The sequence below is a fragment of the Plectrocnemia conspersa genome, unplaced genomic scaffold (assembly GCF_051122295.1).
Source record: "Plectrocnemia conspersa isolate PC_06_02 unplaced genomic scaffold, ASM5112229v1 ptg000013l, whole genome shotgun sequence".
In the NCBI taxonomy this organism is placed as follows: domain Eukaryota; kingdom Metazoa; phylum Arthropoda; class Insecta; order Trichoptera; family Polycentropodidae; genus Plectrocnemia; species Plectrocnemia conspersa.
Window position 1 is genome coordinate 244,980 of NW_028277177.1, and position 144,179 is coordinate 389,158.

The 144,179-nt window shown below is 33.7% G+C and overlaps 8 protein-coding genes across 11 annotated transcripts in view; 5 read left to right on the plus strand and 3 right to left on the minus strand.

Annotated features, from left to right (window-relative positions):
* The first annotated feature begins 949 nt into the window (after positions 1–949).
* Positions 950–5,263, plus strand: Cluap1 (clusterin associated protein 1). Of its 3 annotated transcripts, none has more exons than XM_088201476.1 (11): positions 950–1,213; positions 2,532–2,758; positions 2,820–3,016; positions 3,076–3,255; positions 3,322–3,417; positions 3,486–3,703; positions 4,024–4,156; positions 4,215–4,299; positions 4,510–4,596; positions 4,668–4,817; positions 4,888–5,263. In XM_088201476.1, the coding sequence occupies exons 2-11, from the start codon at positions 2,737–2,739 to the stop codon at positions 5,109–5,111; spliced, it is 1,392 nt and encodes a 463-aa protein (XP_088057602.1). In that variant the 5' UTR covers positions 950–1,213; positions 2,532–2,736; the 3' UTR covers positions 5,112–5,263. The 3 variants fall into 3 exon arrangements, with proteins under 3 accessions (XP_088057602.1, XP_088057605.1, XP_088057604.1); XM_088201479.1 differs by having other exon boundaries at positions 982–1,213; positions 2,679–2,758; XM_088201478.1 differs by having other exon boundaries at positions 985–1,213; positions 2,605–2,758.
* A 417-nt stretch (positions 5,264–5,680) lies between these two features.
* Positions 5,681–63,365, minus strand: LOC148226826 (uncharacterized). The gene is made up of 6 exons (XM_088201475.1): positions 62,710–63,365; positions 59,451–59,601; positions 50,569–51,120; positions 8,651–8,821; positions 5,951–6,174; positions 5,681–5,890 (listed from the first exon to the last, which is right to left on the minus strand). Exons 1-6 carry the CDS (start codon positions 63,225–63,227, stop codon positions 5,749–5,751), a joined length of 1,758 nt encoding a protein of 585 aa, XP_088057601.1. The 5' UTR covers positions 63,228–63,365; the 3' UTR covers positions 5,681–5,748.
* An 11,881-nt stretch (positions 63,366–75,246) lies between these two features.
* LOC148226827 (transcription factor A, mitochondrial-like) lies at positions 75,247–79,041 on the plus strand. Of its 2 annotated transcripts, XR_015811903.1 has the most exons (6): positions 75,247–75,397; positions 76,071–76,278; positions 76,336–76,494; positions 76,555–76,748; positions 76,808–77,181; positions 78,875–79,041. XR_015811903.1 is itself a non-coding variant. In XM_088201417.1 (5 exons), the coding sequence occupies exons 1-5, from the start codon at positions 75,342–75,344 to the stop codon at positions 76,893–76,895; spliced, it is 705 nt and encodes a 234-aa protein (XP_088057543.1). In that variant the 5' UTR covers positions 75,247–75,341; the 3' UTR covers positions 76,896–77,311. The 2 variants fall into 2 exon arrangements, 1 of the variants encoding a protein (XP_088057543.1); XM_088201417.1 differs by lacking the exon at positions 78,875–79,041 and having other exon boundaries at positions 76,808–77,311.
* Positions 79,042–91,312: 12,271 nt separating this feature from the next.
* LOC148226828 (uncharacterized) lies at positions 91,313–94,284 on the plus strand. The gene is made up of 7 exons (XM_088202799.1): positions 91,313–91,799; positions 92,178–92,370; positions 92,433–92,585; positions 92,656–92,832; positions 92,892–93,038; positions 93,112–93,289; positions 93,395–94,284. The coding sequence occupies exons 1-7, from the start codon at positions 91,759–91,761 to the stop codon at positions 93,484–93,486; spliced, it is 981 nt and encodes a 326-aa protein (XP_088058925.1). The 5' UTR covers positions 91,313–91,758; the 3' UTR covers positions 93,487–94,284.
* LOC148226829 (uncharacterized) lies at positions 93,501–97,273 on the minus strand. The gene is made up of 2 exons (XM_088202800.1): positions 97,103–97,273; positions 93,501–97,039 (listed from the first exon to the last, which is right to left on the minus strand). Exons 1-2 carry the CDS (start codon positions 97,215–97,217, stop codon positions 96,543–96,545), a joined length of 612 nt encoding a protein of 203 aa, XP_088058926.1. The 5' UTR covers positions 97,218–97,273; the 3' UTR covers positions 93,501–96,542.
* Positions 97,274–99,862: 2,589 nt separating this feature from the next.
* Caf1-55 (chromatin assembly factor 1 p55 subunit) lies at positions 99,863–107,471 on the plus strand. The gene is made up of 8 exons (XM_088202801.1): positions 99,863–99,971; positions 100,299–100,476; positions 100,540–100,655; positions 100,723–100,927; positions 104,648–104,722; positions 104,785–105,085; positions 105,155–105,463; positions 107,078–107,471. Exons 1-8 carry the CDS (start codon positions 99,881–99,883, stop codon positions 107,165–107,167), a joined length of 1,365 nt encoding a protein of 454 aa, XP_088058927.1. The 5' UTR covers positions 99,863–99,880; the 3' UTR covers positions 107,168–107,471.
* On the minus strand, positions 107,302–112,685 carry hgo (homogentisate 1,2-dioxygenase). Its single transcript, XM_088202802.1, has 10 exons — positions 112,585–112,685; positions 111,647–111,819; positions 109,850–109,946; positions 109,604–109,784; positions 109,412–109,532; positions 109,222–109,352; positions 108,139–108,293; positions 107,956–108,082; positions 107,684–107,865; positions 107,302–107,614 (listed from the first exon to the last, which is right to left on the minus strand). Exons 1-10 carry the CDS (start codon positions 112,597–112,599, stop codon positions 107,480–107,482), a joined length of 1,317 nt encoding a protein of 438 aa, XP_088058928.1. The 5' UTR covers positions 112,600–112,685; the 3' UTR covers positions 107,302–107,479.
* Positions 112,686–142,505: 29,820 nt separating this feature from the next.
* The window catches only part of Cdk5alpha (Cdk5 activator-like protein), a 7,046-nt gene continuing 5,372 nt past the window's right edge, over positions 142,506–144,179 (plus strand). Inside the window, exon 1 of the mRNA XM_088202804.1 lies at positions 142,506–143,413. Within this exon, the coding sequence (XP_088058930.1) occupies positions 142,634–143,413 (780 nt within the window). The 5' untranslated portion in view covers positions 142,506–142,633. The remainder of the gene's footprint in view (positions 143,414–144,179) is intronic.

The window sequence follows — 144,179 nt, forward strand, 5'->3', positions numbered from 1 at the left end:
ATGGCTACTGAGTCATTATGGCTGAAAACCCCTAAGAACGCCATTACTAGGCAAATAATAGAGTACAAAATAAATCCCGTATATGATTTGTCAAAGCTGCTAGTCATCAGAGTTTTCAAATAGCTATGAAAATTCCATTCTAGTGTAGCTCAGACCATCATCGCTTCATATGGCACTCTACTTTTTATTATAATTGTGACCACTCACCTCATGAAGTGCAACAACTTATCCAAACCAGAGGCAGCAGAAGGCAGGTTCGACACGTTCGCAGAACTCGGCCTCGCACTTCACTAAATTCCAACAGCAATTTTGCAGGACCTTCGGAGGCCTTTGTGTAAAGAAGTCTTCGTCCTAATAATTAAAAAAGTACATAAATAAATAATGGTTCATTAAGACGCACAAGTTCCGACATCTGTGTTCCGGAAACAATAGACGTTTCAAATTTCAACAAATGGTTTTTAGCAGAGATTCGAATACTTTTCATGTCGAGCCACCTTTTAAAGTTAACAATATTTTTAGCAAGGCATAAATTAATTACTTAATTTTGTGTAACCTAGCTACTTTGCATAATGTATATGCAATTAATTTACTTGTGGCTTTGAAGAATAAAATGTCGGACTACTTATAATTATTTGGAATTAAGATACAACATTAGCATGTTTTGAGAATACGAAAACATTGTTTAAAATTTGCAAACCAATATGCAAATTTATGATTTAAAGCATCTTGGAAAAACACAGATACTGAAATTTGGAGAAATGTTAGGAATGTGATGAGTGAAGTAAATAAATAAATTCGATTAAAATATTGTGGCGTATGTAGTTTGAATTAAACGACCTTTTTTAGAGAGCTGGCGAGGACCTGGGGTGTTAGACCGTTGTTATATGATGAGTGTGAAAAAAGAAAAGAATGTATATTTAAACTAATAAAAATTAATTTAAAAAAACACCCGCTTCACAATTTGAGCGGTGGTGTGGCAACACTGAGAACCGCCACAATATATTCTCAGGCCGGATGGATTCGCCCGGCGCCGTGTAGTGGGGATGGTGTTGTAAGGGCTAGTACTGACCATTTCAGACGTGCCGGACGAATCCATCCGACGCTGCCCATACAACACCACCCCCACTACACAACGCCAGCCCGGTGCCCAGCAAATCCATCCGGCACGTGTGAAACTGGCCTCAGCGTACTGAAGAAAATTATATCATCAATGGTGAAATATTTATACCATGTGACGTATTCTTTGATCTGTGTCCTTTGTTAAAGGAAAGTTACATCTAGTGACTATCTGAATATTTATTCGACTATTAATTTATATTATTTATCTGTTTATATTTGTCGATAAACACTTATTTGGAAATTTGTATTTTATAACTGAATATTGCTCTACCAACAAATGAAACTGAAATATCCACATCAATAACAATTGAAACTGGTTTTTAAACAGCATAATCAATTAAAACTAAACATCTTAATAAACTAAAAATTTTAGGTACATTTTATTTAATCATAATACATTTTATATTATATTAAAAATATGTTTTTTATTGAATGTTTTTTAATTTTTTTCACATTCGATATTTTTTTATAAAAAAATAAAACCATAAAAGCTCATATTGCTCGCTTAAAAAAATTATATTCTATCATATATTCTACATATCTCATAAAGAGGTATATTGAATGAACGTTTCAGCACAATGATTTTTATATTTTGCCATACAAGGACGACTTGATTTTTATATTTTTATATTTAAGGATGCGATAGAGTAATTAATAATAAGTCTTTAAATGCATGTAGTTTAAGCTATAAAGCAGTTACAAGCACCGAATAATTTTTTTTTTAAATATAGAAATTTGCAAAAGCAATTGTCACAAGAAAATAAGTTGCGATAGAATTTGTCATAATATCGGAATTCAAATCATCTTGTAGAAGTAAAAAAATTAAATTATTTCATTACCAAGGAGAGGACGAGTTGACAGAAATTAGTAACATAAACAATTTTTGGATAAACTTTTTTATTTTGGTGTATTGATTAGAGAAAATGAAATAATTTGGAATAGTTTTTATACATAGTATGTTTATGCATGTACATCTTTTCAAATTTGAATATATATGTATTTGTTTTTCTAGTAAATGCCTTAAAATATTCTCCATTTTGTGCCAAAGAAATTTCTTACGATTTTTCAGTCTTATATTTGTATTTGCAATTTAATATTTAATTAAATGAATTAATTAATTAAAAATACAAAGAATTTAATTTTTACGTTAAGTACAATCGTAAATTTAATTTATTCATAATACATATGTATTTAAATTATAATAATATTGTTCTAATCACAAATAATATTGAATTGCTTGTGTATATAAATATAATTTTAAAAATCAATTATGACTTTTATTCAATTATGATTTTTATATTCGTGCATATATAGACATCTATGAACGAAACATAAAATTAGTTTCTCTAAGTTTTAAACCTTATGTGATAAACGGATTTAATTGTTTCTTATATTATTATGTTATACAACAGTTTTAAGCTGCTACATATCTATTTATACATTGATAAATGTATTTAAGTAAAAAGCAATAAATTATTCAATTAGGGTCAAGTATACCCAACTTCACATTATTGAATATTCTCAACTAGTAACCATGACAAAAACTAACCCAAACAAAGGTAAACAACACATGATTTTGACATTGAACTACAACTGCTGTTTAAAATTATACCCAAAATGTCCTACAGAGATTTAAGAAGTGAGTTACGCTAAATAAATCATACATCAATAAACAAATATACAATCCGGTCGCTTTACAGACTTCACCGAGCATTTAAGAGCGTTGGGATATCCTCAGAACGTATCACTGGAAAACTTCAGACACGCTAATTTTCAACTGGTAGCTGATTTGCTGAAATGGCTGACTGAAAGATTTGATCCCGAAGCTTCATTGGACGGAGGGGTGAATACTACGGAAGAGAGGATTGCGATCATCAGATCGGCGGCTCAATTTATGGTAATGCATACAATGCGTTTAAAATCAATAATATTTTAATATTTATACATACATTTCAGGCAACGAAGGCGAATATTAAATTGAATACCAAAAAGATGTACGGAGCTGACGGTTACGCCGTGAGAGAATTACTCAAAATCACCACAGTGCTATATGACGCTTTAAACATTGCCAAAGCTGAAAACGAAGAGGCTGAAGATTCGGAAGATCCGACTTATTATTTTGACGTATCTTCTAAGGTATTAAAATGTTATCTATTAATTATTATTATACTTACAACATTCTTCAATTCTTAATATTTTTAGGTCGACGAATTGAAGAGGGCCAAACAACTAGCTATGGAAATTACAGCGAACGGTGCAATGTTATTCGATTTACTTAATAAGGAAGTTGATTTTAAGGTTAGCCATGCCATTAATAATACATATATTTTAATGTAAATATAATTTTTAATGTGTTTTTATAATAGGAGATAAGAGAACAATCGATCAGCAGACCTTTGGATACATCCATAGTTGATTCAGCGATTGAGAAAGCCACGAGAGTTTTAGAAAAGGAATTAGGTACTGTTCAAGAGCAGATCGATAACGTGGCTGCAAGCGAAGCTTCTTTGGATTCGAAGATTGAAAAGAAAAAAGCAGAATTGGATAGATGCGAAAAACGATTACAAGCTATGCAAAAGATTAAGTAAGCAAATGCAATATGATTACAAAATAAATCTCTGAGCTGCGATAGCTTTCTGAAATATCTTTTATGTATCTGATTTTACTGCAGTCTGCAGTTAAACAGTTTCTAGTCTCTTTAACTGCAGACTAAACTAGTTTCACCGGTAGACATATATTTTTAATAGTGAAAATATAATTTATCTGCCAGGTGCTAGTAAAATTATATGATTTTAACCTTTCCATACGTAGTAATATATACATGTATATACATTATTTATTTACATGTGATGTATAAATTTTACAGTGAATGTATACTTTTCAATGATTTTTTTTAATTTTTAGACCTGCGTATCAAACAGAGTTTAAAAATTTAGAAGTCGAACTGGAGAAGCTGTACGATGATTATGTTTTAAAGTTTAGATGCATCGAAGCTCTTAAACAGCAATTGAGTACATTAGAAGAAGCCGAAGCTGAAGTAACACTCTTATTGATATATTAATTACGTTATATTTTGTGTATATTTAAAATTATAGTTAGCGGAAGAAAGACGGAACGCAGCTAAGAAATTAATACAAAAATATGAAGACGAAGATCTGTTAGTGAATATGAGTGATACAGGTATGAATATCACTTAATACCATTAATATAATAAACGCCTAGTAAAAAGGTTTTAAAGTTGGCTAAATTTATTTACTATTTTTTTAATAATATTTTGTAATAAAAATATTATAATAGGTTATAATAATAAAATAAAACAATATGCTTGATTAGTTTATTAATATTTATCATTTGATTATTACTTTTTATATTTAATAATTTCCAATATAGATGACTTTCAATATGAAGAATCACCGAGAAAAGACGAAAAGAGGCCTTCGAATAGACCTAGAACTAGATTAAGAGTGAGAACGGCAGGTATGTAATACATTATTGATTTGATATATTATCCTTATCCTGTGCTGTTGATATGTTATGTTTTTTTATAGCCGGTGGAGATAGAAGAGAACAACCAAAAGTATTCGGTAGTATGACCGGAGATAAAGACGACGATCTGTCTATTGCGGATTCGTTAGGCGATGATGACGATATTTTAGGAGATAATCTCGATGATGACGATTTGAGAGCTTTAGATATGGGTTAGCTTAATAATACAAAATATGTTTAGTACAATAATCTACTATATTAAATTACATAATATTTTGATAGGTGATTCAGATGATATTGGTTCTCTTGGTAGTTCGGAAGAGAGCGAGCTGATCATCGGTGGAAATAAAGCAACTAATGGAAGAAATAGTGGTAATATCGGTCGTCCTGGAGTAGGAATACGAGGACAAGGACCTATGGGTTCTAACCATTCGTTAAATAAAAGGGCACCTTCTGCCAAACCTAACGGAGGATTGCAAGATATAATGAGCGATGATGATTTTTAAAATGGTTTATTTAGAAATTATACAGTTTACATATACATATTTACACTTATTGTTCACTTATTCACATTTTTTTAATAATATGGTAATACACATGTTAACGTAATACTATTTGTATGTATTTTGTATTATAATAAATAGTTTTTTATACAAAACTTGATAACTTCATATACATATATATATATATATATATGTAAGACTTTTATATATACAGGGTTTATGATTAAATTGATATTTTAATTTACATTCATTTAACATAACCTCTTAATATCAAATTGGTATATATTATATTTTATATCATATAAATATATAACTAAAATTGATCATACATTCTAATGGAATGAAACGCACGCAGTTTTATTATAGTTTCATATAAAGAACCACTGTGTGTTTTACAATCACAATCACACAATTTTCAAAGCACTCGACACTTTCTTATAACATATATTTTTATATATCAATATATAAAACGGTATATGGTATAAGAACAATATAATAAACGAAATGGCAGCTTTGCAACTAAAGTTATTTTATAATATATTATTTAATATGTGTATATATAAAATAAAACATTTCTTACAACGGTTTCTATAATACATTATAAACATGAGTATAAATTCGTCTTATTATTAAAACAATTTTAATATTTATTACTGCCGCTGCTGGCTGTGTCGAAGCCGGACGAATCCGATTTATCCTTGTGACTGTGCTTCGTTTGATCATGACCGTCCGTATGATGCCTGTTTTCGTTACAAGCATTTATGAACTGTTCCGCGATAGTTCTGCAATTAAAAGCAATATTATGAAAAATATATTTTAAGGTTTTTAAATTTTAGGCATACCTATCTAATCCTGTGTACGTTCTGATTACGTCTGCTTCAGTGACTGGTTTTGACTTCTTCTTCATCTTCTTCACTTTTTGTTCTTTCGGTAATGTTTTGTCTTCGTTTGATGGCTTTCTCTGTCTGTAGATCCTTTCTAAAGAACGGGTCAGTTGATTGTTTCGCTTTTGACCGACGATTCCCGGCGAAGAGTTGGCATAGGTCTTACGCTTAACGCGACCCAACTGAAAAGGTTAGGAGTATATTTTAATATATGTTTTTTTTTAATGTTCGAATCGAAATCATACGAAGATTATTACAATTACGAAGTAAGTACTTTTCACGTTATATTTAAAATTATTATTAATTATAAATGCAGTAATAACAAATTTTCATTATTTAGAGTTCATATCATCTGAGTGTAATGCTTGCACTACACTCTCTGGAAGTTGTCCGAACCGAAGTTCAACTGAAGTCGGCTGAGTTCGCCGACTTCCGATTAGCGGCCACACTGCCACAAATTTCATATGCCGTCCGGATGGCGGCCGTGAATGACGTCCGCACGGCGGCTGCTATCACGTACAGCTGGCATATTTGCGCGCGATCGAAAAATGTGCCAAATAATCGCAATTTTTAAATTGTCATATTATTAAAATTACGCTACTGATAATTATAAAAGTTTGTGTGGGCACTCACCAATACAATATCAGTGAAACTTTTCGGTTGTAAATATTCTTTGTCGGATTTTGCAAAATGCCATAAGGCATAAAAATGATACTTCAGAATACGAACACCACATCTTTAACTATCCTAGAATTTGTCGCCATCGATTCTATATCAGAATTCGTTATGGTGTGACATTTATATAAACCTAAGGATATTCGAAACGATTTTTTAACAAAATCAAGTACCACTAATTATTTTTAAATTATTTAATTTTATATAAAAAAAATATAATAACGATATCTGTTAAAAGAATATACTATCCAAAATATAATTAATCCCTTTTGGTGCCCTAAAATATTCAAAGATGTCAGTAAGAGTGTTGAAGTCCCCGATAAGCATGTGGTATTATAACTTGGCCACGTGACTACGATGCAGCGCTCGACTTGCGTGTTGACCATAGGATGCTTATGCGCATACTGAAATTGAACTGAGTTACTCGTTCTATCTCAGTTTGCGAAAAAACATATTATTATCTCTTTCACTGTCGTCACTTAATACGCGAGAGAGCAAAAGGGGAAGTATCTCATCGCTCACGCTCGAAAGAGCAGCTCCGACTTCGGTCCGTTTGCCGACAATGTTCGGAAGCGCTCGAAGCTGGCCAAGTCGACTGAATTACCCAACTTTACCTCCCGTTCTCGGTGACCTCGGACAACTTCCGAAAGATTTTAGAGCGGGCAGAACCAAACTCGACCGAAGTAACTCACTATATTCTCCGTCCTTTGTCAAGCTTGGCCAACTTCCAGAGAGTGTAGTGCAGGCATAATTAAAACACGGAGCATCCGTATAATGTAAGTACGATATTGACAATTTGTTATGATCAAAAAAATATGACAAATATATATTATTTTGCAGGAAACTTTTTATATATCGAAGTCGGGACATGTTTGATGTTCACGCCCTCTATCTTCGCCTACAGATGATTCGCACAGTAATACTCGTAATATTGGACGAAGACGTGGTGTAACTTTTGTTCTGGTAATAAAATTACGCTTGTATCGTGTTTTGTTTGTCACAGAGCGGTGTATCAAATGCATAAAGTAATAAAATGGCTGGATTGCTAGGCATTTAGAATGTTTTTAATTTATTATTTTTGCATGTTATATGTACATATGTTTAATTTTAAGTTATTTGGGTTTAATTTGTATAGATATGTTTTTTATCATTTGATTTTTAAGATTATTATTTGTAAAGAAAAAATGTATTGTGTTTTATTGCGAACGCTTGAAAAGCCGCGCGTGCTTGACGTCATCAGGTCTGAATAGGAAATTGCATTTGTGTGAGTGCATGAATAATGACAAAAAGACATAGCGTGGTCTTGTTCTACGCTCGATTAAAAATATTTCGATCTCTTTACAGTTAAGAAGAAGCATCTCATTGTCTAGTATTTCGAAACAAAATAATAGCGCATAAAGGACTATTTGACAAATTGTTTCATTCTAATCTTTTTTTTAAATTTTATTAGAGATATAATATTCGATTGAGAGCCCTAGTGTAATTTTACGACATGTATAGAATAGATTGCTCAGTTTGATGAATTACTTAAAAAATTGTCTCTGAATATTTGTATATGTAATATATAATCTTCCCCCCCCCCCCCCAGAAATCTGTAACGCCTCGGGCACCAGCGAAGTAAATCCAAACGATCAATATTGTATACTATATATATGTTTTGCCTTTTATTCTCCTATTCAGAGAAGCTATTGAAATTTCAGCTTAAAGCTATTCAATATATTTATGCGAGAAGAGCAAAGAGAAATTCCACGCCGAGATTACAAACGCGCAACTTCTTAAAGTGGGTCATCGGATGGGATCGCTGAATACATAATCCGCGTTACATTATCGGCTTTCGTTTTACATTTCAATCGCATTGCGGTCCTAAACAACGAGATAGTTATGCATTCACTCGGCAGATGCAACCGTACTATTGGTATTCTACCGTCGACGGCAGCCTTTATTGCGGTTTTCATATTGTAATGTGCCAAACTAGGTAATTACCATGTCGACTGAGTACGGAGCGTACACCGGAGGATACAGCAGATGCGGGGGCGGAGGTGCCATGGGGCGCGTCAGCGGATGCCCGCGGGCGCTCGGCATCATCGGCAAGGTTGCGTATCCTAGGCGATTAGACGGGACTTGTACCATGGAGACTGGGACGGCTCTGGTCATCTGAAATGAAAAAATCGATATTATAAATCATCGTAGCCACGAAACATATTTAATTATAAAATATAAGTGTGTTAGTACGCAAATCGGAGCGGCAGAGATGGATATAAAAGGACCGTCTCTAGAACTGCAGGGCAGGTGGCATTATTTCAAAATGTATTTTTATGGCATTGACTACATTATCGTTATTTATTTAATATTCTAATTTACTAGCTTTATAAAATTCAATTAATTTTATTAATGTTTAACTTTTTGCCATTTTTTATTTTTAAATTAAACATTTTTGGGCAATTCGTTATTTCCTAGCCCCAAAATAATTGGAGGTTTTGAGGTATAAAACATATAATGTATATGCAATTTAGAATGCGCTCAATGCTGACTTTGCCTTAAACAACATTTGTGTATATGCTACACACAGCTATTGCTAGAAATCAAAACTAACATAGCTGCCAAATGCTACATATATTTAAAGGCAATAACAATGAGTAAATTTACTTAAGCCTTTATGTCGTAAAAAAAATAAACTACTTCCTATGATTTATTTGGATTATGCTCATTACATTTATTGTTATAGCTAAGAGATGTTTAACCCAAGCGGTGCGGGTAATTCCCGCCCAGTCGTCCTTGCACTGTCGGCTCCCGCACTGCGGAGTGAGTCCACGTATAATGATACGAATGTTGCAACACAACAATTAAAACCGTTTTAAGCGTATCATTTATGGCAGGGGTGGGGAAATATTTTGTCTGTTGGACCACATTAAACATGAAATTTTGGTCCCGTGCCACATTAAAAAGTGTTTTTAAAGTTGAGAGGAATTTTTATCAATTTTAAAATCAACATTTTTAAATCTAAACGTTTATTTATTGTGCAGAAACAATTAAAAAGATTTTTTAATACTAGAAATTTATCAGGGCTATACCCCTTCTCAGAAGTCAAAAATCCACGTCAAAAGCAATAAAAGCGTGCCGTCGCCGTTGCAGTGGGAACGCTCGGTAACGAGCGTTCCCACTGCAACGACACGATTTTATTGCTTTTGACGTGAATTTTTGACTTCTGAGAAGTGATAATTGTTTTAGCGTCCTCATATTGACCAAAATTCGGGTTGAACATACTTTAACCAATAATCTCATATTAGAAGTCTGTAGTAATATCGGTAGCTATAATATTTTTAAAACAAGTGCAGACAAACTATGTCTGTACTTCTTCTTTTGCTTATTTTCCCCTGAAAAATGAATTGGTTTGATTTGTATTTTAAACTATAATTAGTTTTAGAACTTTCATTACTTCAAGTTGGTTTGGTGAATTCGTGTAGGTTAGAATTGGGTTTTATCAGCAAATGAACGTTTCGCAACTGTCAAATTAAGTTTTATAGACATTTTAGAGCAGCATATAATTTCACTAAGACAATTAGTTAAATTATATTTTCGCTAGTAGAAATATATATCTACTGTTGAACATGTGTTTGGACTTCACTGAAAAAATCACATTCTCTGTAATATTTATACATCGCATGAAAATAAATAATGATGATTGTCTAAATGTATACTTATATTACTACGTATGGAATAGTTAAAATCCTATAATTTTACTAGCACCTCCCAGATAAATTATATTTTTACTGGTAAAAATATATATCTACCAGTGAAAACGTATTCCGATATGATTTTACTGAAATGACATTTTTTTGAGGGATAATCCGAATATTTTTTGTTTAAAATAAGTGACGTCATTTCAACTTTTTTCAAGGGGGAGGGGGTAAATGGGGCAAAGTCAGCAGGATTCATAGTATTTCTTTTTTCTAGACATTAAATATTCAAAAAGGGGAGGAGACAAATGCTCCTCAAAAGTTGAAAGCATATAAATTTACTAGCATCTGCCAAATTTATATGCTTTAACCTGTAAAAATATATTTCTACCTGTGAAAATATATTCTGATATGATTCGATGAAATATTAAAAAAAAAATTTTTGGGATAGATTAAAAACTGTTTTTCTTATATTTTCTTTGAATGAGTGCCTGGGTATTTTTGTTTTAAAATGAGGGACCCCTTCTCAGATTTTTTTGAGGGGAGGGGCAAAAGTTGGCGAGTCAGTATTGGATTTTTTTTAATATTTCGATCTTAAGATTCATAGTATTATTATATCATTAAATGACTGCATGTTTTTTTGTCATATTTAATTGGAGGCCAATGCCTCCATCTGCCCCTCCCCTCTAAATTACCTCCCTGATATGTATTCGCATTTAAAGTTAACGTTGCGTGATCTCGGGCAATGCAGTTCTAGATCACTAGACGCACAATTTGCTACAGTTTCTGTACAAAATCGCATCTTTCTGCACCTAGGTGAGATTATCCCAGTAGTTAAGGCTTCGGATGCATTGCGCGGGCAAAACTTTAAATACCGGTTATCGTCCATTGTGAAGAAAACGCATTTCAGCTCGGCGAAGAAGATGTCGGCGTGATTTATAGAGCGTTCTAAGCAGAATTACGTTTTCCGGTAAATTTGCACCACCATCATCATTTGCGACTTTGATTACGCTTTTAGTGCGCGGAATCTGGTTCTTCGGCGAGCATAGAGAGAAATAAGACAAGAAAAACAGATCTCGATCGTAGAAGGTCTCTATGATTAATAATAAGGTCTTATCTCAAATAATTATCATGTTGCGCGTAATGACTGATAAATTTATTACGTCGTTAATGCTTTGATATATAACCAAGCACATATCTTATATATAATTGTTCTAAGCCGCTTCCGCTTCCGGACGAGCATAACTTTAAACTAAACATTCTCCGTTCAATTATCTACTCTGTAAATCGTATCGCTTTGTATTAACAGTGTGTAACAACACACGTAAACAAAGGAAGTATATTTAATTATAATAATAAATAATAATAAAAATTAAAATTGAATTTGTTCCGATTGATTTTCGAGCCGCCGGCAATGCGTTCTGTTGTTTCGACCAATCAAAAATAAGCATTCAAATATTCAAATAGCTTCGACCAATGAAAAATAAGCATTCAAATTCAAATAGACAGTACCGTGACAACACTTTTAAATAATTATTATTTAATAATAAAATTTTGCTACGCGACAATAATTTTCATTAATTCGTCATTTGACTGAATAAAAATGAAATATATACATAATGTGTTGAGGATTAGAAGAATACATTGATTAAACTAGATAAACAATCATAAAATAATCTTCGTAATGAAATTTTCAAATTTTGAATTCCCGGCGACGGGCTCCGAGGCCTAAAAGTGAGTTTTTGCTTTTATAAATAATCGGATTGCAAATTAACTAGGTGTGTTATAACTATGAAAATTAAATATATACATAATGTGTTTAGGATAAGAAGAATACATTGATTAAATTAGATAAACAATCATAAAACAATCTTTGTAATGAAATCTTCAAATTTTGAAATCCCGTCGCCGGGCTCCGAGGCCGGAAAGTGAGTTTTTCTTTTATATTACATAAACATTATCATTGCTTTCCGATTTAATACACATATACGTTAGATTTTAAGAATTTTAAATTAACCAGTTATGTTTTAAACATGAACGTGTAATATATCCTTAGTATGTGAGGATTGAAAGTTAATGTCGATCAAATCGGCGCTGTCGGACAGCTTATAAATGTGTAGTTTCTTGGATGTTATCTAATAAACGACATTTCACAATGATTATAAATATGTGATTGCATACCTGGAATAATCGATAGCCAAAATATCTAAGAGTGGGTTATTTTTAATTCCGATGTGACAAAATATGTACAATTTTTGTTCTGTGCCATCATTCCTCTTTCTGAATAGCCAAATTTAAGATATTCAGTTACATCAAACTTATGTAGTATGTTCTTTATAAAAAGATAATACTTGCTGACAGTGACTTCAACATGAGAAGATTAACTCTTTGTTTATATATACCAATTCTACGTTGTAGCCATATAGGTCATCAAATTGTTCCATCATTGCTTCTGAAAAATAATTAAAAAACAATAAGACTCCTATCAAGAGTAAATATTGAACACATTATTACTACTAATATAATCCATAAATTAAATTTAAACGACAACCAAAGAACACAATTGATGGATGTACTGTAGAGGATTAAACACGTAAATTGGCATCTTTTCATCTTCTACAAAATTGTCACAATATGTCATATATTTTTTATTATTACTAGCATTGTAATATGTTTAATTAACTTCGGTATGTATACCTTTAATTGCCAAATCACCGCTGTTTGTCTTTTAATATTAGATCCTGGAAAGTCAATAGTAATTTTGTTAGAATAACCGTATTATATTATTCATTTATAACTAAACACTTACTGGCACACCCGCAATTTATAGTTTTGTCTATAATTTCAAATGCTGCATCACTTGAATCATCTTCATTTGTCACTTTGTAACAAAAATGCCGCGATTATAACATATTTCTTGCCAGATGTGACAGAAGAACTGTCAAAGCAAATTTGGGAAGTCCCGCGCTTGAGAACGAACTAAATTGATTTTAACGAGCGAAATTTATTTTAACGATTTAAATTGTATAAAATTTATTAAAATATGTATAAAAATCATCAAATACAAAAAAAAATGTTTTTTAAAATATTTTTTTAGTTTATAGATTTAAAATATAATATAAATAATGTGGATATGTATTAGCTTCTCTATACAGAAAAAAGATGTACCTAAATTTTGGCGAACGTTGGCAATTTAAAGTTTTAGTTTTTAGAGAATTTTTAAAACTTTGCTTTAAAAAATATTTTAAGCAAAAAGGGGCAAAGTTTCAAAATAAGTACTATTCATTACCAACCAACTACTAAGCGCACAGTATTGCAAAAATCCCTCTTACTGACGCCTTTGAAAGTAAACTACACAAAAATGTATAACGCTAATTTAAATATTTTTTAAATTAAAAGTTTCAGAATAAAATTTCAAGATTTATTCAAAATATTTTTTTCAACATTAAAAATATTTTGAATTTTATTATGGATTTTAAATATCAATCATTTATTATAGATTTTAAATATCATTAGTTCATTATTAATTTTAAATATAGTGAAAACTTTTTACACTCATTAATTATTAAAATATATAATGCTGCGCAGAAAAACATTTACTTTAAAAAAGATGTAAATCAAAATATTTTTTAATCAAAAAAGACAAAGGTTTCAAAATTATTAATATTTTTAAAACGCACTTTTGGTCTAAAGTAACAGATTAGGTGCTTGATATCTTTAGTTTATTGTTTCTTTCTCATTAGTAAATGTAATTAAAAACTGACTTTTATATTTACACATAAAACATAGAAATATTTTTTTTAAATTATAAAGTAACTTATGGTGTCACCAAAAAACTTTTTTATTACGAAAATTTAAATTTATGATATAATTGTGTTATGCAGCGTTAAAACTGGCACTCAAATACATAAAATACGCTAAAACACAATCAATGACTTATAATCACTCACATTGCACTAACTATATATGATCGATTGTGTTGTAGCGTTAGTAAGGTGTAACAAAATATTTTTTCATATCAGTTATATTTTTGAGCGGATGTGTAACCGATGCTATTTATTATTATTATTATTTATTAAACTGTAAACCTACTTTTAAATGATACAAAATGTTACGTTTTAATATTATTTTTTATGTTGAAAACATTTTGATATTTTTTGTTTTAATAATATTTAGTAAAGTTACAAACCTATTTTAAAAAATATTACAACGAAATCTCTTTGTAACGAATATCGAAATAACAAAATTCCCAGTATAACGAATCTTTAATTTGTCCCCGAAAAACTTGCATACAAAATGTTTTCATTATAACGAAGATTATAACGAAGAACTGATCTCAGTATAACGAAATATTTTGATTCGAATTTAAGAATGACGTTGCAACTTTACACAATATTTCTCCAAATTCAGTTCGTTCTTGACGTGGTGTGTGACAGATGTGTTCAAAAGCGACATTACAGGTGTTTCGCTGACCCTCAAACTTTTTTTATAAAACATTTTTTTCACAAATTTTATTGTTTCATACAGTATCCTTAAAAATGGGCAAAAAACTATCTGTCAACCTTATAAGAGGTTATTTTGATGTTGTAGTAATGTGATAATTAAAAATAAAATATATCATCTTTCTTACGTTCAATATAACGAATTTTCAGTATACCAAAAGTTATTCATTGGTTCCGTGAGCTTCGCTGTATTGAAATTTCATAGTACAGTTTTTAATTTATTATTATCTAGCCAAGTTTTAAACCTATTCATAAATGATATACAATATTTAGATTTATCATTAAATATCTAAGTTTCAATATAACGATAAAATCTAACGTTGTAAATCTAATAAATAATATAAAATGTTTTCTTCTGGAAATATTTAGTCAAGTTGTAAACCTATCTTCAAATGAATTGAAAATGTTAAGTACTTTTTTATAGATTGAACTATTTTGTCCATCATTGAAAATCCTAAATAGTAATGTCCAATTTGAACCATTAAATTTTAAAAAATATTTAAAAAAATCAGAACGAAGCAAAAATTATATTTAAAACCCAAAAAGTTGAGGGTCCGGTATTTGCACACTCGCTAGCTATCGGTACCTCACGATAGTGAGGTACCGATAGCTAGCGAGTAACGATCGAAGTGTAGATAATCTGGGACTTTCTTCGCAAGATGGACCCTACACGTGACTTGTGAATTTTTTTACCGCATGTCACAGATCGCAATTTAAAAATATACAACGATTTTTAAAAGCGAGAGTTCACACGCGAGAAAATACGGCGGATAGGAAATCGATCGGTTCCGATTCGCAGAAGACGATCCGAATAATCGCAAATGATCTAAAAGTAGTCGCGGTTTCTACGAGTAACACATTGCGGATTCGAAACGCAATCACACATCGGGCACGATCAATTATCCGGAAGCTCTGTTTTTTTCGTTTTTATGTAGAAAGTGTTTCGTTTTTTTCGTCTTCCGACAAAGGAAAATGTGCAATTAAGCCTTTCGCGTTTTCTTAATGGATTTGGAAGACAAAGATGACTATGTTTTTTTTCTCTTTAGACATTAGCTATTAAATTCTATCGCAGGTACACAAAAATAAGTTTATTAATAACTCGACCGAAAAAAAAGTAATCAAACATATTGTTTCGCGTTTAATGATCACAATTATTTTCTTTAAGGCCAGATCGCAATTGAATTGTATTCGTATGGCGGAGTAAATACAATTGAATCACTATCATTAATTAAGATTAAAATTGACGTTTATATTGAATCATGCGATACTATAATTTTTATTGTCATATTTAATCATCGCTTAAATTCCCCCGTGAGTTAAAAAAAATCTAATCTTTAATGATCGCCCGGAAATATGTTAACGATAACCTCTAATTCCAATTTCCCAGACAGGATACAAATGTAAAAAACATTGGGGTATATATGCAGCGGTGGCAATATGAACTGAAATACCAGTAGTAACGATACTGGTAATACCGGTATTGGGACAAAAATTGACCTTCGGTAGATATTTAAAAAAAATAAAACTACCAATATTTCATTTTATAATAAAATTTCAAAGAAAAGTTACAACTTTGGTGTCGACGTCCATTTGCGACAACGTATTTTTGCAGTCTGGGTTTAGCGCACTTTTGTCAATCAAAACAAAATTATGAAATCGCTTGGATGCACAAGCATATTTGTGCAAATGTTGAAACACGCGTTTAATTCGATCGTCTTCGATTTCAGATTGAGGCGATCTTATATATTATATAATTGTTCTGAGCTGCTTCCGCTTCCGGACGCGCACGCTTTAAAATGAAACTTTACATGTTCAATATTATACTTCATAAATCGTATCGCTTTTTATGAAAATGAAATTTTAAATTATAAGATTTCATGATATATTCAAAAAAAATATTATCTTAAAAATATACACAGCTTAATTCTCAAATTGTTTGTATATTTATGGCGCAAAGCGTCGCAACGTCTGCGATCGTGACACTCTTACTGTCGCAAATTTGATATATTCAACAATGTCTTATATTATGACATCGAAACGACGCATTAATGATACGTAATATGCAACGTTCATTGTTTTAGCATTCTTCGCGCACACCTCGGATCAACATGCAAGTGGGCTAATGGCGATTAAATTGTTTGGTATCAAAACAAATCGTCAGAGATGACGATTTGTTTTGATTTTTGGCAGTACAATTTGGCAGGCAATAAAATCGTGCCGTTGCAGTAAAGTCGGTAGAAAAATATATTGTTTTAATGTCATTAATTTATATTGTATACTCAAATAATAATTTAAAAAAAATATTTAATAATTTTAATATAAAAACATTGAGAACACCTGTCACAATATCAATAAAAAAAAGTTAAAAAATTAATAAAACAAGTCACAGTTCAATAAATAGATAAAAAAAAACTGTTGAAAGCATCAAAACTTAAAAAATGTGGTACACAATAATCACATTCAAGACATAAATCACAAATAAATCAAAAATGAAGAAATCCGAAAATCAAAATCAAATACGAGAAAACGTAAAATATTTACGAAAATATGATTCAATTTTTAAGAATAAATATGACTTCGCAGCCAGGAAAATTTCGTTCAAAACTAATAATAATTTATTAGTTAATATTACATATATTGCGACAAGCTATTGTGGGTGAGTATCGTTATACTCTGAGCGATAGTAGAGAAGTTGGCGGAGGAATGATGTCCAGTGGATGTTCCACACACAAAAACCATGCTGTTGACCAAACAAGTATCATTCGATATGGTTTAAACTTTAAAGCATATTTATAAAAAGAGCAGTGACGTCATTTTAGATTTTTCCAGGAAAGGGCTAAAATTGCTTAGTGGTATTTTTTTTACATTTCGATTTCATTAAGAATCAAGGTATTTTATTAAATGCTATTTATTTTTATAGCCAAATTCAAAGGGAAGGGAAAATTCCCTCCCTGTTTAGAATCCATGTCAAAAGTGTCGGGCCGTCGCCATTGCAGTGGGAACGCTCGTTTATCTAACGATTATATTAAGACTTTTATAACAATATTACGACATACTAAATATGTGAATCGAATGAAGCATATCTAAACCAAATTGCTTTTGACGTGAATTTTTGACTTCTGAGAAGTGATAATTGTTTTTGCGCCCTCCTATTGACTAAAGTTCGGTTTGAATATACTTTAACCAATACTCTCATATCCAGGGCCGTAGCGTAGAGGTATGACAGAGGGCATATGCCCCCAGGTGCAAGATTGAGGGGCGCCGAAATTGGTAATAATATATTTAAAATATTCAAACAATATACAAGTATATTAAAGGATTCATAGTATTTCACTAAATAACATACATTTTTTGGCCAAATTCCCCTTCAAATGAATGAATACTTTTTCAGCGCTTCTTCGAGTAACTCGTCGACGTCGTTAGTCTATCGACACCACAGTAAAAAAGCCATCATCGACAAGTTTCCGAGAAGAGTGGATAGCGACAAGCCGTTCACCTTAATGCGATCTGTCTAACTGACCTTTATACGTTCTATTAAATAATTGCAAGCTTTACATTATTTATAGATTCCCTCTTTTATATTAATATATTAATATATTCACCGCTTCCTTAAATATTCAATCATGAAAAGAAACAAATTAGGTTTTGCCTACCTTACTATCATAATAACTCACTAGTACACGATAGCGAATTAAAAATGATAAGGCGCTGAATTGCCAATGGTTTTATAAGTATTATATTTCATTGCTAACGTTAGCTCGGGAGAAGTCGGACAAGATCGACTCTCTCCTAACTCGTTTAATGTAGGTATATGGAGAATCTCTTGGAAATCTAGAATAGTAGGATTAAGATTAGCGAAAAAATTGTGCATATAATAATACTATATTTTTCGTTGCCTCAGGAAAATATTACGGTAATGACAAAATTAATAATATTTTTTTTAAATTAAATTGTATAAATATTTTTAAATGTTTTACAACATTATATTGTTGCATAAGAAAGGGTGGGTGAGTTTTTGAGTATTAAACCTGTCTTAAACCTATCAAAAAATAAAATTTTAGCTTTTCCATACGTTATAATATATACATTTATATACTTAATCATTATTTATTTACGTGCGATGAATAAATGTAAATGAAGTTATGTTTTCACTAGTGAAAATACATTTTCAACAGTAGATATATATTTCTACTAGCGAAAATATAATTTCACAGATTGTCGCCAGTGAAATTATATGCTACTTTAATACGTAGTATCATATGCATTTATATATTCATTAGTTATTTACATGCGATTAATAAATTTTACAATAAATGTATATTTTTCAATGAAATTTTATTTTCACTAGTGAAGCGAAAATATAATTTAATTGATAGGCTCTAGTAAAATTATAAGCAGCTCTTAAATATTTATGAAATCCTATTAGACAGTTGCGAAACGTTCATTTTTTGTTCAAACCCAAACCTAACATAAAAAAAGTTCTAAAACAAATTATAGTTTTAGAACTTTCATTAGGTAAAGTCCAAATACAAACTACACTTATTCATCTCTCAAAGGAAAATAAGCTGAATAATTAGTGCAGACAGATGTATTACTATTGAAATCGAAATATGAATATAAAAATGTGAATTTTTGACATCTGAGAAATAATAATTATTTTTTGCGCTCTCCTATTGGTCAAAATTCGGTTTATATGTTCTATATATATAGTTTTAATATAATGGAATGGAGCAGGTGGGGACACTACCTTCTAAATGTAGCCATAAAAATGTATGTCATTTAATAAAATACAATATAATAGTAATTAAATCGAAATATTTAAAAAACGACCATTGACTGGCCAACTTTTACCCCCCCCCCCCCCCATCAGATCAATTATTGTTACAATATATGTAATATCTGTATTATAGAATACAATTAAATGTTTTCGTTTCCTATGGCGTCGTTAATCTTGACCTTAAAAATACAATAAAACGTCAAAATGTTTATCATTTTTTTTTGTAACAATCAACCGTTCGGATCGTTATACAAAACGACCTTAACATTCCAAAACAATCGAGCATAACCTTCAGATTCTGATATCGCACGCACGCGTGATACATATTTCGCACGTCTGTGAGAATAGCGATTTAGCAAAAATGGCATTTCCGAGCTACCGGAAACGCAGCCATAAACAAAGATCTGCTAATGACCCATATGAAGCGCGCGTGTGAAAAAGAGCGACATCAAAATGACACAAGCGCGCAGTAATATAATTAAAGCGCTCATTGTGCTAAGATCGTCTCTGCCGATGGAGGGGAGAAGAACGGGATTTTTCAGCGATACCATCGAGCAACAAATTGCTCGAATACCTTATTACGGTTTTGTACAGCAGATTCGAATAATTTTGGACAATTTTACACCCATGCCGATTTTTTTATAACTCGAGTTAATGGTGCAATGAATATTGCAAACAGATTTTTTGCTAGGCCGAAAATTTTATTGTTATGCCCAACGCCCGTCAGCTGTCAAAAATTGTGTTGCCATAACAAACTGTGAATTGACATTTTTTGCTACAAATATACAAAAAAAGCTTACCGTAAAATAAATAATAAATGGCAAATTTCGGCAAGAAATAATGTTTTGATATTTTTAATATTTATTTTATATAACGCATATATACATATGTATATATTTTGAAGTGAACCTCTGAATTATCATAAATTACACAGGCCTGCGATGTAAAAGTTATTTTGAATGTAAATAGTGATTTGTGTATTTTTTACAGCTACTAATTATTAAAAAATAATAATAATAAAATACAGTTTCTTCACTATAATCATCCAGAAGCGGTTGATCAAAAATTATGTTGTCCTAGATTTATTTTTCCAATAAAAAAAAAAAATTTGGAGCTTGAATTTTCGAAAATATTTTTAAAATTTGTTTTTATCAACAGCAAAAAATACTTTTTTTAATAATAAAATAAATACCCCGAAACAATGGTTGTAATGCTTTGGTTTTACTAATCAATAAACATGGTGATTCATACTGTAACTATTTTTGAGGGCAATAAATAAAAATGTCAATACCGGTAATACCGGTATTTACTACATTTTCTCTCGGTAATACCGGTATTATTGCTATTTATAATCAGGACAAGAATGGGCCTCCATAAAGTTTGAAGAACTGAGGCAGTGCTTTCATGGTAAAAATCAATCTCTTTGCTTTGTTAACCCATGCTTTGAAAAATCATAGTGATTACTGTTACTTTTTCTTTAATAATGTGCGAGGTTTAAATCTGAAGAAAAAAATCTCATTCTAATATTCCGTCAGAAATACGACCTGTCTCACATGGACATGGAATACCCGTTCCTTCCCCTCCAGATACACAAGAAAATATTTTTGACGATATCGAAACACTGCCCCAAACTTAGAGTTGCCGATAGTAGTGATTCATATGATCCTGGCAGCAATGGTCCAAAACTTGAGAAGCTTTTTTATTAGCAATAACAGGGGCGCAGTGGATATCTGCGACCGATTATATACGGTAATGGCAAAAGTACGAGTCGGCATGTAAACAATTTGCGCCGATTGCGTAACGTCGCGCAATTATATAATTTAATAACCATCTTCAATAATAATCAAAAGGCCGAGGAGGAAAATTGGCGTTCGTGTCTGTATCTACTAGTCATAGAAAACGTCTACGTTGTAGAGACGTAATGACGGCAAGAATTATGTTTCATAAAGCCGCCATTATAACTTTTAATGCAATATGAACTGAGTTATGCTTTTTCAAGCTATTCTTTATAAGAATAATTAAAAAATACTTTTACACGTAACGAGGGACATTTCACTCGCACGCTGCATTATAATATTTCTCTTTGTTTAGAGTGCAAAAACAAGGCGTTGTAAGAAATTATTTTCGCTCGCTTTTCAACTGCCGCAAAAAGGAATTCGATATAAAAACACAGCGCCTAAAATAAAATATAACATTACTGAACGCTACTCGTGCGTCGCCAATTCGATTCTGCTGTTGCGGAAGTTCAATTGATCAATTTTTCACAATCGGAGATGAAATAAGATGATGAAATGCGTCGTTTCGGTCCGATCGATTTTTTCCACGCGCTTTGTTCGTAATGACAATGATCAACAATAACGGTACATATATTAGGAATATATGTTACAGTCAATGTGTATTACTAGTGAGGATATATTATCACTGGCGTTTCAGTGAATTCATATGCCTGCACTACACTCTCTGGAAGTTGTCCGAACCTAAGTTACAACTGAAGTTGGCCGAGACCAACGAATTCGAGTAAGCGACCACACAAATTTCATATGCCGTCCGGACGGCGGGCGTGAATAACGTCCGCACGGCGGCTGCTATCACGTACAGCTGGCATATTTGCACGCGATCGAAAAATGTGCCAAATAATCGCAATTTTTAAATTGTCATATTATAAAAATTACGCTACTGATAATCATAAAAGTTTGTGTGAGCACTCACCAATACAATATCAGTAAAAACTTTTCGGTCGTAAATATTCAATTTACGCAAAATCTTTGTCGGCTTTTGCAAAATGCCATAAGGCATAAAATGATACCTCAGAATACGAACACCACATCTGTGACTATCCTAGAATTTGTCGCCATCGATTCTAAATAAGAATTCGTTATGGTGTGACATTTATATAAACTAATCTAGGAAAATACATAAGGATATTCGAAACGATTTTTTTTAGCAAAATCAAGTACCACTAATTATTTTTTAATTATTTAATTCTATATGAAAAAATATATAATAACGATATCTGTTAGAAGAATATACTATCAAAAATATAATTAATCCCTTTTGGTGCCGTAAAATATTCAAAGATGTCAGTAAGAGTCTGTTGAAGTCCCCGATAAGCATGTGGTATTATAACTTGACCACGTGACTACGATGCAGCGTTCGTCATGCGTGTTGACCATAGGACGCCTACGCGCATACAGAAATTGAACCGAGTTACTCGTTCTATCTCAGTTTGCGAAACACCATATCATTATCTTTCTCCCTGTCGTCACTTAACACGCGAGAGAGCGATAGGGGAAGTATCTTACCACTTGCGCTCGAAAGAGCAGCTCTGACTTCGGTCCGTTTGCCGACAATGTTCGGAAGTGCTCGAAGCTGGCCAAGTTGACTGAATTACCTCCACTTTACCTCCCGTTCTCGGTAACCTCGGATAACTTCCGAGAGATTTTAGAGCGGGCAGAACCGAACTCGACCGAAGTAACCCACTATATTCTCCGTCCTTAGCCAACCTTGGCCAACTTCCAGAGAGTGCAGTGCAGGCAATATGCTTTCAGTGAATTATAATTAATTTATTTTCCATTACGTCACATTAAGGCATAGACAAAACGACACAATTTTTCATCACCCACTTTTAGTTTATTCTATTTCTATCTCATTTAATATTAAATTTTAAACGTAACCGATATTACTACGGTCTTCTGATATGAAAGTATTGGTTAAAGTATATTCAAACGAATTTTGGTCAATAGGAGGGCGAAAAACAATTATCACTTCTCAGAAGTAAAAAATTCACGGCAAAAGCAATAAAATCGTGTCAGTGCCGTCGCAGTGGGAACGCTCGGTAACGAGCGTTCCCACTGCGACGGCGATGGCATGATTTTATTGCTTTTGACGTGGATTTTTTACTTCTGAGAAGTGATAATGGTTTTTTACGCTCTCCTATTGGTCTAAATTCGGTTTATATGCTCCTCATTTAATTTGGAATATTATTATGGAATATAATAAATAAATAAAATGTTGCGCAGTATTTTTAAAACTTTTTTCGTATTTATTTAAAATAAAAAAATTAATGCTTAATTATTTTTAAAATCAAAATACATAGTCTAGATTATTTTTATTGGTTATATATTTATATAAACCTATATTTATTATTCTAGCTCTATTTTTCGATTACTTAAACCTTTATAAATATATTCTTATATTCGTTAAAAATATTTTATCATTTACAATACGATTTTCGAATACTTGAAAAATTCGAATGAAGTCTACTGTAGCTATTTTATTAAAAACACGTTCAATATTTTTTTGCGTATTAGATATCAATCTTGGCTACAATGTTTTGCAACAAATATTAAAAAAAAGTATGCTAATGGTATTTAATTTAATAAATGTAATAAAATTATAAAACTAGTAATATGATTAAAATCAGCGCATATCAGCGAATGATATGAATGAATTCATTTTTATTTAATCTTTCAATATTAAACAATAATAATTTTATCCAAACCACATAATTAAATGTACACTATGCATCTTAACATATACATCAATCGATCCTATAAATGATTTTCAAATGTATCTAAGCAAAAATGTATCTACCAAAAAAAAAACCAAGCAACTCTATAGCAGTGTATCATATATTTATGTCGAGAATTAACGTAATTAACTCATTGGCAATAATGCACATACAATTTAACATGCTTATATCTTTTCATTATACATACATTTGTAATAACCATGCAATTTTGAAACGCAAAGACTAGGTTTTTACGTACTTGTACAATAGACATCGACGCGCGATTATATTTCAAACCCGTATTATTAAAATCGACACGAAATCACTTCCATGTCGGTGTTGCAGTTTTGCGAATCGTCATGGTGTTATGTATAACTGCATTGCTCAATTTCTGGTAATGTGCAATGCACCCCGGCGCTTTGCAATCGCGCGTGTATTAAAAAGGTCACGCACCTCTGACTTTCGATCGTGACCGTCTCGAGCTCGGACGACAGGTGGGCGAAAGGACGGTATCCTTACAAAGGACCCTAAAAGTTTTTTTGTCACATTCTGATGCGCGTTAAAATTCTAGATGGGCCGAGCTATAGTGGATGATTCGAATAGTCGACATTCTTCGCGTCATCGCGATAAACAAACTATTTGTATGGACGCGTTTCGGTATGTGGTAAACAAACCGTATAAAATTGCCAACGTATGTTAACCTTAAATACGTTTATGGCAGTTGTGCGTTATCGTGAATGTCGCTAGATAGAAACGAACGCTACAGGATTGCTTATCGGTTTGAAATACTATAATACATCTTTAACAATGTTTCAAAAAAGGCTTAACATTCCGAGAAACTTGTTTGATATTCTCATTTAAAATCACATTTATAAGCATCGAGAACTATGTATCCACACAACGTAATATCAGCGAGTGAATGCGTTTTGACGTAGTAGAGATGATTGACAGTAGAAACAGCAACTATGTCGTCCCCTTCCACTCTTCGGTATCTTGACGAGATTAGACTTGTAAATTTCAAGTTTAAATCTTGAAGTGATAGTGCTGTTATTATTATTTATTTTTATGTACATTATGGTGTTAATTTTAATATATAACCAGTGAGTTGAGAAAGCGAATAAAAATACTAAGCCAAAATTTTTGTTTGAAAAAATGCGAACAATACGGTTTGCTACAGCAAAATATCAACTTAAAATATATTTTAACTGATAGTCGCTAGTGAAATTATATGTTACTCTAAAATGTCTGAAACTTAATTTAATAGTTGCAAAACGCCCATTTACTGTTCAAACCCAAATCTAACCTACAGGAATTAACCAAACCCAACTTGACTTTGTGAAAGTTCTAAAACTATTTAAGTATGTCTCGTATCATGTGCTAATAGTAAGGGCGTAAATCCAAACTTGCCATCTCTTTCTCAATTATGAATAATAATGAAATGGATAGCTCTCGAACTGACTGTGTTAACACAAATAAAGTACACATAAGTGTTGAATATACCATTTTTTAATACACAATATATTTCCCAAAATTTTTTTAATACTTTACAAATTTGATTACCATTCAAAAAAGGGTAATTTGACGAAAATATGAAAAAAATATTTTTAACCCTTTCACCGCGGATTTGCCACCACGGTTATTTAGTATAATTTAAGGATGTAAATCACTTGAATTTATTGAACTACAATATGTTTTAAAATATGACACGAATAAGTGGCAACCACATATTAAAAAAATTCGAAATCGCGCAAAAATATCAGCAGCTGCGGTGAAAAGGTTAAGAGAAGTAAATCAAGTAAAATACGTCCGGGACGTTAATCACTTTTAAGTACCGCTAAAATAATCGAAGAAAAAATTTCGAACAAATGAAAATAAATGTTATATTGTCTTGAAAGTAATGAACAATGGAAGAGAGATCACGGGACTAAAAAAAGCGTTAATAATTGTTAATAATTTTATATCCGTTCCGTGACGTTAACTATAATAAACTCTTAAGTACCGGAAAAACTACTCTTTGTGTGGAAAGGATGCGCGATAGACAATGTGTTTAATATCCCTTGCTTAACTATCGCTGTAGAGACTATATGGACCGTTTAATTTTTAATGCTTAAACACATTTCGTGGGTGTGTGTCTAAGAAGTGATTCAATTGGTCCGCAAACATCCTATTCTGCGATTCGCAAGAGCTGTTTCAAACCAGCATTATAGAACATGTGACACTTGGTCTCATATGAGACGCGCCAAGCAGTCACAACACGAAGCACCAATGGATCGCCCAACATCAGCGAAGAGTCTCCGACTTTCAAGACCTACCATTTCAACTCCACCGCCTGATAGCGGCATCTACATTTCTCTATATATTATTATTTTGTAATAACGTAACGTTGGACTCTTGGAATTTGTTTCGTTACATATATTTGATCAGATTTTACGCACGTAAGCTTCGTTTACTTCCTAAGAACGCGTCGATACATACGCGCGGGATTGGAAAGCTACGCAATTTATTTATAAACTGCATTGTTATCGTGCCTTTGTGAGAGCTATGTTTGAACTGAGGTAGCAGCTGTGCAAGCGAAAGTAACCGAAGAGAGGAAGGCGGCTAGATCATAGCGAGTTCTCGATCGTAAAAATGCATCCTAGTTTTGTCTAAATAATGCGTGACGGAATTCCGAGACGTCTGAGAATCTATCAAAGATAATAACAATTTTTTCCCAATCGCGATTTATGCCCGAGATAGAGTGTGCGCACCTCAAGGGTAACAGGTGTCGGTGCGTTATTTCAAAACGTTTCTCTTACGCAAGATTCTAATATTGCTTTTAATATACCTATATGTATACAATAACGTGAATTTATATATTTTTGTATTTAATTTTAAAGCTTATAATTCTTAAAGAATTCAATAGCAAAGTTCCGCGTGCATAATTTTCGCATACGTGATACTAAACATCTAAACAAAGCAATAAAAAAAAAGTTCACGCGACGAGAAAGGTCAAAAGATCGCTTTTAATATAAGCTTCGTCTCCTTACAAAACACCGTAATGATATTCACCTAAATATGACCCACCGCAGACATACCGGTTTTTTAATATTATTATTTTTGGCGTTGTTTAAAATAAGCGCTCTTGCGACAAAGTGGAATTTTTCACAGAACAAACACCTTGGACGACAAACGTTTTGTAAAAACAAGCGTGCGAAAATTAATCGCACCTCACAATGCAAAACGCTACTAATTAATTTTCAATTATGAACAAAAAACACGTTTTTTATATATTTGATGTTGATGGTGTGAGAATTGTGCAAAATGTATAGTCGATTATTGACGATCAACATATTTCGGCAAAGTGGGTCACGTATGCTCCGTATACCTAATGGATTTAAAATCACAAAAGTTAACCTCAAATTTCAACACGAAACACCTGTAAATTACGCTCGTTTTGTCATTAGCTCGCTCGCGAATCGGAATGCTGTCAATTGGTGAATTATAATTCAGCGACATCAGTAACAAAACCAATATTTGCACCGATTTGTAAAAGTTTACATTGAGCTTGTAATCGCTAACGAGAATCTTGACTCTTGCTTTATTAGAACACTTGTACGTTAATAAGTTGTTAAACGTCATACGGGAAAGGGAGAGGCTGAATGAGGCACACCTCCCCCCCTTTTTGAAGTTGGTAAATAAATGCATGTCATTTAATGAAATACATTAAAAAAACTTTTGCCTTAGCTCTCTCCAACTTTTTTTTAATTAGTAGTACTAGCGGAAATTTTAATACGTTCAATAAAAAACGTGTACAATTATAAAAAAATATACATGGTACTAGCTGCGTAGCGAAAATATATCAACATCTTTTTTTTAATTGAAGAACCTTTTCCTCAATGACTTCCCTAATTGCTAAATTAATAAAACGCCACTGTATCTATATTTAAATCAAAGCTATTTTATATTGCAAAGTTTATTATTTTTTTGTGAAACATAAGTTAATGTTATCTTACATTTATCGACTTTTGTCAATAATACAACGCAATTAATTTTTTTAAATTATTTATTAAGCTTTATAGCTAATTTTTAGATCAACAAATTTTAACTAAACATATATAATATAAACAGAAAATAAAAAAAGACTTAATATTATTATTTATTTCTTAATGCATAAAGGTGTTTTTTTTTTATTAATCTACAGTCCCTTTACTCGCGATTTTGACTAGAGATTTAGATTCTGAATTTTACAGTAGAAGACAGGGACGCATTTTCCTTCCCTTGATATTGGCTACAAAAATATATGTCATTTCATGAAATACAATAAATTTTAATAAAATCAAAATATTAACTGACTGGCAAACTTTTGCTTTTGCAAACTTCTGATTCATCAGAAATTCAAATAAAATCTTCGATGCAACGATCTCGATCTATCCAGTCAATATTTTTTTAAATATGTCACTCCAGTGAAATAATTTCTGAATTCATTTTCACCGATAGATATATATTTTTACTAGTGAAACTATAATTTATCTGGCTAGTAAAAGTATATGACTTCTACTATTTTATACGTAGTAATATTTTATTTATTTATTTACATGCGATATATAAATGTGAATTTTTCAGTAAAATTATATTTTCGCTAATGAAGTCCAAATACACTTTTAGCTATAGATTAACATACATATTTACTAGGGAAAATACAACTGATAGTCGCTGGTAAAATTTTATGCTTCTCTGTGAAGTTTAATTTGCCAGTTGCGAAACGTCCATTTGCTGTTCAAACCCAAATCTAACCTACACAAATTAACCAAATCCAGCTTGCCCTAATAAAAGTTCTAAAACTAATTATAGTCAAACGGAGCCAACTCATCTGTCAGTTAAAATAAGTAGAAACGTCGGATCTCACATATTGCTCCATATTTTGTTTTAAAAATATTATATGAGCTATCCTACAGATAATACTACAACTTATAATATAAGAGTATTGGTTAAAGTATATTCAAATCGAATTTTGGTCAATAATAGGGCGCAAAAACAATTATCATTTTCCAGAAGTCAAAAATTCACGTCAAAAGCAATAAAATCGTGTAGTAGCCGTCAATTTATTTTTTAAAAAAGATCGTTTAACTATTTCACTAGTAAGAAATAAATTATTAAATATAATAATAAGTTTTTATATATTCTGTTAAGGTTTCTATAATGTTTCATATGTATGTTTCGATTAAATTAAGTGTATAAATATTTAGCTATATTAGCTACATAAATTAATAAAATAAATATTAATTAAATTGAAATATTAAAGAACGATTACCTAATGGCTAAATTCTACCACCCCCCCCCCCCTCCGGACGTCCCTGTCCCCAAGCTTTCGAGGAAACGTATAAAAATACTAGACATTCGAAAGCATCACTGGACTAGCTCGGAAACTCAAACACTAGAAGGGAGCAAAGAGAGCAATCGAATGAGACCTGTGCCACGATATGATCAGAGGCTAGAGAGACTCGTGTATTTTAAGATGCACTACAATGATTTTTTCAAGGACTGTCGCATATTATTCTATATTAATAAATAAATAAAAAATAGTGAACCTAACTTTTAACATAAATTTATGTTAAGATCGATCGTAAAATTTTACGCAAATAAAATAAAAACAAGTACAGAGGTGTCATCGATTAATTGTCTTTAACAACTCTTACCCGAAGATGTTTACTCAAATTACACAAATCGACGTAATGTTAGCAACAATCCAAGTTACGTACTGCGCCGGCTGAAATGAACATTATTCAAACGACAAGCGACCTTTAAAATGTGGGGCACGGGTCGCGAAAATGCCTCTGAGGTACGAAACCGGAGAAGGTGTTGTTAGCGCTGGGTAAACAGACGCATTCCACCAATTGAGAACCGCTGTCGAAACGGCGATAGATACTATCTACCGAACGTGAGTTGTGTCGATTCGTTATAATGATATGTCCTTGTTTTTTCTATTATTATCATTTTTGATATGTGTTATTATGTTGATTTTTTGCAACATCACGTGTGTTAGAATTTTTAGAATAGCAATCATAAACCGTAATAACTATATCATTCGACTATTATATTAACATTCAAGTTTTTTTCATTGATAATTTTTTGATATGGCACAAATCAATCCGAACAAGTCGGCCTTGCATGGGCATTGCGTCGATTAAAACCGAGCTTATAATGTTATGATTCGTTCTATAAATAATGATTGTGTATACTGTTAAAGTATGCAATAAAACTAATCTAGGGGAAGGTGTATAACAAGTTATATATAAATTAATATTCTTTATTATCATTGCAATGGTTGTAGATTTTTTTTAAATACAAAGGCGATATAAACATTTCATGTTTTATGTCTTGTAGTAAAGATTTATCAGTTTTGGTCAGTTTCAAGTGATATTTTAGTATTTTACTGTAGGTATCCGAGGGCCGAGTTTGCGACTGAGGCAGCATATACACGCTTCTGGGATCTTGGGGGGGTGGTGCTGTTACTAGGATGATACGCAATTGCAAAGCAATGCAGGCCAACCAACGAGAGCACTAAAGATTGGAGAAATACTACGGGGGGGGGTGGGTCCCGCTCATCCGGCCGTCAAAAGCTGGGTGCCCGCCCATAGGGTTGGACTCGTACTGGTAACGGCAGTGGTGCACGCAACGGATACCAAAGTAGCTATACACGTGCTTAACGTAAATAAGTTTGCAATTACTTATTTTATTTATATGGTACTTAATATAACACAAAGATAACATTTTTTGATAAAATAATCTAATGCATCTACTCGACTCAGCTTATTGTGCTTTTTCAAAAGAATTTAAATATGTTCAAACATTTTGCTCTGTACATTTGAGCGTTATTTTAATTGTTAATTATTTCAACATTAGAAAAAATTAAAATATTATATACTTTCTGAAATTTATCATTATATGTTTTATATTAAAATAATAATTTTCGACCTTCACATAACAAATATTTTTTTTGAGAAAAATATTTATAAAGTTTTTAATAACTCTAATGCTACGTAAAATTTGTCAAATATATTTAGATTTTATTATTGTATATTTATAAATATTAATAGATAAATTATTTAAAACCCACAACTGACTTAAAATTATTGTTGGTTTACTTTTACGGAAGTAGCTCGAGCTAATAACGAAATACTTAAACTGAAATTGTTAACATAAAAACATACAAGTTGAGACATAGTGCTTAAGTTTTGCAATAAATATCGATCATTTTTAGGTCAAAATTACACACTACTATATTAAAAAAAAATGTGTTTTTATAGAACATTGTGATTTATATTAATTTTAGAATGAGATAAGATATATTATTTAAGTTTCTAATTTTTATCATTAATTGCGTTACATTATCCAATTACTTAAAAAATAGTTTTTGCACCACAAACCTCCAATATTTATTATTGAAAGAATCTATTAAAGTATAGCAAACTAATTAGATAGACTATATAATGTTTAAATGTGTGTTAACATTAGAAACTCAACTTATTCCTTTAAATCATCTACCAGAAATTTAAACATAAAAATAATAATACTTGTCAGTCATAAAAAGTACATGTCACTCTTAAATAGAAGAGCATAAAGTTCACGGATTTATTAACACAAGCATAATACACAAAATGCATTGAAAAATATAATGAAATAAATAGTTATTTTGAAGTTTCAAAGCAAGGTTAAGGTTAAATCCGCGCATTCAAACGAGTCAACTATGAAAGCACACTGTCGACAATTTATGGCTGTGGTCCAGAACCAGTCCGATTACTTTCTCGGAGTCGTCTGGCCTACAATCGGACTACGATTGACATTGACGGCGACCGGTCACCCCGAGGTTTAAAAAACGCTTCAGAAGAGAACGTCTGAAGAGATTCTTCTTGTGCCGGCGAACGAAAGTGGTTTTGGGCAGTCAATTAATCGGTTCGTTCGCAGTGAAAATGCAAGTTGTCCGACAGATGGGTAATCATAGCTGATTTTTGCGGGGAATAAGCGACGACGCATAGTCGCTTCCGGCGATTTCTAAATATCAATGGTCGCTTGGCATCTGTCTGAGCAAACCAATTGGAGTAAAAGATCTCCCATTGTTCGCATATCTAGTTCAGTAGCATTAAAAACAATTTAACCATACGTATTTGACATTTAAATATCATATATCTGATCAGGGCCGCCGAGAGCGAAACCTGCCCATGAAAAAATAATGATTCCCGGCCTCATAACAAAAAAAGCACTTTATATATTTTTTACATCGTAATAAAATTTATAAAATAAATACTCATAGATACTAGTTAACCCTTTCAATGCTACGAATAAATATAAAAATTAGCCACTGTTGCGACATATTTTCTGAAAACATATTTTATGCGAAATATTTTAATTAGGCATTAAAAATATGCAAATTTTTAAGGAAAAAAATATTTTTTTAAATTAATATAACTACAATGTTACTTTAATTTACGAATATGTATCGAAATGCTCCAAAAATATTACCGCTACCTTATATAGATTTAAATTAAACATTATTTTTATATGAATTAAAATAATTAAAAAATAAAAGTCGATTACTGAAAAACCACAGCTGCACAATTTTCACTTGGAAATCGGAGTTCCTTGCTGGAATTTCGACAATCACAAAATTTTTTTAAAGACCATGGTTTTTATAAATAATAAATTAAATTTCGAAAACCAAAAGGGGACAAAGTTGGACTGTAGAAAATGCTTACAAAAATTATATATATATATATATATATATATATATATATATATATATATATATATATATATATATATATATATATATATATATATATATATATATATATATATATGTGTGGTTGAATGCGTTTTCGCGGAGAAATATTTGGTTAATATTTCTAGGAGTCGGATTACTCCGCGTACTTTTTTGATTCCGTGTGGAATCATGGTCCCTACGTTTCGGCCAGATTCGCCCAGCCATCCTCAGGGGAAAATTGAGAATATGAACATCCGGTGTGGGCAAAGCCACATGCTGGGCTTTGCCCACACACATATATATATATATATATATATATATATATATATATATATATATATATATATATATATATATATATATATATATATATATATATATATATATATATATATATATATATATATATGTGGTTGAATGCGTTTTCGCGGAGAAATATTTAGTTAATATTTCTAGGAGTCGGATTACTCCGCGTACTTTTTTGATTCCGTGTGGAATCATGGTCCCTACGTTTCGGCCAGATTCGCCCGGCCATCCCATTTCTCGGAAACCTCTGACAACTTCCGAGAGATTTTAGAGCGGGCAGAACTGAACTCGACCGAAGTAGCCCACTATATTCTCCGTCCTTGGCCAACCTTGGCCAACTTCCAGAGAGTGTAGTGCAGGCATAAAGTTTATATGGGATTCCAACTTAAGACTTTTACTAATAATTTATCGTACTGATTAAAAATGTTATTAATTTTAAATAAAAAAACGTCAGAGTTACTTGTTAATGACTTAAATACAATATATAATATATTCTATAAAATAACTAAATTTCATAATTAATAATAAAATAATAATTACGAATAATAAAATTTATGATACATCTTATTATAGACACAATAGTTTTTAATATCTGAGCGAACGGTCGATTTCTCTCGATAAGCAAACATTTTTTACTTATTTACATTTTTAAAATAACAAACAACTTTCCATTCGTGTCCGGTATCATCATAAAGCGTTAATATTGATAATAAACAACGCCGGTCGTTATAACCAATAAGGTACAAATTGGAGAAGGTCACCAAGGTCGGTTATGATAATGCAATTTTCATTACTTCTCCGAGAAAGTCACATACGACCAAATGAAATTAAAATATTTCTATAGAATTTAAAAAACGACAACAAAGAAAGGGTGTAACAATTTTGCGTCGTTAGTCACGGAAAAGGTACAAAAATCGCACACGGGTGACGGTCACTTTCCCTTCTAAGATATTCACTAATTTTTTTTTTTTGAGACTCAGACATACGATTGTTTTGTTACGAGCAATTTGCCGTTTGTCAAAATCCAAAATCCGCCTCATTAAATGCGGGCAATTAAGACGTAAAGATGTGACCACCAAGTCGGTCGATTTGGCCAAATGGAGCTTTTCCCGTCATAAATCGTACGGGACGGGAAACAACCTTGTATAGATATGCGTGATTATTTATTCGCGTTATTAAAATATATAAATTGCCTCGAGTCGAGTGGATTGAACGATTTGCTTTTTCGTTTTAATTGCTAAGAACGGCTAGGTGCTTAATCCAATATCCAATACGTTTTACTTTATATTTTATTATAAATTTAAATATCATGTCTTGACAAGATTCAGTGATTTATCCCGACAACGATTTTTCCAGACAGGATTATTCCGGACAAAAAAATATTTTTAATATTCTATTAAAACAAATAAGATAAACATTTGGATCGTTTATTTTTTAGCTACCGAATTCAATGTAGCAAGCAACTCCAATGAATAAATATTTTCACTTATATCTTAAAAAACGATAATCCTGAGCTCTTCTTGATTATTTTTTTCCAGTATTGAAAACGTAATTTTTGTGTATATCCGTTCAAAACGATCTTTATAAAACCTAATAGTAAAATTAATCCCTTGCGTAACTTCAAACATTTTTACAAAATGGCCTATTTCCTTTATTTAATATATTAATATATTTATTATTTATTGTATTTCAATATATAAAGCAAATTACTATAACAATGATATTTAACTTGAAATATCATTGTTATAGTAATTGATATATGAAATAAATCATCAAGTGTTTTATCGCGAGTCGAACTGGCCTTTTTTATGATGATATGTGTTAATCCTTTCGTCTAATTATAGACAGATTAGTGGTTCAGTTGATAAACCCGACAATCCCTTTAGCTATCTAGTCGTATTATTATCAGTATAATCCCTACTTTGTATTAATTACTCCTAACATTATATATGATTTTGCAAAATTCTTTTCCAGATTGATTTTCAGAACACATTCGCGTAACAATAAAGGATCGTATTTTTTCAACAATTGGACTAAATTCTGATAAAATCTATGTTTCCAGTTAACTTGTCGTGAACACATAAAGTCAAATTCTGCTTAGCTAGGAATCTATCTATTATTAGTTCTTATTTTTTTTTTTAATTGTTTATTTACAATCCGTATAAATGAACAATATATTTATTGTTATGATATTTTTAGATATGATAATAGAAAGATTAATTTCATAAAAAGTTAACATCATAAATGTCAAGTAAAACTATATAGTAACGGAAATATACCATTTAGACAAGACAATAGAAAAAAATATTGAAGTTACGCGAGAGTTAAATTTTATTAAATGTAACTACTATTATATTTTATAACGATCCTTTTGAATGGATTTAGATAAAAATTACCTTTTCAGTGATGGAAAAAAGTAATTAAGATGAGCTCTAAATTGTCGTTTTCTTGCTTTTTCACGAAGTAAGAATATTCATTGGATTTGGATTGGATTTAAGTATTGTAGATTGCTACATCTATAGTTAAAAATTCCAAATTTTCACATTCTTTTTTTTTTATATAATATTAAAAAAAAGTTTTGTCCGGAATAAATTTGTCCGCAAAAATCCTGTCCGCAAAAATCTTGTCCGGAAAAATTTGTGTCCGGAAAGTTCCTGTCCGCAAAATTCGCGTTCGCAAAAATTCTATCTAGCAAAATTAGTGTCCGGAATAAACAGTATCTGAAAAAATCTGTGTCCGGAAAGTTTATGTCTGCAAAATTCGTGTCCGGAAAAATCCGAGCACCCACAAGTTTTATTTTAACATTTCACGTATATTATATAAAAAATATATTTCTGTCCGAAATTATCAGTGTCCGCAAAAATCTTATCCGGAAAAATCAGTGTCCGGAAAGTTTTTGTCCGCAAAATTTGTGTTCGCAAAAATTCTGTCTGGAAAAATTAGTGTCCGGAATAATCAGTATCTGAAAAAATCAGTGTCCGGAAAGTTTATGTCTGCAAAATTCGTGTCCGTAAAAATCCGAAGCAACCTTAATAGGTGCCCTACACGCCTTAACAGGAACCTTACACTCCAGGTAACTTCTATACACACTACAAACAAGTTGTATTTTAACATTACACATATGTACATAGATAGTTAGATACATATACAATGCAACGAAATTTTTCATTGAAACTTGGGGTGTTTTTGTTGTTGTTGTGTTCGTAAACGCACTCTCCAGATGTTAATCCAAACACTACTAAAAAAAAAGACATGCGACGCGAACGACAAATAAGTCACAACTGACAGTCAAAGTTATTCAGTATAAAAACGTCCTTTCTTTTTGGTACCCCTAATATATTGATTGAAGTTATTTATTTTTAAAAGTGGCATTCATAATTTGTGTAATATATTTTACAAATATACCCAAAAAATATATATGTATAGTTGTTTATTATATACTTTTCTGAAACACATCAAATGCCTACAAAGTATTCTCCCATTTTCGGCATGCCTTTAAAGGCATTCCATGTAGGCGAAACTTTTAGAAAGTACTACAGTTGTATTAGATTAAATAATTTTGTTGTATAAAACAATTTCGTAAGCAAAAATACTTAGATTATCATTACCGAAACATTGGTGTTTCCATCAGATTTTTTTATGAAAGATACATTATTAAAGATTTAATTTCACAATAAAAAAATACTGTACTTTCACTTACTATTAATTACTTATCGATGACAGTAACGTGTAGGAGTTAAAAACATTTTGTGATTCATATAGCAACGATAATTCATTTTAAATAAATAGCTACACCAAAAAATCAGTTTATAAAGTTATAAGATGATAATATATTTCGTTAATTATTAAGTTGTTGTTAAAATGGAAGTTTTTAAATATTCCATTTGTCTAAATCTAGACTAATCGTAACAGTTTCATTGCGAATTGGGACGAACTCGTAAAATCCTTTCTCGCAGATTGTTAAGCTAGTCGTGGGCGAAAGGAAAGACCACCGACGACACCCAACAAATCAATATTTTGAAAAGAAATTAGTGTCGTCGACCTCGACGAGCGCGTTCAGGTTTCGATGGAAGTCTTCTGGCTTACACTCTCACCTTCGAGAGTCGCAGGGAGCACTTTCTCTTCGAAATTCTCTCGACTCGACCGGTCCGTCCGGGATGAGAGCCCGAGGCCAAGTTCTCGGTGAAAATGGCCACACCCCGGACGAGAAGATGGGAATCTCCAAGGTCGGATGCTGTGATAAGGTCCCAGTCGCCGTTTCGTACGCTATGCGACCTTGAGCTGATAAGTCGTGACTGGTTGCCTTTCTTAAAACAAGTGTGCTAAAAGAGCGATCGGAATGTTTTGAGACTTTGAGGAATTGTGTCTGATGAGCGCTGCAAATCTGACAAATATCTTAGACAAATATAAGAATCTCTATTAATTAATTACAGCGAAGTAGAGTAGAAAGATTCAGGTGCGTCAATTCAGCTTTTTCTAAGGGAGGGATCGTTTTTTTAATATTTTGATGTATTTCGTTAAATGACATGCATTTTTCTGGCCAAATTCAAGGAAAATGAAAATACCCCCCCTACCCTACCCCTTCCAAATGATATCACTTTAAAATCCACATAGTAAAAGCAATAAAACCTATCGCCGTCACAGTGAAAACACTTGGTTGTAAAGACTTTTTATAACAATAATACGACTAAAAATAAATACGAATCGAATAAAGGAAGCACACCAATAGGAGAGCGCCAAAAACAATTATCACTTCTCAGAAGTCAAAAATTCACAACAAAAGCAATAAAATCGTGCATGAAAATTCGCAACTGTCAAATTGTGTTTCATAGATATTTTAAAGCAGTATATATTTTACTAGCGCCTTTCAATTAAATTATATTTTCGCTAATAGAAATATATAGTTACTAGTAAAAATGTATTTGGACTTCACTAGTGAAAATATAACTTCTCTGAAAAATACACATTCACTGTGTAACGTTTATAATTGGCAGTAAATAAATAATGATAAGTTTGTAAATGTATATACTACTACGTATGTCAGATAAATTATATTTTTACTAGTAAACATATAAATCTACCAGTGAAAACATATTCCGATATGATTCGTGACTGATATTTTTTATATTATCTTTGAGGGATAACCCGAGAATTTCTGGTTTAGAATTAGGGATATTATTTCAGCTTTTTTTGCGGGGGGGGGTGAAGCTAAAATTGCCCAGTCAATGGTCGTTTTTTATTATTACAATTTTAATAAATTTCATATTATTTTATTACATGACATGCATTTTTCTGGCCAAAAATAGATTAAGCTTACGAGAGCGAAAAAAGTTCATAGGTAATATAACTAGTTCAATAACAAATAATAGATTGAGATGTTTCCCATAAAGTATATGTTAGTGAATATTACGATAAATAATCAGATAAAGCCCCCACTTTACAAGCTTTATAGTTTTTTCCAGATGAGCCTTTAACTGCATCGTACAATAAACATAATATATCTACATAATTCGATAACGAAATATTTCACAATCCACTCTGCTTTAAATTACCTAAGATAAAGACATGATAAATATACATAGGCTATAAAATGAGAACAAAATATCGCAAAAAGCATTACACACTGAAGACGCTATCGAATTATAACTGCGTAGCATCACAGAAATATGCAAAGCAATGGGAGTACCACATACTTCTCTGAAAAATACATATTCACTGTAACATTTATATGTCGCATGTAAATAAATAATGATAAGTATGTCAATGTATGTGTATATAACTAACCTGCCAGATAAATTTAATTTTCACTAGTAAAAATATTTACATATCTACCAGTGAAAATGTATGATTATAATTTCACTGAAATGATATAATTAAAAAAATATTTTCGGAATAGATTCGAAGCTAATTTTTTCTCATATTTTTCTGAGAATTTCATTTCATATTTTTCCAGGAGGGAGGAAGCAAAAGTTTTGATTTCATTAAAATTCATATTATTTCATTAAATTCCATGCATTTTATTGCCCCCCAAATGACGTCCCTGGACAGATCGTATTATTATTTTGTAATTTTAATCGAAAAAGCACGTCTTACTATGCATCTATAAGGAAATACGTTGAATTTTTTGTTTCAAAATATATTTAACAAAAAGATATACGAAAAATTATGTTTACTACTACTAATAAATTAAACCATGTGAATAAAAGGTCCATTCATAATCTTTCACGACGAAATTAGTTGCGAAAGACTACATTGGTCTCATAAAGTATCAGATCGAAAAAGTTCCAAACGACAGTTTTTTGGTTTCGAAAAATATTGCAATTAAAAATATTTTGAGTGAATATATCGAAAAATATTTATTTCACACTAAATGTAACATATATTTTATATAAATTCAACATAAATAAAAATTATTGTTGTGAATATAAAATGATACATAACATTTATATATAATATAATTTAAAACTATATATAAAACCTAACCATGTCAAGCATAATTTTCACATTGACATCAAAACGGCATTATTTAACTGCCTCATATATTATAAAATTCCACCGTAACATACATAATATAGCATAATAAACTACCTAATATCCTATAGTGTTTTATAGAAAAAATTCTATTGAATATCTATTATACATTATTTATTTAACTGCGCTCTAACGAAACGCACATTTATATCGTTTGTAACGTATCGTAAAATCGTGACTGGATTGTTTGGTTTGACAAACAATTTTTGTTAATAAAAGCGACCTCGAATCGTCAGACTGTGTATTTGTAAAAAACAGCCGAGAAAATTGCGGTAATTTAATAAAAAGACCCGAAAGATAAGCATCGTTCAAAGTGCGATTTGACGATTGAATCACTCTGCCGGAGACAATGATTGCAGCTTTTTGACTCTTTACTGCTGAGATTTACTAAAAAAATCTTATAATAGCAATCTAAAATGTGGCAAGCTTATAACAGTAATTTTTAAAAATTAAATTATTATGGCACTGGGTTTTTTTACTGCTATTATAAACGAACATGAATATAGGTTGGCGTTTAATTAGTCTTTGTTTCGAGATGTTTTATTAACACTATTATTGAACTAATAACTATTTAAATATTTGAACCAGAATATAATTAATCTAATGTGAGTTGATTTTAAATATTGTTTTAGAAAGATTAGCTAACTATATTTTTATATAATATAATATTTTTCTACGACCTCATTTTTTATCGTTCGTCTGCAGAAATTTGTTTTTCTCGTATTTATAATGCTGATAACGGTTTCATCATTTTATGTATTTTTTATCCATAGTGTATATGATTCATCGACATAAGAAGCTTTAAATCGCAGAACCTGATTTTTTCGATCGGTACGGCTTAGTTAAAGAATAGTCTTTATATTGTGAAAAAAAACGATGTCAAAGGTCATCATCGGATTGAAAATGCGGTCACCGTGACAGTTTTTCGTTGTATCGTTTATAATATAACGGATTCGTCGCATTTAATTATCGGAATACGACACGTTTTCGGTTAAAATGCGTTTTGCCGTTTAATTGAAAAGAGCCGACGGTGACAATTTGACCGTCAAATGTAATCGTCTAATTTATTCTACTGTCAAGTTCAAAATCATCGATTTCTCTTTAAGAAAAAAAAATAGCTTTTTAACTAATGCAATTATAGCTGAGACAAAAAACCGGATTAATAATGTATGCAATGGCGTATTACTGCTTTAACACATGTTTAAATTACAATTAACTACAAAAGATATGAAAAAAATTAAACAATTAAAAATATACGTTTATCTTAATGCGATGATAAAGTCATTGATTCAGTAGCGAAAAACAGTAACTGTTAAATAAAACCTTTTTTACATTTTCACTTTTAAAAATATTAGAAATGATTTACAAATATATTTTTGTTCTAAAAAATAAAATTTCCTATATGATACAATTAAATAAATACACAAATTAAACCGTTAAGACTGCTTTTCGTTGATTGAGATATTCAACTTTATAGCATCGATTAGTGTAGAAAATTTAGATATCTACACTGTCGGTCAAATTGCAAATGAGTAGTTTTACTTGGAAAACTGCCAATTCACACATTTTCACACAACATCCAATCTAAATTGACTGCTCGTTTCTTAGAAAATTTAACCAATCAAAGCACGCGGTCATATAATGTTTGATATTAGACACAAAAACGTGTTCGAACGTTTGCTTTCACTCTTTACGACCGACGCACACACGAGACGAATCAACAGCCAATTTCCTCTTTCTTTTACGACGAATAAAAAGAATTTCGCAACTCATCGAGTCGTCATTGTATGCTCATCTATACATTTAAGTTGAATAACTTTTCGAAAATATCTCGTTGATTATACTGGTTTAAAAATGCACTTTCAGCCGGAGATACTTTCAATTTTATCCCTCGGACGAAACTCGCATTTCTGATGCAATTTTCTTGTTATAATGTTTTCTATTCAGCTCTAATTTTCTCTCTAACTGCGGCTGATTAGAGTTAAACGTTTTCGAAACTGCCTCGTATAAGTCGTTTTGATAAAAAAATATGTCGCATAGAAATACTTTCTGCGACCATTTTATTAATTGACAAAAAAATTAGTATAGATAATCCGTCTATCATTTATATGAATCGTTATGCCTGCAATAAATTCTCTGAAAGTTGACCGAACCGAAGTTACAACTGAAGTCAGCCAAGACCTACGACTTCGTATAAGCGACCACACTGTCGCAAATTTCATATGCCGCCCGGACGGCGGCTTCTGTCACGTACAGCCGACATACTTGCGCGCGAACGTAAAATGTGCCAAATAATCGCAATTTTAAATTGTCATATTATTAAAATTACGCCACCGATAATTATAAAAGTTTGTGTGGGCACTCACCAATACAATATCAGTGAAAACTTTTCGGTCGTAAATATTCAATTTACGCAAAATCTTTGTCGGCTTTTGCAAAATGCCATAAGGCATAAAAATGATACTTCAGAATACGAACACCACATCTGTGACTATCCTAGAATTTGTCGCCATCGATTCTAAATAAGAATTCGCTATGGTGTGACATTAATATAAACCGATCTAGGAAAATACATAAGGATATTTTAAACGATTTTTTTAACAAAATCAAGTACCACTAATTATTTTTTAATTATTTAATTTCATATGAAAACAAATATAATAACGATATCTGTTAAAAGAATATACTATCAAAAATATAATTAATCCCTTTTGGTGCCCTAAAATATTCAAAGATGTCAGTAAGAGTCTGTTGAAGTTCCCGATAAGCACTTGAACACGTGACTACGATGCAGCGCATACTGAAATTGAACCGAGGGACTCGTTCTATCTCAGCTTGCCATATCATCATTATCTCTCTCACTCTCGTCACTTAACATGCGAGAGGGCAAAAGGCGAAGTATCTCACCGCTCGCGCTCGAAAGAGCAGCTCCGACTTCGGTCCTTTTGCCGACAATGTTCGGAAGCGCTCGAAGCTGGCCAAGGCACCTGAATTACCCCCACTTTACCTCCCGTTCTCAGTAACCTCGGACAACTTCCTAGAGATCTTAGAGCGGGAAGAACCGAAATCTACCGGAGTAACCCATTATATTCTCCGTCCTTGGCCAACCTTGGCTAACGTCAAGAGAGTGTAAGCAGGCATTACAATAAATACAATATTTACAATATATATTTAGATAATAATATTGTGAACCACATAATAATGATTTGTAAGCCACATGTTATTAGAATAATACTACTATAAAAATCTTAACACATATTTTTCAAGCGAAAATATTATTCACTCGACAAGTGTAGAAAATTAACGCGTACTTTCATCGTCATATTAAACCCTCTAACCATGTTTAAAATTAATGTTAATGAATATTAGGCTCTCTAAATTGATCTTAAGTGACGCCAGGTTATACAAATAAATAATTTATAAGCAATAAAATATTTTTTTATATTATCACCGCGATTTAAGATTTTATATACCATTCGACGGTATCGTAAATTCACTTGCGCAAAACTGTTTATTTACAAATACATAAAAAACAATTTCATATCTTATGACATTTCGACAGTAATAGACATGATATATTCATATTTTGACTACAATAGAGCCAGTGATTCGTGACCTTTTAATAAATAACATTGAGAAACATTCAATAAACGAAATGTGAACAACTTAATACCGCAGTACTGAATAATTTATCCTTATTTTTAACTAAACAAATATTTTCAAATCAATAAAATATGTAATATAATATAATAATATTTTATTAACTAATTTAAAAATAAAGTAAACTTTAACTATACGAGTTAAAAAATTAATAAACCGCATTAAAAATTGAAACATGCTCCTTTTAAACCGTCATTTCTCATATCAAATTAATCGATTGGAATTGCCGTATTAATTATTAAATAGGTCTGCGCAATTATTCCAATCGATTCGGAATCTAGAAAAGTAGAGTTAAACTACGCGGTTAAAAGTCGCCCGTAGTACACATGTGAACGCTAGAGAGCAACAGCGTTCACTTTCACTGCGCAAACCAGTTTTATTCGACACATTCTATATTTATGTATAGTATAGATGCGATTATTATAGACGCGCGTTATTATTATAGTAATTTTTCCGATCGTCGATCAGATTGCGACACGAGACACGAAGGAATGAATGAAATTCGTCGGTTAACCGCGGCGCGTGTGAACTGGCGAAATGCTCATTGTGATAATCCGATCCGACGGTTAGCTCATTCTATCATAATATTGTAATTATACATGTGGTAACGTAACTTGTGTTTGTCGTGTGTAATTAACTTTTCATAACGAGAAGTTTTGAAGGGAAATATACATGAAAAATATAGGTTCGAACCTCTTTATCAAAAAAATATTTTTTCTACTATTTAACTTATTTTTTGTATTGATCAATTAAAATGAATAATAAACAATAAAAAAATATAGCATTATCGATGTACCTACTACTTTATTTTATTACTTTGCAATTAAATAACATGTAGCTTTTATATTTTTTTATTTACGTATGATTCATATGCAATATTTTGCTACTAAAATTCACATGTGCCTGAATATCTGAATATCTCACAACTCAGTTGTGATTTGTTCAGACGTTTGGGAATTTAATATAATAAAAATACAAAATGTTTAATTGAAATGTTACATTAAGAGGTGTATTTGTATATTATATTTATTTTGTAAAGAAATTTGTACGATATTTTAAATTGAATTTATGAAAGACATTCATATCAGGGGCTCATATAAAAACCAATCTGAACTAAACTTTTTTTTGAGATATACATATTCAGGTATACAAAAATTACTTTAGCCCTTTTTTTATACATACAATAAATAAAAGGAGCGGAACGTTGCCTTCAAAAGCACCCACTTTCTAAAAACTACTTCGACAATAAGCATTATTATTTAAAAAGACAGATTGTATTTTTTGACGCGGCACCGTTTGTGTTAAACTTTGTTGACTTTATTTATTTTTGAACCTTTAAAAAATATTAGACATAGGAGCAGATATTCAACGAATGTAAATTAGTAGCAATAAATTTAGGAATTTGATTAAAAAAAGAAACAAACAAACAAATAACGAATAAATAACAACAGCACTAGATAAATTATATAAATGCTATATGTGTAATTTGACAACTGGATTAAATGCAGCAAAATAAATAAATAATGCATTCAGTTTCGGTATTGATCAAAGAGTATTCAAACCGAATTTTGGTCAATAGGAGAGTGCAAAAACAATTATCACTTCTCAGAAGTCAAAAATTCACGTCAAAAGCAATAAAATTCAGATCAAATACTTAAATTTACTGCTACTAATTTACATTCGTTGAATATTTTCACCCATGTCTAATATTTTTCAAACGTTAAAAAGCAATAAATTCAACAATAATTTGTAAACAAATTTTAATACAAACGGAGCCACGTCAAAAAACTACAATCTGCCCCTTTAAATAATAATGATTATACTAAAAGTACTAACTAGAAAATAGGTGCTTTTGAAGGCTAAAGAAACTTATATCTGAAATAAATCAGTATATAGGTAAATCTAAAACAACTATATTTTAGTTAAGATTCATTATTTAAGGTCGGTTTTTACTTTTATTTTATATATATATTCTTGCTATAGTTTTTCCCAGAGAATTTATCCCACCTCGACAAGCCTGCAAGATATGCTCTGATTTCATGTAAGAAGTTCGCATGGTAAAAATTCTTCACGTTAAAAAGTCCCCACGGTAAGAAGTCCAGACACGGCACAAAAACATTGACTGAGCCGAATGCCTGCACTACACTCTCTGAAAGTTGTCCGAATCGAAGTTACAACTGAAGTCGGCTGAGATCTACGACTTCGAGTAAGCGACCACACAGTCGCGAATTTCATATGCCGTCCGGACGGCGGCTTCTGTCATGTACAGCCGGCATATTTGCACGCGATCGAAAAAAGTGCCAAATAATCGCAATTTTTAAATTGTCATATTATTAAAATTACGCTACTGATAATTATAAAAGTTTGTGTGGGCACTCACCAATACAATATCAATGAAAACTTTTTGGTCGTAAATATTCAATTTACGCAAAATCTTTGTCGGCTTTTGCAAAATGCCATAAGGCATAAAAATGATACTTCAGAATACGAACACCACAGCTGTGACTATTCTAGAATTTGTCGCCATCGATTCTAAATAAGAATTCGTTATGGAGTGACATTTATATAAACCGATCTAGGAAAATACATAAGGATATTCGAAACGATTTTTTTTTAACAAAATCAAGTACCACTAATTATTTTTTAAATATTTAATTTTATATGAAAAAAAATATAATAACGATATCTGTTAGTAGAATATACTACCAAAAATATAATTAATCCCTTTTGGTGCCCTAAAATATTCAAAGATGTAAGTAAGAGTCTGTTGAAGTCCCCGATGAGCATGTGGTATTATATCTTGACAACGTGATTACGATGCAATGCTCGACGTGTGTGTTAACCACAGGACGCCTACGAGCATACTGAAATTGAACCGAGCTACTCGTTCTATCTCAGTTTGCGAAACACCATATTATTATCTCTCTCGCTCAAAAGAGCAGCTCCGGCTTCGATCCCTTTGACTTGAAAAATAATGCCGACAACTCGGACGCGGGCAGAACCGAATTTGACCGAAGTAACCCACTATATTTTCCGTCCTTGGCCAACCTTGGCCAACTTCCAGAGAGTGTAGTTCAGGCATAAAACTTATCTCAACATTAAAAAATCGTGAAGCTCTTTAAGTGCTATATTTTAAAATCCACAAAATTTTACTGTAATAATAATAAAACAATATTACTTTTGAAATATCCAAATTATTGTATAAAACTATTATAACTATATTAATGAATAAATTAATCAAGGAAGCGCCCATAAAAAAATCAACATTCAAGCACAAAATATTTAGAGCAAGTATATCCATAACTACGTTAACAAATATAGTAAATAAAAAATATTTATATCAAAAAAATACAGCAAATCTATTGTTAAAGTAACTCAATTGATCCGACGACAAAAAAATCCAGGATGTATCGCATTTTTGTATTATACGCGACCAAAGCGAAACAATACAATAAGCAATAACACACTGCAGTAAGTGGATCGGACTTTTTGCTGGATTCTAAATGAAAAACGCGCACCCGGTAACCCCGTTCCGCGGGCCGCACGGTCCGCTGGCTGCGCGAGTCGTGGAATACAAATTTGTTCCGTGCTAATGACAACACCGATGTGTGACCCTACATTTTAAATTATGTAGACGCCGCGGCGTTGCGAGAGCAACTAGAATTACCTAAACCCCAAAACCGAGGATAACGACCTCCGCGTCTAAGGAGCGAGACTAAGAACGGAAGCGTTCTCTCAGGGGGTTGTCTCCGAAGCGTGACCTCTTCCGAGGGTCACTCGATCGGTTTGTGGATAACTTATTTTTATGGAATTCGGATTAAACGAGGGACCGTTACGCTAATTGCATATTTATACGCATCATCGCCATTCCGCCCGACGACGAGTAATCTGAACCTAATGTATACGACCTAAAAATTTTCAACTTTTTATGTATGTTATAAAATAATAAATTATTCATCTGGGTGAGATAACACCCGAATGCTAGAAAACGTGTAATTATGTTTATTTCATCTTAATAAGAACGCTAGATAACCAGGCTTTCCAGACCTTGAATTTGGCCAAAAAATTAATGCCTCTTAATGAAATATTATGAATCTTGATGAAATGAAAATGCAAAACACTGAAATGGCATCCTTGTCTATCTATCGACTCGCTTTTTTTAGTGATAAATCTAAACTACATAAACTAATGACAATAGTTACACAATAAAATATATTTTAATGGTCTAGCTTTTTTGGAACAGTGTTTTTACGAATAAGTGCATCCACTTTTTATTAAAATTACTGTTCTAAAAACTCTATAGTTTCCCATAGCGTCGCGTTCTAGAAATCTAATACTTTGAAATCATGCGCCCAAAAAAACCATTCTCAGCTTTGCCTTTATAATCTCGAACGTGCAACTATTTTTTTGACCATTACGCCGATTCTCGGTGCACATATTTTACGTGACCGAAAACAGTGCCGAAAAACGGTTCCGATCGGAAAAATCGACGTTAGATTTGCAAGTTAGATTTCCTGCATCAGTTCAATGGCCAAGTGGGTATATGGGCTCGGAAACGGTCCGAGCTTTGGATGAGAAATTTTATGGACCGCAGTCGCGTGATATGTACCGAAATGCCGCTACATTATGCACGCGAGATGATCGCCGCAATTAGACCGGCCCAAGGTCGTTCATTTTCAAGGACAAACGGAATCATGCTAGCAAAATTAAAACTGTATGTTAGATAACATCTACACAAAGAAAGCTTCCGGCGTTTGCTACAATCGGCGTACATGGCAATTAAATATAATTTTAACCCTTTAACCGCCAACGACTTTTTATTGAGTCACCTGTTATTAATTGCATAAAATACAATAAAATGTGGCAACCACACAAATAGATCCTCCTACAAAAAAGAGCAATTGTCAAAAACAATCATTCATTAACAATGAGACAAATATCATGGCACAAGAGGGACTTCTTTTGACCACACAACACGAGTCGTTAAGAAAATTTCTTTGTGACAAAACTGCTATGGACGCAATAAATCACCACATTTCGAACCCTTTCCGAAGAATTCGAAAGTCTTGACAAGCAAAAAAACTCGCTTTCGAAAAAGCACATCCGATTTCTCAAGTTCTACGAAGCGACTGCAGCGATTGGCTAGGAGATCGATGCACAATCGCGATTGGTTAGCAAGTATGCAACCCCTAAAGGATATAGGTCCGGACTCCGATGAGGAGAGGGCAGACGGTCTGAGGCAGGCGGCCGGAGACAGCAGAGAGCCAGCGACGCAGACGATCCACTCATCCAGAAAGAGAGAAGATCTACCAGCAGCCACGCGCCCTCACCGACAGACCATAAGATCACTCCTGAAACTACCGAACCACCAGCCGCTCGAAGAGTCACACCTGACGCTCGCCGCACGAAGCCACAAGAAACCTGAGAATCATCTACCGGCATCACCACCTGCGCCACCTTCACCGCAGTTGGGAGAAACGTCACACCGTTAATCGTTCATATTCGAATGTAAATATAACATCTAGATTCACACAAGAGTCTCATTGGCCGCGAGTTAAACCACCTCTAGGGCTACACCCCTAAAAAAATTAATTTTCAGACGTATAAAAATGAATCGTTTTTTTTACCTTGCCTTGTAACTTAATCATATATTTGAATTATTCGCTCGAATTTTAACTATATTAATATTCAAATAATTGCTCGAATATTCGTAATATATTCGAAAAAAATTTGCGAAAATAAAACAATTTGTATATTTGAGCAACACAGGTAGTCGTTTTTATACTAGTGCCGCTCCAAAATCCGTGGTTCTTTACACACCTATATTTTATTTAAAAATGCGAGACAATGAGATGCTTTTTCTCAACAACAAAAATGCTTTTATGCTTTCAAAAACACTTGTGATTAGAATATATATATGCCGTGTCTACTATGACCGAAATTACAGAATTCGTTCGTGGAACGAAAAAACAACTCCAACTATTTACCAGCTAACCTAAATCACTCAATAAACATAATGTTCTTGTCTAATTCAATAACAAAAAAATCATACTCCACTCTGCCTTAAAATCCCAACATTAAAAGTCAAATATATTTTTTTTAAGCTCTGACAGTAATGTGATATATATTAATGGATTATAAAATGACGACGAAATATCGCAAAAAGCATTACACGGGACTCTGGAGATGCTATCGAATTATAATTGTATAATGTTACAGTGAAGTATGAAGCAATGGGAGCACCGCATACGGTCATATCTCGCAACAATTCTACAGTTGATGCAAATATGCAACGGAACCTAATTTGCTTAGATCATTCTAGCCTTTTTTAGCCAAGATATTTGCTGAGACTTGAATTAGTTAATTTAATAATTTATTTTTTTCGCATAATAATAGTGATTTAATATTAAGTACACAATTTAATTTTTATTGTAATTATAAAATATATATTTAATTATTTAGCTAACTGAATTTGTATTTTTTATTAATAATATATATTAATGTAAACGTTAAATGCACTAAAATCAAAATTGCCATCGAAAAAAACCTGCGGTGGCTTCAGAATAAATTTGCTAAAGACAACGTAAAAAGTTATTTATCTTAATAAAAAAAGTGTTTGGCACTTAGCAAGAGCTTTTTTTGCAATATTAGTGACAATAAAGCCGCAAGCAAATACTGAAATATTAAGGTTATAAACGTTGCAAATACAAAACAAATACTGAAATATTAAGGTTCAATACTTATTACATTTGGTTAAAATCAATCAAATGCAATTATTGTTGAAAGAAATTAAAGAAAATTTTTCAATATCAATTTATTGCAAAGTCTCATTATTTAAGATTAAATGTTAACATATATGTATAAGTCGATCGCATATACAAAATATACGGTAAATTATGCTTAATTTTAAACGATTGGTAAATTTTAAAACTCTACTTGAAATAACTAAAAAAGAAAGAGCATATGTATTTGATTTACATATACTCAAACGTAAAATAAATAAAATATGCTTTAAAAATATAAAGCGCTCAAGTGTGTATAACACTTTACGGCACAGTTATACTTAAAAATGTCGATGCACTCCAAAAATATGATTCACGAAACCGACATCACGCGCACTCTAGTACATCAGAAGAATTTCATTAATCTCGTTATTCTAAAAAAAATGGGCATTCGTGAATATAAAAAAAGTACTCACAGTATTTCCGGCGTTAGCAGGATATAGCAAAACTGGTCCTTGTTTCATCTTGTTCTTCTTGACACCGCTCTTGGAAACTTTTTGAGGTTTGACCGGAACGCCGGGCTGACCTCCCAGCCAACTGCACACTAACTTATCTTTACTGTTTGCACTTCCGAAATACGATCCGACCGCGTGTGAATCGCGAGCGACTTCCTGCGACAGCTTCCTCTCTTCCGGACCGTCCACCATATCCGCGTCGGAACCGGCCAACTTGCTCTCCAGAATCTTGTTCAAATCCTTCATGTTGTTGATGGGACTCTCCGTGTGATACTTGGATTCTTTGTCGTGAACTTTTTCAGAAACGCTCATGACCGAATACGGATGTTGGACGTTGACGAAGTTAGGATCGAACTGGTTATGGTTGAAAGGCTCTCTGGGTCTGAAGCAGGAGCAAACCCTCTTCGCCGTGTGATAGACACTGATAAGTGCGAAGAGGCAGTGGAGAGAAGAAGACAGTAGCAATCCGACGTTGGCCAGTATGGGCGGCCAAAATTTCTCTTCGTATTCATCCTGAAAGTAAAAAAATAATACATTTTAGCACGCGATTCTCAGAGAAAAGTCATCGAGCCCACGCCATCTGTTTCCAGTACTTTTTTCACGCGTGCAATTAATAAGTCGCACGAATGGCTCGTTGAAACGCTTACCGGAAAAACTGATTCTCTCACGCGCAAATCAAGGCTGATTGCAATTGATAATTTACGGGAAAATCGAAAAGAAAAACGCCAATATCAACAACCGATGAATGGAAATCGTTTCTGTATAATTACGATTGTAGTCGTGTGATAATTGACTATGTCTATATTTAGATTCTATGTATAATATTTATATTATGTAATTTGTCATATTTTATACTTGATTGCCTACATCGAAATTTTTTGTCACAAAATTGAAAACAGATCTCGTTTCAATTTTGTGAAACACAAAAACCATGCTGTTGATCAAACAAGTATCAATCGTAATGGTTTAAGCTTTAAAGCATATTTATAAAGAAAGCAGTGACGAGAAAACGTAAAATATTTACGAAAATATGATTCAATTTTTAAGAATATATATGCTTTCGCAGCCAGGAAAATGCTGTTGAAAACTAATAATAATTTATTAGTTAATATTACATATAGCGCGACAAGCTATGGCGGGTGAGTATCATTATACTCTGAGCGATAGTAGAAAAGCTGGCGGAGGGGTGATGTCCAGTAGATGTTCCTCATACAAAAACCATGCTGTTGATCAAACAAGTATAATTCGATATGGTTTAAACTTTAAATCATATTTATAAAGAGAGCAGTGACGTCATTTTAGATTTTTCCAAGAAAGGGCTAAAATTGCTTAGTGCTCATTTTTTTAATATTTCAATTTCATTAAGTATTTTATTAAATGCTATTTATTTTTATAGCCAAATTCAAACGGAAGGAAAAATTCCATCCCTGTTTTGTCAAAAGCAAAAAAATTGGATCGTCGCTATCGCAGTGGGAACGCTCGTTTATCTAACGATTATATTAAGACTTTTTATAACAATATTACGACAAACTAAATATGTGAGAATCGAATGAAGCATATCTAAACCCAATTTAGACCAATAGGAAAGCGCAATAATCTCCTCTCAGAAGTCAAAAATCCACGTCAAAAGCAATTAAACTGTGTCGGCGCAGTGGGAACGCTCAGTTATATATAACTTTTATGACAATATTACGCCTTACAATAAATGAGAATCGAATGAAACATATCTAAACCGAATTTTAACATTAAGACTTTTTTTCCAATATTACAATTTACAATAAGTGTGAATCCCAAATGAATCCCAATATGGGAGTATAAAAAACAATTATCCCTTCTCAGAAGGCAAAAATCTACGTCAAAAGCAATAAAATAGTGCCGTCGTCGTGGTAGTGGGTTCGCTTGGTAATCTAGACTTCCATAATAATATTCCAAATTAAATGAGGAAAATATAAACCAAATTTTGAGCAATAGGAGAGCGCAAAAAACAATTATCGCTTCTCAGAAGTCAAAAATTCACGTCAAAAGCAATAAAATAGTGCCTTCGCCGTAATAATGCGTACGGTCGATAATCTAGAGTTCGTAATAATAATATTTCAAATTAAATAAGGAATATTTAAACCAAATTTTGAGCGATAGGAAAGCGTAAAAAACAATTATCACTTCTCAGAAGTCAAAAATCCACGCCAAAAGCAGTAAAATAGTGCCGCCGCCGTGGTAGTAGGTACGCTTGCTAATCTAGATTTCCATAATGATATTCCAAATTTAATGAGGAACATATAAACCAAATTACGACCAATAGGAGAGCGCAAAAAAAACAATTATTAATTCTCAGAAGTCAAAAATCAACGTCAAAAGCAATAAAATAGTTCCGTCGCCGTAGTAACGCGTACGGTCGGTAATCTAGCTTTCGTAATAATAATATTACAAATTAAATGAGGAACATTTAAACCAAATTTTGACCGATAGGAAAGCGCAAAAAACAATTATCACTTCTCAGAAGTCAAAAATCTACGCCAAAAGCATTAATATAGTGCCGTCGCCGTGTTAGTGGGCACGCTTGGTAATCTAGATTTCTATAATAATATTCCAAATTAAATGAGGAACATATAAACCGAATTTTGACCAATAGGAGAGAGAAAAAACAATTATCACTTCTCAGAAGTCAAAAATCCACGTCAAAAGCAATAAAATCACGTCAGCGCAGTCGCAGTGAAAACGCTCGTTACCGAGCGTTCCCACTGCGACGGCGCTGACGCGATTTTATTGCTTTTGACGTGAATTTTTGACTTCTGCGAAGTGATAATTGTTTTTTGCGCCCTCCTATTGACCAAAATTCGATTTGCATACACTTTGATCATTACTTTCATATCAGAAGTCCGTAGTAAGATCGGTAAGGATAGCTATGATATTTTTAAAACAAACTAAACCAGGTGCAGACATACTATGAAACAATAAATTTAACAATCACATTATCAACGATAATAATTTAGTTTTAAAATGACTGATTTAATCGGTGATGTCATAAAAATATAATTTTGCATGATTTTATTTCTGATGGTTAAAGATGAGATCATATAAAAAAGGTACTCTACTATTTATTTTTATAAATATGAATTAACTTTGCCTAAAAGGGAATTAAGTTAGCTAGATTTGATTATTTTTGATTTGCATATTGACAGTAAATCTATTGTACAATATATACAGGTATATTTGATATACAAAAATATTATTGTGTAATTGTTATATATTTTCAACTTGAAATTCGTAATAAAAAAATCTGTTTATTTTTACTTATTTTATATAATTTGCATAAAAAATTAAATGATAGATAGAAAGAATAAAATATATGAGCTTTAATTTAAGAAGGAAATAAACCTAATAGTTTTAACGGTTAGTATATTATTAGAAATTATTTTTTTAATAATTTAATATTCTGTAACTTATACTTAAAATATGATTATTTTATTAAAAAGATAATTTGATATATGCTGATTATTGCTAAATAAAAATATATGAGGGAGTTATGCTTATCGTACTTTGTCGGAGTAGCCGCATTGTTGTGGCTGGTCTTTAAAAACAACTGTAAACGCCATAAGCTCCTCCAGGTCTTTTTTTGTTAGTCCTCGCAATACTAGGCACAACGGAGCGTGTCATTCCTGAACTGTGACGATGACAAAGTTCGTTGCTCATCGCATGCCGATTGCGTATCACTAATTAGCGTTTTCTAAAAGCGTTTGCCACTGAATTGCATAATGTGATTAAATACCGTAATCTTGAGTAATTCTCTACAAACAACACGAAAACGACAATAAATATTTTAAAGGCATTGTAAGACAACGTCTTATTAACACGGCAATCATATACCACTTATTTTTTAATCGAATCGGTTTTATCTGATTTTCAATCACTAACCTTCAAGATAGAATATAAGCCATATATTATATTAGTAATCCTCATAACTTGTGACTCATAAGAAGATTTTTTGTACAATAATTCCAATATTGTGAGTAACATTATACATATCAGCGTTTCACAAAATTGTGGGTCGTTTAGATTTGGCGTGCTTCAAAGCATTGTATTAAATTTTAGCTATAAATATAATATAATTTATTTATATAAATATTAACATTAACTAATTAATCTTTTTTTATATGTATATACAATTTAAATATAACCCACATATTTCCAATTTTTTTATGTTGAAATAAACTTAACTATGAATTTCCTTAGTACAGGTTTGTGCATGCATACAGACTTGTGACAGAAACAAGTTATACATCTTAAATTTAACGGGTTAAAATTTATATAAATTCGTGATACAGTATTACAGAAAACTCATTTTGGAATTTATTGTGTCATATGCAGATCGATTGCAAATTGTGAGCGATCATTCAAAAAGTTAAAGCATACTTTGACATATTTGCGAGCTTCAATGGAACCTATTCGTCTTTGTAATTTAACTCTTATGAGCGTTAAAATTAACATAAAAAAAATATTTCGGTTATGAGATTGTTTAGTTTGCGTCATCCATATCGGAAAAAATTGTATATTCATGTTATTTTTTATAATTAGTTAATGTTAATCTTAAATTATTTGCTTACTTGTGTTTCACTATTTTATGTACTATTTATTTTGCGGTATTTTTAAGTAGATATTTATGTACACATTTTTTTCCATCTGCTTAAAGACTTCCCAGTGGTTATGGATAATGTTTGGTAACTATGTATATTTGAAATAATTCAATGCATTTGTTTTTTATTTATTTTTATTACTCTTTTGTCTTTATATGAATATTTAAATAAATAAAATAAATATTTTAACAATTAATTCGATTTTTTTCTTTATTGAAAATGTATGGCAATACCATTTAAGAATTTTTTACATAATAAACTTGCTTAATAATTGTGAAAAAAACTACTCTAGCTACAGCACTGCTTACAATTAAGCTAACATCGACAGAAAATCATGTAGGCGCTGATTTAAAGAACTCGAATCACTCGTTCAAGCTAAAGTTTGAACGTCATTTTAGCTTTTTCCAGAAGAGCAAAAGTTGGCCAGTCAGTGGTCGTATTTTTAATATTTCGATTTCATTAAGATTCCTAGTATGTCATTAAATGGCATGTTTTTTTTCTGGCAAAATTCAATGTAGAATCCACGTTAAAAAAACGTTTTAAGAAAACTATATTTTTTGTATATATATTTTACAAATATTGCGATTTCGAAATAAATTTCGATTTTACATTTCTGAATATAGGAACTATTTTCAAGATCTTTTTGACAATTCTGTATTAAAATAGTTAAAAACTAATAATGGAATTCGATAAGTCAATTGCATTTAAATACTTTATCGATGGCATTGTTTAAACGGTAGATTATAAATGTATTATATTATCGATAAATTCTATAAATAAAAAGCGACAAAAGTTCCTCTTTAGTCTAAATTTTTACATTTAATATGTTATTATTTTCACATGCATTGTTATTGAATTCCCTATATTTTGGTTGAATGTACAATTATTGCAATTTTTTAATTAATGCTTTTATTGAAACGCATTTAACGTTAATAATGAAATATTTATGATTAGAAGAAATTAGAAATAAAGACTTTTTTATATAGGTAATATGAAAATCTCTAAAAAAATTGTGGCGTTTCAGGTCTCCCGAGTGCTTAATCCGCCATTGCTTCTCATCGTTTAAATATATAACATAAAAAATACATTTTTATAAGAAATATTTTTTAGTTGATTTAAAATAGAGATTTTAGAAAAATTTATGTTATAAAATTCGCTACAGAAAATTCTCTATATTATTTTATTGCGTACTCTCGTAATTAGTTTCGCTATCAAATGCAATTCACGTAGATTCATTATTCCGCTTGGATTAAGCATTTTTTTTTATAAATATTAACTTTATATTTTTTTGTAGTTACTTCACCTTCTTAAAAATATCTCCTGATTTTTAAAATCCCTTTGAAAAGTCCGTAATGTCTATTTCTACACCAGTTAAAAACAAAAACTATAAATAACTTTGCGCAAAAAATATATAGGATTGCCAAAAAAAAGAATAATTAATTGCAGCAATAATTGTATAAGTAATAAGGTTTGCATTTATAAAATTAAAACTTAACTCACACTATTTTATAAACTATCCAATTAAATAATTCATAAACTTCATTAAAATCAAGACATAGTATATTAAATATTTAAGTAAAAAATATTATAGTTCTAAAAACGATAAAATCGAATAAAAAATAGTATAAAAACACGTACTAAGAATATCACAAAATTAGATTACAATATTTAAAATAATAAACAATATTAAAAAATAAATATGATTTTTTCGTATAAATGAAAAATTACAGTTTTTCTACTTTAAGCTATAAATAGAATTTTTGAGCAAAAAAATCATAAATTTTGTTCCAGAGGGTTGAAAAATATAATATATGTACCTGAAGGTAAATGACAATTCATTGCTTTTTTGTAGATCCTTAATATAAAATTATACTTGAAGGTAGATTTAATATCTAATATATCACTAATTAAAAATGTAAATATAGATAAAAATATGGTATCGAATTTTACTTTTACCTAAAATTTAATTTCAAATTTGTCACATAAAACTATTATATAATTTTTTTTATTTAAACAAATAATTTTAGGCGTCTAAATATTTTTTTAAGAAATAACTGCAAGAATTACATAATATTAAATCCTCAATATCTAAATTCTAGAAAAATTAAAATATCTTAAAATCCTTTTTTTGTAAAAAATATTTATGTCGCAGTCACAAAATTATGGACACCAGATGCTTCTGTATTTTTACGAATACCGCTTTACGGCGGAGTTCAAGCAGCGAAATCTGAGTTTTGGCGGCAGTCGGTACCAAGCGCTTCGGAACACAGCATAATTCAATAAACACTTGCACATAAATTTACACGTTTTTTTATGCAAACTTTAGTAAGCAAATATTAACAACTGTGCATCCTAATACTAAACAATATCTCTACTAATAATAGCTGCAAAGAGAAAATTTATTGATATCCGTTCCTATAAAGTAAAAATATTAATATGATTTAAATGCGATTGCCCATAATCATTAAAATACTAAAATTGTATTTGTTGATTTTTCAAAGTCGGCATAAACACGCGATTTTGCGTGTCAGTACGGTCGTCCATTAATATTTTAAAGCATAAAAATCGCAGACTTTACTTAAGTAATAGTGAGGGTCAAACAAGTACCAAACGCGGCATCCTCGGATAGTCAATTAATATCTGTATTAGATAGACAATAACAATGTGTTTGATTTCACCCCAAATCATTGGTATTAGTCAAAGGATCGACGACTGAAAGATACGTTGCACTTCTCTCCAATTCTCAAGGATATATAAGCCAGAATTTTGTCATGGTGAATCATTTTTAAACACACTAAACACACTACCGTCATTTTATCCAAAACTTCGCTTTGTTTTCGAATTCAAATACGAGAGAGTTCCGCATAGCACACAAAATAAAGCTATGCAAAATCAACAGAAACGATCCATAGAACGACCAATAATTAAATTGTTATGATATAAAAATAAACATTTGCACCGCCAGATTTCGTCCAGTTACTGAACGTTTTATGTCTATAGTTAATACCGGAATTGTAACATTATTTGTAGTTTCCTAATATTTAAAATACTGCAATACACATTTTATTTCGTTCAGGTTTGACGAACGCAGTTGCGTTTGTCTCATTTGATTTACAAAAGAAAGCTACGCAAAACTAGATAAACTACATTTCTTATATATTAATTAGATTAGAGGTTCTTTGAGGCAAAATATATAATCAAGTTTAGTGGTAAATTTAGTCATAAAAATAAAAAAACAACTATAAAGAATAATATAATAATAATCGACTCTATACATAAGAAATTGCTTATTCTGCAAAAAAATACTACATTATAGAATATGATTAAATTAAAAAATATACAAAAAAATAGTATATATTATGGTGATTATTAATCGACATTTATTATTTATTTTTTATTACTGTCTCTTTATTTTAAATCAACGTTTTTCTTATATTTGGTTTTCATTCATATACATATATAATATAAATATTTTTTTTAACTATTTATAGTAAATAAACTCTCATTTATATTTAATTAAATACTAAGCGCTATTGTAATTATTGTATCTATGGTTGTTTTTATCGATATATTTACCGTATTATCCTAATAGTATATATATATATAAATACGATAATAAAAATATATCGTTCAGGTTTGACGTGCGCCGTTGCGTTTGTCTTTATTAAACTAACGATACGTTAATCTCGCTTATGGTCGATTGTTGTGCTTTTCGTGTTCATTAACGCCATTTTTATGCTAATTTTTGTTATTATTAGTCTAAAATGTACGATCGTCAATCAGACGAAAACGAAAATTTGACTATAGAAAGCGTTCTTTCGCATCAAAACAAACGTGTATGAATCGATTGACACGATTCTTTTTCCACTAAAAATATAATTTTCTACGCGTATGTAATTTAAAATAAATTTCACTTTAACGAAATGTGAAGAAATTCGGCTTCACGCGTCACAGGGTGCAATAAAATTTTGACAGTCAATCGCCGAAGAAGATTTACGGTCTATGTCAATAATTTTTAGAAAATTTAAATTACATCATGTTTCGATGGGCAACGATTTTAAATTTACACAGATTTACTAATATAACTAGATACATGCGTTTCGTGTTATATTTCCGCGTATGTGTTAATTTGCTGCGATGGGTAATATGTGTTAAAGTAACACTGTTTGATGTTAAACAGAGGCGAACGCTTACGACTATTTTTTTAAATACCTGTTCTGATTGAGAAGCACCCGACGAAGGCGCTGGACGTCTTACGTCCCTCAAGAGTCCCGTCCCGGCCAAAACTGCTGCTAAATTTCCAGCTGCTAAGGCGATTAGACTCAGAGCCAGGAAAAGTGTGAGGAAGAGGCTTCCCATTCGACTGCAATACACAAAATAATACATCAATAAAAATAAACATGACAATAAGTCACAAAAATATCTCTTAGATTAAGGAACGCCATTTATAGTAAGCATCAGTATATTTCATTATCACTGATGTTCCATTTATTTAACTGTTAAATGTGTATGGTTTCATTATGTATTCGACCTCGAGAGTTTGATTAATAAATTTAAATATTATATTGCGATAGGAAGCATATACATTTTTATTTAATTAAGTGTACTTTTGATAATTTTGACACAAAATTTATGCAAATATTGCATCTTTTATTCAACATGAAAATCTGCGATTTGCGCCGGATGCAATTATAGGTTATTACAGTGATTATTCACGAATAAACTTGCTATTAAAATTCGATATTGTAAATAAAAAACAGGGAAATGATTTTTTTATTTAATATTTATCATAAAATTATATTGATAATTGCTAATATCTGCAAATTCACAATGCATTTTATTAATTAATGATTTAATTTATACACTTTTGCATTTATCTTATAATTTTTATTTTATTCTTTTACAATAAATTATTAAATTTTGCGTGTAAATTATAGTATAAATATTAACCATATTAATATTTACCCTGATTTCGAATATAACTATAGTATATAAAAAAAAATCTTTCTTATACCACAAAAGAGTTACAATTATAGCAAAAGAGGAGAAAATTGAAAATAGGGATCTAGCATATATAAATTTATTTTTTATAGTTTTTTGTAATGCTCAACTGGCTTTTAAATATAAAAAATTAGTCCTTATAAAAATCTAACTTAAGTACGTTTCTCAGTCTGATCTATAAACTTATTTAAAAAATCATAATTTCATTAAAAAACCCTAGAGGACAAAAACAATAATTTTTTATAATAAAAAAAAACAATAAACCTACGTTTACACAGTTAAATACAGAACGCAGTGATGAGTAAAACTGGAGGTTTTTGAGCGTTGCGCCGTGCTAATTAATAAGTACCAAAAAACACTCAATTTAATTACAATTAAATATATAAATTAAGCACTCAAATAAATTTACTTATAATTACTTACAACATTTCGCTTTAAAAAAATAATTAAATAGACATTTTTATAATTTATTGTATTTAACTTTTAAAATCATTTAATGGTAAGCTTTAAACATTATATTATAATCAGGATTTTTTCAAGTTTAGAATTTTTTTAAGGATAACTGACGTTGCTTAAATTTTTGATTTTTAAACCGCCATTGTTTGATATTAGATATTATATATAAAATCAGTATTTAATTTCAGATTTAAATAAGATAATTGCTATATTTTATTTTTTAATAAAAATCTGATCATTATTACAGGTTTACCCAATGCGGCATGATTGCTATACATTATACAAACAATAATTAAACCATTAGATATTAAAAAACAGAAAATGATGCACACCTAAAATAGATAGGCACATTACCACAAAATTTATCCAGCTCCTCATAGCTATTGCCAAAAACATCCTTGTGTTTGGCAAGCTCATTGAAAAGCCGGATGACTTTTACAATAGAAGTGTTTTTAAGCGCTGACGTCCTGATAACGACGGTAAAGAATTAAGGTCGCAATCATGACTTTCTATAGCACTTCAAAGCTACTATATAGTTAACATTTATTAGAAACGACCTAAATGTTTTAAAATAACAAAAAATATCATTTAAATAAACACTGAGCATTTTTTTACTTAAAAAGTAAAAAATTACTGCATAATTATCTCATATATATTGCAAAAATTGCCTTTAAATTAAATACGTTATTTAACTGTAATAAATCATAACAATACGATTAAAATTGCGTTTTAATAATTTTACATATATATTATATATGTATTTTTGCGGCATAAGTATATTTTTATTTTTTTTTAATACTAATTTGAACAGGTTTTCCCAATGTGTTATTATAGTTATCATATAAAGAAAATTTATACTACTAAATAATAATAAAAAAAATATTATAGTACGGTAAAATAGATGAGCTCCATCGCACATAATTTTTTCCAGCTCCTCATAGCCAAAAACATCTTTATGCTGGACAAGCTAGTTAAAAAGCTGTCAGAATAAGGGACGCGATCGCGACTCTCTATAGTAAAGCTTTATAGTTGATGAAATTTTTAAGAAACGACTTATTAGTATGCACCACTACAATAACAGAAACGATCATTTAAAAAAATACTGAGTATTTTTTCAGTAAAAAAAAATCTTTTACTCTAAAAAATCTGATCGTTTAATTATATACAATATTTAATTTAAAATAAATAATGATATAAGTAAAATGATTTTTAATTATTTTACATATAAATTGAGTCACATAATTTTTAGTGTTAAAAAATAAAAAAATAATAATATTTTAATGTTACAATATTATGAAAATAATACTATATGAACTATTGAAGTTCTGTACTATGTTTATAGTAAAAAGTTATATTTAGCTGAGCTTGCTCCGTCTTCTAAAAGAAATGAACAACTTTTTTGACCGCCTATTTATTTACTTATTTTCAAATAGTTTTAATTTAATTCGATTAATTATAAACAAATTGAACCCGAAATAAGTGTTCTATATAATTTAGTTAATTTAAGTATAATCATTGATTTCTTGCTATGCGAATTTATTTTAAATATGAATTATAATGGCATTGAACCCGATATTAGTAGTCATTACAATTTTGGTAATTTGCGTGTTGGTCCTCACAGTACTCCCCCTCTAGCAATTTATGATTATAATAAGAAAAAATCTAGGAAGTGAAATAAAAAAATGTTACTGAATTCTCTACAGTTATTTTTGATGTTTTAAAGCTAAATTGAAATATATATTTACTATGGTTATAAAAATAAATCGATTTACAGGGGATATTTTTTTAATACAAAGCTTATAATGGTAGATACATTGTAACCGTGCGATAAAGCTTGAAACATATTGAATGAAAACGGTCGTTAAAATCGTTTCTCGGTCTATCCCCAAATTTTGTATATAGATCTAACATCTAGAACGTTGCGAAAGCACAAACAACATTCGCGACAAGTCAACCGGCCGCAATTTCGTACTCTAATCACTTGCGCAACTCTCGTCTGGGTAATAATTATTACCTGGTTCTCCTTTCGTAAAGGCCGTAGCAATCGTTGATACCGGCCAGGATTCCCAAAACGCCAGTGGCCACGGCCAAACAACCGGACCACAGACCGGCTCCTGTCCTCCCCAAAGCGGACCCGTGGATTATGACCAACCCTCCTGTTACGATCAGCGCTACTCCGACCGTCAACTGCGCCATCCCCAGATACAATATGATCTTCGATCTCTTTCCCGAATCTCTGATAGACGCGTCGCTGTGCAAAGAAGTCAAGATGGACTTGGAGCAAGTTTCGGGGGTCGATCTAGCTTTTTCCAAAGTCGGACTTTCGACCGACGCCGATTTCGTGTCTATGCGTTGCTTAGGCCTGCTCTTTGGCGATTGGGGCGTTTTGCATATCAGCTGCTCCGTGGACACTTCCGATTGCACCGAGGATAGAGTGGTGCTAGGAGCCATCTCGCTGAAGGTTTCGGCTATTATCGTGACGTTTTCGGTCGAGCAGGACTCGTTTCCCGAGGCGGTCGCTTCTTCTGCCATTTTTGTTAAGTTCGATTTACACGACACTCGATAAATCACCAGGCGTCGATTATTTCCATTTATGTGTTTATTACGAACGAAGAAACCGTGAACTTTTACGAAACGCGTGCTAGCACTCGGAGCGTACCGGCTAAACTGACAGCGCTAGGTGCTTCGAAGGCGCACCTGTGTGTAGGCGAAGAGGGGAGCGAACAGGTGAAAGCCTTCGACGACCGGGCCGCAGTGACAGGTTGGCCACCGCTGACCTCGTATGGAAAATTAATTTTCACTGTGGAAATTCCGCAAATATTTGTCTCAGCGCTCGAAACGGTCAGCGGTGCTTTCAGCATTTTAAATATTGAATCAAGAAGCTCTCAAGTGCAAATTCAATTAAGTATCTGAAAATATATTTTTATGCATTGAATATACAACCAGAACCGGGTACCCGCACGTTTTTAAAATATTTATTTTTAACAGGTACCTGATCATTTTATTTACAATATAATACTTGATTTCTCCGTTTGAAATATATATCACACACAATTTTAAAGCTGAAAATGCTCTGGCTATTCTTCTATTATGAAAAACTCATTCATATATTAAATGGGTAATGAGAGCAGTGTATCGAAAAAGGTCAGGAAATCACTATTTAACATTCCGATAGTATTGTTTTACAACGTAAGTTTAATGAAACATTTCGTTTCGCATCCTCAAACATTTACAACTTAACAAAAAAAATAGAAGTATTTGCTTAAATAGACACGGCATACTCGACAAACAGTGGTACATAGAAAAATGGCATTCAAGTATATTGTTATTATGTACCGTCAATAATTTATGATCGCTTGTTATCCATCTGTTAATGGATAGCTCTCTAGTAAGAGATGTGAACAGATTTTTTTTAATACTCCAATGCAATTTTGATATCAATTACACAGAATAAATTATTTGATTAGGTAATTAATATTTATTATCGATTTATAAGTAACAAAAAATATTTGTTCCTCACTTTTGGAAATATGAAAAGAGCAAATTCTGCTTGTACAATTAGGTGCTGCATAAATAGAAGATAATAAAATTTTCATTTAAAATTAATGATATATTCAAGTTTATAATCCGCGAGAGTTGACAATGATCGGCACTTCATAAAGTATCTGTCAATCATTTGACTCATAGTAGAAACACATTTTTTCTGTCAACAATACATTGGGACGGGTGAGCCCTTTCACGTGTTTTTACGATAAGCAAATTCATATGTTCATAAGTTTTATGAAATATGAAACACTAGATGCATTGGTATTTTTTAAATATTAATTTTTATAAATCATATATATTACATCAATACACAATAAATATTTTTTAAGAAATGCACCTAATCCTAATAACTGTTTAATCAAGTTAAATGTGAATTTAGTCGGTGTATTTTGTTAAATATAATACACATTTTATTATTAAAAAATAATGTTTTAATAAAAAAAATATTTCATAGTATTAGTTTAAATATGTAAATGGTTCGCCTATATTTTTTTACTTTTATTTTATTATATAGAATGTGTTTATACATGATAGCTTAATGTTGACTATGATGGTAATAAATTTATTAATATATTATATAATAACATACTGTCATTTTATATGATACAAATCATTCTTACGTATTGTATATAAATGGACGTATTTTTCATGCCCAATTATTAGAGCAGTTCGTTAATGCTTAGGCGTATATTATTACTTTTAAAGTGTATTATAGAAAATGAAATATGGTTAATTATTACTTCTTTATTGTAATTTAAGTTGATTTTTCAACGATAATAATATTAAATTTAATTAAAATAATTTCATGTAAATAAACCATTAAACTGCTATTCAACTTTTAGATATATTAAATAATTAAAATGTATTTATATGTATTAAAAGCTTTCATGGTCGAATTACTAATAAACTCACAAATTTCAAATAATATTATTATTATTGTTTATATCAGTCATATGAACTTTCATTTTAAAATTGCCTTCATATCGTTTTAAACAGAATATTCTAAAATTGCGGTTTAGCTAAAAGAAAATTCTCTAATAGGCTGTTTTTATAAAATATTACGTCGCTAAATCGATATATGTTGTTATAATAATATATCATAAAATTTAAGTTACAATACTAAATACAATAAAAAATAATTACGAAAATTTCTCACTCGTAAACACGAGTGAGAAATTTGTGATCGTGTAGTCATTAAACCACCAAAGACTTGAATTGTGACAATAAAACAATATATAAATACAATCATGTCAAAAACCGAAAGCGATTATAAAGCTAAGGAACCATGCAAATATGCCATCGACAATGTAAAATAACCCATATCTCGACGGCGTCAATTTACAACATTATAATACATCATAAAGTATATTATACAGTAAAAAAAATGTAAATCAACTTCAAGAAAAATAAAACCCACCAGCCCCATAAATAAAATAAAACTACTATCAAATACTACTACTGGCTCTGAGCCAGTGGCGTAGCTAGGGTATGTGCCGCCCAGGGCGATCCTTAAAATTGCCGCCCCCCCCCCCATACATTTTTTGCAGGGTCATAAAATCAGCATTTTTTAAAATAATAAATTGGTTATTATTAAGCTTTTGTTATTCGTGAATTTATGTATGTTTTAGTGCATTCAGGATTAAGAGCCACACTAGACGATCCCATCGCGAATATGCCGCCCCCAAGCAAGTGCCGCCCGGGGCTGCCCGCCCTCTCCTAGGCTACGCCACTGCTCTGAGCACTAATAAGCAACTGATTCAAAGTATGTACTGTCTGAAAAAAAAACAAGAAAAAAATCTCCCGAATATATTAAAAACAATGATAATGAAACCACTTTCAATATTCGTCGACAGATTGCAAAATATCATGCCAGTTACAGCTTTATTTGAAAATATAGAAAAAGGACAAATCAGACAAATCAAATCTTAATCAGACAAATAAATAGAGAGCAAATCAAGGTTCAATGAATAGCTCAGAAAAATACATCTCTATTCTGGAAGTATTAAAGGACAAAAAACACAAGTTAATCAATAAGAGAGAATCCATGCAACAACTGACGTCAAAGTAATCTCAAAATATGGACATAAAGAAACTCGAGTCGAAGCATTAAGGCCGGTTTCACACGTGCCGGATGGATTTGCCCGGCACCGGGCCGGCGCTGTGTAAGATTGTCCAATAAAAGTATATAACAAAACGTAAGATTGTCCAATAAAAGTATATAACAAATATGTGAGATGCTCCAATTGCGATAAAAACCATTGCGCTATTTACAAAAGCTGCATCGTTTACAAAGAACCCCAAAAGAAAATCTTTTCTCCACTAAAAATGAACAAAAAAATATTGAGACAAAAAAAACAAATTTAGTTTCACTAAACAAAATTTCCATCCCCCCCCCCCTACTACTAGAATGATAATGCTAAAGAAAATAAAAATCTAACACGAATAAAATAATCTAATAAAAACACTTAAATAATTCTATTTCAATTCACAAAAATTAGCTAATGACCAAAATTACAAATATCGCAACTTGGAACGCCAACGGATTAGGGCAAAGAACTCAAGAACTAAAAATATTTTTACTAAACATAACTCACTTAATCTTAAAAAGTTATTTTGTCAAAAAATACTTGTCAAAAAATACACAGAAATTTCTCCCGGAAGTGATTTCAACGCCGAACATCGTTAGTGGAGTTCGCAATCACATACTTCCACCCTAAAAGCCGACAAGTATATCTATCGTCAGGGACGTTATTTCAGCGTTTTCTTGGGAGGGGGGAGAGCAAAAGTTTACTAGTCAGAGGTCGTTTTTTTTATATTTCGATTTTAATAAGATTCATGATATTTCATTAAATTATATGCATTTTTCTGACTAAATTAGAGGAGGGGGGTCAAACCTCTCTACCTGCTCTCTTCCACAAATATCGTCTCTGTTAAAAATCAGCGTCAAAAGCTTTAAAATCGTGCCGTCGCAGTGGAAATGTTCGGTTATCTAGCGTACATATAAAGAGTATCGATTGAAGAACATCTAAACCAAATTTTGACCAATAGGAGGGCGCGAAAAACAATTATCACTTCACAGAAGTCAAAAATCCACGTCAAAAGCAATAAAATCGTGTCGTCGCCGTCGCAGTGGGAACGTTCGTTACCGAACGTTCCCACTGCGACGGCGCCGACACGATTTTATTGTTTTTGACGTGAATTTTTGCCTTCTGAGAAATGATAATTGTTTTTGCGCCTTCCTATTGACCAAAATTCGGTTTGTATATACTTTGACCAATAAATCAATAACATGAAATCAATAATCAATTAGATTTAATTGAATTTAGTCTAGAATTCCATATTTTTCAATTTGAATTTTTACCTATTGTCTGATTATTCTCCATTTCTAATCACATTAAATTATATCATAAATAAAAAACACAACGCACAGATTCTGCACAATGAAATGTTCAGACAGATGTTAAATGATTAAATTAGCTGTAATATTATGTCAAAAACTTCAAAGCGTATTTTAACAAAAATATTTAACCCTAAATTACGAATCTAACAAAAAATTAAACTGCTCAAAAAAGTTGTAAAGTTGCAAAATTGGAAAGAAAATGAATTTAAGGAAAAAATGGCAATATAATTTATTAAAACAAAACTAAAAGAACTGAAATCCCTAAAAAAACGGGGGGGAAATCAATCCAAGAATATGTAAAGAGTTTAACAGAAGCTACAGATTACTATTTATGAAAAGTTATGAATTTAATTAAAAAGCTTCAACAATTATAACCACGGTTCAGACTATTTAACGGAAAATAGGCTAGACTCAGACTAGAGGAAACAAGGAAAAAGTTAAAGCATTTGCTGAACACCTAGAAGAAACATATAAACCATTCTCTCAGTGCAATGACTTAACTGATATGGAAAAGCAAACAGAGGGCTACTTAACTCACCTCTTCAACTTGACTTGGCAATTAGGAACTTCACTATTAAAGAGATTCAATCTATTAGTATTAATAAACTGTGCACTAAAAAGACACCGGGATATGACTTGATAAATGAAAGAATTATGAAGGAACTACCAATAAAAACCATAAGATTTATGACGCAGCAATCAGGCTACTTTCAAACCCAATGGATGGTGGCTCAAATAATTTTACTACTAAAACCTGAATGTTACTCTAATCCAACGTGTTATTATTTTTCTCTTGTTTTTACTAACTAAGAGAATGAGAAAAAAATAGCTACAAAAATCACTTATTAGGAGTAAAAAAAAGATTAGAAGTGTGGCAACCACACATATAGGCACATTTAAAAGGGCGATTGTCTCATTGTTAATGACCGTAATCAAATACGTTCATTCATTAACAATGAGACAAACATCATGGCACAAGAAGAATTTCTTTTGATCACACACAACACGCGTCGTTAAGAGAATCCCTTTTGTACGGACGCAATCAATCACCACAATGCAAACCCTTTCCGAAGAATTCGAAAGTCTGGAGCCAAGCAAAAAGCTCGCTTTCGGAAATACACATCCGATTTCACGAATTCTAAGAAACCACTGCAGCGATTAGCTAGGAGATCGATGCACAATCTCGATTGGCCAGCTAAAGGATATAAGTCCGGACCCCGACGAGGAGAAGGCAGACGGCGCAAGGCAGAAGGTCCGAGATACGAGACAAGAGACGTCACCAGACAGCAGAGCCAGCGACGCAGACGACCAGAGACCCAAGATCTACCAGCAGCCACGCGCCCTCACCGACAAATCTGAAGATCACACCTGACACTCGCCGCACGCAGCCTAAGAACCCTGAGCATCATCTATGGCCATCACCACCTGCGCCACGTACACCTTCATCGCGAGAAACGTCACGCCGTAATCGTCCATAGTCAAAATTGTAATTATGACTTAATAAACAATCTAATAGGATTCACCGAAGAGCCTCATTGGCCACGAGGTCAACCACCCCTAGGGCTACGCCCCCTAAAGAAGAATATTTTATCGATTGAATTCTTAATTATATTCTTCATTCATTTCTAATTGTATTTTTACTAAATCATTTATAATACAATTGATTAAATATATATGTATATTAATACATTCCATAATTGAAACCACAATAATAACACAAAATAATCAAAAGTATCCGGTCGGCTGCATTACGGTAACACACGTGCGTGATTTTTAGAACAAACAGTAAAGGGAACGTTTGTTATACTGTAATTCATAAAATTATATATGTATTTAGAGAAGTAAATTATTACTGTTAAATATGCAAATTAAACTCGTTTCGATAGCGTTTTTTTCTGAACGTTAATCTGTGATTCGCGACAATTTTCTGCGTCGGTGGTTTTTCACAGGATCCTACGCGTGTCAAACAATGCTTTGTTTTTCGTAAATGCTAAATGTTTATGCATAATCATAATCACCGCAATATAACTGCAAGACAAAATTTAGCCGATTCGTCTCCATTGTCTCTTAACCTTTTTCCACGACGATCGGATTAATCGCAGGATAAGATTTGCTCATATTTAAGATCTTGATTGCCATCAATGGAATGACGTCCGTTCCACATTGACACAGTGGAAGTCTTAGAACGCAAATTGCCGTACTTAATGATGTCTCTCAGTACCTGGGGTATTTAAGACAACAAACTACAAATGTTGCTTTCACATATTATTGTGGAGAATTCTCTGTAATAAATTTGTAATTACAAATAATCCCTGATCACTCGTTAGTAACGAACGACTATCTACTATAATACTTTTGAGAACTGCCACTTGTGCATATTGCAAGAGAATATCCGAGTCTTACATAGGAATGTACGTTGTATTTATTAATATCATAACTCCTTGAGCTCCATACGATTTCATATTATAAATTTTATTAGCAACAAAGCGTATATTATATAATACAACGCGATGGATTTTATTATCGATACATGACTTTAGAACTAGAGCAATTGTTATTCCGCAGCCAGAACTGCCACCCATTACGGCAGTAAAAACTGTATTATTATTAAATAACGTAACCCTTTGCGGTCCAGAGTGTTTATTGTACGAGTGAAAGTGATATTGCTACATAAATGCGCTTGAGAAATTCAGCAGCGATCGGCAAACATTTGCACAACTAGATGAAAAAAAAACATACTTAATAATTATATATCAATATACTTTTTACGACTCGATAGACTTTCGTGCGGTCATTTTTGTATTTTCTATACTTGTGCATAACTTTCGCTCTGATTTTCCCACGCTCGAATTTGTCGTGGGTGTTTGAAACCGATACTTTTGCATCTCTGACTACGCCTTTGTCCCACTGATCGTTTTAGGTGCATCAATGCATATTTAGATGCTATTTTGGGAATACGCCCTACATAAAATATGGTCTGAAGTAGCACTTTCTTATGTTGCGCAAATACGTGCAATGTTTCAATATTCAATTCAGCGATTTCACTTTCAAAAAAGAAAGATAAGCTTAAATATATTTGTTTCTAGTGTGATACAGTCTAATATGAATGTGAGATAACCGAGCGTTCCCATTGAGACGGTGACGGCACGATTTGCTTTTGATGTGGGTTAAATAGGAACAGAAAAATGCATGTATCCTAATGAAATGGATATATAAAAAGCAACCACTGACTGGAAAAATCCCACCCCCCGTTCTCGAAACACAACAGTAAATCATCCAGCATCATCACGAGACAGATCCCAGCTGCTCCACAAAATCACATCTGACAATAATACAACTTGACACGCCAGCGATGATTCTCCAATCACCACCGTCATATCTACATTTCTCTATATATGTAGTAATTTATACATATATTTATAATATAAAGCGTTACCAATTTTTCGGTGTATATTTTGGCTACAAAGTAAGTTAAGCCACGTAACAATTAAAATCAATATTGCAAATAAATTTGTTTGCATTTTGATAATATCAAACTTTATTTAATTTATAAAATCCTTTAAATATTTGCACGATAATAAATAATGCAAATTTTCTTCCTGAAAATAAATGATATAATTGTAAACAATTCTACTTTTGCCTTGCAACGCCATTAAAAATATTTAAGTACATTGTTTAAATTCAGTTTCAACGCCGTTTCCTGTGACCTTTATTATTAATTAAAATTGCTTTTTAATACAAATATGTCATTGATTCACGAATACGATCGAAAAAATGCAATTTGCGGGCATATTGCGCGATTGTTTATAATATAATATATACGCGTACAATCACCGTTTAAATTTGGAGCCAATTATATAGATGTCATTATTATTAAAATAAACATCGAAGTTGCGAAACGTAAAATTGAAACGGCGCGCGCTGAAAAGTTGCCACACATAAAAATTAAAACAACATTTAATCGCCTAGATTCAATCATCTGCTATTCGAAGCCTCTGTCTTCGATACCGTAATAGCAATAACAATAAACCACGAGAAACATCAAGGATAACCGCAGTAGACAAGTCGATTCGGCGGTTTACGTGACCCATCGTACAACCGGGTCACGTTCGGCATGTAAATCCACAATACGCGTGCAATGTTTTAGTTTAGAGTAAATCTGAAATGTCTTATTAGAATTATATTGTTTTTTAAGACGTTTATTATAACATTACTTGAGTAGATAATTTTTTTATTAAAATATGTTCCACGTCCTTGCAATGATTAAAAAGCTCAGTTTTAGACATCTCTCTTAAGTTATATAATATATTATATATTATAAAGAAATTCAAAATATATTTTATGATAGTTGATTTGGGAAAATCTTAATTCCAGCGAGCTTATTTCGATGCCAGTTATGTAAAAAACTTTAATCTTGTATTTTTATTTTAGATCGAAAATAGACTCATCACAACACTAATAATGAATGCCTATTTTTGAAACTCACAAGATGTTAAAACTGATTTTACTGTCAATTTCAGAGGCCAATTGACTGTTGAATCGACAATTATTTGTTTAAAAACTCATCTGAACATGATTTTTCAAAACACTTTTCAACAATTAAAGCACTGAAAACTCTAATGCCTGCACTACACTCTCTGGAAGTTGGCCAAGGTTGGCCAAGGATGGAGAATATAGTGGGTTACTTCGGTCGAGTTCGGTTTAAAATCTCTCGGAACGAGGTTACCGAGAGTGGGAGGTAAAGTGGAGGTAATTCAGTCGACTTGGCCAGCTTCGAGCGATTCCAAACATTGTCGGCAAAAGGACCGAAGTCGGAGCTGCTCTTTCGAGCGCGAGCGGTGAGATACTTCCCTCTCTTGTTAAGTGACGAGAGTGAGAGAGATAATGATATGGTGTTTCGCAAACTGAGATAGAACGAGTAGCTCGGTTCAATTTCAGTATGCGCGTAGGCGTCCTATGGTTAACACGCACGTCGAGCGCTACATCGTGGTCACATGGTCAAGTTATAATACCGCATGCTTATTGGGGACTTCAACAGACTCTTACTGACATCTTTGAATATTTTAGGGCAACAAAAGGGATTAATTATATTTTTGATAGTATATTCTTTTAACAGATATCGTTATTATATTTTTTTTATATAAAATTAAATAATTTAAAAATAATTAGTGGTACTTGATTTTGTTAAAAAATCGTTTCGAATATCCTTAGGTTTATATAAATGTCACACCATAACGAATTCTGATTTAGAATCGATGGCGACAAATTCTAGGATAGTTAAAGATGTGGTGTTCGTATTCTAAAGTATCATTTTTATGCCTTATGACATTTTGCAAAAGCCGACAAAGATTTTGCGTAAATTGAATATTTACGACCGAAAAGTTTTCACTGATACTGTATTAGTGAGTGCCCACACAAACTTTTATAATTATCAGTAGCGTAATTTTAATAATAAGACAATTTAAAAATTGCGATTATTTGGCACATTTTTCGATTGCGCGCAAATATGCCAGCTGTACATGACAGCAGCCGCCGTGCATACGTCATTCACGCCCGCCGTCCGGACGGCATATGAAATTTGTGGTAATGAGGCCGCTATTCGGTTCGGACAACTTCCAGAGAGTGTAGTGCAAGCATAAGTCTATACATTGCATTAATTTGCCACCCCACGTGCTGTCATTTAACACACATTAAATGTATAATATATTATAAATTTAATATTTTTTTAATGGAAGGACGGGCTGCTAATTGCGAACTTCATAAAAGGGACGCGCTTCTCGCCTTCTACATAATATTACAAAAATGTCAAAAACTATCAGTTAAACAATTTTGAATACATTCATTAAAATTACACGCTGGACAAGAGTTATAAACCTTTCTGGTGAAAACTTTTAAAAACAGTTTTTTAGCGCTTTGCAGTATCTCTACAATCTACTGGAATGATAAAGCTAAAGTAAATGAAAGTTTATTACAAAATAAATTAACCGATAATACGAGCAGTTTAATAAAAAAAATCTAAATCTAAAATTGCAGTGCAGACAAACTGTAGAACTTATTTAAAAAAAATCTCTACACCAAATTTGCCCTTCCCCCTCCCGGACAAATATCTGCTACCCCCTTCTAGATATTCGTCTGTTTGACCGTCATATAATTGTAAAAAAACAGTTTATATTAAGTATATGAAAAAAAATGTGTGCACCTCTAATATTATGGCGTTGAAACGCTGAAGTCCAGAGAAAGGCAGCTTTTCAATTTAAATCGATAAATTTGGTTTTATTTTCGAATCGAAACGACCGCGGCACAAGAAATCCTTCGTGTATTTTTATTAAATGAATTTGTACGAGCGGAATGTCAATTGTTGTAACGTAAATATAATATATAATTTGTACTTAAATCAGCTTAACTTTCACGCGCCCATGTTATACCGTTTTGTCAGAGAATTTCGCAAGAGAGATGAGTGAGTAAGTATATCACCTTTTCTCTTGCACGGATTCGCTTGTACGCGTGCGAGCGAGATGCACAGGTCCTTCACGCTGTGACTTGTTCTGACACACACGTCAGATGGCGTTTCAATTGTGCGTCAGTATTTGTTTGCTTGTCGTCTGAAAAGTTACGTCGAAGCGCAGAATATACATGCGCTTCTTAATTATTTTTCGACTTAACAAGTATATTTAATATTTTTACTTCGTTAATTAATTTTAATATAAACAAGTTTTAATTTAAACAATATTTATAGCGATGGTGAAGGCAACAAAAATAAAAAGATTGCGAAGGCGGCATAAACAATGTGATTCATTTTTATAATAGAACAAAAGGCGGAGTTGATCTAGGAGACAAAATGATAAGGGCGACAAGGCGGTAGCCATTCAGGATATTTATGGAGCTTATTGCTAATATGGCTTTCAATGCCTATAATATATGAATGTATAAATATTCTGAGTGGCGAATCCGTCGAAAGTATTTTATACGCCTCCTATCGGTAGATTTAGTAAAAAAAACTGTAATTTAACGACAGGAGAACGTTTATTTGCATAGACCGCAAAAGTCATATATAAAATTTATTCATGAAGAGTTTTGGCTCCGAAGATCTTCCTATTGGACGAAAACGTACGGGTAACTTTTGTTTTGGTAATAAAATTACACGTGTATCATGTTTTGTTTATCACATGTGTCTTATTGCGAACGTTTGAGAAGCCGCGCGTGGTTGACGTCATTAGGTACGCATAGAAAATGCGTTTGTGTACGTGCATAAACAATGACAAAAAGGTATAGCATGGTTTTGTCCTATGCTCGATTAAAAATAGTTCGGTCTCTCGACAGTTATAATAATTTTTTGCACAAATTTGCACAACCGGAATGCCAATTGTTTGAACGTAAATATAATATATAATTTTTACCTAAATCAACTTAATAATATATTTTTTAAAAGAGAAAAATAATATATATTCAAATAGAAAATATAAATTTACACAATGTAATAAATTTTTGTATCGGTTAGTTTGTTTTTTATATACGTGCTATATTTAAAAAAAATCAGATCCCTTAACAGATAAGAGACAAAAATAGGGGTTTTAAATAACTGCGTCCATTTTGAGCACTGGCAACACTGCGGCTGAGCGTGCGCCCGCTCGAAGCTGCCAAATTCAGTTTGTTTTCGTAATCGGCAAGTTCACGACCTGGAGGTAGACTAATAGCAAAAAATGGCTTTAGCTTCGGTTGTTTCGGTTTTCCGGAGCAATCCCTCGACCATCCTCAAGTTAGTATAGTATAGGTTACCGACGCCATAACTTTCACATAACCTCAATCTTATGTTTTTGTTGCACAAAAGCTTTGAAAATAGTTTAACATTTTTTGCAGTATATCAGGATGTTCCAGTCTTTGCGTTATTAGAGTAAAAACTTTTACTAAATTATATATAAAAAATAGTTTTTTCCTACAAGAAAATCTTTTGGGCGACCGGATATTACCCAGCTTAGGCTAGGTCTCCTTCCTTGATCGTCCGAGTCTGGCTATTATCCAATAACTCATAATAAATTGTGCCCAGACGTATAACATTGTCTTTTACAATTTGACTTCAAATTAAATCTTTTTGTTCTAGAATTATTAATTGAGACAATTTATGAGATACCCGTATCTGAAAATTGACACGTTCAACTTTTGCGCTCGCTTCTGTATATTTGATGGCAGCATTGATATCCTCACTAACAATGTTCTACGTTTGCCACTTTCTAAATTTATTGTCTCATTATTTTATATCCGCTACCATTGTTGATTTAGGATTGAAAATATCGACTATGGTTAACAAACACCGAAAGAATAGTGAAATTATTGTTAATTTATGAAACAAACGTAAGGAAAAACACGCAAAGACTAATGGGCCAACCTGATATTGTTCAATTTGATTATTAACGAATGTTTTCAACGCTTAGAGTCTATCCGTGGATTTGGAGCCAGTCTTCTAACTACTCAAAATCGGCCGAAGAGATCTTAGGCTTGAACAAACCTAAGAAACCCCTCAACGCCTACGTAAGATTCACGACTCAAATGAGACCGATGCTAGTTGAAAAGAATCCATCTGCCAATGTCGTCACGATTACAAAATTGGCAGCCAAACACTGGGAACAGCTCGACTTTGAGGTATATCCAACGCTCGTACAAAAAATAAAGCATCGTATAAGGCATCTTTTCGTTTAGATTAAGAGCAAGCTGTTCAAAGAGTACGAAAAGGAAATGATCCAGTACAAAAAGACGATGGAGGCGTACTGTTTATCGCTCACCATCAAAGACAAAGCCAACATTCAAGAGTTACAAGAAAAGATGCTCGCCGCGAAAGGGAAGAGAAAATTAAAAAAAGTAAGTGAACGAGTTTCGTCAGAGTGTAGAAATTTAAATGATTTTCGATCGTAATTTCAGGACTTGAAAGAATTAGGCAAACCGAAACGACCGGTGTCGTCTTATTTCCTGTTTTGTCAAACCGAAAGGGACAAAATAGGGGAACTGGGTATAATCAAATTCCAGGACTACATGAAAGAGAAATGGAGCAAACTAGCCGAAGAGCAAAAGAACGAGTGGAAGGTCAAAGCGGAACAATTGATGAAAAAATATCTGTACGTACTTTAAATGCACATTATGTTCCGAAACGATTATAATCTTTGTTCGATTGCAGCGAAGACTTCGCCCTCTGGCAGCAACAGATGATAAAGAGAGGAATCGACATTGCGCCTGTCGTTAAGAAAGCTCCCAAAAGCGCATAGGAATTTTGGTGTCCTGGCTCTGAGCGAACATTTGTAGATACTGAGTCTCAAAGTGTAAATATTGATGCTGATTTAAGCGATACTTATAAGGAAAGTAATATTAGCGCGACGCCTGTAGATAAGAATGCGAAGCGAAAAAATCTCATATTAAAAAGTACCAAATCAGAAGTCAACGCCGAGCGGAGTCAGGCCACGGGTGACCTAAATGTAAATATTAATAATACCTCCACTGAGAATTCTTGTGATAAAAAAATCGAAACTGCCGACGAAAAGCCCAAAGAGTCCAGTAAGAAGATTTTCACTAGATTAAAGAGTTTCTTCAACTTAACATAATATACATTTATGACTACCTTTGCTATTTTTGATATTTTTGTCGAGTGTATCAAGACCTTATAAATAAATAGTTTGTTTTCTAACCTTGTGTTTTTGCATGTTAAAATTAACAAATTGTTCCCTTCCAATTTTTTCATTTTATACAAAGATATTTTAAATTTATACAAAGAGGAAGAAATTTTAAAACCATGTAAATCAAATTTTTAACAAAAATTACATGACTTTTCTGATTTTAAACAATGGGTTGACACCATTAAATATAACGTTTAAAATAGTTCTACTTCTATGCAACTTTATACCGACACGTCCGCGCAGTACAGAAGCCAACAGTACAAGAAAGAACGTGCGGAAGTTTCTCACTCGGCTTGGGCCATAGCGACATTAGAAACAGATACCATCCAAATTCGGAGTGAATAACCTAAAGATCTGATACCTGCACTCTTTATTTTTTCAAAAAAATATTCTTGCAACCATAAAATAGATGCATTTAGTGAATATTTTTTGTCATATTTAGAATAAAAAGTATTAAATTTGTACCTTGAAATTTCTGACGAACTTCGTTGCCAATGTTAGTTGTTCAGTTTTCATTTGGCAGTAAACGTGTGTGTGACCTTATATTTTCTGGCAAGTCAATCGGGCGAACAAATTGTGTTCTTGCAGTTAACTCGATGTTTAAAAAGTCTTTATCAAAAATTAATCCATTCTTTCCCCTAAAATCATAATCGACTGAGTATTTTATTTATATAAATAAAATTAATAGAGCAAGAATTAAACAGCATCAACAAACTTAATTCTAACGAGTATTGATGTTCTTTGGTGCATCATTAATTATTTTAAAAAATGGACCGACCGCTTCTGATATGATTTAATTTTTATCGAGTTTTTATATCACAAAACCACCGAGCGAAAAAATTCCTGTTTATTTCAGTACACAAACCATATATAATTGATTAGGAATACAGCGAGGATTAAGAAAAATTAAATGAAGATGAATTTAATTGCCTGTGATATTCTAGCGACTAAATGTAATTGAACCAATATTTAATTCTTGTAAAAAAATCATTTCGCTTTCTTAAAAGAATCAAATCAAATATGCAGAGCAACTAAAAATCGAAATATGCTAGTTATTGCCAAAAGATCTGAATAAGCTTTTTTTTATTTATGAGATTTTCAAGTTATTGTGTAAAGCTAAATATGATATTTACAGTGAAAATCTTTATATGTACTCTCCAATCTTAAATGAAATATTTGGACAACCCCGTGCATTACGTGAAATCAATCGCATTAAAGCAATACTAAAAAAGCACCTTACTGACTGTTCCAATTGTAACTGCATAAATAATATAGTTTTTTAACAGCTTCATTTTAAATGTGTATGCATTTTAACACAAATACTACGATGTATAATTTTTAAATATAAACAACTCCATAGTAACAAATTTTGTTTCATTTAGAGTTGTTTTTATTTATATTTAAATATTTCTTTAAGAGGTTTCCGTATCAAGATATTTGTACTTAAGTATTACTTTTTAGTAATGTTTGACCGAGTATCGTAATTAAGGAGTTAAAAGTAGCCAAAAGCTTTTAATAATTATTTTTTACTAATATCATTACCAAATTTAACGACTTTCTGTAATAATTTCTAGCGTTTAAACTAATAATGATCGGCATCTTCCAACCTGATTGGTGGCAGCTATTCGACGACATCGTCAACTTGGACTTGGATAACGAGAATGGAACAGAATAAAACGGATTAACATTCAGTTTTTTAAATAAAAAATGTATGTATTCATTAAAAACATTTTCAAAACCATTTTTGTTTTATTAACATCTTAAAGGAAGTGATGAGTATATTTAAATAACTACAGATTATGACTGCTTTAGGTGGACTAGATCGGACGGTCAAAGTGAATACAGCTGCTTTTCTAAGGGTCTAGCTTCGATCGATATAAACTCTCGTATATTCTAAGCGGGAATCGAAACAGCAGTTCTGCGGCCAAGTGATGACAAAAGGCTATCGAAGTGTGGTAGCATTCTAGGTTATATACCATCGAGGAATGGAGAAAGTAGATGCTTTGGAGCAGAAATATAATCTTTATTTTCGTTTATTAATATTTTATTTTTAAAGCCGTAACGATAAATCTTAAATTGTGTAAATCTGGCAGCATGTGCTTCATAGTTTCTCGGCGGTAATTTTTCAACTCATTTTTTTGTTAAAATACGGGCCAACGGTTCTAGTGCAAATTGCTTCGAAATTATTGATACTGTTAATATGTTTGCGCGCATAAATGCATAATATTATTTTCAAGACCGTAGCGTAGAGCCCTCGGTCGCAAGATTGACGCCGAAATGAATTTGGTAATAATCCATATTCAAACAATATAATTTATTTTATTCATAAACTGTGATAACCATAGTTTAAATTTGACTGTAACACACTCATCTGGCGGTGGTCACTTTTTTCGGAACAGTTGAAAGCATAAACGCGTTTTTTCTCGTTCTGTTGTTATATTCTATTGGCGTTTCGCTACTTTATATTTTATTTATTTTTAAGTGGATATTTATGTACAACATTTCTTCCATTTGCTTAAAGACTTTCCAGTGGTTATCGATAATGTTTCGTAACTATATTTAATATAGTTCATTACGTTTGTTTTTTTATTCTTTTTTTATATCTATGATTTACCTTGTGTGAGCCTAGATTTGTTATGGCCAAAACTGGTCGGCACTTGAGTAGCACTGCGTGACGGTTTTTCTACACTGGCAATCTTCCGAGCGTTCGGACGCGTCGTCTCGCGTCCGCCCTTTTACAACGTAAACAACCGTTAATCATCAATAAAATACTACATTAAAAAAAAATGCTTTAGCAAATATGTAAATATCTCTTCTTTTAGCGGACGGATAATGACGAGTGCAAATGACACACAGATTGAGCCGCTTCAGTAGTATTTTATTAAAGTTTATACTGTTTATTAGTAGTTACATGATGGATGAATGATATAAATGAGTGATTGGCAAGCGAGGCACCACCGGTCACCGGTAAATAAATAAATAGACTACCTTCTTCCGCAGGCAGCAATATTTTATTAAGGTTATTTATAGTTAAATAAAAATTCGAGGTTCCTTTACTTGTGTACTACTTAAACAGAATAAAATATAATTGTGTAAGTAACGTCCATACATAATTCTACTTCAAAACCTTTTACGATTAATCTCAAAATCACTTGAGAACAAGTGGAGGTTCACTCTACACGTGAACAACATCTGCGAAAAATCTTTTAAGATGCTCCGCTTTGTTATGAGAAATGCGTTTCACTTGGACGATCTGTCAGATATCTGTGTTCTTAATGACGCTTTAATTCGTAGCTTTCTAGAATTTGGAATCCTCGAGCAACTGTATACTCCCTCTTAATAGAAAAACCTATTTAGATATTTTTATATGAAAATATTTGGTTATTATCCATTCTTATGTTCCAACGCCTTCATTTTAGGAGTGTTTTTGCAGATGGTTTTTTGGTAACTGTAACTTGAAACTCCGAGTATATATGATTGGGAGCCAGGAACGCCCGTGCGTCTCGAAAAGCTCAAGCAACTTCAACAGGGATGCTAACATTGCCTCTGCTGTCTACCCCCCGAGAATCAATGCTCCTCGAAAGGAGTTCGTACTGTACGTGCTATCCATTGCGTGCGCCATTGCCGTTACGAGTCCAGCCCTTATGGGCGGGTACCCTGCTTTTGATGACGAGCGGGATCCTCACCCCCCATAGTGCTAAATATTTTATTGGAGTTGCATTAGTATTTCTCCCGAGCGTTAGGGCCGATTCTTTAGTGCTCTCGTTGACTGACCTGCGCGCATTGCGTACCAACCCAGTAACAGCACTACCTCCTAAGATCCAAGAGGGGTGTATATACTGCCTTTGTCGTAGCCTCGGCCCTCGGCTTTGGCCCTGCTTGCGTTACTCTGCTATGCTTTGTTTGTGTTAGGTCGTTCCTTGCGCTGCTACCTCAGACGGCCGCCCGAAAGATTACTATTCTCAAGGATTTGGGTTTTAGCCTCAAGAGGGGTCCCCTGCTTTCCCACACTATTAAAGGGCGTACTTCAGCGTGTGATCATATTGACAATTTAACTAATATCGAGGAATTGCAATTTTGGCTGCCAAAATGTTGTCAAGAATCACGATCGCAATCTCTTCTAATGCCCGTTAGAACCAATGCGTCCATTCAAGCCTGTCACCACCCAGCTCCCTAATACGCTGGCAATGCACATTGATCTATTTATGGGGACCCCGAGACGACCGTCCGTGACGCAGCATAAAGTGAAAGTGATTGTCCCGCTCCTTGATCCTTGATCATGACGTTTTTGGTGTACCGTGGATGTTGATCCTTTTACACCTTTGTCTGTCTGAAAAGATAATGTATATATTATCTGTGTTTTATCTGTTGTTTAGATATGGGTTGGGCTGGGTTTGCGGTAATGGGAGGGGAGGTGGTTGGTAGTTGGCGGGTTAGGATACCTTGTGGGCGTTTGTGTTTGTGGGGGATGGTGTTTGGATCTAGGTCCGCTAGGTGTTTAATGGAATTGTTGTCTATCTTAGGGATGTGCCTGTAGAACTGTTGATCTAGTTTGAGAATGTGGTCAAAGAGGTATGGCGTGTTTGTGTCGTTATGTATTTGTTCGTTCCTTACGAACCATGGCGCTTTTACACTTGTGCGTAAAATCTTGTTTTGGCATACTTGCATCTTTTTTATGTGAGTTAGGGCTGCTGTACCCCATATAGGGGAGGCGTATGTTAAAGTGGGTCTGATGATGGCTTTGTAAAGCAATAGTTTGTTTTTTAGGTTGAGGACGCTACGTCTTCCTATGAGTGGGTATAGGGCTCCGTAGGCGGCTGTAGCTTTTCTTGCCGTGTTAGCTATGTGGGGCCCCCAGGTCAATTTTTTGTCTAGGGTGAGGCCGAGGTATTTGACTTGGGTTGACCAAGGAATTGGGGTGTTTCTAATTTTAAGTCTGGGTGGGTTTGTACAACTTTTTTTTGTGAATATTAGTCCTTGGCTTTTGTCTGGATTAATTTTAAAGCGCCATTTGGCTTACCATAATTCTAATTTGTCTATTTCTTTCTGAGCACGCGAAATGGCAAGAGGAATAGATTTGGACGAGCTTAGAAGCGCAGTGTCGTCCGCGTAGAGTGCAAGTATGGTGTGACGGTTGGATGGCTTGGGGACGTCGGACGTGAAGATATTGAACAGTAGCGGCGAGATTATGGAGCCTTGAGGTACTCCTGCTTTGATTTGTCTGGGTGCCGAGAGGCAGCCCTCGAATCGCACTTGAAATGTGCGGCTATCTAAAAATGAAGCTATCAGCTGGATAATGCTAGTGGGGAAGTTAAATGTGTGGAGTTTGTACAAGAGGCCTTCATGCCATACCCTGTCAAAGGCTTGGGATATGTCAAAAAATACGGCTACTGTGGAAGATTTGTGGTTGAAATTGTTCGCTATGGTGTCGGTTACGCGCAAGAGTTGGTGTAATGTGTTGTGGTTTTCTCTGAACCCGTGCTGTTCGTCCGGAAGAACTTTCAGCTCGCGTGTCAGTGTGGAGAGACGTCTGTGGATCACTCGCTCGAACAGTTTGTTGATAGAGGATAGAAGGCTGATGGGGCGGTAGTTTTGAGGAAATTTTGGGTCTTTGTTGGGCTTTGGGAGGATTACTACAATAGCAGATTTCCAAGCTGGGGGGTAGTACCGATTGCGCAAAGCTGCGTTGAAGATGTTGGTTATTGTGACGATTGTTTTCTTGGGAGAATATGTCAGAGCCTTGTTGGGGACGTTATCTAATCCGGGGGCTTTGTGGGGCCGGAGGTTCTGGATGAAACAGTATATTTCAGCCGGAGTTGTTAATTTAATTTTGTCCGACGGAGTTTTTGAGTTAATTGAGCACACGGTGGAGTTTACCGAGTCTGTGAATGTGTTGTGTCCTCTGCGGGCAGGGTTGGGCGTGAATTGCTCTTGAAGAGAGTCTGCGAAGGCTTCTGTTTTTTCCGTGGACGTGTATACCAGTCCCCTGTTGGAGGTATGCAGTGGTGGGGTGTACGGGGAGGGTTTTTTGAGTGATTTAGCTAATTTCCATAGGGAATTATCTTGGGTGGCCAGAGAATTGATTTTTTGGTCCCATTGCTTGTTGTGGAAATCTCGAAGCGCTTTTCTGACTATCGCTTGGTGTTTGTTCATTTCTATTTTGTCCGCTGGGTCACCGTAGCGTTGCCAGCGTCTGCGAAAGTGGTTTTTGGTGGAGATCAACAGTCTGGTCTCAGGGTCTAGGCGGGGGCGGGTACTTGTATTGGTAGTTGGAGTGGCCGCGAAGTTTAATGCTGCTGTGTAGTTGTTTGTAAGAGATTGTACTGCTGAGTCTATTTGTTCGTTAGTGGCTAAGAAGTGTGGGATTATTGTGTTTGTTTCTAAGTGAAATTTGAATTTTAGCCAGTGTGTGAATTTTGAAATCCCGGGGGATTCAGCTGTATGGGGCCGGGTGGTGTCAAAAGGGTTTGAGAGATTGACCAGAACCGAGTTGTGGTCAGAAGAGAGGTCGCTTATGGCGTGGAGTTCGATCGACCATGGAAAGTTGCTGTGGGCTAGAAGGTCTATAGTGGATGGGCGACGTCCGATTGCGCTATAGCAAGTGGGTTCGGGAGGGCCGATTACGCAAACGTTAGAGTTGAAGGCGTAGTTGAAGAGGTCGTTACCTTTGCGGGAGGCGCGTGGGCAATTCCAGAAGGGATGCTTGGCGTTGAAGTCGCCGGCTACGATTGTGGGAGTGTTGTCGCAAAAAAGTTTATTTAGATCGTCGTAGTCGATGGGTGAGTTGGGTGGACTATAATATGCTATTAGTTTGAAGGTGCCCGAGTCAGTGGTGGGTATTTGTAAAATTGTGGCTTCTGATTGTAGTAGGTCGGGGGTGGGGATTCTGTTGTGGGTGATAGATTTTTTGATAAATATTGCGGTTCCACCGCCCCTGCTGTGGATTCTGTCATTTTTATATAGGATGTAATTTGGGATGTTAGGTGCGTTGGATTGGCGGAGATGTGTTTCGTTAATTAGTAGTATGTCAGTATTGTACGTTTTTATAAATTGTCTGAGTTCGAGAATTCGGTGGGTGAGGCCGTTGGCGTTCCAATATACCAGGGTGAGAGAGCTGGCTTTATTTACTGCCATTGAAAGAGGGGTTTGTCGCCAGGGTCTGAATGACCATTGCGGTGATCTGAGCTATTAGCTCGGGAGAGAAAGTTGGGGGGGGACTTGGTTTTAAAACCTGGCTATATTTCGTCTGTAGGGTGACTGGACGAGTCGGTGGAGGTGGGGTTGGCAGTGGGGTTGGCGGTGGAGTGGCGTATTTGGGGGGATTTTTGGGCGCCGGCCATTTCGGGCAGCCTTTGTAGCTGGCCGGATGAGCTCCGCCGCATTTGATGCACTTTGGCGCTGACTTTGCGTCCTTTGTGCAGTTGAAGGTGGGGTGGTCGCCTGCGCACTTGACGCATGCGTATTCCATTGCGCAATTCAGTGCGGCGTGGCCGAACCGTTGGCAACGGTGGCATTGAGCGGCTTTGGTCGGCTGGTTTAAGCTCTCCACCGTTATTTTCAGGTGGAGGAGGGAATCCAGTTGAAATAGAGCTTTTTGCTGGTCAGATTTTGTTAACTTAACTAGTACCATTGGGTATTGTATTTTTGTCGTTCTTGAGGACATGCGGATGACCTCAGCGATTGCGAAGCCCTGTTCGGTGAGGGCTTCTTTTATTTCCTCAGGGGAAAGAGAGGTGGGGATTCCTCGGAGGACAACTTTTAGGGGTTTGTCCTCTGGGAGAGAATATGTGTAGAAGGGGATTTTGGCTAGTTTAAGAGCCGTGGTCGCCTTTCTGTAATCGTCTGGTGTGGAGACGGCGATATTAATGCCGTTGTTGGTTTGTTTAGTCGTGAAGTGGGTGATAGATTTTTTCATAGTTTCCACTACTTTTTTGTAGGGCGTGGGGGATGAGATTATGATTGGTGGGATTGGAGACCGGGTGGTGTGATTTGTGGGTGGATAGCGTGTAATCTGTGATTGACTTAGCTGTTTGGGTGGCGTTGCTGCTGTCACAGGAGTTGCGGCATGCGGCGTCGATGTTGAGGCGGGCTGTCTTGGCGTTACGGCGGTCGGTCTTGGCGTTTCGGCGGGCGGTCTTGGCGTTTCGGCGGGCGGTCTTGGTGTTTCGGCGGGCGGTCTTGGCGTTTCGGCGGGCGGTTGTGGCGTTTCGGCGGGCGGTTGTGATTCCTCAAGATCCATTTCTTCGGATGAAGTTGAGGATTCTCCTTCTTGCGTCAGGTCGGTCTTTTTTGGTTTTTTCCGTTTTCTTGGTCCTCTTGCTTTGATGGCGGCGGCAAGTTGGGTGGAAAGTTCTTTGATTTTGCGATCCTGTCTTTCAATTGTTTTTTCCAGGCGGTTTATGAGCGTCTGGAAGTCCTTGAGACTGTCGAGTTTTGTCGGAGTGGGTGTCATGATCGACTTTGGAGTCGATTGTCCCGCTGAGCCGCGCGCCCGAACTAAGCGGCGTCGTACAATAACACCGCATCCCCCCCACCGCGAGCTACGCGCGGAGTGGGGATGCGGACCCCGAGACGACCGTCCGTGACGCAGCATGAGTGAAAGTGAAGTCCCGCTCATTGTCATTGGTCATGTCGTTTCTGGTGTCCCAAGATCTCATGATCTTTTTACACCTTTGTCTTGTCTGAAAATTAGTGGCTTGAGATTTTATGAGGCTATTGTTGTATGGGGTTTGGTTTGGAGGTAAGTTGGGGCAGCATGGCTGGTATTTGTCGGTTAAGGATGAACATAGGGCGTTTGTGCTTGTGAGGGATGGTATTTGGGTCGTATTCTGTTAAGTATCTGATTGAGTCGTTGTCAATTTTTGGGATGTTGTCGTAAAACTGTTGAGCAAGTTTATGTATGTGATCGAATATGTAGGGGGTGTCAGTGTCGTCATGTATTTGGTTGTTGCGCATGAACCACGGTGCGTTGACGCAGTTGCGAAGAATTTTGTTTTGACATACTTGTATTGTTTTTAAGTTGGCGAGGGAGGCCGTTCCCCATATGGGGGAGGCGTATGTTATAGTGGGTCTGATGATCGCTTTATAGAGAAGAAGTTTATTTTTAAGACTTAGGGAGCTTCTTCTACCAATGAGGGGGTAAAGTGCTGAGTGGGCGGCTCGTGCTTTAAGTACTACGTTCTTGATGTGTGTTTTCCAGGTTAGTTTTTTGTCTAGAGTTAGGCCCAAGTATTTTACATGTGTAGTCCAAGGGATTGGGGTGTTTTTGAATTTTAGCTGGGGTGTGGGGGGCGGATTTTTCTTAGTGAAAATTAACCCTTGGCTTTTTACTGGGTTGATTTTAATACGCCACTTGGCGTACCATTTTTCTAGTATGTCAATTTCTATTTGAATGCGCGAAAGAGCTAACGGTATGGATTTGGACGAGCTTAGGAGCGCAGTGTCGTCCGCATAGAGTGCTAGTATGGAATGATGGTTAGCTGGTTTAGGTATGTCTGATGTAAAAATATTGAACAGTAGTGGTGAAATGATGGAGCCCTGGGGTACTCCGGCTTTGATATTTCTGGATGATGAGAGACAGCCCTCAAAGCGTACGTGAAATGTGCGGGATTTTAGAAAAGAAGCGATTAGTTGGATTATGCACGTTGGGAAGTTTAATGTATGTAATTTAAATAATAGGCCTTCGTGCCAGACTCTGTCGAAAGCTTGGGCAATGTCGAAGAAAACGGCTACTGTTGATTCTTTATGAGCGAATTTGTTGGATATTGTGTCGGTGACGCGTAGTAGTTGATGTAACGTGTTGTGTTTGTTTCTAAAACCGTGCTGTTCATCCGGGAGGATGTTCAGCTCGTTAGTCAGATTTGTGAGTCTTTTGTGGATGACTTTTTCAAACAGTTTATTGACTGCTGTGAGGAGGATAATTGGTCTATAGTTTTGAGGAAATATTGGGTCTTTGTTTGGTTTTGGGATTACTACAACTATTGCAGACTTCCAGGCAGGGGGATAGTATCTATTTCGCAGAGCAGCATTGAAAATGTTAATAATGGTTACCATAGTTTTTTTCGGTGAGTAAGTTAGTGCCTTATTTGGGACGTTATCGAGACCGGGGGCTTTTCGCGGGTGGAGAGAGTGAATGAAATTTCTGATTTCGTCCGGGGAAGTTAGTTTTATTTTGTCTATTGGGGTGGAAGATATAATTGCTCTAACGGTGGAATTGGCCGTTTCTATGAACGAATGGGTTTCACCATCTGGAGTGTTTGGGGTGAATTGTTCTTCTAGGGAGTCAGCGAAGCATTCCGTTTTCTCCGCTGATGCGAAGACTAGTCCGTTGTTGGACGAATGTAATGGCGGAGTATAGTGGAACGGTTTTTTGAGAGTTTTTGCGAGTTTCCATAGTGAATTATTTTGGGTTGATAGTGAATTTAGTTTCGATTCCCACGTTTTGTCATGGAACTCTGGCGATGGCCTGGTATTTTGACATATTGATTTTGTCGGCTGGGTCGCCGTAGCGTTTCCAGCGTCTGCGGTGATGGTTTTTGGTTCTGATGGCTGAGAGCGTTTCCGGATCCAGCTGAGGGCGTGTTACCGGGTTTGTTATTGGAGTCGAGGCGAAATCTAGGGCTGCTGTGTAGCTCTCGGTTAGGGATTCTATGGCTGAGTCTATTTGGGTGTTATTTCTCAAGAAGTGTGGAATGACTGTGTTATTTTCCAGATAATATTTAAATTTGAGCCAGTTGATGTACTTGGATTCTGTGGGGGAGCTAGCTTGTGAAGATGTGAAGTTCTCGAATGGGTTCGAGAGTTCGACCAAGACAGGGTTGTGGTCGGAAGACAATTCGTTTATTGAATGGAGGTCTATTGACCACGGGAAGTTACTGTGGACTAAGAGGTCTATAGTAGAAGGACGGCGGGCTACTTTACTGTAGCAGGTGGGTTCAGGCGGGCCTATTATGTTGACGTTGGCGTTGATGGCATAGTTGAAAAGGGCAGCGCCTTTTTGGGAAGTTTTTGGGCAGTTCCAGTGAGGGTGTTTTGCGTTGTAATCGCCGGCAACGATCGTTGGGTCATTGTCGCAAAATAATTTGTTTAGATCGTTTGGATCTATTGACGAGTTTGGTGGGCTATAAAGAGAAACTATTTTGAAGTTGCCAGAATGTGCAGTGGGAATTTGAATTATTGTTGCTTCTGTATGGTGGAGATCGGGGGTGGGGATTCTAATATGGGCGATTGATTTTTTAATGAAGATAGCGGTGCCGCCTCCCCTGCCATGGAGCCTGTCATCCTTGTAGAGGATGTAGTTGGGGATTTTCGGGGAGTTGGAGTTTCGTAAATGAGTTTCGTTCACGAGGATTAAGTCCGTATTGTATGTTTGTGCAAAATGTCTGAGTTCAAGTATTTTGTGGTTTAGTCCGTTTGCGTTCCAGTATGTCAGTGTCAGTGAATTTCCCGCCTTGGTTACGCTTATTCAGAAGGTTGGGGTTAGCGGAGAGGGTTTGAAGAACCGCTGCCGTTATTTGAGCAATTAACTTCGGATTGAATTGGGTTTGTGCTGGCGGGGGCTTAGCAATTTGGCTGAATTGTATTTGTGGTGAGACCTGACGGGCTGGTGGTGAATTTGGTTTGGTGAACTGGGTTTTTTGTTCGTAGTGGGCTTTGTTTACTGGCCATTTGGGGCAGCCTCTGTAACTGGCTGGGTGTGCGCCACCGCAATTTATGCATTGTGGGGCCGATTTGGCGTCTTTGACGCAATTGAATGTCGGATGTGGTCCGGCGCACTTGACGCAGGCGTATGTCATCGCGCAGTTTAGTGCGGAGTGGCCGAAACTTTGGCAGCGGTGGCATTGGGTAGCTTTGGCTGAGCTGTTTAAACTTTCCACCGTAATTTTTAGGTGGAGGAGCGAAGTGATCTGGAAAAGTGCCTTTTGCTGATCACTCTTGGAAATTTTAACTAAGACCAACGGAAGTGGTTTTTTCGTTGCTCTGGATGTCATCCGAATGACCTCGGAGACTGCGAAGCCCTGTTCTGTTAGGGCGATAATTATTGGCGGGATCGTCTGGGTTGGCTCGGCGATAATTATTGGCGGGATCGTCTGTGTTGTATTGGTGACTGTTTGTGTGTATCGTGTTGGCGTGATACTTAGCGCTTTTTTTTCCTGGGTTGCTGCTGTGGCTGACTGCGGCTTGGACGGGCGGTTTGTGTTTTTTGTGGGGTCGGCGGGGCGGCAGAGGTCTTTCGTTGGGCAGGTTGGCAGGTTTTTTCGATAGCAGGGGCGGCGGTCTTCGACTGGGATTCCTCCTCCATTCCGGACGAGGTGGATCCCTCTTCCTCGAGATCTGAAAAACGGTTCGAAGTAGTAATTAGTTTTTTACGTTTTCTATGGCTGCCGTGTTTGGGCAGTTGCTGAAGCGTAGTGATGGTGGCGGTCAGTTGGTCTATTTTCTTCTGCTGCGACAGAATTGTTGACTGGAGGCGTTCTACAATTTGTTGAAAATCCTCCAAGGTCGACATCTGTGGCAGCGTTTTGGTGGCTGGCGTCATCATTGGTCTGTTCCGGGAGCAAGCGGGCGCGGGACGTCCACTCAATAATGAATTATAATGGATTGTAATTGTAATGATGATGTGTGATGAAGTCCCGCTGAGCCGTGCGCCCGAACTATGCGGCGTTGTACAACCACACCGCACCCCCGCCACCGCAAGCAACGCGCGGAGTGGGGATACTGTTGCACACCCGACCGGGATTATAAGGAGGTACCAAATGGCTCACTAAACGCATTCTACTCCGGACTTCTGACACTGCAACACTCACTGGACTACACGGATTCTACACCTCGCCTCCTGTTCGAGCAACCATCTCCAGGACACGCGCTCGAGGTTTAATATCGACGACTGTCGAAGGATCCCAGTCAGGACGTGTCAAGAACGTACCGAACGATTTCATAAGGGCCACTTTGTACAGTTCGCTGTACAAACGTCCTATCACAGATCGTCAACCGGACTGCCGATAACTACAAAACAGAAGCGTAACCCCACGACCGCTTCATATTTAACTATGAGAAGCTGGTCTGGTTCGACAGGGACGTCTTTTAGGGGGGGGGGGGGGCTGGTGGGAGCATTTGCCCCCCTCACTTGAATTTGGCCAGAAAAATGCATAGCATTAAATGAAACGATCACTGACTGGCCAACATTTTTTTTTGGGGACCTCGACGGGAAGACAACGGCCGGTATTGCCTCTTCCTCCGTTCACTCTCATATATTTCAATAACAAATATGTAAACTTTATATACTTTCAATAATATACAATACTTTTGATCTTTGTGCGGATGGGTGGTGCCACTGCAGTAGTATTTTATGAATATATAGTTTACATGTGAACGGTAAAAGAGGCACCACCAGCCGCTGTCTTCCCGTCGAGGTCCGTTAAAATAATATGCTGCCTTCCGAGCCCGTCGAGTCAGTGTTACAAGAGTGTCGCCAAGTTTTGGCCATAATGAATAAATAGATAAATAGGCCCCCACTACAAGTCTTCAGTATTTACGTATTGTAGTAGCACGTAATTGGTCGTCAGCACGTTGCTGTTTAGCGCAACTTTCAACCTATTAACTTAAAAATTGAAAATAGCACGGTCGACATAGAAATGGCAGCCAGAATGACATGTGAAAATGTCACGTCGCTACTATTCGCCGTTTGCGAGGAGTTGTTGTAACAGCAGACAAACATATGTATTTTAACGTGTGGCAATGCGACTTTACATTAATTATATTATATATATTTATTGGAAGACTTTACATTAATTATATTATAGAGATGTATTATTATAATAATTACGTTGAACGCGAGAGGAGTGCTGATCGGCGAAAACGTCATTCTCGTCTATTCACCAATATGCAAGTCTCAGGTACTGCTAAATTAAGGTGACCAGATTTTGATAATATTTTAGCCACTTCGCAAATTGTCGCCCCTCACAGTACGCCCCCTGAGCAATTAAGTATTGAGAAATTTAGCTAGGAGAGGCGGAGACCTCGGCGTACGCCATAAAAAGTGAGCGGGAGTGGTGTCTTAGTACATAATTCCAGTTTTGTAAATCGGATTATGTATTTATAAATAGCATTAATTTTATTTGACAATCGCTTATATGATTGAACTAGCAGTTTTTTATTTAATATATTTTTTAGGAAAAAATATTGTTATAAAAGTATCTTATAAATTAATTTGTATTTATAAATAGGGTAAACAAATTGTACGAATACATCGGAATGTTTCCAAACGCGATAAGGCTGCAATATTTACTGATATTGGTAGCCCTGCCTTTCCTTATATGTACACGCATTTAACGATTGCTTGCGAAGCGTCTTATGTCGACTAAATCTGTCGAAGATCTATGTTGATTGACCCTGTAAAGTAACAACATAAAGTCTGAACGGTTTAATTTTAAGTGCACGTTTTAGACCCGAAATAAAAATGGCTCTAGTGTCGGCTGGTCGTCATCTAAACGTTCTCAGGTGAGTGTAGATTAGGGATGATAGTAAACGTCAATAAAGCCGAATTTTTCTGTTACTATATTCAATTTTACAAACACTTTCTTAACTATTTTTATTTAAACTTTTAAAGTGTTTGTCGCTCTGACTTAACTCAAATTTGTGTACATAATTTAGACACACTAAGATGAGGGATAAATGAATGAAATTTAATTAGCTTTTGGTTTCCCCGAAATGAATTAAAAATTATTTATAAATAGAAAGTCAAAAAGGTATATATCATTAGTTGAAAAAAATTAAAACGATGAAAAACTTTTCACCGAGAAGCCGAGCGTACTGTGGCGTTTTCTATTTATAGTAATTTACTTTGTATTTTTTTCCCTGAATGTTCGACATTATTAGAGTTCCTCCGTGGATATGGAGCCAGTCTCTCAACTACTCCAGATCGCATGGGAAAATAAGGAGAAACAATGTCAAAATCATTATGATATTTTCGGATGAATCAAAGTCGACGTTAGTTGAGAAATACAAAAGTACAATTGCAGACACCGTAACAAAATTGGCAGCCAAAGACCGAGAGCGATTAAGCTTTAAGGTATGCTAGACCGCCATAACGTCGATCGGATTAACAATAAAACTTGAATATTTTGAAACTAGTCTTCCAGTAGCCCGGACGCACCTAAAAAACTGTCGGACGACACTTTGGCGAAACTCACGAATCAAATGAAATTAGTAGGAAAAACGTCCACAGCGAATGCAGTTATGGTAAAAAATTTGGCAGCAAAGCTCTGGGAGGGATTAAAACTAAAGGTATATTGAACTTAAGTAATTAACGACTGTTCTAAAAATTAAGCAAATTCACGTTATATTGTATTTTTAGATCAAGTCTAAGAAGACCGAGGAAACGTTGGACTCCAACAAACCCGAGACTCTTCTTAAAACCGCTTACATGAGCTTCAAAAATCTACTGAGTCTACTGAATAAAATCCCCATCTCGAATATTTTTATTGTAATAAAATTGGCGACAAAACTATTGCAGCAACTGGAAAATAACAAGGTATATCGAGCAATTATATCATCGATCGTGTTAAAATTTAAACATACGTTTCGATTAAGAGCGAACAGTTCAAAGGACACGAAAAGGAAATCATCGGATACGCGAAAATGTTAGAGACGTATATTTTATCACTTTCGATCAGGGATAAAATGAACATTCAGATGACGGAAGAACACATACTGGCCACTAAGGAGAAATTGCAACATGTAAGTTGACGATTCGCTTCGACGTCTAATTAAAATATAGGAATGTGAAGTTTATTTTTAGTTGTAATTTTAGGAATTGACTAACTTAAGACTGAAGGAACGGATGTCTCCTTTTATTCTATTTTGCCAAACAGAATACGAAAAGATGGGGGAACACGGTATTCTTAATTTCGATGAGTATATGAAAGAAAAATGGGATTTGTTGAGCGAAGAACAAAAAGAAGAGTGGAAGACTATAGCAATTACAAAAGGTATTCATATTATTACACACGATCCGCTTTTTAAAAGAAATCGAGCCTTCCGATATACTATTTTAATATTTGTTCTACTATTTAATTATTTTTAATAATTTCTAGCACTCCAATTGGCCATGTACGGCGCCTTTCAATGTGACCTACTGCAGCTCTTCGACGAAATCGTCAGCGTTTCAAACTTGGAGACGACGTAAATAAAACATAACAATAGGGTTAACATTTAGTTTTATTCAATATAAAAAATATATTCATAATAAACATCGTACCAAAACCATTTATAATTTATTCATTTGTGAAAAATGATATTTGGCATAGCGTTCTGCGATACTGAAATGCTGAGTGATATATTACTTTTGGTCTACGCCCGACGCGTACGGACGAACGATCGATATCTCACACGAGTGATGAGCGATTTAGTTTACTGGCAAATAATATCAGTATTATGTTCTAAACCTAATTATTTGTCTCTCGAGATTGCGAAACCGCTATTAGTTTCGAAACCTTATTAGTATAACTTATTTATACGCGTATATCGATGGGCATTTCAATTTATGATAGCAGGTTTCGATCGGTATAAATAAGTTTGAGACTAGTTTATGTTTGTTTTTGCCACAAATAAATAAAAATCAGGAAGGGTATAGAGTCGCTAGCGGCATTTTTTTCTCGCCAATTAATCAACGATCGATTATTATAATAAATATTTATACGAGCCGTATAAATTTGATATTAGCAATAGTTAGTATAAAAATAACATATAAAGCGATTACAAGCCAGTAAAAACTCGTTATCGCTCTATTAATTTATTTCTCAATCATGTCTTATTAATCGAGTATTTTGAAAATTGCCACCTGATAAAAATATTTAGATGGGCAATTATCCACTTAGAATTGTATGTTATTTATTAGACTATACAATTATGCGCTTATTTATTGTAAATCTAACAATAATTTTTATATTATGTACGTACATATATAATAAATGTTTTTAATAAATTTGAGAAATTCTTCTTACTATCTCTCATTATTAATATTATATAGAGAGCACTAGAAAAAAGTAACTGATTTATGATTAACAGTACGTGGCGATAGGAACAGATCGCTCATCCCCAGTGTTGATTGATAAATATCCTGCTAAGATACTGTTGTCGCCATCATCCTGGAAATATTATTAGTTCAGCGTTCTACCATTCAAAAATAAAAATTGTAATTACCCAAAAATATTAATATATTTAGTGACATTTATTTCCCGTTTAATTTATATTATAATTAATAAGTAAAATCGAGATAAATTTTTATCTTTACTTACACAAACGTTGGAAGGCAAGAACGTGTTAACTGACATTTTTGTGGAAAAGGATTTACAATAGCTACTAGACAAGCATCACTGTTATGTTAAAATAAAGAAAGCTCGATCTGCTACATTAATTTGTAATATAGCAGATCGAGTTATATTACGCGAAATATTTTCAACGCTTTCTATTCACATCGGATTAAATTATCATTTTTTATTTGTTTGAAAATCTATAACTTTCTTTTATAAAAGCAAACTTAATTATTTACACATCTTGATAAAACAATATGATTTTTAATAGTTATCTAGCGTCCACATTAAGACTTTTTATAATAATATTACAACTTACAAGTGAAAATCGAATGAAGCACATCTAAACCGAATTTTGACCAATAGTAATATCGACAAGGTTAGCTACCATATTTTTAAAACATATTGTAATATTGAAGTGCCGACGAACTAGAGAGCAATATGGAAGATGTGACATTTGTTTATACTTCTTCCGCTTATTTTCTCCCGAGAGTTGAGTTGTCTTAGATTGTATTTTGGACTTGACATAGTGAAAGTTCTAAAACTATCATTAGATTAGGTTTGAGTTGGACAGCAAATGGACATTCTGCAACTGTCAAATTGAGTTTCATGCATTTTAAAGCAGCATATAATTTTACTAGCGCCTATCAAAAAAATTTCATTTTATCTAGTAGTAATATGTATATTTTCGCTGAAATATGCACATTTAATGTCCCATTAAGACATCACATGTAAATAAATAATGATAAGTATGTAAATATACGTATGGAAAAGATGCAATCATATAATTTTACTAGCACTTGCCTGATAAATTATACTTTCACTGGTAAGAATATATATCTGCCAGAAAAAATATTTAAAAAAATATTTTCAGTATAGATTTGAATGTTTTTTTAGATTTTTTCTGAAGAATAACCTGAGAATTTCTGGTTTAGAATCAGGGATTCAGCTTTTCAGCTTTTTTTAATAATTACATTTGATTTAGATTCATAGTATTTAATTAAATGACATGCATTTTTAGGTCAAATTCAAGAGGGACAAATGACGATCTTGAACTTTTGAACCTTATATCACAGTTGTTTCATATATGTAAGTGTAGTTTCACACGTGCCGGATGAATTCACCCGGCACTGGGTCGGCACCGTTTACAAACTCTTCACACGTGGCCGGTCTCTGGCCGACTTCTTCCTAGCCCGACCTATACCCCGTCAACTGATGCCAGTCGTTTAGGATTAACAGATCCACATAAGTCCTTCCACGCATTTTGCGTTAGGATTTTATTTTTGTATGTATTCTAATAAGATAATAAAAAGAGATTCTATTAATATAATTAAAATTTCGAGGTATATTTCTTCTGCTATTGCCTAAGCACGAGGGATATATTTAATAATTGTACTACAAAATACCACAATCACTGTCAACGGCCCGGTTCATGTTTGAGATTTACCCCCACCACACTCAGCCCAGTACCTGGCGCCAGACAGTTGTAGTCGTACTAGCCCATACACCATCCCCACTATACGGTGCCGGGCGAATCCATCCGCCACGTGTGAAGCTACACTTAGGGTTGAAAATTGCTCAAGTGGAATATTACATTAAAATGTGTAACTAACGACATCTGTTGATGTTTGCTTAAAGACATTTGTAGATATAATGAAATTAAATATTTTTTAAATAATTATCGGCGTTTCCGATTTTCGCCACCGTGGAGCTGCCATCAATTTATCATAGAATTGTATGGAGCGCCAACGTTTTTTACAATTAACAGGGAATGTTTTATGAGTTGAAAAAAATATAAATATAATATCTGAAAGTGTCAGTTACAACACGTTCCCGCGTCGGAGTGAAGGTTCATTTATGTACATAAGTGTAAAATAAGAATGCACCGATGACGAGAAAAATAAGTTCCGATAGCGACTTTCGTAACACATTATCGACTAGCTCCGATGGTATTTATCAACAATTGCATCATTATAATGGCAAATATATAAAGACACGCGTCTTGCAATACAGTTTTGGTTCTTTTCATGATCGCCACTACACTTTCTAACACTTCGGGAGCCAAGCCGACGGCGAGTCTCAAAATCGTCGGCGACGTCTTCCGCTCTTGGGCTTGAAAGTAGAAAAATTCTACAAATTCCCATAGCAGTAGGGGTAAAAATATGTAATTGTCCATGACGTCGTTGCTGATGAAAACGACGTTCACTAATATGGCATAGAAAAATATGTGTATTCTCGTGGATAGCAATTTGGTAAAGAGAGAGTCGTCTTCTGCGTCGGGTCGAACTTCGACGCCGCCGACGCCACCGCCGCCGAGCAGTCTGTCTTCTTCCCGAACAGGAGCGTAGTCATCGTCGATCGGCGTCTGCGACAAGTCGCACAATCTTTGGAGATCGGAATCGAAGACAGAGTCTTCTTTGGGAGCGACTGTAACGAAAATATTAAACGTTATAAGAAAGGAACTCGTCATTATAAAAAAGTGCGCCATACTAGGAATAGACTCGGCGGAAACGGGTCTGCCTGTTATTTTGGACAATCTGGCGGCGGGATCTTGCAAGATCCGCTGCCTTCTGGCCCGGCGGACCGCTTGCGCCGACGTAGACATAACCTACTCGGCGAACGATTGACGTTTCTTTCCGTCGTTCTCGTAGCCGAAAAGTCGGCCATGTCCGAACACCGATGACGTTTTACAAATAAAACCTCTCATATTTATATATTGGACAAATATTTTTTCTATACTGTTCCTTGACTTCAATTAATTTTATTTTATTGTTAAGTGTAAAATTAAATCGCACTTTCAAAAACTAAAATGTTGGGCATTGTATGCTGCTTTACTTGGATCGGAGCTTGAATGCTACCATGGCCAGTAAACTCATTACAGAAGTTTATGGGGCAGGTCCGACAGTAAACAGATGTCAGTTTTGGTTTCGACGATTCGAATCGGGCAATAGGGATTTAAAAGACAAGCGGTTGGACACATGCATTCTGCTATCGTCGAGCCAAAAACGCGCTCCGTTTTTGTCTCAAATCATAACAGGGAACGAGAAGATGATAGTATACGATAATATGACACGAAAAAAACATGGCTTTCTAATAATCAAGTAAATATATCTTCTAACTCCTAAACTAAGAACGACACTTTGTAAAGTTATTTTGTAGAAGTTTATTATCAACAATTGAAAAGATTAAACGAGAAATTAATAAATAAACGATCGAGTTTAGTCAATCGAAAGCGAGTGATTCCTCTGCACGATAATGTACGTCTTCGCAAGGCAAAAATGCCACGTGATAAAATCTTTGAGATGGTTTAAAGCATTTTGGCGATGGGATGGTGACGGGTGGCAGTTAAACACAGATTGAGCCGCAGTAGTTTTTTATTGACGTTTTTAAAAAGTCCCATGTTTATACGAGTGAATGAGTGCGCGGGCCCGCAACCACGCACGAACGCGCCGAAGGTTGCCAGTCGAGAGAATCCGTCACGCCAGTGTTAAAAGAGTGCCGCTAAGTTTTGACTATAGGGAAATCTAAATAAATATATAAACATGTATATAGGGCTCTACAGCATCCTGCGTATTCGCTAGACATTGCTACTTCGGACTATTTAGATATATTTAAACCGATTTAGATTCATGGAACACACATTAAGATAGAACATAATAGTGTAATAGAGCAATTTCAAAATACAAACTAAGCCAACTCAACTCTCACGGGATAATAAGTGAAAAAATAAGTATAGACAAACGTCTACTATTCAATTTTATACTAAGTAATGCTATAGTTTGTCTGCACTTTACACTATGTTTTAAAAATATGATAGCTATCTTACCAATATTACTGCGGACTATGATATGAAAGTATTGTTCAAAGCGTATTCAAACCGAATTTTGGACAATAAAAGGACGCAAAAAAATTATCATTTCTCAGAAGTCAAAAATTCACGTCAAAAGCAATACAATCGTGTCGGCGCCATTGCAGTGGGAACGTTTGATAATGATCGTTCTCACTTCAATGTGCCGGCACGATTTTATTGCTTTTGACGGGGATTTTTTACTTTTGAGAAATGGTAATTATTTTTTGCGCCCTCCAATATTTGGACCAAAATTTGGTTTCAATACACGTTGATACTCATATATAAAGTCCTTAGTAATACCGGTTAGTGCAAACAAACTATTGAGCAATACGCGTAATGTGATGTACTGTGCTTATTTTCCCCTGACAAGAGGCTCGGTTTTGATTTTCGAGTTAAAACTATAATTAATTTTCTTTAGATCAAGTTAGGCTAGATAAATTCGATTAATAATATTTTTAAAACATAACGTGATATCAAAAGTGACTGTATTTTGTACTTATGCAAGTTCTAAAACTATTTTTAGTATTTCCACTTTCATTAGGTTAGGTTTGGGTTTGAAAAGCAAGTGTACGTTTTGAAACTGGCAAATTGAGTTTTATATACATTTTAGAACAGCATATATCTTTACTAGCGCGTCAGTTAAATTATATTTTCGTTAGTAGAATATAATTTCAATGAAAAATAAATATTTTGTAACATTTATACATTGCATAACGATAAGTACGTAATATATTACTACGTATGAAAAAGTTAAAAGAGTATAATTTTACTAGGACGTGCCAAATTTTTATTTTTTCGCTGTTAAAAATATATAATGAAATGACATATTTTGCAGATATGTATATTCGAGACTGTTTTTATATAGTTGCTTATTAAAGTATAATCTTTAAAATTAGGGACATCATTTTGTATTTTTTTCTTGTTCGTCATGACGTCTGGAAACGTCAAACGCGGTGAAAGCGTAAGGCCGGTTTCACACGTGCCGGATGGATTTGCTCGGCACCGGGCCGGCGCCTTGTAGTGGGGGCGGTGTTGTATGGGCAGTGGCGGGTGAATCCATCCGGCACGTGTGAAACCGGCCTAAGAGAGTTTTCCTTTCGAGATCAGTGTTACCAGAGTGCCGCCTAGTTTTGGCATATTTTAAAAGAGTAAAATGTTTTATGGGTCTAATTTGAACAGAACTCTAATTAGAATTCATTGTCATTTATTTAATTAAAAAAAAGTAATTTGAATTTGAATTTTGTATGATAATATAGTGGAGAAGGTAAATAATAATCTGAAATGAATAATATTTTTTTTAAATGTTATTATTAAAAATATGTTTTTGTTGAAAAATGTTTTTGAGTGCTGGCTAGTTTGGTGGTTCACTCGCGGCGCTTCGGTGTCGCTCGTCGTTCGCCGGCTGTCTCGGATTGTCTATGGCGGCGACGGTTGTCTCTGGTTGCGCTTCGGCTTCCACTTTGGCGCGCGACGGTCGGCGAACGATAATGGCGGACAAAGGCGACGGAGGTAAGTCATCGGCGACCGCTCGACGACCTGACGATCCGGCGACAGATCTGGCGAAGTTTTCCGCTCTCTCCCTCTCCGCTTTGCTTCCGTTCCCGCGGTTTTTGACACCTGCCAACTACCGACCGGCGTCCGATTTTTCTCCAGCATACTCGCATTTGCTCATTTGCTCGTTTTCTGTCTCGCCTTATAGTGTTCTTATTGGAAAACCTCTTCGAAAAGGTGACCACATTTTCAAAATATCAAAAGACATTCAAAATAAAAAAGGTCATTTCGGTCACATTAATTCGGATTCGTAAAAGCGATATTTAATGTACGCTGTCTGTTCAGAAACGTTCGACGACGCCGTCGAGGAGAGGGTCATCAACGAGGAGTACAAAATATGGAAGAAGAACACTCCCTTCTTGTACGATCTGGTGATGACTCACGCTTTAGAATGGCCGTCGCTGACTGCGCAGTGGTTGCCGGACGTCACGAGACCCGAAGGAAAAGATTATTCCGTTCACAGGTACTTGATATATACACCTCGTCTATAAAAAACAATATTAACTCTCCGTTCCGCGTTATTCAGATTAATCTTGGGAACTCACACGTCCGATGAACAAAATCATCTACTGATCGCTAGCGTTCAGCTGCCCAACGAAGACGCTCAGTTCGATGCGAGTCATTACGATAATGAAAAAGGAGGTAATGTTATTCGATTGTCGTATAGCGTTTCAAAATTGCTTATATATAAATCTTTATCGACTTTCAGAATTTGGAGGGTTCGGCTCGGTGTCTGGAAAAATTGACATAGAAATTAAGATTAATCACGAGGGAGAGGTGAATAGAGCTCGATACATGCCGCAAAATCCTTGCGTCATCGCCACTAAGACTCCATCTTCCGACGTCCTAGTATTCGACTACACTAAGCATCCTAGCAAACCCGATCCCAACGGAGATTGTCATCCAGATTTGAGGTATTCCATTTATTTTATTTTTTTTATACATATTTATGTACCTAAAAAGGGTACTATTGGACAACATTTAATTTATAGCGTGCATTCAAATATATAAACTGCGCATTAGTGTAGCAAACGATTGGGTATGGTCAGTACTCGGATAGGTTACCACTTTGAGTTTAAGTAAGATGCGCGTTATTGTAAGCATTTTGTAAAATATATATGAATTAAAAAAATATATAAAAATGAAATTTATATTTTTTGCAAAATATATTTTTAAAAATTACATTTACAATAAAATAATAAAAACAGGCAAAATGAAATTTTTTGTGACTTCTGAAAAAAAATGACCTAGAATTATGAAATTTATTATTATTAATATTATTATTATTAATACTATTATCATTATCATTATCGTCATTATTATTAGACCATGGGAAATTTGCTAGAAAGATTTTTCTGTTAGCACTGATGTAATACATTGATATACGTTGCAGTACCCAATCAAAAAATCACAGTTATAATGAATAATATTTTCAATAAAACCAACAATGTACCTAACGGAATAAAGATATCTTTATTTTGAAGATATACTCCACAGGAAAACGTATTGCGTTCTATGAATTCAAAGAAATATGGGGTAATATAGTAATAAAGGTATGTCAAATTATTGGAAAGATAAAGCAACTCTATTCATTCATTTTCTTTTATTGTCTCCATCCCATCTACTGTAATTGAGAAATACTTCTAAGGGGAAAAAATGCGAATAACACACTGCCTTGTATTTGTCTAATTTATGACTTCCACAGCTAATAAAAAATATGACCCTTTTTTTATTTGAAACGAAATGCTGAAGGAGTCCAGAGTATAATGACAAATTTAATCAATACGATAATAAATATTTCTGAATTCCCACACCCCTGCAGGAGCGCGTGTAAAGTGGTTGAAGTATCTAAAGTAACCTTATTTGTAAACACAAAAATGTTTCTATTGTACAATCAACATTTTTTTTACTTTCACACTTTAGTTTTGTACCAATTATAAAATTCTTCACTTCCAGAGGCAGATGAATCAATTTAAATCGTATTACAATGCCTAATCAATGTTTACACACTTAATACTTTAAAAAAATTAAATTATAATAACAACCTTTATTTCTTATATATTCATCAAATCTATCTTCTGATTCTCCCATTAGATTGATTTGATTTATTTCGCTGTATTATCCAGCGAGAATAAATAAAAGAAAACCTCGTTCGAAATTCCTTACTTTATAAAAAAGGCTTTTACCATTTCCAACAGCATATAACAAAAAAGAAAAGTGACAATCTTTCCCTAAAAGTATATTCATATTGTATTATTACACGATTTGTGGATTTAAGACTCTTGTTGGTACTTCCTACTTTTTTACTTTAGTTCCTGGCGAAGCAGTTTCATTCCAATTCATGATTTTATTGTACCATTCTTCTTGAAAGTACTTCAGGAATATGGGTTCTGGCTTCCACTTCTTCACGAAAAGCTTTTAAGCTATTGAAAATACGTTTTCTATAACTTACATTTATTATTGTGTTCCAAATAAATGTTCTCTGCCAATTTCGTTATCTAATTTTATTTAAGTTAAAAAATAAAATTTAAATTTTTTATTGTGTGCTTGCAACCCGTTTTGCTTCGTTTTTGACTCCCGATTCCCGCTGTAATTCTGTCAGAAATGTCTAGATAGCGGTCAATATGTAAAAAATAATATGGTATACATTTGAAATCTCTTTTTTGTTCTAAACTAAATCTTCAGCGTGGGGCACATACCTACGTAAAACATATATATGGCGTTTAAAAGTTAGATAAATTGTCCTCCCTAAAGAGTATTTTCGTTTATTGATTCAAAAGTTGATGACGTTGATTTCTCTATTTGTAGCGTGTTCGTTTTAAATTCTCTGAATCCATGCTGACCCCCATTGTTAGTAGCCCTATTATTAACTCTGCTGTAGAATGATGATCCATTTAAATTGCAGTGGAACGCGGTAAGTTGTGAAGACATGAACACATTTGCGATTTGAGGAACGTTTAACCCTTTGCACTCGTAATCGTTTTCGTACTAGGTATGTCGCCAGCTCGGGAAAAATGAAAAATGTTAAATTATTTTTTTAAATTAAAATTATATATATAGAGCATAAATATAAATAAACTAATACCAAAAACGAAGAAATTAGAACAAATAATTACATTTTAATTTTTTTTGGTTCTCTCAAGTACCATTGGTTGACAATCCATAACAATAAATAAACACAATATGGCGACCACCCATTTTAAAATATTTATGGGACCAAAAAATGTTTTAACCATAAATAAGTAAATATACACAAATAACAAAGACATGCCGCTTAGTTATAGATAAACGTATCTACCTGCGAACGAAGAAAGCTTACATCGCTTGCACAAGGTATATCTAGGTTTTTTATAAACTGATGTTAAGTATATTTTTAAAAGTAAAATACGTCCCGTCGAAGGTCAAATGAAAATTTTATATATTTCTTAATTAAAAATAGACAAAACTTTAGCTTTTCAGTAGCTTTATTGTACATATTTGTTTGTGATTTTATATATTCGAACTAATAGCTTAAATAGCATATTTTTATATAAAAATAAAAAAAGTGATGCACAAAAAAGGGCACTACGTTTAATAATATGTGGGATGTTGATTTATTATAAATTAAGGAAACAAATATGGGAAAATATTATTTTTTAATTTTTCGTAAATCCCCAAGTTTTATTAGTATACCAACTCATCAGTGTAAAACAATTGAAAATAATCAATAGGTTGTATACAGTTTGCGGGAAGTTGGGACCCAGGACATTTATCACTTGGTGGAAATATTGCTATTTTTAAGGTACATTGTCATTACTAGTTATTATTCTCCAATTTTCTGATGTGGTGCGATTTGTTTGAGGTATCGTTTCTTTCGCTATTATTTCAATTGCCTGTATTCCATCTTCGATTCAAGGTAACATGCCTAATTTTGACATTACTTTCTTTACTATCATCATTGGAAGATGAAAAATCAAACACAAAATCCTCCCCATCACATATCATTACAAAACATATTTTCATTACAATCACTATATTCAGCGATAGCACTGTTTTTTAACAATACAATTTAAAAAAATAATTTCACAACAAAATTTAAAAAAATGCAAAAATAAGTAATTAAAACAAAATTATTAATCACTATAGTCTTACTTAGACACAAATTATGTACACCCGAGACTGTCGAAAACCCAATAGGCAATTAAAACGTCACCGACGCGTGTATACCGAAGGACGATCGCCAACCATTGCCTTCGGAGAAATCTACGGCACATCTGCATTTAAATTTAGTCATCAAGAAAACTCCGACTTATCACGATAAATGAGCTCTCCCCGGCTTGATTCATGTAAAAATGATATTTTTTTTATAAGATATGCTTCTTGAAACTCTTGTCTACAACACTGCAAAAACGTTATTCAAAACATGCACAGGAAATACCAAAAAATCGACGTTATATTTCATTAATTGAAATGGTGCGCCTGACGCACCCTACGAGTAATATAGAGCCAAGCGATGGTGCGTCTCACGCACCTTACGAGCAGAAAGGGTTAATATGTTTATTTTCAGAATCCTTCGATAAATACTACTCTCATTGTCAATTTGATGTAATTGGCTGTTGAAACTAATTTAATTATATACATTTTTGCAATTATAGATTGCGCGGACACCAAAAAGAAGGGTATGGCTTATCGTGGAATCCGAATCTAAACGGATATCTCTTATCGGCGAGGTAATATTATTGTAACTTTTATATTATACTCTGGCGATTCTAACTTTATCGTATTGTTATAGCGATGATCACACCATATGTTTGTGGGACATAAACGCCACTCCCAGAGACAATCGAGTCATCGACGCCAAATCCGTGTTCACCGGACACACGGCCGTCGTCGAAGACGTCGCTTGGCACTTGTTGCACGAATCGCTGTTCGGCTCGGTCGCCGACGACCAGAAGCTCATGATCTGGGACACCAGATGTAACAACACAACCAAACCTTCGCACACTGTGGACGCCCACACGGCCGAAGTCAACTGCCTTAGCTTTAATCCTTACTCTGAATTTATACTGGCGACCGGTAGCGCCGATAAGACTGTGAGCGTGCGATTCGATCTAATCTTATACAAATTGAGTGTAAACTGACATTTTCGTTTTAAATTTCAGGTCGCTCTTTGGGATCTGCGTAACCTGAAGCTCAAACTCCACTCGTTCGAATCGCACAAGGACGAAATCTTCCAAGTTCAGTGGTCTCCGCATAACGAGACCATCTTGGCTTCCAGCGGCACCGATCGTCGCCTGCACGTCTGGGATCTCTCAAAGATCGGCGAGGAGCAGACAATGGAAGACTCCGAAGACGGACCTCCCGAGCTGCTCTTCATTCACGGAGGTCACACGGCGAAGATCTCAGACTTTTCGTGGAATCCTAACGAGCCGTGGGTCATCTGTTCCGTCTCCGAAGATAACATCATGCAGGTAAAGTATATTTTAATTTATTTTCACTGCTGTTACGAGAAGATGATGTAAGTTTATAAATTATCTGTAATTTTGCAAACATCGTTCGACTACACAAAGATTACAATTTTTGTATTCCATTCTATAGAATAATATTAATCTTTTTATTGGCATATGACGATATATCAATATTACGGGGTTAGTTATTCCTTTGAATAGAGCAGGGCTCGGCAACCTATGACCGTGGGTCACCAAGTGACCTTGATGATTTGAAGTGACCCATTTCAGTTCTGCAAATATCATTTTTTTAACGTGTTACGATGCCACGACTAGACCACATATATGATTGTTAGGACCAAAAATATTCACTGACCCGAATAGTCTTTTTAATAGTCACATTTTAATTATTTTGACCCGCAGCCAAAAAAAGTTGCCGAGGCCTGGAATAGAGTGACAAAACTCAACACATTGTTTGTGGGTATAATTGCTTACCATATTTGGCCCGGTGTGGGCATAAATCGGGGTGTTGCTCGGAATTATTCGCATGCAAAAAAAATGGTCATAATAAAATTTTAAATTCCAAACTCATTATATACTATGTTTTTAAACTAAAGATCCATTGACAAACCATTTATATAGTCAAGTAAAACTAATATAACGCGACAAGTGTGATAAAAAAATCCTTTTCGCCAACCCCATGTTAATGAACCATCCCTATGCACGTATTAAAAAATTGCTGTACAAAAGTAGCTCATTAAAAATCTGGCATAAATATAATCTGTTTCAAGGTTTATGACCATGTGAAATAAAATAATAGTTATTGTTTGACAAAAAAATTATCACAAACTATAGTAGACCCACCCCCCAATAACACTCCCCCTATTAGAACTATCACCTGAAAAAAATCTACGATCATACCCCAACAACTAGCTCCCTATTAATTTCCGAAATACTATCTTCAATGATTTTTTTAATATTTATTGCAACAAAATTTTCTGTAATATATTATGAATATGTATAGCTTTTTACAGACAAATACTTGAATACGGAACATTTAACTGTCCCGACAACCTTAATCTGAACAGTGAGACAATATGTTGGAAATGATGTATCCCGTAAATACGGACGTTTGGTCACTTATATAAGAACATGCAGCCGTATGCACTCACTCACATCTGTTACTTAAAAATACAAACTTATCTCAGCTATCGTTAGTTTCTTTTCTAATGAAGTCTTTATTTTTAGATATTATTGATTTTATTTTTGAAAATTGCGAAAAAAATTATTAAATCTATTAGCAAAAAATTAATTATAGCAGTCAGTATCTCTACAAATCAGAAAAAGAAAACTTACTACATATTGATTGATGTTTGATATTTTTTAGGTTTGGAAAATGGCCGGAAATATCTTTCGTCCTAGACTCTCTCAACTGCGTTTTATTAGACTCATTTTGGTTATTCGTAATATGTTTTGCTATCTCAGATCTCCACTAACTTGCACCGTTTGGATATGTACATACTTCTTTTTATTTAAAATATAAGAGATAGTTTTCCCGTTGCCCTGAAGCTCTCCTCGGACTCGTACTTGGCTTATTCGTTTTGTACCATACTCACCGATGTTTCGCTTATGTTTCAGGTTTGGCAAATGGCCGAAAATATCTACAACGACGAAGAACCAGAAACGCCGGCGTCCGAGCTGGAGTCCGTCAACGTGAACCACGGTTGATCTCGCCCGTCGCCGATCAAACACCGACAAATGTACATACCAAAATTTTAAACATATATATCAATTTTTGTTCGTTTATGTGAATAAGTTGCATTCCATTTCATATTCTGACCGTTTAATTGAATAAAAAGCACTTTGTCAATTGTAAACGTTTATAAAAGATACCAACATTATTGATTGAACGTAGTACTTGTTAATTTTATTTTTTTAAAACACTAAAGTGTGATAAATGCGTATATATTTTTATCCGAATGTCTCTGTAACTGTATCGAAATAAATAAAAATTAAGAACGTAATAATTAAACTGTCGTTTTAAATCTTCAAGCTTTCGTCGAAGCGCTTCCTTAAATTCTGCCAGCATTCGTAATAGTCCGGATCGAGCTTTTGCGATGTTTCTTCTCCCCATTTCGTCAGAGCCATGCTGAGAGAGCTCTCGAACATAAATGACTAGAAATAAAACATTATTATCAAAACTGCTCTAAGATGAAACGATTCTCTAGGCTTTCCGAACGCTACCTGTGTTCCTTCGGCTATCTTTTGCGGAATCAATTTTGCGCTAGAAGCCGATTCGAAACATTCGGCATCGGGTCCGTGAGGAGTCATCATGGAATGTAACGAAGCTCCACCGGGAAGAAATCCACCCTCTTTAGCCTCGTAACTTCCCAATATTAGTCCCATGAATTCGCTCATACAATTTCCTACGTTAACAAATAGCTTACATATGAGATGACGAATCTAACTAAGCGATGTCGAATATATTTCTATTCTGAAATTATTTTAAAACATACTGTGATAATATGGCGGTCTAAATGTGTTCTCCGTGACGGACCATCTCGGCGGGAATATTACGAAATCAGCGATGGCGACTCCCGGTTTCGTCGAAGGGCACGTTAGAACCGTGAAGATGGACGGATCCTATTAACAAGATATATTAGTCGAGTTCGTAAAACTGTTTTAAAAAAATAACTCACGCAATGATCGAAAGCCACGGAGTTGATGACCATGAACTTGCTCAAGTCATATTTGTACGGCACGTAGTTGCCGTGCCACGCTACGACATCGAACGGCGAATGGTTTTGCTTCGCTGTGAACAATGCTCCTTGATACTTGTCGATGATCTTGAATCCTGAAGATGACAATTGAGTTTTCTATGTCTATTTAACGATGCCAAAATTTTCAACTTCATAAATTAATTTTATCCTAAATATTCAAGAACCACTTAAAAATATGCAAAAAGTTTTTGGGATGTATAAAATATAATAATTGGCAATGTAGATAAAATAGGTAACTTTTATTACGCCATATTCGTATATTATTTAGCTAATTCTTGAACCCGTTATTTCTGGGAAGCTTGAAAATAAATTTTGGTGGTATTGTCATTTGAAATGGGAAATTGTGGCTTTTATTTTTTAAACTTAAAGTATAATATTTAAATGATGTCTTTTTTAAACACGTTACTTTCATTAAATATAGTTATTTTTTGTTATAGACTGCTATATAACTTGCTTTCATATCCAGTTTTGTCCGCATTTTCTTCTCAGCTATAAACTTGACTCTGGGCAATGTATTTTGTTTAATTATATATATTTTCTGTGATATTACGACGTAAAACTGATCCCGAGAGAAGCATTCGTCTATCGATTCAATTTCTGTAACATCGAGCGACTGTCCTTGTGATTTATTTATTGTTATTGTGAAGGCAAGGCGCATTTAGAATTGCACTGTAGTTTTAGAGAAAATATTAAAAAATTTCTGCTAAGAAAAATAAAATTTTTGTTTTTATAAAATTATGCAGTGTTTTAAAAATATTTTTTTTTCACATATTCATCGGATTTCCTATACATTATTATAATTAAATTCATTCAAAAACTGTTTCATGCCATTGTCATACAACAGCGATCTTTGTTAGTATTTATTTCATATATAATGACGATCAATGTGTCATTGTTTAGCATCCAAAGGGTAAAGTATATTGCTTAATCCTAATATATTTGTTGAAGTAAAAAATAGAAGAATTTAAAAAATGTTTTTTTTTTTAATAAATACAGTAATACCTTCCACTTCTTTATCTTCATAATGTGCAGTTGGCGTCAGAAAATCTCTGGGATTCGCCAAACCATTAGCTCCAATTGGACCCAAATCCGGCAACTTGAAATGACCGTCGAACACTTCCAATATGTAACCCCTTAAAATTCATATCACAATAGAGACATTCATATGCAATTATCATAATTTAAAACATACCTAGATGGACCGTCTACTTCCACCGCAAACCTCATTCCCGACTGTACAACGCATATTTCATTCGGAGCTACAACCATTTTGCCAAATTCTGTGGTTACTTTGAGTGTTCCTTCTTGAGGCACTGATAACAATTTAAAACGTTATAATTATACACGAATTACAGCAACATCAAAATAATATTTATTATAAAACCTATGAGAAAGTCTCCATCGCTGTTATAAAAAGCAGAATCTTTCATACTGACGTTGCAAGCGTATATGTGTATTGCTATTCCGTGTCTTGTCCGAGGGTCTCCCGCTCCACAGATGGTATGAATTCCAGCCACAAAGTCGACGTTTTCGCCCGTCGGTAAGTCAAACGGCTTCCATCTCAACTGAAGAGTGCAAACATATTTAATCAGAACACATTCGCTAAAGTTAAATCTAACGTTATACTTGCTTGATTGGGATTCGGATGTTGTGCGTTCCAGTCGTGCGTGAGGTTTGTTTTAGTATCATATTTGACAAACGGGGTGTGAACTGCAGATGGACGGATTCTAAAATTAAAAAGTATATTTATAATGATAATGTTAAAGAGGTTGTAGATAATTTAAATAATGAATTTGGTGTAATAGAAATATATAGATAAAAAATAAAATTTTAATTATATATTAAAAAAAATTAGTAGAAAATTAGGTATATTTTCTAGGATGAGAAATATGTTAGTATAAATACAAAAAAAATCTACAACAGTATTATATTGCGCCACTTTAATTATTGTACAACAATAATATATATGCTTAATAAATTAAATAAAACGATGTTGCAAAAATTACAAAATAGGGCAATGAGAGTAGTTTTAAATAAACATATATTTACTAGTTGTAGAAGTATGATTTAAAGATTGAAATGATGCATATTCAAGAAATATTGAAGATGAATGTTTTAGTATTTATATTTATATAAGTTAGAAAATAATATGTTACCAGAGTATTTTAATAAGTATTTAATAATGAATAAAGATGTACATAGATTTAATATTAGAAATGAATATAATTTAAGAGTAGTTCGGTATAAGAAAATGAGTACGGCCAGGGGAATATTATACGGAGGTGTGAATTTATATAATAATATTCTTAGGACAATCAGCAAAAATAAAAATATGGGTTTTCTCAATGGAATAAAGAAACACCTTTGTGTATTAAGAAATAAATTATAATAATAAAGTGTTTATTTATACATAATATAAATAAATTAAATAAATAAATAATAATTAGATGAGTTACATATTTATATGTTTATACAATAAAATAACGTTGTAAAAAAATATTTATACTCAAACATGTTTTTAATAAATTTAATAGCGGGCGACGCTCTAAAAGAGCACTGAAACACTCCATTCCAGCCTGCGGTAGAGTGACGTCGATCCTTCATGTCAGCTTTGGAAACAACGTCACTTTTGATACTCGATTACATTTGACTGAACTGTCTGAGTGGAATCGCTTTGTATTTCAATTTACAACCAGTAGCTTTTTTCAGAGAGGGGGGGGGGGGATATTTTTACGCCTTCCTATTGACCAAAATTCGGTTCGAATACACTTTAACCAATACTCTTATATCAGAAGTCAGTAGTAATATCAGTAGAAATAGCTTCTCATATTTTTAAAACGAAGTGCAGATGAACTTTATCATGAAAAAAAGTAATTTATGGTAATTATGGACCTAATGAGATTTGTTTTATAAAATGAACAGCAAATGGACGTTTCGCAACTGTCAAATTGACATTCATAACATATAATTTCACTAGCTCCTATAAGTAAAATTATATTTTCGCTAATAGAAATATATATATCTACTGGTGAAATTGTATTTTGACCTCATTGATGAAAATATAACTTCACTGAAAAATATACATGCATATAAATAAATGATTATAAGCATGTAAATATATTTATTACTACATATGGAAAAATTTATATCATATAATTTAACTAGCACCTGAAAGATAAATTATATATTCACTGGTAAAAATATATATCTACCGGTGAAAATGTATTTTGATATTATTTCACTGAGTTAACCTAAAGAATCTGATTTAGAATCAGGAACGTCATTTCAGTTTTTTTCAGGGAGGGGGGGGGGGCAACAGTTTGTCAATCAGTGGTCGTTTATTTAATAATTTAATTTCATTAAGATTCATAGTATTTCATTAATTGCCATATATTTTTCCGGCTTAAGATATCGCAAATAATAATACCTGTACAACCAGGAACGTCTGTTGTCGCTCCTCGGCGCAGTGAAAGCGGATCCAGAAAGTTGCTCGGCATAGAGTCCGTAGGGTGGTTTCTGAGGGCTGTTTCGACCCTCGGGCAACGCGCCTGGCTTTCGCTCGTCCTCGCTGGAAAACTCCGAACCGAAACCGCTCAGATACTAAAAATAGGAATGAATCGAAATACTAATTTGCTCTTAGGGTGGCGGAAGCGATTAAAACGAAAGAGAGACGATACCCTCGGTTTTACACCCCTGCTCTAATTATTATAATTGCGTCGTCGGAGTTTTGAGAGCGCCGGGTCGAGAGATATTAGCGAAGTTTCAGGGAGTACCGTCAGTTGGCAGTTGAGTATCGAGTGTCGGTTAAAACGTTAATTGGAACGGAATTTAAAGTGAAATTTGCCACGTTTTCCGAGAAAATGGCGAGTTCAATGTCAAAGGTCTTTAGATTGATTTTGGGCGCTTAGTAACAATATTAAGTCAATATGAATACGAAATATTTGAATCAGTCTGTTGAATATATCGGACTTGTTCGCCATTTAATACTTTGTTTCTGAAATCTATTATGTAAAATCAAATCAACATTTTTCTAAAAAAAATATGAGTAAAATTACGTGCTTTTTTAAGATATTTTTAATTTTTTACTTATGAATGTTATATTGTTTTCCGTGACAATATATTACATGGAAATTAAAATGTTTTCATCAAACTCGTTTAGCACGATCTTAATAATCATAAATCAACAATAATTAATGGAAAGAAACAATGAACATTGCTAACAAATATTAAGTTTACAACTCATTAGGAAGGAACGAGGTATTTAGTGGAACTTATAAGTTTTGGCGCATTTAACTTTGCAGAGTCGAGATTTAATTAAGGCAGATGCGAATTTCGGTCATGATTTATGTGGACTTAGAGTAATACCTTTATTTGGTCCATATTTCACAGAGAGTGTGTGTATGTAGGCAATGCGGATAAATGCGGTGTTTACGAGAGACTGTCCGGCTTGGCGACAAGTTTCAGATAAATATTTGCGTCTCGAGAGTCGTTTAATATATGCATTTATCTCGTTTGGAATGGTAATAAACAGAAAAAGGTAAACAAGCGAGGCGATCGTAGCACGCAGTGTGTTTTATAATAGATTATTTTTGAGGTTTGCGTAATTACTTTTTGTCGAGTAATAAGATAAGTGTTGTTTACAATTTGTACAATTAATATATTTTTGTAGTATTAATACGATATATTGATTAAATCAGAAATTCATAAAATTGAGATAAACGAGTTTTTTATTTCTACAATTTTTAAATAAAAATATCATATAAAATAGAAAAATCTTAATGTCATTGTTCCATTCCAATGGGCTCGGCGGTAGTTTCGAAAACTTTATAATATATATCGATTGAAACTAATATAAATAGCTTACGAGCAAATAAAACATAATTTATGACTTTCAGAATTGTTTCACTATGAGCGAATATTGTGAGTAATATATTTAATAATATAAGCATTTGCATAGATTGCTCAGAAGTTAATGTCAACTATAATATTTTATTTTATTTGAATTGGCTTATAAACTAGGGCTTCCGAACCGGGTACAGAAAAGGGACAGAAAATCCCTATTTAACAGTCCAAAAATAATGTTATATTGTGCGGAATTTGAACATACAACAATTCTATTCAATTCACAAACATCTAGGAGTAGATTGATACTTTTTAAATAAAATATGTAGCTTTAAAAAGTATATTTTTAATTGGTAATAAATATTTGGTTTGGTTAATTGTATTAATATAAAAATAAAATAATCTGCCCAATTAAATGAAAATACGTTATACATATAAGTTAAGGATTAATTACACGTGTATTATATATTGTATTTTAGATTAAAACTTTGCGGATTACATATCCTTCGTAATTTTGATTAGATTCACAAGTTTTGATCGGGTAACTTAGTCTAATGTTGCTATTTTCTGGAAAGCTCAGGACTGTATACTAGAATGATTATATACAAGATTATTAGAAATATACAATACAATTTAAATTAATTCCATCGTTAAATCTGCAATGCCACCGTCTTCTTTAGAATGTTGTAAACATCGAGCGACAAACCAGTTTCATAATAAAACATTTATTATTCCAACATTAATTCAACACACTGGTACCGCAACACAAAAAAGTGATATTTTTATTTATGTAATATCTTCTTCAGCGTCGAGAGAGAAACATAAAATGAGGCACACGAGGTTTACGTTCGAAGCTTTTCCATTATTTATGACGGATACCATCGGACGCTGGTGAATCCTGAGGAATTGCACGGAGAACCGCTACTTACAAATAAAGCGTTTTTCAAAGATAAACTGAAGGACACCAGTACATATTTAAAAAAAAAATTTTACATTTATATAAGCTGGGTAGTAAAATAAATTACTAGGAAATATATAATCTCCATTACTGAAACGCGTCGTTAGGAATATACACGAGTCAGAACCGGCAATACAAGATTACTGCAACGTGCTCGTGCAAATTTCTAAGGATTCTCGCAACCCTGGAATTCAATGTCAGCCAAACAACAAAGCATACCGCGTTGTTTGTTATCCGATTGCAATGCGCTTGTGTGTTTTTCTCACAAGTATCATCAGCATCCGGAGCGAAATAGGGACGTAATTTTTCATGGAGAGGGCGGGGGGGGGGGGCAAAAGTTGGCCAGTCAGTGGTCGTTTTCATTAGAATTCATAGTATTTCATTAAATGACTTTCTAGCCAAATTCATCCTAAAGAGGCACCGACACGATTTTATTGCTTTCGACGTGAATTTTTGCCTTCTGAGAAGTAATAATTGTTTTTGAACTCTCCTATTGACCAAATTCAGTTTGAATATACTTCTACCAATGCTCTCATATGAGAAGTCAGTAGTCAGTAATATCGTTAAGAATAGCAATAATATTTTTAAAACATAATGTCAAAGTACAGTCAAACTATGGAGCAATGTGCAAGATGAAACATCTGTCTGTACTTCTTCCGCTTATTTTATCCTGAGAAATATACTTATGGATTTCGTCACTGATAACGTAAAATAATTCGCTGTACTAATAATAGCAATAAGAATTGCATACTAAATTCGTGTTTTCCTGCGTTGAAGTATAAATATTTTGCTGTTATTGTTACGACGCACTGTGGGGTATTTGCCCGATCTGGCCGGCCAAAATTATTTCACCACTTTAGTTGATTCCACAAGTGTTCTTAGTCAAATACATTATATTATAAGTGTTAAAAAATACATTATAAAAAAAAACTTTTTTTTAAAAAAAAAAATTCATGAAATTTTATTTTAATAAGTATTTAAAGTATTTTTTTAATTGTAGGACCGAGGTGTTGAATGGTCGTGCGAATTTAGCCGCGTCAAGTGTTAAAAATAAAAAATAAATTGTATATGTCACCAAGTTTGATATTTGCTGCTTTTTTAACAAGAAAAAGTATTTGACTAGTATTTTATCATACTCGGTATCGTTTTCATTTTTAAATATGTGTATATTTGGTGATTCTAAATAAATTTTTATTTTATTTTATTAGTACGCGATCCACAATTTGAGGTTTACTGATTTTACCATGGTGATCATATTATTAAAAATAACAATCATTATAAAACTGTATTTTAAATTTGACATTAATACGTCACCTAATTAAAAAGTTATATTAGTTTAAAACGTTTAGGTCCTAACTTTTGCGACTAAGCCCCGTCCCATTTTTAAGAATAATGGTATGCAATGTGTTAAAAACCGCAAAAATCCGCAGCAAATTTTACATGTATCATAAAGAGAAAGACCTAAGGTTTATATTGTATATAAAATCTATATTAAAAAGTGGTGGGAAATATAACTAATGAACTCAAAATTAGAAAAAAAAGTACTAAAAAATAGTACTTATTCAAAACAATATTGTATGTTTAATATAAAAGCAGCTGCAACAAAGAGCTATGAAACGTAGAAACACTTATATATTTTATCACAATCAATGGTTTGGATTTTTAGCTGTACTCAAATAAAATAATAATAATTGTCCAATGGACGAGTATGCAATCGACGCACATAAGGCCGAATCATCAATTTACGACGTCAAAAATATAAAACATGATTTTATTTGATATTATGAGGAGACTACTTAATAATTATCTTTCAAAAAAATAGTTAGTTGAGGTCAGGTGCTCATAGTTTTCTAATTTAAAAAAAAACAGTTTCATATTAAATTATATCTGTATTTTGATATAATGAGATAGGTACATAATTTACAATTTTGATTAAAATATTATTTTACATCCACATAATCATCTTTATCATCATCATCAGACTCCTGATCACTATTACTCTCAACTTCATCACCACCACAGAAAGTAGGCAGTCTTAGCATGCTTAATACAACTTCATTGAATTGTGTTTTTTGTTTTTTAGGTTTTTTTCGTTTATTTGTCACAATAGGGTCCGATGCTACTAGCATCCAGTTAAATATGTCACTATTGGTGTTGATTCTTGAAGTTTTTCTGGAGTGATATTGTCTTAATTTTTTATAGTCTTTATGGCCTGACTCAATTGCATCTTCTGACAGTTGGCCTATTGGCAAGGGTAAAGATTTTATAATATCAGCTACATGTATTAAGAGTTTGTGAACACTAGCACTCATTTTGTACCAACCATAAAGAAAAATGGCTATTTGTGCTGTTTCAAAGCAATACTTTTTAAATAGTTCTTCTTTGACGTAGTGCCCACAAGAAATGATGGAAAGTATGTTTGAGAATCTTTCTATTAATTCTTTGTCGATTCCAGTTATTTTTGAAACAAGCAAAGGATTCTTGAAAAAGATTCGTGCTGTGTTACCGTCATTGCTATTGCCTCCACCTTGTTTTGGTTGATCAACAACGAGGCCCATTTCTTGATAAAATTCAGTCACTATTATACTTTTTCTATCCCTTACTTTTTCTTTTGCAAATTCCCCTCTTGCTTGCCACTGCTGTAATTCTAATTTATATGCAATATGCAGTAAATATTCATAACATCTAAGATGTGCATGTAGTACAGAAATGCCATATTTAAAGGTGTCTTCATCACAGACTCTGTTCTTTTGTATATCTAGATCATTTAGATCTTTAGGAGTAGCCTTACAAATATTGCACGCTTGCGAACTTGAAGTATCAGTTAATATGTTTACAGTTTTTCCATCAAGCATCGTAAATATTGGAATATGTATGAATTTTATTGCCTTAGTCCCTAGAACAATTATTGTGGGTTCTAATTGCAATATTTGTGTTTGTACTTGGTTGTATTCATATTTTACATTTTGGACATTTTCTCTTTTTATTTTGAAGCTAATTGGACGGCAATACCTTGTCGATGATGGTGTCGGGTTTTTCCAATATATTTTTTTATTGCTTTTGTTAGGTTCACACATTTGTAGTGGCACAATCGTACATAAAATTATGTTGGAATCCGCATATTTTGAATTGCTTGCGAAATTTTGTTTATATATACTGTGTCCACCACTGCCATCTAGACCCCATTTATAATAGATTTCGATTGTATCACAGTCCTCCGAAATATTCTGCAGAATCACATCAGCTTGTATTTGTGCCAGACGTTGTGTAGTATGCGTCAGAAGATCCAGCAGTGGTACTACAGCCTCATTTTCTGTAACCTTAATATTTGAAGGATAACATTTTTTCTTTGCCTCTACTATTGCATGATATGAGGGATAAATATCAGCCCCTCTTTCTTTTGCTCCAAATCGCATTGTCATATATCCTTCTTTTGTCAACCCAAGATCCACTATAAGACCTAAAGCTTCTTCAGGACTGTACGGTCTTATAGTAGTAGCAGATGATGATGTATCATGCACCACTTTCATTTTTTTTAGTCTTCTGGGCGTAGATTGGATAGCTAATTTTACAAGTTGGGCTGCAGTTCTCTTGCCTGATTTCACCAAGCTAGAACCTGCAGCCAAGCACAGTTTTTCTGAACTGTGATTTGATATAATTAATTCAACGTGTCTTTGCTTACTGCGCTGAGAACTCTCTTCGAACAATTTTTTTGGTCTGCCGTGCCTCTTTTGCTCTGAACGATTTGATGCTGATGACGGAAGCTGTGATGGTTGTACAAGTATCTCCGGGAGTTTTAAGTCTTCATCAAGCCATTTCATGTGCTTGTTGTTAAAACGCTCGTACATGTAATTACAACCACGCCATTTCGTCAAAAGCTTTGTGATAAACATTTTGACTATAAGTTTTATTTGTTTTGTACAATTTTCAGAAAGTTCACTAACACCAAACTTATCCAAAATATACCGTAATAATTGTTCATTACACTTTAATGACGATAATTTGTAAAACTGTTTATTTTTTAACACTAAAAATAGTTCTTTTCTCTTAATCTTCACTTCCTTTAGAGCAGGATCGCCACGACTACCTGAAAATAATAAGCTCGATTTAACAAAGGGAGAAGGAGGGGGACTTGAATTTTACTTTTTTATATTAACTATAAGATAGTTCTTCGAATTAGTAAAAAAAAATTAGTGTACTTTTCGGAACTTTTTTTATAACTCTAGCTTAAGTTAACATTTCAATATTTTATTTAAACAAAAATTGTATTTCATAAAACATATATTATATCTATACTACGTATAACTGTTACGTTAACAATAATTTAATATTAAAGTACATACCTGAAGCTTCAATATCCATGTTTAAAACCTTGTGATTTCAAATTTAGGAAAATAGGACGAGCGTAGTTACTCCGTCGACAATTCAGGCGCAACTGACCGATATTTTTTTTTTTTTTTTTTGTTGTGAGGAGAGGAAATCTTCGAAAGACTTCACCAGCGTCCAGATTGCTGGTGATTGTGCCGGATTCCGTTGCAAGCAGCGACCTACCGGTTAAAACCTCTCCCCAGCCCTCTCCTGGACGGCCGGTACTATCTACCGATATTGCACTTCGGCTCGTCCAGTTTAGAGACTCTGTCCCGTTAGGGCCGCTGTCTTGAGCTTTCTTTCAGCTTCTTCTTTGTTTTTAAGTACGTCGGACGCGTAATCCGTCCATGCCTCCCAGTTTTTTCGGCTCTCCAGCATGGATTGGGCCATAGTGTCTGCTGTTGCAGTCCTTCCTATGGCCCTCTCCAGCGCCGCTCTATTCACCGTCCACGCTGTGCACTTGAAGATGGTGTGCTCTGCGTCGTCGTCTTCAGCGGTGTCGCAGTGGAGGCATGCGGCGCTTGCTGTCTTGCCGATTCTTTTTAAATACTGACCGAAGCAGCCGTGCCCGGTCATTACTTGCGTAAGATGGAACGACAGCTCGCCGCCGTGTGTTCTTCCAGTCCAGGCGGACAGGTCGGCGACTAGTCTGTGCGTCCACCTGTCTTTGGTGGACTCGTTCCATCTCCGCTGCCACTCCGTGAATGTCGCCTTTCTGGCGGCTCCTTTTTCAAGTCCGTAGTAGACCGACTGCCTCTCTAAGGCGAGTAGGTCCAGCGGTGGAATGCCACACAAGGCTAAAATGGCATTCTCGGACACTGTCCTGTAGGCGGAAGCTACCCTGAGAGCACTTCTGCGTTGGACTCTCGCCAGCGTGAGCCGGGTCCTCTCTATTTTCATTGATTGCGCCCATATCGGGGCGCCGTATAGGAGGACTGAGAGGACCACCTCGTTGTAGAGGTTTCTTCTTCTCTGTTTGGGTCCACCCACGTTCGGCATCAGCCTGGCGAGATCTTCAGCAACTCTGGCGGCTTTGGCCGCAGTCGCTTCCGCGTGGGCTGCAAAACGCAGCTTGTCGTCGATGTGGACGCCCAAGTAGCGTATGGCTCTTTTAAAAGCGATTTCGATGCCATTCCAGGCTATCTTGGGCGGCGGTAGCTTCCGCTTCCTAGTGAAGAAGACTGCTTCGGTCTTCTCAGTCGCTAGCGTGAGCCCGGCGTGGTCCATCCATCTCTGGATCGCCTGTAGCGCCTCTTCTGCGACAGTCTGCAGCTGCGTGGTAGTCTTAGCGGTAGCTATCACTGCGACGTCGTCTGCGAAGGCGACGAGTTCCACGCCGTCCGGCATGGCCACTCGCAGCAGCTCGTCGTACATGGCGTTCCAGAGTGAAGGTCCGAGTACCGACCCCTGCGGAACGCCCGCCGTCACTCGGCGGAGGCGTTTTCTAGCCCCACTTATGTACTCCAGCACCCTGTCAGCAAAGTAGCTTTCGACGAGTCTCACCAGAGGCGCTGGAGTTTTCTTCTCCGTCAACGCCTTCAATATTAATGGCCATCTGGCCGAATTGAAGGCGTTTCGGACGTCAAGGGCTATAAGCACAGCGTGGCTGCTGGCTTTGACGCTGCCTTCCCACGCTTTTCTAACTCTCGCTACGACGCTCTCGATGGCTTTTATTGTGGATCTACCGGGACGAAAGCCGTGCTGCTTTTCCGACAGTCCGGTCGTTTCGTCCTCGAGAGTGGCGTGGAGACGCTGCAGGATCATTCTTTCCATAATTTTGCCAGATCCGTCCAGCATGCACAGGGGGCGGTACGCGGATGGACCGGGTTTTGCTCCCTTGCCCTTGGGGATCAGCACGAGCTTTTGTCTCTTCCATGAAGTTGCAAACGTGCCTTCGCTGAGGCACGAATTGTAGGCAGCTAGTAGCACTTCCGGGTCCGTAGTAGCGATTCTAAGTGTGACCACATTAGGCACGCCGTCAGGGCCAGGAGCTTTTCTAGCGCTGAGCCTTTTCGCGGCTGCAGTCAGTTCTTCCGCATTGAACGGAAGTAAGCTGTTCTCGGCGTCGTAAGTCGCGGTGCTCGGTCTGGCCAATTCCAGATGCTGAGGAAAGAGGATGTCGACTATCCTTTCCATGTTGTTCTCGTTTTCGAGGTAGGGGTCGACGGTCGCTCTTCGCAGCTTTCTCCTCACGAGTTTGTAAGGAGTGCCCCACGGGTCTAAGGCCAGCGTGGCGCACAACTCGTTCCAGCACCGCGACTTGCTCGTGCTGATCTCGATGTTTAGGGCTTTCCGGGCTCCCTTAAACGCTTCTCTCAGTGATTCGTCGTCGTGTCTTCTTTGCGCTTTTCGGCGCGCAGAAAAACATTTTCGGCGAAGATCCGCAATCGCTTCGGTCTACCAGTAGGTCGGCCTTCGAAGCTGTCCTCTTCTTGGAGGCATGGACGCATCGCAGCCGCGGCTAAGGAGGTCATTAAGCGCCTTCACGGTGATCTCGGCTGGTGCTCCTCTGCGTGCCAAGTCGATCACTTTGCTTCTCTCAGCGGCCACCGCCCTGTCCAGCTTGCTGGCCGCCCAACCGGTGCTTGTGGGAAGTCTGCTTCTTTCTGCTCGATCGGCAAGCTGAAACTCTATGTATAAGTGGTCGCTGCCCGAGTATGTGTTTTCCAGAACTTCCCATTTCGCAATTCGATTTGCGATTGACTCGCTTGTAAACGATACGTCTATTATGGAACCGCTATCTCCACGTCGAAACGTAAAGGCGCTTCCTCGATTAGCCGCGTGCAGGTGAAGCTGCGACGCCGTCTCCGAGAGCACAACTCCTCGGCGGTCCGTCGTGGATGATCCCCACTCCGGTGCCTTGGCGTTAAAGTCCTCGGCGACGACGACGGGCCGATATTGGCCGTGCGGAAGATAACCTAACTTTGCAGGCACGTGCCAGCACGTGGGTGTTGCATTAACAAAAAAAAAATACGGAGCATTGCGGACTGGTTAATAAAGAACGTTTTAAAAATATTTGTGATTAATTTGAAGAGAATACTTTTTCGTATTTTTGGCGCCGTAATTTAGTTAATTGGCCTTATGTGCGACGCCGAGAAAACGATGCGTGCATTCGAAGGGATGACTGACTTCCGACCGGTCGTGGGGGCGCTAGCGTTATGCAAGGAGTGGGGGAATTTTTGATTATTATGCGCAAAATTATCAGCTTTACAGAGCAACTTTTTTTTTACCTGCGCTTAAATTTTCATAATCGACTTTTGGCCGCCCAGATCGAGCAAATACCCCACCGTGCGACGTTAGTTAACATTAGATGAAACGTCCGCTCATCCGCCATTTTAAAGAAACCAATTAATATATTAAAAACCCAGATCCAGTTTCTCGCGAGTGAATTATACATATTGTATTTATGCTTTAAAACTTGGCTAATATATTTACTATTTATATAAATAATCAAGAATATAAATGTAAATATAATAATAATTGGGAGTAATTTATAAATATTTAGCATTAGATTAATACTTCTATGTAGATATATATGTATGTATTAAAAAATATAATACTTCCTATGGGCAATAAATGTTTCGATTGATTTATATAATATTACTTTTGTGTGTTGCTTTGTTTTGATAGGACCTATATTTTATAAAGAAACGAATTTTATATATAATATAACAAAAATCGTAATTAAGTATGTATATATTAATATTGTAGTGGTTTTGAAGCTCAACGTCATATTTACGATTCCCTTTATTACTCCCTAGAACGCATTCGTTCTCTTTATTAGTTACACCTCGAGATTTATGATGCTTCCCGAAGAAATAATTAATTTCTACCCACAACCGGAATGAAATTATTTACGATTTTAATAACGATGGGCGCGGCTTAATCGTAATCGAAGGAGACAATAAAAAAGAACAATAACTGAGCGGATTGGCAATAAAATGTAGGCCGCTGGCGAAATCTGACAGGTATCATAAATAATGCGGGGGTAAAAGAAGGAATCAATCCACTTATCCGACATTTTTTATTCATAACACTAAAAGAAAAGTTCAAAGCGTTAGAATTGATATATGTATATTAAATAATGATGACTCGATGCTATATGATATACATATGTATAGTACCGACGCGAGCGCAAATTATCATGCTATTTCCAAAATTAAATTCTGAAAATAAGTTCAAAAATAAATTAATAAAAATAGAGTGGCATTTTTAATTAAGGTAAATTTAAAATAAAATTGTACTAAATAACATTAATATTTGGGGAGAAGGGGAGATGCTTAGCTGGATGCCTATATATTTCTGATTCGTAGTTTCAAATCCATGTAAGACAAATGGAAAAAAATCCGTAAATTTTATAAAATGGGTCGGGTCAAAACAGGCTTTTTTATTCGTCATATATAATATTTCCTCAACCGTGAATTTTTCCATTTACTTAAATTTATACGTTTTGTTTTTATATTTATTATTATATTTCCCCTCGTAAAACACCCCACACCAAAACAAAATGATTATTTGTTTATTTCGTAAATTTACGTGCAGGATCTAACGCAAATGCTTCATGCATAAAAAACAATCATTTATAACTAAAGTAAAATACAATTATGATTTAGTACATAAATTAACATAAACGTATACGATAGTTTAAAGCAGAACGAAACAACAGATTAAAAGTCGATGTCCGATTAAAAGGTTTTCCTACGTATGAGAAATATGAAAGATATTTACATTTTTCTGATTATTGTTCTTATAATTTTATTTTAGACTCTTTATTTAAAATTGCAGATTTTTAAATATTATATGTTTTTTGTAAAATATCCAGAAATAGAAAAATCATATATTATCGTTAACGATATAAAAAACGTTACAGAGTGATATAGAGATATCAATGTGTGGAATTAAAAAAAAAATGTTCCACAGTATATACGCACAAATTTTCACATGCGTATTACGAATCGAAACAGAATTTAATTTTCACGTTTGTAACATAGATCGACCTCAAGATATATAACGTTTCACTTCCCACGTTATGTTCGCTGAATTTGATTTTTGCAAAGGTCAGATGTATAACGTGACAAATTCTACGTATCTGAGGGGTATACGTACACGTGTGCAGGTATCGTACTTTTCCGAGGCATTTCATAAATTTTCCGAAGAAAATTCATTAGGCGTATGGAAGAAAACACACGATATAACGCTCCGACACGCGAGAAGCTCGGGATGAATAACGAGGCGTACTTAAATCGGTTAGGGGAATAGAAATCAAGATAAAAAATGGCCGTCGAGGGTCAACTTTTTGAGCGAAAGCGTAAGAGAATAAATTGCTTCGCTTCCAGTCCGTTCCAGTCAATTCGAGATCGACAGGAGGCTGATGGTTTTGGAACCGATTTTTTGCGCGTTGAGCGTCGATTTAACGACCGTTTTATCCCGACCCTCAATATCTCATTTTTATTAACATATACGTAGCGCTGCGTGCGTTTAATTATATTATAATGGATCTAATAATTCCCTTTTGTCCAAAGTCGACAACGACGACGACGAACGGCGGTACGTACTAGTGCTTTATCGATCACTGTATTCTGAAATTTTATTTTAACACGATCAGCGAAACGAAAGATATATCTGTCTAATGTTGCTTTATAGAAACATTTTTTTTGTAATAAATAGCTTTAAATATTTTTCGGTTACAAAGAAAAATATTGTTGCAATCCGCGGGCTCTCGCGCCTGCGTCAGGACTCACGCGCAGATCGGCAGTAAACCCATCGGTCGCCGCACTCGGGTGTAGTGCTATCGCTCCTCAGAAATGGTGCCCTCTTAACTGAATTCACGTGTTTTCATTTTTCCAAAGGCTCTGATGTAACGACCCCACACAGGCTCACGTAACAATATAATGAAAGACAAATAAAATTATATTCACATGAAAATGTACCCGAGTACTAAAGTCAAGAAATCTAAACAGCTTTCATCCCTGAGAGATGGTTTGGCTTAGTTTGTATTTTGAACTAATAATTAGAACTTTCATTAAGTCAAGTTGGATTTGGTTAAGTTTGGATTTGAACAGCAAATGGATGTTTCGTAACTGTCAAATTGAGTTTCATAGACATTTTATGGCATATTCATTGAAAAAGAAACACTCTGTAATGTTTATACATCACATCGAAATAAATAATTATATGTAAACTGCGCATGGTAAAGGTAAAATCATATAATTTTACTAGCACTGTCAGATAAATTAAATTTTCACTGGTAAAAATATATATTTACTAGTGAAAATATATTCCAATATGATTTTACTGAAATGACATATTTAATAAAATATTTTCGGGATAGATTTTTTGAGAGACGTCATTTCAGGGAGGATGGGGGGGGGGGGGGTGGCAAAAGTTTGCCAGTCTGTGATCGTTTTTTTAATATTTCGATTTCATTAAAATTCATGGTATTACATTAAATGATATGCATTTTCTGGGAAAATGTTCCCACCTGACCCCCCCCCCCCCAATGATGTTCCTGAAACAATAGTAGATATTTGCATTAAAATACACATTACACTCGATGACGTCATTTTGTCGAAATAGAACTATCGATCAAAGAAAGCTGGTAAGAGTAGCACATATACCGATAAAAGGTTAAAATAGTATCAGTAATAAAACGTGGATATAATTTACGCACGAAACAAGCGGGCAGGTATCGCCAACCTTAATGTTCGACTGGAGATATAAATTATTTTGACAAGTTTCTACAAAGATAAGTTAGCTCGAAACAAATCGTTTGGACGATAATGGCCGATGGTTAATTAAATTTAAAAGGTCAGGAAAGGTTGTCGACCTTTCTTTTGTGTTCTTAATCAAACCTGAAGATCTCAAATTAAGGCGAACAGGTGTTTTGTCTGGTTTCAGAAAAAGGGATATACATACATATATGTTTTTACATTAATAAAGTTACTTATTCATATTAATAATATCAAACCGATGCTAAGAAAAGTCTGATTTTTCTTTGGACTGGTCCTAAATATTAATTCTCGGTACAAGGTATATTTAATTAGTCTTTACCATATATTTTATATATCAATATTATTTATATTTGAAAAAATAAACCACAGCCATATTAACGTAAAATCACAAAAATCAATAGATAAAGCTTTAACTTATATACAATAAAACCGCAATTTAAGTTTATTATTTTGTTATTATAAAATCATAAAAAACTTATAAAATAAACCTGACGATAAAACAACATTTCTTATCACCCAGAAAAATGCTACAAAATATTTCGCGTAATATATAATACAAACACAGAAAATCCCGCCTATTCTGTTTTCAATCAAGTAAGTTAAATGAATACTATTTTAACCTCAACGTTCAACTATAATTTTGTTTATTTTAAAACTGTTATATATTTGTTGTAAAAGGATTTAAATGAATTATTGATGTAATATTTGTTAGCTTGAAAATATATAAAAAGCAACGTAACTATGACTATGTAATTTTATAGTTTATAATCATATATAAAAATAATCTGAATTCAACCAATTTTGCTATTTATGAAATTAATAAGATATATAGTTAAATATCTTTTAAAAGTAAGCTATATGCTTTATTATATTTTATTTTTAACAAATCACAGAAAATCTTTTTTTAACAAAACTGACTTGCCACACTTTCAAAATCAACGGCTCATATATAAAACAACGATTTCATTCATATTGAATAAGAATTATGTAAATAAATATAAAAAACTTATTTATTAAATGTTATTATTAAATATTATTAATTTTCGTTCATATTTTACAGTCATATTTATTATCGCTCTAATTTGATAGAACGGTTATATTTTTTACACGTTTTTAATCAAACCTGCGTGAAAGTTCGTTATAGCGAGTTTCGCTACTCGACGTCTGAATTATTCAAAGGAGTAGCTACCTGATTTACCGGCGTTTGTATAAAATTATCAGAGCGGAGCAATCGGCGATGCAACCGCACACCCCTGGCAGCCAGTATTGACCGACCGGCGACCCGCTTTTCGACACCCCTGGGGCAATTGATCCGTTTTCCGCTCGCGCTGCAACGGAACCGCCGACGGTGAGTTGAATTTGCGAAAATCTGTCTTAGAAATATAATATCTGACGAGGCATAATCTGAGGGCGAGGTCACATCTGACGACGCAGACATCACGTACGCAATAATTATGCAAATTTGGTAGGCAAAGATGGCGGCGAGCATGATTCATAATAATATCGGGACTTTAATTATTACTATTATAAACTTGGCAGGCGTGAAACTTATGCTTTAAGATGAATAACAATTTCAGCACGAAAGAAGTAGTAAGTTATTGTTTAATGAAAGTCCCATTTCAAGTATATAAATAATAAATATTATTATTTTAGTAACACCCATCAAATCTCGTTTTTACTTATTTTGGATTATGTAAATAAATATAATAAAAAACTAAACATAATACGTATCAGTAATATTTGTATTTTTTTGTAAGTGAAAATGTTTAACTAAAAAACCGCTCATTACTGTTTCGCGTTTTTGTTATGTATTTTATATATTAGCCTAATTAGTTTTTAAGGTTTTGTGTATTATTGTTATATACGGTATTATCATTTTTTTACGGCTTCTTGTGAACCATACCTTTATTTATTAGATAATGATACAAGTAATATCAGATTTTAATTTTAAATAAGATATGATAAAACACTATTTTCAAATATATGCAAAATACATTTTTATCGTGTACTAAACAAAATTTAAACCTCTACCATACTACCCGCTCGTCGGTCTGTCTATTATGCAACTCTTACATAAGTCGCTTACGAATCGAATATTACACATTAATACAAAGATAATCGTAAATCGTCTACAGATGATGTCATAATGAGCGATAAATTATTTTTCAAAAGAAAAATTTATAACATTGTAAGATTTTAAAAATTTTGATATGAATAGTATTAGGTAAAGGAGTCCGATGAGTGCGCCATGTTAAATTTTCATGAGAATTCGGGTAAAGATGAAACTGGGGCAAACTTCTCGGCGGTAACAAAAATGAAGCAAAACATTTCATGGCGCCTCGCAGGCGCCCTACACGTTTCCACTTTACTATATTACAGTTTTTATTACTGGACACTATATTCAGAAACAAATAAAATCTAAAACTAAACTTTTATAAACTATAAACAGTATTTTATAAATATATCTATACCATGCAGTATATTTCATTAGAATATGTGTAATATTGGCTATTTTTGCTGGGCCGACAATTTTCGTATGTATATTAGTATGTCGACTTTATCATATGTATATTAGTATGTATTAATTTTGGTTCAAGTATTATATATTTATTTACTTTTAAAGCTACGCTATTTCACTGAGATTACATTATAAAGCATATTTTGTTGGATATTTAATTATTTTTTATATTTATCTAAAGTTATGCGGTTTTCTAGGTTTGTTATCTAAATTTAAAGTACCGCACAGAAAAATAAATATTATAAATAATAAAACTAACTATAACAGAAAAAAACTAAATATGCTAAAATATTTTTGATTATTTTAAATTCGTTATTCATTTTACACATATATAAGGTAACTAAATAGTTTCAAAAAATATAAGCAAAGTTAATCTTATAATTCATACAAAACAACTAAACCAAAAATTGCATAGGTTAACTAAGCGTCACTAAAATAATAAAATATATTTTATCAATAATATTAAATAACGTTTATGTCAAATTATAGGATTTTTAATAGTTGAAAAAATAATTTCCTTGGAGTATTTATTAAATTATGTTTTACTTGAATCTGTTAATACTGTAATTGTTTTGTATTGAAAACTTGCAGAAATCTTAAAAATATTATTGCTAAGAAGTGATGATGCATATGTTTAATAAATTAAAGAAATTTAATAATATAAAAGTGCTAAAATAAATTATTAAAACACACTAACTCAAAAAGTAGTAAGACAAATCAAAGCAATAAAATATGGATAATCACAGATTTTTTTCTTAAATTTATTATAATTTTAATATAAAATGATAATAAATAAATAACAACAAAAATAATTTTGGAAAAATAAGCAAAACTAACTCACTCACCGGTGTATACTAACAGATTAACAAATGTGTATAAATTAACTAACTACACAAAGTGTTAAGATCCAAAAAGGTTGATGATAATTTTTAGAGCTTCATTAGCGCATGAATTTTTCCAGAAAAATTCACGCGCTAATGAAGCCCCTCCCCTGGAAAAATCTGAAATGACGTCCCTGAAACTACTGACGTCTAAACCAGAAAATTTTGGGTTATCTTTCAAAGAAAATCTAAAAAAACGGTCTCGATTTTATCCCAAAAATATTTTTAAAATATGTCATTTCAGTGAAATCATATTGGAATACATTTTCACCGGTAGATATATTTTTACCAGTAAAAATATAATTTATCTGATAGGTGCTAGTAAAATTATATGATTTTAACTTTTCCACGCGAGAAATATATATATTTACATTTTTTATTTTTATTTTTATTTAATTTTTAAGATTAAATTAAGACCATCATGGCCTAACAGGTTTCAGGAAAACAAATTTTAAACTTATAAAACATAAAAAAACGTATATATACATAAATAAAACAATAATTAAAAATAATAAACATAACAAAAAAATTATAAAATATCAAAATTAAATGATACAAACTGGATCAGATCATCGTAGCTAACATTAAATAGGTCAATATGTAATGTCAGCGTATTAAGGAGCCGGATGGCCACAGCTATAGGCGAGTCGGCAAGTGCGGATATCCTAGCCCTAACGGTCATCAAAAGAGGTCGCGATCGTAGTTCTCGAAAATGTTCCGGAACCCAAAACTGGAATTCCTCGAGAATAGCTGGATTGTCGACAGCACCTTTTAGTAACTTGAAAAAATGCTTAGCGACATACAGCTTTCTGCGAGAAGTCAGCGAATCATATCCCAACGCTCCTAAAAGAAAAGCGCTGGGATATATGTACGGATAATAACCAAATGTCCTTTTGTAAAAGTATCTTAAATACCTTTTTTGAATTTTTTCCACTAAAAGGGAATATTTGGCTATTCGGGGATTTCAAATTATAGATCCCGATTCAAGAATGCTACGAACTAAGGTGTCATAGAGGATGCGAATAACTGACGGATCGTCAAAGTGAAAGGCATTCCTCATAACAAAGCCGAGCATCTTGGAAGATTTATCACAGACGTCATGTATGTGTAGAGAGAACCTTCATTTGCTCTTGAAAGTGATTCCGAGACCTTTAGTGGAAGTTTCTCTAGTCAAAATGTTACCACCGAGATGCTATAAATAAGCTGATGGCGAACGGGATCGAGAAAATGACTCAGTATGGCACTTTCCGACACTAAAAGGCAGACGGTTAACGGAAGCCCATCTCCACAGAGAGTCTAAATCACTTTGTAGAGAGAAGGAGTTCACAACAGATCGAATGCATTTATATAATTTTAAATCATCTACGTACAGAAGAAAATTTGAATTTTTAATTGCTGTATTTATGTCATTAATAAATAACACAAAAAGCAGAGGTCCCAGATTGGATCCTTGAGGAATCCCCGAAGGGGTAAAATATTATTTTGACAATCGTCCACACTAGGTTACAAACTGTCTACGATTGCTTAAATAACTCTAGAATAACCGAGTTAAATTATCCTAACAACCGAGGTTCGACAATTTTTTTAATAATAACCTATGACAAACTTTGTCAAAGGCTTTCTCAAAATCTGTATACACGACGTCTACTTGAATTCCCGCATCGAGAGAAGTCGTCACCGTTTTGGTGAACGACAGAAGGTTAGTAACATACATAAATCCAGGAAGAACTTAACTTTTTATTGCTCTGTTTCTGCCATACCTCCCATAGTTTTAGTCGCACTTGTTTAGTAGAACCGCGCGTAGGCGAAGGGTTGATTAAATATGAGAGAATGTCTTATCCCTTCGTTTCAATAATATTATAGCATGTTGTTTTGAAAAAGTGGCTGTCAACCGTCAGTCCCCACATGATATTATAAGGAAAAACATGTAAATAATGTATCGTCTTACAAGATGTATCATAAAAATGAGAGGTTTGGAATAAATTATTTAAAAAAACTATACATCTTAACGATTTTTTAAAATTCATATTAAAATAAATATTCAGGAAAGTCATATCTTAAAAATAACATTATCTAGGTGTGGACCATTGTGATGCAATGTTCAGATCTGAACCTCAAATTTGTGAGAAATCACTGGCACATTGCGTGTGGAATAACAGCCATTTGCTTTGGAATATTCTCTTTCAATTAAGTTGTTGTAAACCTGACTCAAGTATCCCCAGAGAAAAGAGTCAAGAGAAATCATGTCAGAAATCCTGGAAGGCCATGGAATATCACCTCGACGCGAAATGAATTTTCATAAATTTAAGGTCCAGATGTTTGCAATGGATGGTGCACACCTGGATAATGTCATTTTTAAGATATGATTTTCCTGAATGTTGACTTTTATTATATATAAATTAGAATTTTTTTTTTAATAATTTATTTCATACCGCTCATCCTTATTGCCCACCTGTATAAAAATTTTACATAACATTTTGAAATATCAAATTAACGATGACTCAAAAATATGTTATAATCGTGCAATTTAACATATATTCAACATGTTATAATCGAGTGGCGCAAGTGGGTGAGCCTCGCAAATGAAACTAGCTGAGGGGATGTCTACCATTTATTTATTTCCGATACGTTTTTATTGAGGTGATGAAAAAGTTTTTATTGCTTTATTTCTAAATTGAAAATATAAATATAATTTTAGATTCAAAAATTTCCATAGTTAGCTCGAACGAGCACGCTTCTCTTATAATACAACCTGACACGGTCACCCCTTTATATAATCGAGAATAATATTTACACTCAATTCGGAATTCTCCACGGAATATGCAAAAGCAGAGAGTTTTAAACGTAATTTCCATAACTTTTCCACGTCACATGCGCCCTAATCCCAATTAGCATACAAAACGCGTATTTCTTGTCTAAAAATCACCAATTTTAAGAAACATTAGTGGAACCTGACGTTTTTGGTGCGCGCCGAATCGATATGCTGTTAACCTATCTAGCTGCGTGTCGACCAGTGCAGACCCTTTGGACTTTTGGGTCTAAAAATAATTATTCAATTTGACCGAAATAAGTCGACGAGTACGGAAATATTTATGCTATGGTTTCATTCATTAAAATCATTGATGCAATTTCTCAAGGAATTGTATCAAATATCAAGCAATACGATAGCACATTAAATCAATATCGCGATAATAGAGAAATCTAATAAAAATATAATATATGTACATATATATGAAACAAAATTCCCAGACACGAAAGCTTTAAAAGACTGGCCACAAGTTCAAAGGGCACGGACATGGACCTCACAAGGTCTATGTCCGTGTACACGATTTATACCCTTTATTTATTTATCGCGTTGATACAAAATATACATAAGTTACAAACGACCGTTGTGAACTTTTGATGCAAATAATTTGAGATGTAAATCGAATCCATAAAAGTCTAAATATATGATTTTATCGTCCGAGCGTGACTAAAGATTGTAACCGAAAGAATAAAAACAGATGCGAGCGAGACGTGAATATTGTTTTATGCCACATTTTCTTTTACCCAACTCAAATATGGAAAATTCCTAAAAATCATTTTTCACGCTTTCCACAGAAATAATGTAATTTATTACTATGCGTCGATTGTATTGTGCTATATCTTTAAGAACACTTGCGTCATTACACAAACATACTAAAAATTGTTTAATAGATGAACAAATTTTATAAAATATCAGTCTATTTCGGTTCGGTCCATGTTAGAGCACGCAGTCACAAAAAATGGAAGGTGTGCACCAATTAAAAAATATTTGGAACAAATTAAATTTTCAAAGAAAGCAATTTCAATCACAAATGAACAAGCACAATCATAAAACTTTAACCATGTGCAAAGATTAGACAGAAAAAAACATTTCTTAGAATTTTGGAAAAAGAGCAAAAATATATGTTCTAATTTATACAAAATTGTAATGTTGGTTTTAGGAGCTATAGCAATACAAAGCTATTGTATATTTCGATAGCGCATTAAACTAAGAAAATAAAAAAAATACTATCTAGAAAATGGGTGCTTTTGAAGGCAATGTTCCGCTCCTTTTATTTCTTGTTTAATATATAAATTAAAGGGCGAAAAGAACTAGTACCTAAAATACATCAGTATATAGGTATATCTCAATCAACTGTCGTTTAGTTCAGATTCATTATTTGAGGTTAGTTTTTATTTTTTTTATGAATATATTCTTGCTATGATTTTTTTTCGGAGTTGGGCCCCGGGAATTTCTTCCCTCTCTTCCTTTTATAATATTATTTCACGTGCTCAGTAATCCGAGATTAAAGTGAATATAGTAGCAGTTTCTATTATTTGCTGTTTTTACATTACCGAGGAATTTTAGCGCTTGTCAACCTTTTTCTAACGCACTAAAAAGTAGGTCTCTACCCGCATCGGATTATGCTCGGATAAAAACACACATTTGTCGCATATTCGGCGCGCGTACGGCTAATAGAATACACGGTGGATATGGCCTGGTAGATTAGGAATGTAATAAGGGTCAGGCCGACCTCGCGGACGACAAATTGGCACAGATAAGGGTCTCTCGCACTGCAAAAGCTCTTTTTTTATGTTGAGCTTCACGCGACAATTGTCGTAGTTATTATTATTGAGACACATTTATATAATTCACGACATGCATAATAATAATGAAAAAATGTACCTTTTTACAATTTGGAATTAATGTAAAGCTCGTAGGTTGAATTTCGGTTTCTTAAAGTTCAAGGCTGGTTCGAGTGGCAATTGAGATTTCGGAATATATGTGTAGGTATATATTATACCATATTCTTAGAAATTGATTAATGCCTGAAAGGTCAAGTACTAATTTGATTAATTGTTTTAGGTGAATGTTATATTGAAATGTATAAATTATCGAGGAGAACAACTAATATAATAATCTAAGTTTATCATTCAATATTTAATAAAAAATAATCTCCGTTAATATTTTAGTATATTTTGAATCACGAGAAGAATTTTACATATTCTCGTACAATATATATTTTTATTAGCAGATCGCTACCGATATGTAATTGATGTTTCTCATTTCCTTCAAAAGAAAAATATAAATATTTTCATCACAAAAAATAAATTAGAATTACTGAATATTTTTTAAAGATGACAGTAAAATTTTTTTTCCAATATTAATGAGAAACCAGGAAAAAAACAGATTTTGCAACAAAATATAAGAAAAAAATGGATGCCACTAATTGGAATGAAATTAAATTATATACTATAATTCTTTAAAAGGATTTTTCAATATAAACTCATGATTTATATATTTTTGTCAATATTATATCTACGATCTCGTGCATTAATAAGCTAAGTTTGTTGCTCAAATACAAATAAATATTTAGCTACACTCGAGCATAGTCGTGTTTCGGAATTACGGTGTAGAACAGAATTTTGGACGCATTGATTTTCTCCATTTGCGACTAATCGGGTTAAATACGATACGCCGTCTCGTTTTCAGATTAATTTGATAAATAATTAGCGTTGCCATATTGCCAGCGTTGCGGTGTATGTTTTAACAGAGAGTATCGAACGCAGGGGCCGTTAGATAAATCTGGCCATAGTGCTTTTGCGTTCAAGGGAGTTCATCGGCATTTACCCCCTATGCGCCAGCCGCGCAGACGAGGGGTGCATATTGAAAACAAATACACACCCTCATATAGGAACGATGCATGGATGTATAATAACAAAAAAATGGAATGACTTGCGAAGATATTTTTACCACTCTTACTCCCGGTCCTCCAAAATTAAAGAGTAAACTAAGATCAGAAATATTGCATGAGTTCGCCAGAACAATATTCACTTCAATAGAACGACAAAAATATAATATTTTATAAATCTAAACCTTATTTCGTAGTGAATCAGAGAAATCTGTATCTTCTAAAAATCTATCTTTTTATATTTATAAAAACAGCTATAAATAATTAAATTTAATATTTAGAATATATTTATATTCTCGACAACAAAAAAACTCTTTTAATTGGTATTTTTATATATGAAATATATATTTTTACATATAGTTTAAAATGTGACCTATGGGTGTTATTACGAATCAAATATGAACGGTAGTTAGGGATTGCAATACCGGAATACCGGTATTGGGGCAAAAATTGCCTTTCGGTATAGTCGAATATCAAAGACGATGTTTCCCTAGATTTATTGTTCCAAAAGACGAAAGATTTGGCGCTCATATTTGAGAAAGTATTTTAATTATAATTTAATTAAAATATTAAATATATCGAAACAAAACTTGCCGGGGTATTTGAATGCTTTGGTTATTCTAATCAATAAATATGGTGAATCATGCGAGCGGTACTATTTTTCGGTCAAAAAAAATATAATAATGTTAATACCGGTATTGACTGATTTTTTTCTTAGTAATACCGGTATTGAAAATTCCGTTATTATTGCAATCTCTAACGGTAGTATATTAAAATAGATGCCGCACTTGCAGCATGCACCGAAATCTTATAGCTTATTTCTTAAAAAATCGCCCGGTATACTCTACTCAGTAGAGAGAGTGTGCAGTATACAGTAAAACTTCGCCGAATTTAGGCGAAATCCTACTGTATCATATTGAAGAACGACGGTTTTCTCGCGGAAAGATTTGAAAAACAATATTGTAAAACTAAGTGACCAGCTTTTATTCATTATGAAAAATGGATTTATTGGAAAGTAGTAAATTAAGATTATAGATAGCATTTTGATTCTGAGTATCAATTTTCAAGCTTTCTTCGCAATTCAGAGGTATTATTCAAGGGCGGTTTTACGCTTGAATAAGTTTCTAATAGCCGATGAAATATTACTCTCGATTTCAATTAGAAATGTTATTTATACTTGATTATAATACTGAATTACTACGAAATTTCAAATAATATTTTTCAGATTTTAAAAATATGGATCAGTATTATAAAAATATAAGAGCACCATTTGCCAAATCCTTAAAATATGATAATTTTTCTTTGATATCCGCGCAATAAAAACAATTATAGTACAAATAAATAAAACATATTATTTTTTATATAATTTCCTTCTTATAATTTCGCATTAAATATACAATTATCCCTGCAGTTCGTTTGCAGTATTTATTAATTAATTATTATATAAAGAAAATACATATGCAGCGTAAAAAATATTTTTTTCTTAAAAATAAATTATCATATTCTTTATAAATTCATATAAAAAATTAATATTTATTTTTTATATATTTAAATAGTAACATTAAATACATACTAACAAATTTACCAGTCGCATATTTTTTTATAATTTACCCTCAGGGTTAATTTTAAGAGAACACGGAACAAAAACAAATAAAGGTTCAAAAAGGCTACGATTGTCGCAATTGTGAAGCAGTTCGATGTTCACTGATTGCTTTAAGAAAAATAGTAAATTTTGATGGAAAATACGAATTTATGTTCAATAATTATTTATCTATATTGAAAATATCATTAAAAATCTAAAAATATCCATAAGCTCAGATTCACTTCAAAGGGTGGAAAGATTTACTATCGGCAGGTTTTTAAAATTGCAAAACGAGACAGCTCATCTAGGTAGTCCCCTTGTTAATTTTTGGCTTGCTATAAAAAAATCCGTCGTCAAATTTTAGAATGCATACGCATCGATGGTTTTGCTATTATATCTCGGGCGCCCGTCAGACGACACACAAAGAGATGTTCGAGGGTGATTTCAACCCCCTAGAAACTCCCACGTGAAACAAAGTGACATTTCTTTAGAAATCTCGGCGTATTTATGTCGCTAATGAAAGGAAACATAAAATTGTCCTTCTAGAATATAGATGATATATTGTATTTTATATATGTATCTAAAAGCATTTTTTTGTCAGAAAGGTCTTGAACTATTCGACGTGTTTATTTAACGTTAGTAATATAGAAGGAAAAATAACACTGAGCCGATTTATTAAATTTGCCCGTCGGAGATTTTATCGTTAAAAGCTTGGACGCGGCTTAGGTCAAAGGTATTTAGAGGTACAAAATATAATATACGAGAAACAAGTACGCAGTAAAAAGTTTACTTTACGTTTCATAAAAGGAAAAGTTTCGCCCTATAAATTAAAAGTTTACATTGAATATGTTTTTAATTGGATTTTCAATACCATTTTGAAAATATTGGTATTGAATTTAAATTTATACACGTAAGTTTTTGACAGTTACTTAAACTTACATTATTGTTAAAAAATACCATAGATTATAAATTATGATATTTATTTTTGCTATTTAAGACAGAATTATTTCAAGTTGTGCATAGGTAAAAGCGATAGAAGTCGGTAAAATATCAGATAAATTATTAAAAATATAAACTTCTAGTTTTTCATACATATTGGCAATCTAAATATTATTATTATACAAATATTGTTTCATAGTAGTTCATATCAATATGAAAGAAATTAATTTTACTATGTATAATTCAATGAACCTGTCAAGAACCGAAGGCTCTACTTGACAACGCAAAAATCAATCTGAATGATGTCGAAAATAGAAGCAAACCAGTATACATCGCGGAAAACTATTACAAAGTTTAAATTACTTTAAAAACATACAACTTCAAATTCAGCAATTATATACACATGTACGTAGATATGTATGATTATTAAAAATCTTATAAAGAACAATTGCAAGAGCTGCACACTTGATTTTTTTTGCAAATTTGTACGAAAGATATTAGCATACTTAATTCTTCCATTGATGTGCAACAAAGTTGAAAGTAGTATTTGTACGTATCGAGAGGATACAAGTTCATGAAATTGTTTAATTTAATAGCAATTCAATTATAGAATAAATATTACTCAATTTATATTATTGTATTCTATTTATGCAATGTAAGCTCTGATACATCTACAATTCTTTAAATAGATTATAGCATCATAATAATGCATTCAAATGCATTAGATTCGTACAGACTGATTGAATTGAAAAATCTCAGTAGAGAGTATATAAAAACTGTATAAATTAACATACATTTATTAAATTTGGTACTACTATATATAAAACAATTTCAACATAGCATGCCGCTTTTAAACTTTAGAAGTTTAATTAAAACTTTTCTAGTTACATTTAAAATACATGATTAACAAATTAACTTGATAATAGCAGATAATAGAGTATTACAACATAATAAAAAAATAATTACAATAGTAATTAATTCTACTGTAAAATGCGATTTTATTTTACAATTGTATATAATATATTTTGCTTAAAAATATTAGTTTAAAAAACAATGTCAAGGTTAACAGTTTTAGCGATATATTTATTTTGAGCAATTTAATTAAATTTTAATCCGACTCTTGACGCAAAATAATACACCAAACGTCAACATCTAAGAAAATCACTTTATTGGCATTATCCTTGCCGCATAAATCCGCACGATGTGGCCCTGGTAGATAAACAAAATGATACCCCATCGAGAGGGTGAATTTCTACTCAGACGTGGTCCTAATCCCTCGAGAGATTTACCGAGCTATCAGAATCGACGACGTAAATAATCACTGCTATTGCATAAACTAAAACATATTTATAGAAAAATATTGCGTCACGAGAACTATAATCGGAAACACGTCTATGTATATAAATAGCAAATAATCTCTATCACAATACATATACTGCATCACAAATGTCACTTTTTTTTAGTCCATAATTTACAAAAAAGATTTTGTAAAAACATAATCCCATAAAAGTGCTTGAATCTATACAAATATTTTTCTTAATCTTTATCCTTAGGATTCAAAAACGTTATATGCACACCCCTGTCCAATATTCCACTGGCCGTACTCGTTTTCTTATATCTAACTATCCTAAAATTATCTCTATTTTTATTTTTAAATTTATTTATTATTAAAATATTATTTCTAACTTCTATATAAATACTAAAACATTCATCTTCAATATTTCTTGAATATTCAACCATTTAACGGAAACATATTGAGAAAAAATGAAACAATGTGTGTGTAGTCAGCGTATAATTTTAAATGTAAATCGAGTTATCTCATCTTTGTTATAAAAATCTCTTTGTACGGTTATTATGTGTGGTTTTTGGTACCACGTCCCTCGGGTTATATTTTCCACATCGCAATGCAAACACCGCACAGTGATGAATGGAAAATTTGTGCAGAGTTGTGAATATAAAAATGGTGAATAATATTAATGGCCGCCCTCGGCTTTCGACTTTGTTTAATTATCCCACTCCCAGTGTGGAAAAACCGAGCGCTTGTAAACAAAGCGACCTTTACGAGGTCACTGGAGCGAATGCGATCTCAGTACTATGGCGGTTAATGCTGAACTGATTATATATGATTATTATTAAAATGTACAGAGACGTCATTTGGGAGGGGAGTGTGGAGGGGGCAGGGGGATTTTTACAGACTGGCTAATTTTTGCCCCTATTTTTAAATTGATTTATATTATTAATTATGGTAGATGCATAGACAGATAATATCGTAATTTTAACATTTTCTGTTTAAAAAATATTGCAACTAAAAATTTTCTTCGAGAGCTTCTCGAGAAAAAATATACTTTTGCGTCACTCATTTTCCGAGAAGTTACAAAATTTTCTAGATTTTTTTTTTAAAACATATTATAAAAATGTACAAATTTAATAATGATAAAGAAATTGAAGAGTTACAAATTATTTTAACAATACGAATATGTGAAAAATGTATTACAGTAAAAAATACACCTAAGAACAAAATGAGTAATTCTGAATTAAGAACAACATTCGACAATTGAGCGATTTTAGAGAATAAAAGACCAATAAAACAATATCGATCATATTATCACGATGTGGAATGGGAAATTCGTTAAAATCGCTGAAATATTATCGGTGATATCAAAGCCGATTAGAGCAGCGGTTCTTAAAATGGAGTTCGCCTAGCCATTACCGAGAATCCGCGAAATAATTTTAACATTAAAAAAAAACCATGAAACAAAATATAGGTGGGATCGATTCAGACATGGAGCAGCAATCTTGAAATCTATCAGGAAACGCAAAATTGGAAAATATTGTAATAAGTATTTATTACTTGGATCTATTAATATCGGCAATAAAGGTGTGAAAGAACTGTGTCTCATATGTCGCGAATGTTTATCAATCGAAAGTATCTATTCGCGATAGAGACGTATATCGTGACATAGGTGTTGAAGACGTCACCAGTGCTATAAATTTTTCCTTCAACTCAAACACGTCAACATCGAGGCAGGCAAACTCCTCAATGTAGACAATTTGAAAAGATGGCTGAAGAGGACTAAAGCCTTCGAATTGCACTAGTGATGATAAATGAAACTCATTTACTATTAGTGATTGTGTAGTATAGAACAGAAAACTTTTGAACGCCAATGGGTGAACATAGTGTTTAAAAAATAACTTATTAAACATGGAGTAAAATTAATTGTTGGTCATAAGCAAAACCAGTTTTAATACATAAAAATAATCAAAAGTACGTAACTTGACAATCTCAGACGTTGTTTGGAAATAAAACAAAATGCACACACGAGTAAGTCTGTCGATTTTTTATATAAAAAAACGAGCACTTACTTCGAGTCAAAATCTGATGTAAAATATCGCAATTGGTTGTATCAATAAAAAAACATTAAAAGCATTATATGAAGAATCCCTACTAATAGCAAAAACTGGAAAACCCCATAATATAGCGGAGCAAATAATTCTTCCTGCTACAAAATATATAAGTTTGATTTTACAATTGAAAGATAGGGTCAAGAATATGATTTAAAATATTTCATATAATATTAAATATCAGTTAATTTCAAGAGTGGTCAAAAGTCAATATTTACTCATTACAATTGGATGAGAGTACCAACGTCTCTAATAATGCTAATTTTCTAGCAATTATTATACATGAATTTATATATAATATACAAAAAGATTTGCTATTTTGTTTTTCAATACATACGCGTACTAAATTAGAGGCCATATTTAATAGTTTGACTTATTTTATAAGCAAAAATAAAATCGACCGGTGTAATTTGCACTAACAGAACTCATACAATGTCATGAAAGAGAAATTAAGATTGATTGCTTTTATTAAAAGTCTCGCAACTAAAGTAGTTGCTGCATACAGAGAGAGTCATTAGCATTCAAAAATATATTAACAGATTTGATAAAACATTGGATGAAGTAGTCATTTCCGAGTTTTTAAAGCTTTGTGCGAAGAGATGGAAATCAACATACTCAAAAGTATGTTGGTTGACACGTGGAAGTACTCTATTGCCATTTTGAGCTTTGTGATAAGATACGATTATTTGCAACTGAATGGACGTTTGAACAATTTTTCCTGGTTAGCTAAGGTTGCTTACCTATACGTAGTTATTTTATTCTAATTACTACCAATATTTATAATTTTAAGAATATAGAAGATAACTAATATTTTTTTGGTAATTCTCGAGAAATACAGTGTATTACTTCTATTTAGAAATTAAATATTGCATCTTGATTGAAATATTGAACGTTTTGGAATTTTGAATTGAGTTAAATTAGCGCATGTTTGGTATCAAAGTGTCTTTTCATTGATTTACTTAACTGACAAAGAAGGCTTTGTTAATTCTATTAATTTTCGTGAGTGTTTTTGATACCTTTAATACGAGTTGAAGTTAGATATTAACTAAATTATGTTTTTTACTTTGCAGACTGTATAGGAATTTTTGGTGAGTCGTATTTTTTTATAGACTTGATTAAAACAATATATTATGATATATATTCTGTAAACACACAGCATCATTTTTAGTAACACTGAGAACTCAAGAACTCGAGAGAGTGAAACGATGCACGTTTATTGGCATTATTGGCTCAAATGAAATTTAAGATGTTACGTTAAAATTCTCAAAACCTTATGAATCACAATTTTTATATAGAATCAAGTACAACAAAAGTCAAAATACAACAAAACTTAAACGACAAAAATAAACCTTTAGCATTTTTTATAGACTTAAAAAAGCTTTTAACACAGTATATCATATATTAAAACATATTGAAATAGTAGGATCAACGCTAAATTTATTAAAAAGCTATTTAAGTAATAGACAAGTAGTTGTAATGAATGTTGCACAAAGCGAATGTGAGGCTGTAAAGTGTGGAATTACACAGGGTTTTATTTTGGGACCTTTACTACTTAATCTATACATAAAAAATTAGATCTGCCAATGATTTATACATCTTTTAAGCATTTTCTGTGAAGTTTAGCACCAAAATCAATTATTAATAATTGCCAAGAAAATATTTTTTTTAATAAATTCATGCAAATTTAATCAAATAAAATTCGGTCAATAAATAATACATATATCATACCATTATATAATTTTTATTTTTGTTTTCCTTTTACTATGCTGCTTATTTTTCTTATTTGTTCTTTTAAAAATTAATAATAAATAAGTGTACTTATTATATTTTTCTAAATGTATATGTATTATATTTATTATTTTAATTTATCAAATTGTAACCTCAGAATTAGTCTTACTTAAAAAAAAATTTAATTCTAAAAAAAAGAATTAAAAGTTGAATGAAAAGCGAATTATTTGCTCGTTTCTATTTAAGAAATTGTCTTTTGAAGAAGTTAAAGCGAAAAAATAACATATACGATCATAACGTAACATGAAGGTTTTAACATGTCAATGTCGATATCGCGCTAACAAAGTGTAATGTTTCGTTTAGTTTGTTTTTGCTTATAAAAATGACGAAAATGATGCAAATGTGATCATATGATTATATGGCATTTTGTCAAATCTCATTGGCAATCGGCTCAGCGTGTGCGCGCAGTGTTATCGCATCTGCAAAAGCACTCGTATCGAAATGCCGTTTCGTTCGTGCCGACGATCGACCCCTTTCAGGGAAAAGTGCGTCTCGACCGTAGAGCCGGCCCGGCCGCCTCCGGCGGAGTGCTCCGTAGCTTCGTAGCGCGTCGCGTGACCGTAGCGGAGCTATCGATCCGTAGGCCGGGACATGCGCGCCTCGATCGACCGCCCCTCGCCTGAGGCCAGTGAGTTCCCGAACCGCGCGTAGAGTGCACCTCGGACGGGGCCGCGATGGAGTAGCGCTCCGCCCCTTCGCCCCTCCGGTCATGGGCACCGTGCTCAGCTTCAGCCCCCGAGAGCGGAGGCCCGGCGGCCCCGGCCAGCCGGACTTCGCCCTCGACGGATTCTCGTACGAGCAGCTCAACAACGCCAAGAACAGGGAGAACAAGGGCGTGTGCGCGTCGGCGGGCTCGGCCCCTGCGCTCAGGGCCTCCAGGGACAGCCTGCCTCGCAACCACCAACTCAACAACGACAGCGCCAAGATCATCTCGGAGAAGAACGCCCTCGAGAAAAACCTCAAGAAGCACTCGCTCTTCATCAACGCTCTCTCCTGGAAGAGGTTCTCGACGGCCAACAACAATAAGAAAAAATTAGACGGCAAGAACAAGAACTCGACGGCGTTCAGGCAGCCCTTGGCGGACAACGCGCCCTCCGCCGCGATCGTAGACAGAAACAAGAACGAGAAGAATGTAGATCAACTGCGCCAGCCGACGGCTCCGGTTTCTGTGTGTTACTTCCCGACGGTGCCCTTAGATCCCGCCAGATCCGTCCGAGTCGCCAACAACGCCAACAACAATGTCGTCAACTCGGGCTCCCAGCTCAACCTAAATCGCAAGTCCTTAGAAAAGCCCGTCGCCAAACAGACCCCGCTGCCGCCGCAGCTTCTCCCGAGAAAGACCGTGATACAAGCGTCCACGTCGGAGCTGCTGCGTTGTCTGGGACTCTACCTCCACACCAAGTGCTACAGATTGAGAGACTTTCAGGCGGGAGACGCGGTCATGTGGCTGAGGACCGTCGATCGCAGTCTGCTCCTGCAGGGATGGCAGGTAAATACGAACCCTCCTCTCGAAAATCGATAAGACGCGTCGCGCTCTTCTTCTCGCGTCGTCCGTCGAAAAAGACGCAGCGGCGGAGAGCGTTCAAAATATTATTCGATAACACGTGTGACGTAATGCGCTGCTGCGTAGGGGTGGGGGTGCGAAAGAGCGAGTCGGTACCGAGACAAAATATTCGACGCGTCAATTTAGATAAAAACATTTTGAAAATATTTTCATGGTATGCTATCGATCAGGTTTAGTATTTAGGACTTTTTTACAATGTAAACACCGTTTGTTTTGAGTAGGGTAGGGAAGAGGGGAGGGGGTGGCGCTTTGTGGTCCGCCATTTTTAATCAATTTACACAATGGTGCGTTGTTTTTCTTTTCATTTGTACTAGTTGTCAACTACGTGTATATACTTTAATAACAACGAGCAATACAACAATTAATGACATAATATTCATAAAGTTTGTTAAAGGAATTAGATTTTTTATATATTTTTTACTACTCAAAAATCATTATATCCTTATATAGTTCGCCTGAGGGTTAATAATCGAAGAATATTTTTGCAAGTTGCGAGACACGAGAATTTTTGTTTTTACAATAAATCATTTCTTATTGATAATTTAAAAAAGTTAAAAATAAAAAAAATACGTCGTTTCAGTTTCAAAATGAAGAGTTTTTCTATGAGTGTTTCAGAAAAATAACAGGACCAATTTAATATCTGCGATCGATTAAATACTATAAAACATTTGTTAAGCTTGTCTTTCGATGC

What these genes read in the sequence shown, in the direction of transcription:
- LOC148226829 (XM_088202800.1), bottom strand. Translation starts at nt 97,217, where the DNA reads ATGTCTACGTCGGCGCAAGCGGTCCGCCGGGCCAGAAGGCAGCGGATC. An exon ending in TTCCGCCGAGTCTATTCCTA is followed by an intron (nt 97,040 to 97,102) that starts GTATGGCGCACT and finishes TTTTCGTTACAG; the next exon opens with TCGCTCCCAAAGAAGACTCT.
- LOC148226827 (XM_088201417.1), top strand. Translation starts at nt 75,342, where the DNA reads ATGGCTTTAGCTTCGGTTGTTTCGGTTTTCCGGAGCAATCCCTCGACC. An exon ending in AATCCCTCGACCATCCTCAA is followed by an intron (nt 75,398 to 76,070) that starts GTTAGTATAGTA and finishes TTCAACGCTTAG; the next exon opens with AGTCTATCCGTGGATTTGGA. An exon ending in GGAAGAGAAAATTAAAAAAA is followed by an intron (nt 76,495 to 76,554) that starts GTAAGTGAACGA and finishes TCGTAATTTCAG; the next exon opens with GACTTGAAAGAATTAGGCAA.
- hgo (XM_088202802.1), bottom strand. An exon ending in CGATGGAGACTTTCTCATAG is followed by an intron (nt 109,533 to 109,603) that starts GTTTTATAATAA and finishes AATTGTTATCAG; the next exon opens with TGCCTCAAGAAGGAACACTC. An exon ending in TGAAGATAAAGAAGTGGAAG is followed by an intron (nt 108,294 to 109,221) that starts GTATTACTGTAT and finishes TGTCATCTTCAG; the next exon opens with GATTCAAGATCATCGACAAG.
- LOC148226826 (XM_088201475.1), bottom strand. Translation starts at nt 63,227, where the DNA reads ATGGCAGAAGAAGCGACCGCCTCGGGAAACGAGTCCTGCTCGACCGAA. An exon ending in GTGCTTCTCAATCAGAACAG is followed by an intron (nt 51,121 to 59,450) that starts GTATTTAAAAAA and finishes TTTTACTTTCAG; the next exon opens with GATGAATACGAAGAGAAATT. An exon ending in ACGTACACAGGATTAGATAG is followed by an intron (nt 5,891 to 5,950) that starts GTATGCCTAAAA and finishes TTTTAATTGCAG; the next exon opens with AACTATCGCGGAACAGTTCA.
- Caf1-55 (XM_088202801.1), top strand. Translation starts at nt 99,881, where the DNA reads ATGGCGGCGACGGTTGTCTCTGGTTGCGCTTCGGCTTCCACTTTGGCG. An exon ending in TTACGATAATGAAAAAGGAG is followed by an intron (nt 100,656 to 100,722) that starts GTAATGTTATTC and finishes ATCGACTTTCAG; the next exon opens with AATTTGGAGGGTTCGGCTCG. An exon ending in GGATATCTCTTATCGGCGAG is followed by an intron (nt 104,723 to 104,784) that starts GTAATATTATTG and finishes GTATTGTTATAG; the next exon opens with CGATGATCACACCATATGTT.
- Cluap1 (XM_088201476.1), top strand. Translation starts at nt 2,737, where the DNA reads ATGTCCTACAGAGATTTAAGAA. An exon ending in TAGAAGAAGCCGAAGCTGAA is followed by an intron (nt 4,157 to 4,214) that starts GTAACACTCTTA and finishes TTAAAATTATAG; the next exon opens with TTAGCGGAAGAAAGACGGAA. An exon ending in TTTGAGAGCTTTAGATATGG is followed by an intron (nt 4,818 to 4,887) that starts GTTAGCTTAATA and finishes ATATTTTGATAG; the next exon opens with GTGATTCAGATGATATTGGT.
- LOC148226828 (XM_088202799.1), top strand. Translation starts at nt 91,759, where the DNA reads ATGGCTCTAGTGTCGGCTGGTCGTCATCTAAACGTTCTCAG. An exon ending in CTAAGGAGAAATTGCAACAT is followed by an intron (nt 93,039 to 93,111) that starts GTAAGTTGACGA and finishes TTGTAATTTTAG; the next exon opens with GAATTGACTAACTTAAGACT. An exon ending in GACTATAGCAATTACAAAAG is followed by an intron (nt 93,290 to 93,394) that starts GTATTCATATTA and finishes AATAATTTCTAG; the next exon opens with CACTCCAATTGGCCATGTAC.